The 141,896-nt window shown below is 53.0% G+C and overlaps 3 protein-coding genes and 1 non-coding gene across 5 annotated transcripts; all 4 read right to left on the reverse strand.

Moving 5' to 3' along the window:
- Window positions 1–5,668: 5,668 nt before the first annotated feature.
- Window positions 5,669–34,326, reverse strand: UPF3A (UPF3A regulator of nonsense mediated mRNA decay). Its single transcript, XM_029057458.2, has 10 exons — window positions 33,985–34,326; window positions 27,639–27,745; window positions 24,823–24,929; window positions 22,569–22,667; window positions 22,354–22,464; window positions 18,138–18,193; window positions 17,877–18,035; window positions 16,383–16,543; window positions 11,989–12,283; window positions 5,669–6,343 (listed from the first exon to the last, which is right to left on the reverse strand). The coding sequence occupies exons 1-10, from the start codon at window positions 34,324–34,326 to the stop codon at window positions 6,170–6,172; spliced, it is 1,611 nt and encodes a 536-aa protein (XP_028913291.2). The 3' UTR covers window positions 5,669–6,169.
- Window positions 34,327–50,420: 16,094 nt separating this feature from the next.
- CDC16 (cell division cycle 16) lies at window positions 50,421–96,152 on the reverse strand. Of its 2 annotated transcripts, XM_029056104.2 has the most exons (18): window positions 96,059–96,152; window positions 89,804–89,858; window positions 89,607–89,704; window positions 85,159–85,197; window positions 84,374–84,511; window positions 84,047–84,206; window positions 80,197–80,288; window positions 79,641–79,774; window positions 78,674–78,753; window positions 77,512–77,561; window positions 72,773–72,846; window positions 70,706–70,831; window positions 69,877–70,029; window positions 68,561–68,624; window positions 64,046–64,107; window positions 59,315–59,450; window positions 57,046–57,136; window positions 50,421–53,957 (listed from the first exon to the last, which is right to left on the reverse strand). In XM_029056104.2, the coding sequence occupies exons 1-18, from the start codon at window positions 96,104–96,106 to the stop codon at window positions 53,689–53,691; spliced, it is 1,869 nt and encodes a 622-aa protein (XP_028911937.1). In that variant the 5' UTR covers window positions 96,107–96,152; the 3' UTR covers window positions 50,421–53,688. The 2 variants fall into 2 exon arrangements, with proteins under 2 accessions (XP_028911937.1, XP_028911943.1); XM_029056110.2 differs by lacking the exon at window positions 96,059–96,152 and having other exon boundaries at window positions 89,607–89,702; window positions 89,804–89,849.
- LOC114809497 lies at window positions 75,291–75,422 on the reverse strand. Its single transcript, XR_003757276.1, has one exon. It is a non-coding gene; the product is annotated as a small nucleolar RNA SNORA13 (small nucleolar RNA).
- Window positions 96,153–109,613: 13,461 nt separating the features above from the next.
- On the reverse strand, window positions 109,614–119,096 carry EIF3F (eukaryotic translation initiation factor 3 subunit F). Its single transcript, XM_029046593.1, has 8 exons — window positions 118,793–119,096; window positions 114,695–114,765; window positions 114,364–114,443; window positions 112,649–112,786; window positions 112,233–112,324; window positions 111,353–111,489; window positions 111,139–111,252; window positions 109,614–109,906 (listed from the first exon to the last, which is right to left on the reverse strand). Exons 1-8 carry the CDS (start codon window positions 119,094–119,096, stop codon window positions 109,829–109,831), a joined length of 1,014 nt encoding a protein of 337 aa, XP_028902426.1. The 3' UTR covers window positions 109,614–109,828.
- Between the last annotated feature and the right edge of the window lie 22,800 nt (window positions 119,097–141,896).

Consider the following 141,896-nt stretch of genomic DNA (forward strand, 5'->3'; position numbering starts at 1 on the left):
GTCCTAAGCACCAGGAGGGTTACAAGATAATCAGGTTGGACCCGATCCATCTCTCCACGTGAGGCTCGACGTCTTCATCCAGAGAAGCAGCGTGGCTCAGTGGAAAGAGCCCGGGCTTGGGAGTCAGCGGTCATGGGTTCGAATCCCGGCTCCGCCGCTGGTCAGCTGTGTGACTGCGGGCAAGTCACTTCACTTCTCGGTGCCTCAGTGACCTCATCTGGAAAATGGGGATGAAGACTGATCACCTTGTTTAGAGCCGCGCTTGGCACATAGTAAGCGCTTAACAAATACCATCATTATTATTATTATGATGATTAATCGCCATTTTTCAGATGAGGGAGCTGAGGCGCACGAGGAAAGTGACTTCCCCAAGGTCACACGGCAGACCCGCCATCAGAACCCAGGTCCTCTCAGCCCCAGGCCGGTTCTCTTTCGGCGAGGTCACGCTGCTCCCGAGGTATAGCAGAATTAGTAGGGCCGCTGGCGTTCAGTACAGTGCTTTGCACGCGGTAAACGCTCAATAAATACAATCGAGGGAATTCTCACCCTAAAGGGAGCTTACGGTCTGGAAGAGGAATGTCCGGCACATGTGGAAAAGGGGCCTCGCGTCCTTTGGGAAAAGAGGCTCTGGCTCCCAGGGGCCTTCGAAGGCTCGAAATAATAATGTCGGTATTTGTTAAGCGCTTACTATGTGGCAGAGCACTGTCCTAAACGCTGGGGGAGATCCAGGGTCATCAGGTTGTCCCACGTGAGGCTCACGATCTGAAGGTCCATTTTCCAGATGAGGTAACCGAGGCACAGAGGAGTGAAGTGACTCCTTGCCCACAGTCGCACAGTTGACAAGTGGCGGAGCTGGGATCCGGACGGGGGGCCTAGAGACCCCGATCCCGCGGGCCATCGACCCGTCGCTCACCACGTTTGGCCCCGGGCCCCGGTGAGATCCCGTCCGCTGTAATTAAACCGTCTCCTCGCATCCGGATCTCAGAGGGAACGGAGAACAACGGCTCCCTCCCGGACTTGAGAGGCAGCGTGGTGGAGTGGCGAGAGCCCGGGCCTGGGAGGCGGGAGGTCATGGGTTCTAATCCCGGCTCTGCCTGCTGTGTGACCTTGGGCCAGTCAGTTCCGTGCTGCGCCTCGGTGACCTCCGCTGTAAAACGGGGACTGAGACCGTGAGCCCCGCGCGGGTCCAACCCCATCTGTTGGTATCCGCCCCAGCGCTCGGTACAGTGCCCGGCACACAGTAAGTGCTTAACGAATACAGCGTGGCTCAGTGGAAAGAGCCGGGGCCTGGGAGTCCGAGGTCGTGGGTTCTAATGCCGGCTCCGCCACTGATCAGCTGTGTGACTGTGGCCAGGTCACTTCACTTCTCTGGGCCTCGGTTACCTCATCTGGAAAATGGGGATGAAGACTGTGAGCCCCACGTGGGACAACCTGTTTTCCTTGTATCTACCCAGCGCTTAGAACAGCGCTTGGCACATAGGAAGCGCTTAACAGATACCAACATTATCATTATTATTATTAAATACCATAATTATCATCATCAAGACGGTTAAGTGCTGTCTCCCACGTCCCCAGAACAACCGACATCCTTTTCCTAGGAACCCAGCGTGGCACAGTGGCAAGAGCCCGGGCTTGGGAGTCCGAGGTCGTGGGTTCTAATCCCGGCTCCGCCGCCGATCAGCTGTGTGACTGTGGACAAGCCACTTGACTTCTCTGTGCCCCAGTTCCCTCCATTTTCCAGATGAGGAAACGGGAGAGTGTGAGCCCCACGTGGGACAACCTGATGACCTTGTATCTTCCCCGGCGCTTAGAACAGTGCTCGGGACATCGCCTTGATTCTGTTTATTTGCTATTGTTTCAACGAGATGTTCATCCCCTCGATTCTATTTACTGCCATCGTTCTCGTCCGTCCGTCTCCCCCGATTCGACCGTGAGCCCGTCGACGGGCAGGGACTGCCTCTGTCTGTTGCCGATTTGTCCATTCCGAGCGCTTAGTACAGTGCTCTGCACCTAGTAAGCGCTCAATAAATACTATCGAATGAATGGTGAGGGCTAAATAAATACTACTGAATGAGCGAACGAACATAGGAAGAGCTTAACAGATGCCATCAGCATCATCATTATTATTATTACCCCGTTAATCATTTTTTTTAAATGGCATTTGTTAAGTACCTACTACGTACTGTGCGAAGCGCTGGGGTAGACAGAGGCTAATCGGGTTGGACGCGCCGCATGTCCCACTTGGGGCTCACCGTCTTCATCCTCACTTTACCGATGAGGGAACTGAGGCCCTGAGAATCCTCCAACCCGGCGTACGCGCCTCCGCACCGCAGGCTTGTTGCCGGCGGGGAGCGTGTCTACCACCTCTGTTATACTGGACTTTTCCCAGAACTTAGAGAGTGCTGTGCACACAGAAGTGTTCAATAAATACGACTGACTGATTGATTTAATGATAATAATAACAATGTGGGTATTCGTTAAGCGCTCACTCTGTGCACAGCACTGTTCTAAGCGCTGGGGTAGATACGGGGTAATCAGGTTGTCCCTCATGAGGCTCACAGTCTTCACCCCCGTTTTCCAGATGAGGTCACCGAGGCCCAGAGAGGCGAAGTGACCTGCCCCCAGTCACACAGCTGCCAAGTGGCAGAGCCGGCATTCGAACCCATGACCTCTGACTCCCAAGCCCGGGCTCTTTCCACTGAACCATTTAGCACTTACTAGGCACAGAGCGGTGGTATTAAGCGCTCAGCAGAGTGCTGGGCACATAGTAAGCGCTTAAATACCGTCATCATCGTTGTCGTTGTTATTATAACCTAACAGAGTTGGTAGACGCATTCCCTGCCCACGACGCGCTTACAGTCTAGAGGGGGAAGTTAAGCAGGATTAGAACCCATCTCATCTGGCCGGGGGCTCCCCGTCCACATCCTCCCTCTGACCCGGAACTCCTTTCATTCAATAGTATTTATCGAGCGCTTACTAGGTGCAGAGCACTGTACTAAGCGCTTGGAATGAACAAGTCGGCAACAGATAGAGACGGTCCCCGCCGTCTGACGGGCTCACGGTCCGATCGGGGGAGACGGACGGACGAGAGCGATGGCGATAATAGAGTCGAGGGGAAGAACATCTACTCCCTCGTAGCCCGTCTCTCCCCATCTTCCAAGCCCTACTAAAATCCTATCTCCTCCAGGAAGCCCCCCCTTAGCCTCTCACGTTCCCCCCCTATTTCATACCGACGGTATTTCTTAAGCGCTTACTATGTGCCGAGCTCTGGGGTAGGTTCAGGGTGATCAGATTGTCCCACGTGGGGCTCACGTTTTTTAATCCCCATTTTTACAGATGAGGTAACTGAGGCACAGAGACGGGAAGTGACTGGCCCAAGGTCACACAGCTGACAAGGGGCAGAGCCGGGATTCGAACCCCCGACCTCTGACTCCCAAGCCCGGGCTCTTTCCACCGAGCCACGCTGCTTCTCTGTTTCCCTCTGTTTCTCTATTTATTACTATTGTTTTAATGAGCTGTTCATCCCCTTGATTCTATTCATTGCTACTGTTTTTTGTCCGTCCGTCTCCCCCGATCAGACCGTGAGCCCGTCAGTGGGCAGGGACTGTCTCTGTCTGTTGCCGAATTGTCCGTTCCAAGCGCTCAGTCCAGTGCTCTGCACATAGTAAGCGCTCAATAAATACCGTTGAACGAACGAATGAATACTTCCCCTCCCTTCTGCGTCGCTTATGAACCTTGGTCTGTATCCCGCTTAAGCACCCTTACGTCCATATCCTTATGCTCTGCTGCTTTCCTTACCTGTAATTTTTATTATTTTTAAGTCTGCCACTGGCTGATGGATCCTGGGCTTTTGAAATGACACCCCGTTACCTCGCGTGGGACAACCTGATGACCCTGTATCTACCCCAGCGCTTAGAACAGTGCTCTGCACAGAGTAAGCGCTTAACAGATACCCACATTATCATCATTATTACTAGTGACTCATCTACTGGTGGATCACGACTCCCACCCCACCCCATTCATACTTGTGCACCCTCTCCCCCCCGTGAATTTGATTTCTTTCCAATGCCACCCCCGACCCCACGGCTTAGACGTACGTTTCTTTCAATTAATCATAATAATGTTGGCATTTGTTAAGCGCTTCCTATGTGCCGAGCACTGTTCTAAGCGCTGGAATAGATACAGGGTCATCAGGTGGTCCCACGTGAGGCTCACGGTCTTCATCCCCATTTTCCGGATGAGGGAACTGAAGCTCAGAGAAGTGGAGTGACTCGCCCACAGTCACACAGCTGACAGGCGGCAGAGCCGGGATTCGGACCCGAGCCCGGGCTCTTTCCACTCAGCCATGAAATGACATATTATATTTGATTTATTCATATCACTGTCCGGCGCAAGCGCTTAGAACAGCGCTCCAGGGCTTAAGGCAGTGCTCCGGCACTTGGGACAGTGCTTGGCGCAAAGTAATCGCTTCATACCATGATCATTATTATCACGAGACTAAGTTGGCTTTGCGCAGGAGGGGTGACTGCTAATTCTGTTGCACTGTGCTTTCCCAAAGCGCTTAACACAGTGCTCTGCACAGAGTAAAGGCTTTATAAAGCAGAGAAGCGGCGTGGCTCAGTGGAAAGAGCCCGGGCATGGGAGTCAGAGGTCGGGGGTTCGAATCCCGGCTCTGCCCCTTGTCAGCTGTGTGACCGTGGCCAAGTCACTTCACTTCTCTGTGCCTCAGTGACCTCATCTGGAAAATGGGGATTGACTGTGAGCCTCACGTGGGACGAGCTGATGACCCTGTATCTCCCCCAGCGCTTAGAACGGTGCTCTGCACATAGTAAGCGCTTAACAGATACCAACATCATTATTATTATAAATACCACTGATGGATCAATGCTCCACTTGGCGTTCGTAGTCGCTGAAATGGTCGTGCGTGTGGGGGAGGAGAGGAGGGAGAAAGGCTGTTTGTGTGAGTTTGTGTGTTTGTGGGCGTCCATTTCCCCAGTTTTCAGATCCCTTCTATTTATTCCTTCCCCTCCCCACCTGGCCTCCCTCCTGCCGACGAGTTGCCACTTGGTATAGTTTCTTGAACTTCCCTGGATCCTCTGGCGAGGTCATTTCTTACCCTGCCGCGAGCAACGGAAGTTGCACAGGTGTTACAGAATCGGGGACATCGTAGTCCAAATCTCTATCTTTTTATTTTATAGAATGTCCGGGGGGCGGGGGGGAGGGGGGGGAATACAATAAATGGTTTTTCCAATCTGTCACGCTCAGATGTTAGAATCGATAAACGGTCAAAGCAGAGAGCCAAAAATAAAACCACATTTCAATGGACAAAATACTGCTTTTCATCGTTTTGGACATTAAAAAGAGAGGTGCAGAAGTCCGCGAGGGGGAACGTCATAGCTGCCATGGGCCTCCGGCCTCCTCCCTCCCCCCGGTAACCGCGTGTCTCCCTCTGGACGACACGTGTGACTTTTCCACGTCCCAAAGCCCGCAGCTGCCCCGCCCGCTAAGGACGAACACCCTGGCGAGTCACTTAAAATCACCTCTTCGAAAGGTGAGCGCCCAGACCGTAAAAAAGTCAGTTAAAAAAATTCCTATCTTACGCTGCTTAAGTGCTGAGGTCCGTTCGTTTGAAAGAATAAATACCCAAGCCAAAGAAACGCTCACGACGTAAAAAGGCAAACGAATCACCTGTTCACTCAACGGTTGACTTTTCACCACTTCAGACTCTCGGCGAAACGGCAAAAACACAATGAGGTATCGCTACCGACAGACCACGTCGCTCACGGATGTGCAAACGATCATGTTGTTCACGGACGGAAATAAAGTGCCTCGGATCTCAAACTGACGCAAAGCTGCTTTCGGTCCCCTTCCTCGCCCGGGGACTTTTGGAAGGAGAAGGTGGTTTTCTTGGTTGTTTTTTCTGAAAAGTGCTAGCTAAAGAAATGATCGGTTGGTTCCAGAGCAGGGGACAGACCTAACGAACGACCGGAATCCCGGCTCTTTCGGGGGAAGAATACACCGACCGAACGTCTGATGCATTTTTGCCGGCTTTCGTCCGTCCGGAGCCACCAGGGAAGCACGGGGCAGGCGCCGGTAAGGGCCATTTCTAGCCAGACGCGCCTGGGCTCCGGGGTTCGTTTCTTCTCACAGATTTGACCTGCACGGAGGATTACTCGGCCTCTTCACTCTTCTCAGGACTAGCTCCAGTTGAAGCCTCTGCCTCACACTTCCCATCACCGGCTTCTTCGCCGGACTTTCCGCCGAAGCTGGGGGATTTAGCGGCGGTGGCCGAACGTGTTCGAGTGTGGGCTCCGGGCTGGTAGAGCTGCATGGCCGGTCGGTCCTGCATCGAGAGACGAGCACGGGGTTAATCCCCGCGGGTGCGTGGCCGAGACCCCGGTGTCCGAGCTAGGGGGGGTTGGGGCCCCGGTTTCCGCTTGGGGTTTCGGCGCGCCGACGGGCGACTCGAGGGGGACCGTGGAAATCGACCTCACGGCGCCGTCACGCCCTTTCGCTCTGGCCTCGGAAGGCGAGCGTTCCGAGGAGAGGGGAAAGCGGAGGCGGGAAAATGAGGGCGGGTGACGTCGGAGTTAACGGAAGGCGGCCGCGAGAATGGCGGTGCCGGGGGGAAACGATCTGTGGAAAACAGCCCACCGTCGTGAGAGGTCGATAACCGGTGGCAAAAATTGGAAAAAGCCTTCGAGCGGGAATAAAACTCAGCTACTCACCCGTACGTGAGCTCGCTGAGGTGCCGGCCTACACTCACCTCCCAGGGGTGAATGTGCTCGGGTGAATAAGAGGTCGACAGTGAAGCGGGAGGGGCCTTCAGAGTTGAGCTTTTCAGGAAACAACCCATTCTGAACAAGAAGCATTTCAGCATTAGCCCCGCCACGTGGCCTGCTAATCCCGCCCCGCCGGCAAACGGGAAGCGGGCTCCGGGAGGCTAGAAGTAACGCTAGCCGCCAGGAGCAACCATTTTGAGCCCCTGACTCTCTACGGGAGGACAGAAGATGCAAGAAGGCCCGTCTGTGCCTTCCCTTCCTCAACGGGAGGTCGTCTTTCTTCCTGCGGCCTCCCATTTGGAAAGGGTCTGGGTCCCTGGGAGGATGGGGAAAGGGCCAAAACCCGGGAAGCAGCGACGCTTGGCGGAAAAGGCCCGGGCTGGAAGTCAGAGGACCTCGGTTCTAAGCTCGGCTCTGCCACTTGCCTGCTGGGTGACCTCGGCCAAGTCACTCGACTGCTCCGGGCCTCCATTTCCTCAACTTCCGAATGGGGATTCGAGACCCGTTCACCCACCTACTTAGACAGCGAGCCCCAAGTGGGGCAGTGACTCCGTCTGACTCGATGGCCTGGCATCTAACCCAGCGTTTAGAAGAGTGCCTGACAAATACTAAGCGTTTAAATACCATTAAAATCCCCCCCAAACCATCAAATCCGCATACGGGACCGCGTGCCTGGGTTCAGCCTTCTCCACTACCTTAATTCTGGAACTGTCACCTTTCCTCTTCCCTTTATCCGAAATCTACCTAATCCTGGAAACTCTCTAAAAGCAATCCTCCTCACGAGAAGGGGACAGCAGAGCGCAAGCAACCCCTAGGCGAGAAACCGGCCCCTCTCCTTTCTTTCGTACTCCCCCAAGCGCTCAGCAGTGTCGATTCCCAGGGGCTCCTCGGGAATCGGATGACGGCTCCTCGTTCCGGATGGATGTCAGCGTTGCGCTCCGCCCCGAGCCTACGTCTCCAGCCGCCGGTTGTGTAAGTTTCCCTCGGATGCGTCCCTCCTCATCTCCAGGAAGATGACTTTGCCGGGCGACCTTTTCAGGCCTTCGGGACTCTGGCCTTCTTTGAGGGACCCCGACTTAACGGAAATCGGGATCCCCGAATTTCCCCCAGCTGCTACAATTCTCATTTAAAATCGCTGCACGGAGGAGAAACGGCTTCTCCTAGCTTCCACCGGGAAATACACCACCGCTTGCTTTCTCAATAAAAACTTCGCGAATTTCAGAGACAGAAAACCAGCAATAGTTCGGCGCTTAGAGCAGGGTTTGACCCACGGTGAGCGCTTAACAAATCCCACTATTAACCACCTCCAAGCAAACGCTGGAGGAAGCTGCACCCTGACTCTGGGGTGGACTATATAATGGTTAAGAGAAGAAACGCAGGTTGTCCGGGTCTTCTAATTCCAGAACAGCACAAGACGCAGCTCAGGCAAGGGAAGCGACTGGACGCGGAGGAGGCGGGCAGCCATTTCGACCCAGGAGAAAGGAAAGGCGATAAAGAGACACCGCAGACCAAGAGTTTTCCCACTCCCTTTGGGGTGACGGCCGATAAACGAAGCAGAGGTTTCCATTAACTCTCTCCGTCGGCTTTTTACCCTTAACCAAGCCCCGACAACCCCCAGGGAGCAGCGAATCAGGCCCTCCGGCCTCCGGCCCGGGGACGCCGCTCGGCCCCGGATCCCGGATGCGTTCTTCCAGCTTCCCTCGCAGTCTCCCTTCGCTCCGCCTTGGCGACTACAGGGGTCTCACCGGCCTGCACGAGAAGCCGTCTCCAAAACGAGCCCCCACCTGGCTCCAGATATTTCCAACTGACAGGCCCCAGCTATCTATCTATCCGCACTCCACGGCCTCTGCGCTTAGTACAGCGGTCTGCACCCAGTAAGCGCTCAGTAAATACCACCGACTGCTTGAAGAACAGTAGGTGATAGGCGACTTCCAAGTGAGGGCCGAGGGTCCCAGCCGAACGTCTTACAGGCCAGCACGAGCAAGGTTTTTTGCTTGCTTTTAGTCATCCTGTCCTCCTCCTCCCCCTGGGCCTACTTTCTCCACCTGCCTGGAGGCCAAGGGGAAGGGGAGGCCGGCGGGATGCAAGAATCCCGCAGGAAAATCACCGTGGCCTACTGGAACGCAACCGGGCCTGGGCGTTAGCGGGACCTGGGTTCTATTCCCGCTCTGCCACTCGTCTCCCGCGTGACTTCACTTTCAAGTCCCTTCACTTTCTCTGTGCCTCAGTTCCCTCAACTGTAAAGTGGCGATTAGGATCGTGAGCCCCGTTTGGGACCCTATCCGACCTGATCAGCTTGTTCTACCCCGGCATTTAGTACAGTGTTTGGCACACAGTAAGCGCTTAACGAATACCACAAAAAAGAAAAAATCCCCGCTCTGGGTGTTTGGGGAAAACTGAAGTCCCAGCTCTGAGAGAGAGGGGCAGGAGGGGACATTCACATCCTCCTTCCTCCTGGATTCTTTGGATTCTTTTCCGGTCGCTTCTGAGATCCAACTCCCCTCCCTTCCCCACCCTGGGTGGGGAAGGTAGAGATTGGGCCAGGAAGGGAGCCTGATGTAGCAGGGTTATGACAAATGGTGGGGGACCGGGACCTGCGTCGCGAGGAGTCTTCCCGTGGGGGAGCCTTTGACTTAGAAAGGTCGGGGCAGAGACGGGGTGAGGTAGTTAGGGTGAGCGAAGGCAGAAAGCATCTTCCCCGTGCCGGCCAAAGGTAGGCTGGCCATCTGGCTGCGACAGGGGAATGGAAGGCACCCCTAGTATTCTCCGCCGGGTGCGTGTCTCCCGTTCGGCCTTCGCGACGGTAAGTAAAGCTGCCTCGGAGACCTCTTCTGACAAAGTAAAACTGCTTTCGGCGCCTTCGGCCGCCGACGAGAGACGGAAATACACATCCTCTACCTCCGAGTCCACAGTTCCCACCAAACGACGGGGTGGCCGGCTCATCCTCTGCCGACTGCCGTCTCCGTCAATCTCGACCGGCTCCAACTTGTTCTCGGATCTCCCCGAGGCTCCTTTCCCCGCTGAGTCGGCAGCCCCATTCTCCTTTAGCCCCGCACAATCTCCCTCCTCCAGCTCCGACGGTTCTCTTCCCTCCATGCCAGCAGCCCCCCGGGATAAAAAGGCACCCCTCCCACAGTCGTGCGGTCAACGGAGCCCGAGAGAGCTGATCTGAATAGGATAGAGAGAGATCCGGTCCCTGGTGCCAAAGGGGAGAACCGTTGTCTTACAGACTCCTTTCCTCACTTTCTCCCCCGTCCGGACGCTCGGTGCCGGCACCGGCGTTCCCCACTCCTTGCTCCCGTCGGAGCCTCGGGTCCCGCTGACGGGGCAGGGCCGTGGCACGCTCCACTTGCCGGCTCCGTCCACGAACCGGTCAGCCACTCTCCAGCTCCATCCATCCACACCCGGTCGTCCGGGTTTGGGAACGGCTGACAGCCGGAAGAGTCTCACGCGCGCCCCTGGGCCGGACTCTCCGGGGCCCAGGGGCCTCTGACTTAAAAAGGTCGGGGCAGAGACGGGGTGAAGAAGTTAGGGTGAGCGAAGACAGAAAGCATCTTCCCCGTGCCGGCCAAAGGTAGGCTGGCCATCTGGCTGCGACAGGGGAACGGAAGGCACCCCTAGTATTCTCCGCCGGGTGCGTCTCCCACGCGGCCTGCGCGACGGTAAGTGAAGCTGCCCCGGAGACCTCTTCTGACGAAGTACAAACTGTTTTCAGCGCGGGCGGACACCGACGAGAGACGAAAACACACATCCTCTACCTCCGAGTCCTCGGTTCCCACCAAACGACGGGGTGGCCGGCTCATCCTCCCGACAGGCATCAAGGCGTAAAGGAAGTATGGAGCGGACTCGCTGAGGGATGCAACTTTCTGGTCTGAGGGTTTCTACCTGGCAGGTCTCCTATGATTTCAATCTGGGGAATTCTGTGAAGGGGAAAGTGTTCTGCCCTACCTTTGACCTGCTCGCAATACGCTCTCCGGAGCCAGTTAACCCAACCTTGGGACATTCAAATTTTCCCAACTACTTCGGTTACATTTCCTTTGATGGCAGAAGTACACCTGCAGGCATTTCCTTCTCTGCTACTCTTCCTTCTCCCTCTGGCTTCCTGCCTTCCAGCTTCGGCCCCGGCTCATTAATTAGCGCAAATACCATAATCATTATTATTATTGTTATAAGCACCGCCGCTGGCGGGCAGGAGAGATAAGTGATGAAAAAAATTCCCTCATTTGGTTCCCTCAGACGAAAACTACCGAACTAGCTAAAACGGGGGACTGATTTCAGTGACCCCTGCCTTCTTCTCCTGCCATTAGATAGTCAAGGAATGATTCAACCATTTCAGAAAAACAACCCTCTGCAAGCTCCTTGAGGATAAGGACTAGATTCTATTCCATGGATCTCCACAGCTGACCGGGAAGTCCAGAACCGAGATGACCCCTAAATCCAGAACTGCTGAAAAAAATACCCTTCGGCTCTTTCACACTGGCTGAGGACCGCTGATCTTTGGGGGCTTAGCAGATGTCGAGTGCGAATGCCACAGTAATATTAACAATAGTAATCCCAATCCGGCTAATGACGACGGGCGGTCACATGCCCATAACGCTCATCTCACGATGCCGGAGGAACCCTTATCTTTTCCCGTCTTCCCGCTTCCTCGGAATTTGACAGATGGGCTGTTTCCTTACTGAATGAAACCCGTTTTAAATCTTTTGCCGAAACGCAATCATGAGGCCCAAGCAGTGGGTTCATTCAAAGAGGAGCGTCCTTGAGTTTCCAATGATCATTAGCCCCGGGCCCGAACCAGCCACGGAACCCTCCGAACGCGAGGTTCCCTCCGGTGGACTGTCAGACCCAAAAGCCACCAGAAAAAAATAATAATTATATATATATATATATATATATATATATATATATATATATATATTCCATCCCAGCTCGAAAGGTCTAGATTGGGGGGGGGGGGCTTTAAAGGGAGTCTATCAACTGTTATAGTGCATTCTCCCAAGCGCTTAATACAGTGTTCTGCACACAATAAGCGCTCAATAAATAACAGCGACTGATTGATTGATTGAAATGAGCCTGAAGTTTGCTGCAAATGAAAGAACGGTTTGGGGGCGGGAGGCGGCGGGGAGGGGGGTGGGGGGAAAGCAGCGAGAGGAAAACAGGTGCCCTGAGCTACGAGTGAAAGATTATCCTAAATGAATAAGAGAACCTTATTTCTTATGCGCTCCGTTTGGGATGCCATGTCATCACACTTGTCCTCTTTACCCAGAGTGTCTACAGCCTCCACCGTGAAGCGGTAATTGTAGAACCCTCTCTTCCCTCTGTCTTGGTGGAATCCTTTCCCCCATTTCAGCTCGTCTTCGTTCCTTCTCAAAAACTTGTCAGGCTCATAGTGAGCTCTATGCTTTCTGCCATCGTCCGAGCGATACCTTTGCCGTTCGGGTTCTCTTTCGCAAAATCTTCTCTCCGCCTCCCTTTGCTCCTTATCGCTGTCGTTTTGGGACCTGGGGTTTCACAAACAGAGGGAGGGTCTCAGCGCCGCTGCGGTCTCCCGCTCCCGTTGACACGACGCGGACGCCGTTAGCTCGGAGACCCAGGCGCTGGCGTGCTGCCACGGGAAGGCGAGGGACAGGCGTGGGGCCCTGAGACTTACCTGCTGTGTGACCTCGGTCAAGTCACTTCCCTTCTCCGGGCCTTGGTCTCCTCACCTGGAAAAAGGGGGTTCAACACCCGCTCTCCCGCCCCCTTACGGTACGAGCCCCAGGAGGCACAGAGGTTATCCTGGATCCACCTCAGCACTTAGTACAGTAAGCATTTACTGCCATAATCGTTATTATCCCGATTACTATAGGAATAATAGTACGCAAGGCATAACGAAATCTCCCCTTCTGCTTCAAACCTTTCACCCCTAAAGGACGAGAGCCCATTTGAAAGGGTCAGAACCTCCCTGGCCATAAGCAAAAGCAAACTGACTCCCTTGCCAGACGCAGGATGAGGGATGTTGACTCTCAAACATTCTTGAATCGTCCAAAGTCTTTATGGTCGTCGTCGGGAAAGCAGCGCCTGGGGCGACAGAATGGGCTAAGAGAAAAAGTGTGAGACGAGGAGTCCAGAGATTCGGGGTCTAGTCCCAGCTCCGCCTGCTGTGTGATGTCGGGCAGATCACTTAATTTCTCCGGGCCACACTTTCCTTACCTGTAAAATGAGGGCAAGATACCTGTTCTCTTAGACTCTGAGCCCCACGTGGGATAAGGACCGTGTCCAATCTGATTAGCTCATATCCACGCCTGCCCTGAGCACCGTGTTTGGTTCACAGTAAGTGCTTAAATAATACCAACGTTATGAGTCTCAATAATGGGTATTTCCACCCGGTCCTAAATGATACTCCTACCATGTCATCTCTCACATAGGGAAGCCCCGCAGCATCATCTCCCTAGGACCCTGAATGAACACCCCTGCAGAGCGGTTGGTTTGGAAGCGGCACGGCCTAATGGACAGAGCACGGGCCTGGTAGTCAGAAGGAGCTGGGTTCTAATCCCAGTTCCATCACTTGTCTGCCGTGGGAGTGTGAATGCCACAGTAATATTAACAACGATAATCCCAATACGGCTAATAATGATGGGCGGTCATATGCCCATTACGCCCATCTCACGATGCCAGAGGAACCCTGATCTTTTTCCATCTTCCCACTTCCTCGGAATCTGAACCTTGAGCAAGTCACTTAACTCCTCTGTGCCTCAGTTACCTAGTCTGGAAAATGGGGATGAGGACCGTGAGCCCCATACGGGATTCATGGACCGTGTCCAACCCGATTAGCTTCTATCTGCCCCAGTGCCGAGCACAGTGCCTGGCACTTAGTAAGCGCTTAACAAATACCATGAAATGAAAAAAAAAAAAAAAAATCATTCGTTCCAACCCGGTATTCAAGCCCTTAACTGACCGTTTCGTTCATTTTATCCCCGAAACAAGGTAAGGCCTACTCTCCCTTTCAATACCCCGCCAGGCTAAGCAGTCGGAGCAATTTCCTCAGCGGCTCTGGATTCCCCTCGGATTGTTTGGCAGAGGGGAAAAAAACCAACTCGGATTTTAAAAACGAGCCTCCCGAGAACAGAAATTCTGATGATTTGCTGGGAGACGGCGACAGCTGTCGAATTGCGACTCGGCCCTCTATCGGTTCGAATTTAGGCGGTTCTTACGGGGGTGGGGGGAGAAGGCTGATCCCAGGGGAGGCTCCGTCTCCCCGGGGAGCAGAAGAGGTAGCCATGGCTCAGAGGGAGGTAGCCAAGGCTCAGGGGGAAGTAGCTAGAGGAACCCAAGCCTCAGAGGCAGGGCGGAGCGAGGAGTCTTAAATGGTGACGCCCGGGCTTTTTCCAGTCTCCGTGCTTGCTACTCCCAGGAACCCAAGTCTGCTCCTTCCCCTGAGCCCCATCACGATTCCAAGCTTCGATGCCCCAGGAAAGCTCGAGATCAAATTCAGAGCGGATTCCCTCACATAGGAGGACAATCATTTGCAGCCGCATCCACGCCGGCGAAATGAAACCTGCATGGCCTATTGGAAAGGGCAGAGACCTGTGTTCTAATCCCGCTCCACCACTTGTCTGCGATGTGACCCTGAGCAGGTCATTTAACTTGTCCGTGGCTCGGTTTCCTCAGGGGCTTCAATACCGGTTCTCCCTCCTACTTAGACTGTGAACCCCACGCGGGACAGGGACTGTGTCCACCTTGATTAACTTGTATCTAAATTGGGACAGTGCTTGACACATAGTAAGCAAGTAACAAATACCGTGATGATAATAATAATGGATAATGATGATAATAGTAATAAAAAATAATCATAACAGAGAAGCAGCGTGGCCTAGCAGAAAGAGCACGGACCCGGGAGTCAGAGGACTGGGTTCTAATCCCGGCTCCACCACTTGTCTGCTGTGTGATCTTGGGCAAGTCGCTTAACTTCTCTATGACTCGGTTTCCTCATCTGTAAAAAATGGAGATTAAATCCCACTCCCTCCCCCAGCGCTCAGAACGATGCATGACGTGTCGTAAGCAATTAACACATACCAAGATTATTATTAACATTAATAATAACCTTCATTTCAGTGGTTTGCACAACAACCCAGAGTCCTTTTGAAATTGAGTGAAAGGGATTTGAATCTCTAAGAGGAGAGAGATGAATTATAGTATTTACAAGCATCATCGATTCACTCTTCTCTTCTAGAAGTGCATCTAAGCATACAATAATCATAATAATAGTACTTGTTAGGCACTTATTTTGTGCCGCTGGGGCGGATACAAGCAAATGGAGTTGGGCACAGTCCCTTTCCCAAGATGGGTTCACAGTCTCAATCCCCATTTTACAGATGAGGTCACCGAGGCACAGGGAAGTGAAGGGACTCGTCCAAGGGCACACGGCCGAAAAGTGGAGGCGTCAGCATTAGAACCCATGACCTTCCGGCTCCCGGGACCGTTTTCCCTTTCCTCCAAAAAAAATCTAGCGTTTCCCTTCATCTTGCATTATGCACTTCCAACCGGGGAGGGATGCAAAGGTAATGTGCACAAGCCCCGCGTCTTAAAAACGAAAACTCAACCCTGACGACTGAATTATATTTGCCTTACAAACGTCGGACTTTCCCCAGGAAATAAACCTACCCCCATGTCAGCAGTCTTCCCGAGCTGGCAGTTGGGAAGGAATGCTACAGATTGCTCCGACGTTGGCAGAGAGAAGTGGGTCATTGGTAAAAAATAAAATTCCCACACGTGCAAGAGCCTCTGGCCAGCAGCTTGGGAAGCCGCGAGGCCTAGAGGATAGAGCACGAACCTGGGAGCCAGAGGATCTAGGCTCTAATCCCAACTCCGCCTCCAGTCTGCTCCTGTGACCTTCTCTGTGCCTCAGTTTCCTCATCTGGGGATTAAATAATTCCTCCTCCCTCTCATTTGGACTGTGAGCCCCAAGTGGGAAAGGGATTTTGTCCAACCTGGTTATCTTATTTTTACCCCATCACTTCGTGTAGAGCCTGACATAAAGTAAGCCCTTAACAAGTACCATAAAAAAAAAGCAGTCTGGTTGTCAGAAAGAGCATGTGAAAAGGCCACTTCTCTCCAGTGACGTTTAGCACAGCGAAGTGGGTGGGGGGAAGTTATTTCTAACACCCCGGGTGAGATTCACACTCCTGGGCCACGAATGTAAGGTAAAGGGAGACTATCTCAGTAGAGATGAGGCTCTGCAGGGATTCATTCATTCATTCAGTCGTATTTATTGGGCGCTTACTGTGGGCAGAGCACTTTACTGAGCGCCTGGGGGAGTACGACAGAACAACAGACACGTTCCCTGCCCACAACAAGCTTACGGTCTGGAGGGGGACGCGGAGTCGAGGCGGCCGCCGGTATCTGGGAATGGCTAGCAGAGTGGAGGGGTCGAATTTTAGCGCCACTGAGTGGGAGCCATTTTGTTCTGGGTGGGATTGAATGGCATAAAGTGCCTCTCCGAGCCCCACCCAGGCATAAATCTCCGCGGGAAAACCTGGGCACACGACCTGATGGAAGGAGGGGAACCGCCTGAAGTCTCTTTAGGATCTAACATGGTCTAAGAACAAAAATATCACCCACTTGTCCTTGAGTTCCTTCACAGAGCTCTCCAAGGATTTGGTTTTCACGCCGCCAGGGCCAGGGGATTTCTCCCACCTTCCTTCTTCAACATCGGCTTCCTCGCCTTTCTCTGTTGGTTTCTCTGAGACTGAATCCTCGCCCTTTTCGGGCTTCTTAAGAAGCTGAAAAAATGATTTCCCGGTCAGAACGTTACCTGAGTGTCATCCTGTAACTGTGAGACTGTTGAAAAATCTAGGACTTCAGTCAGCGGACCGCTCGGAAATCAGTCGACCAACCCATCGCATTTATCGGAGGTTTACTACCGTGCAGAGCGCTGTACTAAGCGCTTGGGGGAATGCAACGCAATTAGCAGACTCGTTCCCTACCCCTACCGAGCTTACATTCTAGAGTTACAGTCTTAGAGTTTAGAAAAGACTAAAATCCACAAAAATTATGGATTTTTCGGGCAGGGGTCCGTGCTGAGACCTGGATGTGTTGCAATATAGGAAGCTATCATGGGAAGCAGCGTGGCTTAGTAGAAAGAGCCCGGGCTTGGGAGTTGGAGGACCTGGGTTCTAATCCCGCCTCCGCCACTCGTCTGCTGCGTGATCTTGGGCAAGCCACTTCACTTCTCTGGGCCTCAGTTGCCTCGTCTGTAAAACGGGGGTGAAGTCTGTGTGCCCCACGTGGGACAACCTGATGACCCTGTATCTCCCCCAGTGCTTAGAACGGTGCTTGGCACAGAGTAAGCGCTTAACAAATACCAGCATCTTCATCAAGATGGCCCACACTCACAGGAGATCAAACAAGGGGAAATATATTGCTTAGCTCAGCTTGGGGCATCATGGTCTTCAGTGGGCTCCAACCCCGAATTGCCTCAGCTGGATAATTTCTGAAACTGTCAGAGCCACAGAGAACTCCAGAAAAAGAAACATCACAACCTCTCCGGTTCACGTGATCCAGAGCCTTTTTCGTTCACGGGCAGGAGATGTGTCTTTAAATATCACCTAACGTCCTAGGGAAACTTAAAACTCGCAGGGCGAGTCTAAGTTGGGATTGAATCCCGTGGGTATTGTTTTGTGTGGATCGAATGAATTTGTGAAGGAAATCTTTTGGTAGACTCTTATTTTTTGTTAAAGTCTGGATTTGCCTGGGAAAAATACAGCCTCGTGGCAAAAATCCTTTCTCGCAGATTCATCCTATCATCCTTGTAACCTATAACGACGAATATCGCTACATTCCTAACACTAGCCGACCATCTAGTAGATATTTGGGGATGGAATCTGGGAAATTTTGTCCATCTGCGATAGTTCTGTCCTGGGGTTGACACGGCTGCTAGCATCAGGAAGGAGGGGAAAACTGCGCGGACGAGAAAAATGCTTTCCCAAGGAGCCACATTCTCCTAAAACTTCCCATTTCACAAGTCTGCTGCTCGTCTTATTGGGTCCAGAGGAAGGCAAACTGAACAAGGGGAGGGACTTCCAAAGGGCATTTAACCTTTCTCCTCAAAATTACCTTGATCCTTATTTCTTTCTCAGCAATTTTCTTCTGCTTCTCTGCCTCTTTCCTTTTCCGTCTCTCTTCTTCCCGGCGTTTCCTCTTCTCTTCTTCTCTCAGGCGTTTCTTTTCTAGCTCTCGCCGTCTTCGCTCTTCCCGTTTCTCTTCCCGGATTCTCTGGAGAGGAGGAGGGAAGGTTTAGGGAGACTGTCCAGATGGAAACGCGGGGCGACAAGAGAAAGGATGGTCACGGGATGAAACAGAAGAGGAGACACCTACCTGCTTTTCTAATTTCCTGCTTCTAATATATTCCAAAAGAGGTGTTGTTCTTCTCGCTAAAACACACAGAAAGACGGAGGGGGGACATTTAGCTCGCATACTAAAAAGTCTCCCGTTGTGTGAAAGAATCGAGCGATCGTATTTATTGAGAGCTGTGTACAGAGCACTGTACTAAGCATTCGGGAGAGTACAACAGAACAGATCTGTTAGACACAAGGAGCTTACAGTGCAGAGGGATAATAAATCATGGGAAAAACACAGAGAGGATACACTTGAGTACTGGAAGAAACTCCCAGAGTCAGGCGAACTGGTTCCTCTTTAATTAAACCAGAGACAACTTTAGTTTCTCCCTTGGCACTTGATCCGTAACCAGAGGTAGATTAAATCCAGAATGTGTCCATAAACAGAAACTAAGGACTTTCACAAATGTATAGATGTCATTTTGAGGGTGGCTCTGGCAAGCAGTGTCATTTTTTTTAAGAGTTCTGCCACGGCTTATTTTCTGGGAATAATTTTCTTTCCAGACTCAGGGCACTAAAAACTACAGTTTTCGGGAAAAGGTCTTTAGTAAAAGAATCAAATATATATGTTTCCAATACCTTAGTTGGGGAAAAAACGACGGTCAACGAAAAAGCTACACTGGACATGCTTTCCCTATTAAAAAGCCTTCCTTGGTAGTCACAAAATTTAACACAAATGCTCTCCTTAATGCTTACGACAGTGCTTCTCACTGAGTAGTGACACATTAATACTACTGATTGATACCTCTCACTAGTTGAAAAGCATTAGGTTGAGGTCACGCACAGAGAGTGGGTTTTTTGGTTGATTTGTTTGTTTGTTTGGTAGGTTAGTGTCTTCAGGCAAAGCTCCTCACTGGCCCGTCTATCTGCCCACCTGACACCTGACAACTTTTGCCTAGGAGTGTTCATTCTTCTTATTTCACCGGCTTCCGATTTGCAATCTGGTCGGCAAAGATTTAGTCCCCTAAGTAACGACAGCCCCATAGGAAGCTAAGTGGCCTAGTGGAACGAGCCCGGGCCTGGGACTCAGAGGTCCTGGGTTCTAGTCCCGGCTCTGCCACTTTGCTGTGTGACCCTGAGCAGGTCACTTTGCTTCTCTGTGCCTCTGTTACCTCATCTGTTAAAGAGGATTAAGCCTGCGAGCTCCATGTGGGACAGACTCGGCCCAACGTGATTATCTTGTATCTACCCAGTGCCTGGCACATACTAAGCGCTTAACAAATACCATGAGGATTAAGACCGAATCCCATGTGGGACAGGGACCGTGTCCAACCTGATTTTCTTGTATCTACCAGCTCTTGGGACATAGTAAGCGCTTCACAGATATCACTGGGGGAAAAAAAAGGGAAAGGAGAAGGAAATTGTTTAATTAATTATGGAATGGCTGTTCTTTTCCTTCTCTGGGGAGAAAGAGCAACGATTCCACCTTCAACCGCCTAGTTTGCCTAATCTTTTCCTAATCTGACCTTCACCTACCCCGCCATCCCCCCACGTCCCCGAAACATTCTGTCTTTCCTCCGGTTTCTCTTGAAGTCCCACCGGACAGCAGGGAGCAGGGCAGCTTTTAGGCAGAAAAAAGATCAGCATCTCGGGGCAGGTCAGGCCGGGACACGTTATCGGTTTCCACACACGTGGTTTCTGGTCACGCTAGCTTGGGGCTGAAGGTAACGTCTTCCCCGGGCTCTAAACTCGTAGGCAAGGAGCGTGTCTACCAACTCCGTTGTACTGTACCCGCCTAAGTGCTTCGTACAGTGTTCTGCACACAGGAAGTGCTCAATAAGTACCACCGGTGACGATGCGGACTGAGGTCTGAAATGGCAAGAGTGTCTCAACGGGCCTCTGCAAACTTCAGAAAACCGCTGAATCGCTGCAATATTTCCGTCAGACATCTGGAGATGCCAAGACCCCGTCACCTCCTCGGCCTTCTGCTAATAATGATGATATTCAAGGTTTTTGTGAAGTGCTTGCTCCGTGCCAAGCGCTGTACTAAACGAGGGGGTAGATACAAGTACAGTTCTTATCCAACATGGGGGTCAGTCTAAGTATGGGAGAAACCAGGTACTGAATCCCCCATAAGGAAACGGCAGCACCGAGAAGTGGAGTGACTCACCCAAGGTCACACAGCAGGCAAGTGGCAGGGCTGGGATTAGCACCCAGGTCCTCTGACTCCCAGGCCTGTGCTCTAGCCACTATTTAGTTCCAAACCCCAGAGATCCCTCGGCCAGTCTGGATTGACCTTTTGTAAATTAACAGATGAGAATCCTACACTGTGAGTAGGCCAGAAGGCGTGCACCCGGAAAGGTGAAGAATAATAAGAAAACCACCTGAAATTTCAGTTTCTCGGTTGAGGAGGGAGACAGTGGAGAGGCAGCGTGGCTCGGTGGAAAGAGCATGGGCTTTGGAGTCAGGGCTCATGAGTTCGAATCCCAGCTCTGCCACTTGTCGGCTGTGTGACTGTGGGCAAGTCACTTCACTTCTCTGTGCCTCAGTTCCCTCATCTGTAAAATGGGGATGAAGACTGTGAGCCCCACGTGGGACAACCTGATTCCCCTATGTCTACCCCAGCGCTTAGAACAGTGCTCGGCACATAGTAAGCGCTTAACAAATAGCAACATTATTACAGTGGAGTCTGAATTCTGGTTTTGGACCCACTCAATTTTGGCGGACAGACTGTGAGATTTCATTACTCTAACGGTCAATCCACCTCTTGGGAGACGACAGGGTGTTCAATAAGCAACATCACTCCATCGAATGAAAATATTATTTGGCAACTTTAGACTCTAGAGCTTCATTTCTAGAACCCAAACCACCGGAGGCATTTCCTTTTCTAGGTGATCAACCTCGTCCTCTTTCCTGGCCAAATTCTGGCCAAACCTACCTCAAGGCTTGGGTAACGCCGAAGCTGCCAAAGGGACACCGAGAAGCAGCGTGGCCTAACGGAAGGAGTTCGGGCCTGGGAGTCAGAGGACCTGGGTTCCGATCCCACCTCCGCCAGGTGTCTGCTGCGTGACCTTGGGCGAGTCACTTAACGTCTCGGGGGCCTCCGTTCCCTCATCTGCCAAATGGGGATTCGATACCTGTTCTCCCTCCTGCTTCGACCGTGAGCCCCACGTGGGACTTGATTATCTTGTTCTTGCCTGCTGTGCGACCTTGGGCAAGTCACTTCACTTCTCTGTGCCTCAGTTCCCTCATCTGGAAAATGGGGATTGAGACTGTCAGCCCCACATGGGACAAACCTGATTACCCTGAATCTACTCCAGGGCTTAGAACAGAGCTTGGCACATAGTAAGCGCTTAACAAATATCATAATGATAATTATTATTATTGTGCTTGACACAGAGTAAATGCTTAAGAAATATCACCATTTTACTTATTTATTTTTCAAAGGAGCCTAGGATGAAATACCCTATTTATTTTGTTAATGAGATGTACATCGCCCTGATTCTATTTATTTGCTATTGTTTTAATGAGATGTTTTCCCCCTTGATTCTATTTATCGCCATTGTTCTTGTCCGTCCGTCTCCCCCGCTTAGACTGTAAGCCCGTCAGAGGGCAGGGACTGTCTCTATCTGTTACCGATTTGTCCATTCTAAGCGTTTAGTACAGTGCTCTGCACCTAGTAAGCGCTCAATAAATACTATAAATACTATTGAATGAAATAAATTCCATTGCCAAAATGGGTCTCCTCTACATAATGAAGCCGGAGGTTAGAAAACCAACAGCACAGAAGCAGAGCTAGGTGAGATTATCCTTGTCCATCCGTTGGGTTTTGATGGAAAGTACGACTCGACCAGCAGTTACCTTTCAGCTCAAACCTTTTTTTTTCATTTTCAGTCGGCCCTATTACATCCCACTGCAATGATTCTTCTTTCTCTGGTGGCCACGTTCCAGCTAATCTACACTTCCAGCCTCCTCAAAGGACCCTAGGGTCACCCTTTCATCCAGAAGCGGACCCTCTTTCTTTTGGAGCTACCGATTAACGTCCAGTTCTCCTTCTCCTCTTCCACTTTACAGCTCCCGAAAATTCACCAACTCTCCACACCAGAACGTGGAGCGGTTCAGTCAGGATAACTCCCCAGTCAAGATTCTTTAATATCTTGCAGTCTCCAAACCGGGAGAGAACTGTCGCAAAGAGAGAAATGACCACGCATGCACATATTGTATCTCGACAAGGGAAGGAAAATGAAAATCCAGACCAATGAGTTCCCGCGTCTTCGCCTCTATTTCTCCTAAGAGAGTTTCTGGGTTGGCACTTATTTTCTCCTCATCAACACAATACGTTTCTAAAAACTTCCTATATTCTGGATCTGTGAATTAAAGGTGATAACAATTATTCTCCACGAAAGCCAGATCCCCGCCTGCTCTCAACGGGGCAGGTTTCAAACCCCCCACATTTCAAAACCGGCTTTACCTTCTTCAATCGTTCCTGCTTTGGCATCTTTTTTCTTCAACTTCTTTTTGGAAATCTTTTGGAACGGAGCAAATTCTACCACGGCTGGATATTCCAGACCTAACAGGGATCGAGAACGACCGAAAGAATGACATTTTACCACAGTCCTTCTTAAAACTACGATCCGGTATTTGTGACAAAAACTAGTTGTGTACTCAACTCAGGCAAGTAAAGATAAAAAGTGAAATTTCGATTTTTTAAAATGTGCTAAAATGGTGGGTGACCGGTTTTACTGAGCCCAATTCTCCCAGTGTCCAAAGCGCCTTCTTGGTCGAAAGGTAGGTATTCGGGGAAAATGTGCACAACGTTCGCCGGCCTCCTTATGCTACTAAACTAATGTGCTACGTAAAAGAAAATTAGGGATGTTAGAGAGAAAATTTAAGAACTGTCGATGAGACGACCCCAACAGTGAGGATGAAAATCCGGGAGGGCAACCGCCAGACGGATTAATATTGATATTATTATTACTACGTGCCAAACACTGCACTAAGCACTAGGGTAGATAGAGGTGAATCAGGTTGGACACAGTCCCTGCCCCACACGGGGCTCACATTCTAATAATTGCAATAATAATAATAAATAATTACAGTATCTGTTAAGTGTTTATTATGTGCCAAGCACTGTTTTACGTGCTGGAGTAAATACCAGGTCAACATTTTAAGTTAGAAGGAGGAAGATTTAAGCTCCATTTTACGGATGAAGTAACTGAGGCCCAGGGAAGTTAAGTGACCTGCCTAAGGTCACCCGGCGGAGTCAGGGCTCATGAGTTCGAATCCCAGCTCTGCCACTTGTCGGCTGTGTGACTGTGGGCAAGTCACTTAACTTCTCTGTGCCTCAGTTCCCTCACTGTGGCGGAGTGAGGATTAGAACCCAGGTCCTCTGACTGCCGGGCTCGTGCTCTTTCCATTAGGCCAGGCCGCTCCTCCCAATTTTCGAGTCCTGCCGCGGCGAAGTCCTGAGCCGGACGGACTTCGGAGCTGACCCGGAATGGCAATTGCTTAGGTGCTGAAGGTTTTCAGCAGCCGGGCACTTCCCGTAGGGGTCTGGAAGATTTAATGCTCTAACACGGTGCCTAACTTACTACCAGATTCCGTCCGTCAATCAATCAATCGGCGGTATTTCTCGAGCACTTGCTATGTAAAGAGAACTGTACTAAGCGCTCGGGAGAGAAACCTACGTACAACAAGGCATCAATGTTAGCCCCGAGAGAAGGGGCTCACTCTGACCGAAACACAACGTTCGGCTTGTCTAATTCGCGGCCGCCGAAGTTCAAGGGGATCTTTCCCAGAAGCACTTCGTTCCGGGAGAAAAGGTTCGGGAGAACAGAGTTTTTCTTATGCCGCAAAGATAATAATAATGTTGGTATTTGTTAAGCGCTTACTATGTGCAGAGCACTGTTCTAAGCGCTGGGGGAGATACAGGGTAATCAGGTTGTCCCACATGAGGCTCCCAGTCTTCATCCCCATTTTACAGATGAGGGAACTGAGGCACAGAGAAGTGAAGTGACTTCCCCACAGTCACACAGCCGACAAGTGGCGGAGCCGGGACTCGAACCCGTGATCTCGGACTTCCAAGCCCGGGCTCTATCCACTGAGCCAAAAATGAGAAGCCTCTGCTCATCATCATTTCTCTGTGGGGGCCTGAAAGAAATTGGACGTACGAATCAAACGTGACCCCGACTAATTCTGCGGTGCTGATCCTAGACGGACACATCTGAGGAAAAGCCATCCGCTTTTGTGGTTCTTTAGATAAGGGAAGAGCCACAAAAATGTCTGCTGGAATTCCACCGGTTTATACCCAACTAACCTGGGCCTTTCATGGGATAAAACGTTTAGAAATCCAACTCAACTGAATTGAGTCTCTACCTTAGACTCTGACATATCCTGGTTCTAAGTGAAATCCAAAATTTATAAAACCCTTTGGGAGTACTGTTCTTAAATAATAAGCGTTTAGTAATAATAATAATAATAATAATGTTGGTATTTGTTAAGCGCTTACTATGTGCAGAGCACTGTTCTAAGCGCTGGGGTAGATAGCGGGTGAAGCCCTCTGCACACAGTAAGCGCTCAATAAACACGATTGGCTGAATAATAATAACACGCTCCTAAAATGTTCTGACACCACTTGAGACGCGCGAAAGGCAAAACGTCTCCGGAAAACTTCAGCGTCTAGATTTCAAAGGTGATATCGGGATCCGAAAATACCAGCGTCTAACCTTTACTGTCAATGAAGACGTATCCGTCGAAACGATCTCTGAAGAGAAGGATGTCGTCGGGGTTTCTAAAATTAATGTATGCTCTCGTGTAGAGATGAGGATAAAGACTGAAATCAGAGACAATTGTATACCGTATTAGGGAGGCAGTCCTAAAAAGGAGGAAAAAGGGGAAAATGGCTAGACTCTCTCGGTTTTCGATCATTCAGCTCTCGGGGGTGAAACGAATGTGTCGGATTCAAATGAAAAAGAGCCTTTCTCCCAAGAACCGTAACGTTGGATCATGTAAACGTTATTCAGAATTGATATTTAATTGATTTTCATGTCTGTGTGGACTGTAAAGTCCCTGCGGGCAGGGATTGCAATTACTAAATACGAATGAATGAATGAATGAATGAATGAATGAATGAATGAATGACCAACTTTTTTTTTTTAATGGAATTTAAGTGCTTACTATGTATCCCAGGCACTGTACTAAGCGCGGGAGTAGATACCAGCTAATCAGGTTGGGCACAGTCCCTGTCCCACATGGGGCTCACAGTCTTAATCCCCATTTTACAGATGAGATAACCGAGACCCGGAGAAATGAAGTGACTTTTCCAAGGTCACCCAGCGGCCGAGAGGCAGAGCCAGAATCAGAACCCAGGTCCTTCTGACTCCCAGATTCCCGTTCTGTCCATTAGGCCACACTGCTTCTCGCCTTATGGACCGACCTTTTGCCCAGGAGTACCCGACCCTCCTCAGGAAGGGGGCACCTTTCCCGTTTCGACGCCACCTTTTTGGAAAAAAAAATGCGATTTATTAAGTGCCAATCACCGTCCTAAGTGCCGGGGGAGATCAAGAGAATTAAGTCGGACACAGTCCCCGCCCCATGTAGGGCTCGCGGTCTAAGTAGGAGGGAGAACGGGAGGGAGATCAATTCTCTAAAATGTCATTCTGTCCCCGTGCAGGGCACAGAACGTACGGAAAAAAGTGAAAACAAGGAAGCTGGAACTCAGCCTGACCCTCTTTGAGGTCCAAAGTGCGAGGCGGAGGATGCCCCACTTCCTTTCGCGGCAATATTCAGGGAGGCCGGTCCCATTCATTCCGACAGTGGCCAGTACAGCTTAATACATTCCGACAGTGCTTAATGAGGCAGCATGGCGTAGTGGACAGAGCAGCGGCCTGGGCATCCAAAAGGTCACGGGTTCTAATCCCACCACCACTCGTCTGCTGCGTGGCCTCGGGCAAACGCTTTACTTCTCTGTGCCTCAGTTCCCTCATCTGTAAAATGGGGACGAAGACTGTGAGCCCCACGTGGCACAACCCGATAACCTTGTATAGCGCGGCGCTTAGAAGGGTGCTGGGCACGTAGTAAGCGCTTAACAAATATCGTCACTATCATTTCGGTATCATCCTCCTGACTCCCAGGCCCAGACTCTTCCTGCTAAGCCGCGCTGCTTCCCAAGCATTTAGCCCCGCGCTCTGCCCCCAGGAAGCGCTCAGCAAATCCGAATGAGTGACCGACTGACTGACGTCCCCCTTCGAATGTCGCTTCAACACTTCCGAGTCAGTCACCCAGGCCACCTCCCCACAACACTAGGAAAAAATATCCTTAAACTTCATTACTCCCTCTTGTCGGGAATTCATTTTAGCGCCTCCCCTGCTCTATCGGAAGCTCCTGGAGGGCAGAGTCACCCCGTCTATCTCTGCCGTAACGCTCCCGAGCACTCGGAACAGCGCTCTGCACGAGATACGTGCTCAACGGATGCTACCGATCGACAGATCAAAAAGAGTCTAGTTAGAGGGGCACAAGAGTCCATTCGTTTCCCAAATTAAAGCCCGGCCGGTTTTCCCAAGATGGAAAACTTCACACCGCTGAGGCTGTGGCCACGTTGGACGTAACTGGGTCTTGTGTGCAAAACCCTGGGTTGCATCTGACGAAGCACCCCCCTCCCCGTCTACTTCCACGTTGCGCTCATCGTCCCAAGAGGAGCGTGGCTTGGCGGGAAGAGCCCGGGATTGGGAGCCCGAGGTCGTGGGTTCTAAATCCGCCTCCGCCACTGATCAGCTGGGTGACTCTGGGCCCGTCACCTAGCTTCTGCGGGCCTCAGTTACCTCACCTGGAAAATGGGGATTAAGACCGCGAGCTCCACGTGGGGCAACCTGATTAGCCTGTCTCTAGCCCAGCGCTTACAATGGTGCTTGGCACATAGTAGGCGCTTATTTCTTATTATTACGGCGGGCAGAAAGGAGAGCATGCGAATGGCCCTGCCCCAGGTTTTAGCATTATTAGAATCCAATCCTTCTTGCAGGTTCTCGGCTCTGAGGGCCACAGTCCGACGGTCACGGGATCGTAAAGTCCTTGTGGGTAGACACTGTGCCCGATCTTGTTTCCCAAGCGCCGAGCGCAGAGCTGGGCACACGGGAGGTGCTCAGTAAATACCACCGATGGATTGACTGATCGGTGGGAGACACCATCGTCGTGATCACCCGGTGGATGAACTGCTGATTCACTTCCTGCACCTACCCTGTTCCTGAAATATTCTTATTTCTTCTGTCTTTACCGCCGAGGGCACTGAGATAGAGGGGACGGCCGTCTCGGAGAGCCGTCTTTCTCTCCGAAAGGACCTTTCTTCATGGGTCACTGAGAGACGGAAGGGGTCCGACCGTGCTCTTCCTCGTCCTTCAAGGGAGAAGAGGGTGGCCGGAGGGGACTCCGTCCCCTTCGTGACCCGGGAAGGGCAAGGGAACCTGCAAAGTGGAATCGGCGCCCCCAGAATGCCGTGACACAGGCGACATCTCTTTGTTCCCGAGTGTGCCGAAATAGGTCTCCTTACCTGGGATCCGCTGCACAGAATTCAAAATAATCATGAGCGGGAAGAGGATGCAACTGCTCCTCTAGCTGCTCCTTCGTCAGGGTGGGAGGAAGTCGGCGAATAACGACCTGCAAAGTACCAAAGACAAGGATGACCTTCGACGTCGGCATTTTTCACGCTCGCATCGCCGGTAACTCAGGTCACCGTCCGAGATTCTTCCTCCTGAGAGGGAAAAAGCGCCACCGAGCCCGCCGCCGGGTAGGGACCGTCCCTAACCGTTACCGAACTGTACTTTCCCGGCGCTTGGTACGGCGCTCTGCGCGCGGTAAGCGCCCAATAAGTCCGACTGACTGACCGAATGAAAAATGGGGGGGGGGGAGCTTTTTGAGCGCTTACAACGCGCAGAGCACTGTGCTAAGGGCTTGGGGCAGTCTAAAGACCGGGGAACGCACTCGGGCCGGGATGAGCGCCAATCCCTTCTCGGCGCCTCAGACGTAACACAGGGATGGAGACCGTGAACCCCACGTGGCAGGCGAACCGGGTCCGACCCGATCGGCCTGGACCTACCCCGGTGCTTAGGACGGAGCCTGGCGTCTCGTAAGCACTTAGCAAATACCGTGAAAAAACTATGCGGTTGTCAGTTCAGAACTTAGGGTGGCCTTTCCTGGGGTCCGTTATTCCTCTCCTACGCCGTGAACGTAAAAGAAGAATACGACAACCTAGGACCCGCAAGTAATGTCAGACGGGGCCGTGATGGTGGAACCGGATGCTCGTGCCAAGAGTTGGATGCCTTCCGTCTTTGTCGTCCACGCTGTCAAGACCGAAGGCGAGATGCGACCTTGATGACCACGGAATATTTCTTGAAATGGAGAATAAATCCCTCCCTCTTAGACTGTGAGCTCAATGTGGGTCAGGAACCGTGCCCGATCCGCGTTCTATCTACCCCGGTGCTTAGTACAGTGTTTGGCAGATAATAATAATACTAATACCTGTGGTATTTGTTAAGCACTCACTACGTGCAAGGCACTGAACTAAGCGCTGCGGTAGTTGCAAGCAAATTGGGTTGGACACGGAGAAAGCGTTAACACGGAGAAAGCATTAACCACGGAGAAGCAGCGTGGCTCAGTGGAAAGAGCCCGGGCTTTGGAGTCGGAGGTCAGGGGTTCGAATCGCGGCTCGGCCACTTGTCAGCTGGGTGACTGTGGGCAAGTCACTTCACTTCTCTGCGCCTCAGTTACCTCATCTGTAAAATGGGGATTAAGACTGGGAACCCCACGTGGGACAACCTGATTCCCCTGTGTCTACCCCAGCGCTTAGAACAGTGCTCTGCGCTTAACAAGTATATCTCCTTATTATTATTATCATTATTCGATATACATATAGAGAGAGAAGCAGCGTGGCTCAGTGGAAAGAGCCCGGGCTTGGGAATCAGAGGACGTGGGTTCTAATTCCCCCTCTGCCACTGATCAGCTGTGTGACTTTGAGCAACTCACTTGACTTCTCTGTGCCTCAGTTCCCTCATCTGTCAAAGGGGGATGAAGACCGTGAGCCCCACGTGCGACGACCTCATTGCCTTCTCTCTCCCCCCAGCGCTTAGAACCGGGCTTGGCACATGGGAAGCGCTTAACAAATACCATCCTCAGTAGCATTACACCTACTGGCTTTTGAAATTCCAATCGCTTGTGATGTTTTCTTCATTTTTGGTTTTTTTCCACTTGCGCTCTGACTTTCTCCACACGAATTTTGGTTACGATGACACGTGTTGGATGACGGCTCATAATAACGTTTTGAACCCTGTGGTCAAACCAGTCTTTTCTGGCGATGCCGGTGGCTTCCCCCCCCCGTCACGCTGACAATATGCACTGCGGCTTCCAATCGAGGCTTCTGTATATAGTTTGGGTCACAGCTTTCTCAGCCATCTGGGCCAGCTCTACCTATTCTATTCCACACCGATCCCCTAATATTGTAAATCTGAAACTTGGCGAGGGGAGGGGAGGATTGAGGGCAACTCGGACTGACTGGAACATTCCAAGCGCTTAGTACCGTGCTCTGCACATAGTAAGCGCTCAATAAATACTATTGACTGAATGAATGAGAAGGGAGGGAGAGGAAGTACAAGATGTAGACTCTAAGCTCGTTACGGGCAGGGACCGTGTCTGTTATAGTGTTGGGTGGTACTCTCCCAAGTGCTTCGCTCAATGCTCTGCACGCAGCCAGGGTTCAGTAGTAAACTGAGTGCCACCTCTCTGCTGTGTGACCTTGGGCAAGTCCCTTTACTTCTCTGGGCCTCCGTTCCCTCATCTGTAAAATGGGGATGGAGACTGGGAGCCCCACGTGGGACAGGGACTGTGTCCAACCCCATTTGCTTGCATCCACCCCAGGGCTCAGTACAGTGCCTGGCACAGAGTGAGTGCTTAACAAATACCACGGTTATTATTATTATTATTATTATTAATCATATGACCGATTGATCAGTGGGAAAGTGCCCTTTCCGGTGATGCCTCCGGCAAAATGAAAATCCCCAATCCTCCCAAATCTCCATCAGGACGGCAAAGTCATCACCAACTGGCAGTATCGATCAAGTCCATAGGACATAAAGGGCATTCATTCATTCATTCATTCATTCATTCATTCATTCATTCATTCATTCAATCGCATTTATTGAGCGCTTTCTGGGTGCAGAGCACTGTACTACGTGCTTGGGAAAGTACAATACAGCAGTAAGGAGAGAAGTCCCCTGGCCACAACGAGCTCACAGCCTACAGCACTCTATTAAGCCTTGAGAAGAATCCAGAAGGCATTTCAGGTGCGGTCCCTGCCCCTGAGGAGAAAAGTTTTTTTAAAAAAGACAAATACACAATTATTTAAACAGGGAGAGTATATAGAGAGAGTCAGAGAAAGGATGTATATTTATATAAAGAGAGAGAGCATATTAGTGTGTACACGAGCTATATAGCCAGCAGATACGCCGCTATATATGCATGTATATAAACGCAGGCAGAACTCAGGCTGAGTGGAGGTTCAAATCAATAAAGACCTGACCGTGTGAAGGGCAGAAACGCTGTGGGCATGTCACTCCCCTCCTCAAAAACCTGCAGTGGTTGCCTCTCAAGCATCGTACGAAACAAAAACTCCTCACTCTTGGCTTCAAAGTTCTCCATCCCCTTGCCCCCTCCTACCTCACCTCCCTTCTCTCCTTCTCCTGCCCAGCCCGCACACTCCGCTCCTCTGCCCCCGCTCACCTCCTCGCCGTCCCCCGTTCGCGCCCGTCCCGCCGTCGACCCCCCGGCCCACGTCCTCCCGCGGTCCCGGAACGCCCTCCCTCCTCACCTCCGCCACACTCACTCTCTTCCCCTCTTCCAAGCCCTCCTGAGGGCTCACCTCCTCCAGGAGGCCTTCCCAGCCTGAGCCCTCCCTTTCCCTCTGCCCCTCCTCCCCTCCCCATTCCCCCTTCTGCCACCCTCTGCTCTTCCCCCTTCCCCTCCCCACAGCACTGTGCCTATTTGTATATATTATTTATTACTCTATTTACTTTATTAATGATGTGTCTATATCTATGATTCTATTTATCCATTTTGGTGGTTTTGATGCCTGTCTACTTGTTTTGTTTTGTTGTCTGTCTCCCCCTTCTAGACCGCGAGCCCGTCGACGGGCAGGGATCGTCTCTCTCTGTTGCTGAATCGTCCATTTCAAGCGCTTAGTCCAGTGCTCTGCACGCAGTAAGTGCTCGATGAAGATGACGGAATGAACGAATGAAGGGCAGGAAGGGGAAGGTTTGGCCCGGGGGGATTTTTTTTCTCCTTCTTTTCTTCCACGTGGGCCAAGTTTGGTAACCCAGCTCAGCTCGGCTCAACCCAGCCCGGCCCTTTCCCCCCGGCGGCGCATCCCAAGCGCTCAGTCCAGTGCTCTGCCCATAGTAAGCGCTCAATAAATGTGCTCGAATGAATGAATGCTTGCGGGCCCTGGGCCCAGGCACAGTCGCAGGCCCTGCCTCCTGCCCTGACACCCCGTCCCCACGCCTTCCCCCAGCAACCCTCCCCCCGGAGGCCCCCCCACCCAGGGAATAGTAATAATAATAAAGCACTCATTCACTACTATTTATTGAGCGCTTACTATGTGCAGAGCACGGTACTAAGCGCTCGGAATGGACAAATCGGTAACAGATAGAGACAGTCCCTGCCCTTTGACGGGCTTACGGTCTAATCGGGGGAGACGGACGGACAAGGACAATGGCAATGAATAGAGTCGAGGGGATGGATGAACATCTCATTAAAACAGTAGCAAATAAATAGAATCAAGGTGAGGTACAGCTCATTGACAAAATAAAATAGGGTGATGAAGATATATACAGTGGAGCGGACGAGTACGGCGCTGAGGGGAGGGGAAGGGAGAGGGGGAGGAGCAGAGGGAGAGGGGGTAAAAGAGGGCTTAGCTGAGGGGAGGTGAAGGGGGGACAGAGATGGAGCAGAGGGAAAAGGGGAAGCTCAGTGTGGGAAGGCTTCTTGGAGGAGGTGAGCTCTCAGGAGGGCTTGGAAGAGGGGAGAGAGTGAGTCCGGCGGAGGTGAGGAGGGAGGACGTTCCGGGAGCGCGGGGGGACGTGGCCCGGGGGTCGACGGCGGGACGGGCGAGGACGGGGGACGGCGAGGAGGTGGGCGGCGGAGGAGGGAAGCGTGCGGAAGCATGGAGATGAGGAAACTGAGGCCCAGGGAAGTGAAGTGGCTTGCCCGGGGTCACCCAGCAGACAGGCGGAGGTGGGATTCGAACCCATGACCTCTGACTCCCCAGCCCGGGCTCTGGCCAGTAAGCCAAGGGAGCCTGATTCCCTGGAGGCTCCCCCACCCCAGGGAAACCCCGCCCCTCCCCCCCCCCCCCACTCCCTAGGGAAGCAGTGTGGCTCAGTGGCAAGAGCCCGGGCTGGGGAGTCCGAGGTCATGGGTTCGAATCCCGGCTCTGCCCCTCGTCAGCTGGGTGACTGTGGGCGAGTCACTTCACGTCTCTGGGCCTCGGTTCCCTCCTCTGGAAAATGGGGATGAAGACTGGGAGCCTCACGTGGGACAGCCTGATGACCCTGTGTCTCCCCCAGCGCTTAGAACAGTGCTCTGCACCTAGGAAGCGCTTAACAAATACCAACATCCTTATTATTATTATCATCCCCGGAGTCTCTCCCCTCAGGGAAGCCCCAAGGCCCCGCCCCCCGCGCGCTCCCCCCAGGCGCGCGCTCCGCCCTGCCAGAGCAGCCCCGCCCCCAGGCGCGCGCTCCCCCTTCCCAGAGCAGCCCCGCCCCCAGGCGCGCGCTCCGCCCTTCCCAGAGCAGCCCCGCCCCCCGCGCGCTCTCCTCAGAGCAGCCCCGCCCCCAGGCGCGCGCTCCCCCTTCCCAGAGCAGCCCCGCCCCCCGCTCTCCCTTTCCACCTCAGAGCAGCCCCGCCCCCAGGCGCGCGCTCCCCCCTCCCCGAGCAGCCCCGCCCCCGCGTGCCCCTCCCCTCAGAGCAGCCCCGCCCCCAGGCGCGCGCTCCGCCCTCCCAGAGCAGCCCCGCCCCCAGGCGCGCGCTCCCCCCAGAGCAGCCCCGCCCCCGCGTGCTCCTCCCCTCAGAGCAGCCCCGCCCCCCGCTCTCCCTTTCCACCTCAGAGCAGCCCCGCCCCCAGGCGCGCGCTCCCCCCTCCCCGAGCAGCCCCGCCCCCGCGTGCCCCTCCCCTCAGAGCAGCCCCGCCCCAGGCGCGCGCTCCGCCCTCCCAGAGCAGCCCCGCCCCCAGGCGCGCGCTCCCCCCAGAGCAGCCCCGCCCCCCGCGCGCTCTCCTCAGAGCAGCCCCGCCCCCAGGCGCGCGCTCCCCCTTCCCAGAGCAGCCCCGCCCCCCGCTCTCCCTTTCCACCTCAGAGCAGCCCCGCCCCCAGGCGCGCGCTCCCCCCTCCCCGAGCAGCCCCGCCCCCGCGTGCCCCTCCCCTCAGAGCAGCCCCGCCCCCAGGCGCGCGCTCCGCCCTCCCAGAGCAGCCCCGCCCCCAGGCGCGCGCTCCCCCCCAGAGCAGCCCCGCCCCCCGCGTGCTCCTCCCCTCAGAGCAGCCCCGCCCCCCGCTCTCCCTTTCCACCTCAGAGCAGCCCCGCCCCCAGGCGCGCGCTCCCCCCTCCCCGAGCAGCCCCGCCCCCAGGCGCGCGCTCCCGTCCCCGAGCAGCCCCGCCCCCCGCGTGCTCCTCCCCTCAGAGCAGCCCCGCCCCCCGCTCTCTTCCCACCTCAGAGCAGCCCCGGCCCCTGCGCGCTCCCGTCCCCGAGCAGCCCCGCCCCCAGGCGCGCGCTCCCCTCAGAGCAGCCCCGCCCCCCAGGCGCGCGCTCCTCCCCCGCAGCAGCCCCGCCCCCGAGCCGGCCCCGCCCCCACCTTGCTGAGGACGGTTTTCTTGTCGTCCCTGGGTTTGGCGGCGCCGGGCGCGGCCGGTCCGGGCGGGAGCGGAGGAGGAGGAGGAGGAGGAGGAGGAGGAGGAGGAGGAGGAGGAGGAGGCGGCGGCGGAGGAGGGGGCGGCGGGGTCCCCGGCTCCCTCCGCGGCGGCTCCCGGCAGAAGGGTCCGTCCATCCTCCCCGCGCGGGCGGCGGCCGAGGCGGGCGGCGGAGGCGGCGGCGGCGGCGGGAGAGGAGGGAGAGGCGGCCTCTCCCTCCCGGCCGCCCCCCGCCCGGGCCCGGACACCTCGGAGGCCCCGCCGGCCGCCTCTCGCTCCGCCCGCATCCCGCACCTGCCCCCCCCCCTCGCGCCCGCGCGCGCGCGCGCGCCTCCTCCCGCCCCCCCCCCCCCCCCCCGGCCCGCGCCACCAAACCTCGCGAGAGCCCACTCTGCCTCGCGCCCACCCCACCCTTCGAGGGACGCGGTGGGGGGGTGGGGGGATGAGGGGAGGCGGGGAGGGAGGAGGGAAAGCAGGAGGGGAGGAGGGAATGGAGGAGGGAGGGGATGAGGGAAAGCAGGAGGGGAGGAGGGAATGGAGGAGGGACTGGAAGAGGGAGGGGATGAGGGAAAGCAGGAGGGGATGAGGGAATGGAGGAGGGAGGGCATGAGGGAAAGACGGAGGGGATGGGGAAAGGTGGGAGGGCATGAAGGAAAGCAGGAGGTGAGGAGGGACTGGAAGAGGGAGGGGATGAGGGAATGGAGGAGGGAGGGGATGAGGGAAGGCAGCTGGGGAGGAGGGAAAGCAGGAGGGGAGGAAGGAAGGACTGAGGGAAGGGAGGAGGGAAAGCAGGCAGTGATGAGGGAATGGAGGAGGGAGGGGATGAGGGAATGGAGGAGAGAAGGGATGAGGGATTGGAAGAGGGAGGGGATGAGGGCTGAGGGAAAGCAGGAGGGGATGAGGGAAGGTGGGAAGGAATGAGGGAGAGGATAAGGGCTGAGGGAAAGCAGGAGGTGATGAGGGAATGGAGGAGGGAAGGGATGAGGGAAGGGAGGAAGTGATGCGGGAGGGGATGAGGGAAAACAGGAGGGAGCAGAGGAGAGAGGGGAGGAGGGAAGACGGGAGAGGAGGAGGGAAGGTGGCAAGGGATGAGGGAGGCGATGAGGGGAGGCGAGAAGGGATGAGGGAAGGAGGGAAGCTTTTAGGTTTAAGGGCACTGAGGGCGTGATCCGCTCGAAGGCAGGATTACTATTATTAATAATGATGTTATCTGTTAAGCGCTTACTATGTGCCAAGCACCATACTAAGCGCTGTGATCGATTCAAGCAAATCAGGTAGGACACAGTTGATCGATTCAAGCAAATCAGGTAGGACACAGTCCTTGTCCCACCCGGGGCTCACAGTCTTAATCCCCATATGACAGATGAATTAGCTGAGGCACAGATTCATTCATTCAGTAGCATTTATTGAGCGCTTACTGTGTGCAGAACACTGAACTAAGCACTTGAAATGGACAGTTCAGCAATGGAGAGAGACAATCCCCGCCCAATGGCGGGCTCACAGTCTAAGCGGGGAAGACAGACAGCGAAGCAAGACAGAACAAAACAAGATATCATAGAGATAAATAGAATCATGGAGAGATACACCTCATTAACAAAATCAATAGAGAAATAATACAAATATGCACAGTGCTGAGGGAAATGGGGGAGAGCAGAGGGCTGGGGGGAATGGAGAGGGGAGGAGGAGCAGAGGGAAAGGGGGGCTCAGTCTGGGAAGGCCTCTTGGAGGAGGTGAGCTCTCAGGAGGACTTGGAAAAGGGGAAAAGAGTGAGATTGGCGGACGTGAGGAGGGAGGGCGTTCCGGGACCGTGGGAGGACGTGGCCCGGGGGTCGACGGCGGGATAGGCGAGGACGGGGGACGGTGAGGAGGTGGGCGGCGGAGGAGGGGAGCCTAAAGGGTGGGTGGTGGAAAGAGAGAAGGGAGGAGAGGTAGGAGGGGGCAAGGTGAGGGAGAGCCTTGAAGCCAAGAATGAGGAGTTTTTGTTTCGTGCGACGGTTGATAGGCAACCGCTGCAGGTTTTTGAGGAGGGGACTGACATGCCCTGAGCCTTTCTGCAGGAAGACGATCCGGGCAGCGGAATGAAGAATAGGAAGGGAGATCCAAAAGGAGGCTGACACAATAATCCAGTCGCGATATTATGAGAGTTTGTACCAGCAAGGTAGCCGTTTGGATGGAGGGAAAAGGGCGGATCTTGGCGATGTTGTAAAGGTGAGACCGGTAGGCGTTGGTGACGGATCGGATGTGTGGGGTGAATGAGAGAGCCGAGTCAAAGATGACACCGAGGTTGCGGGTTGGTGAGACGGGAAGCACGTTAGTGCCGTCCACAGTGACGGGGAAGTCAGGGAGAGGACAGGGTTTGGGAGGGAAGATGAGGAGCTCAGTTTGGGACATGATGAGTTTTAGGTGGCGGGCAGACATCCAGGTGGAGACGTCCTGGAGGCAGGAGGAGATGCGAGCCTGGAGGGAGGGGGAGAGGACAGGGGAGGAGATATAATAATAATGTTGGTATTTGTTAAGCGCTTACTATGGGCCGAGCACTGTTCTAAGCGCTGGGGTAGACACAGGGGAATCAGGTTGTCCCACGTGGGGCTCACAGTCTTAATCCCCATTTTACAGATGAGGTCACTGAGGCACCGAGAAGTGAAGTGACTTGCCCACAGTCACACAGCTGACAAGTGGCAGAGCCGGGATTGGAACCCATGACCTCTGACTCCAAAGCCCGTGCTCTTTCCACTGATCTGCATAGAGATGATAGTTGAAGCCGTGGGAGCAAATGAGTTCACCGAAGGAGTGAGTGTAGATGGAGAACAGAAGAGGGCCGAGAACTGACCCTCGAGCAACTCCGACAGTTAAAGGACGGGAGGGGGAGAAGGAGCCCGCGAAGGAGACTGAGAATGAATGGCCAGAAAGATGAGAGGAGAACCGGGAGAGGACGGAGTCCGTGAAGCCAAGGAATGAATAGACTTGCCCAAGGTCACATACGCCAGATAAATGGCTGAGCCGGGATTAGAACCCAGGTCCTTCTGAGTCCCAGGTCTGTGCTCAATCCGCTAAGCCGTGCTGCTTCTCTACGGCCTGCCGTTCTCCCTACACAGCATTTACAGTGCTCTGCACACAGTGAGCGCTCAATAAATACGATTGAATGAATTTCAGACACCCACGCCTTTCTCCCCACCCGGATCGTCCCCATCAGCGTGGCGCAGTGGAAAGAGCATGGGCTTTGGAGTCAGGGCTCATGAGTTCGAATCCCAGCTCTGCCACTTGTCGGCTGTGTGACTGTGGGCAAGTCACTTAACTTCTCTGTGCCTCAGTTCCCTCATCTGTAAAATGGGGATTAAGACTATGAGCCCCAGGTGGGACAACCTGATTCCCCTGTGTCTACCCCAGCGCTTAGAACAGTGCTCTGCACATAGTAAGCGCTTAACAAATACCAACATTATTATTGTCACGTCACTGCTGAACGATCCTATCCGCCTCCTCACTGATCTCCCTTTCCCCAGCCTCTTCCCGCTCCGGTCTGTGCTACACGCTGCTGCATGGATCATCTCAAAGCCTCTCTCATCTCCAGTGACTCCCCTGAATCCCACTTTGTTAAGTAAAAAATGGCACCATGAATGGCTTCAAAGTTCTTCGCAAACACTCCTCTTCCTCAGTATGTTTTTATGGTATTTCTTAAGTGTGTACTAAACGCTGGGGTAGATACAAGCTAATCAGGTAGGACACAGTCTGCGTCCCACATGGGGCTCACAGTCTTAATCCTCACATACCTCTTAATCCTCACATACCCGGTGTCATATACTTGTTTGGTTTTGCTGTCTGTCTCCCCTTTTAATAATAATAATGTTGGTATTAAGTGCTCACTATGTGCAGGGCACTGTTCTAAGCGCTGGGGTAGATACAGGGTCATCAGGTTGTCTCATGTGAGGCTCAAAGGCTTCATCCCCATTTTACAGATGAGGGAACTGAGGCACAGAGAAGCCCAAAGTCACACAGCTGAGAAGTGGTGGAGGCGGGATTAGAACCCATGACCTCTGACTCCCAAGCCCGGGCTCTTTCCACTGAGCCACGCTGCTTCTCTAAGCCCGTGGTTGGGCAGGGATTGTCTCTATCTGTTGCCCAATTGTTCATTCCAAGCCCTTAGTACAGTGCTCTGCACACATTAAGTGCTCAATAAATATGATTGAATGAATGAATTAGAACCCAGGTCCATCTGACTTCACTTGCTACTTTCTAGCTCGCTCGCTTTCTTCTTCCTAGGGTAACCTTCTAACGACAGCTGGTTTTCAACCTCTCCCTCGGCCTGGAATTCCCAACCCACAGTCTGACGGATCGGCGGTGTCCCCACGTGCAGAATCCTCATTAAATCCCACCTAGTCCAATAAGCCTCTCAGGACGGCACCTGGAGAGTTTCCAGTCCTCTACCGGTCTCGACTACAGGAGGGAGAGTCAAGCGGAGGCCCGTCCATTCCATTCCTAGCTTGGCCAGCGCCTAGCGAGCGCAAGACAATCTCCTACGAGTCAAAAATCGCCCGGGCAGCGGCGGCACGGGAGAGAGTCGAGGGCGGAGACTCGAGTTTGCCACGGGGAAGGAAGGTGGCAATCGTACACTGCTTCTAATAGTAATAATGTTGGTATCTGTTAAGCGCTTACTATGTGCAGAGCACCGTTCTAAGCGCTGGGGGGATACAAGGTGATCAGGTTGTCCCACGTGAGGCTCCCAGTCTTCATCCCCATTTGACGGATGAGGGAGCGGAGGCCCGGAGAAGTGAAGCGACTTGCCCAAAGTCACCCGGCTGACGAACGGCGGAGCCGGGATCGGAACCCATGACCTCTGACTCCCAGGCCCGGGCTCTTCCACTGAGCCACGCCGCTTCTCCGTTTTGACCAAGACGACTCCCTGGATCCACTTCCAGAACGATCGCAGGTGGAGGTGGGGCATCCCGGGAGAGACGTGTCCGTGGCGTCACGACCAAATCATCAACCCATCAACTACCTCTAGCGGAACTTACACACACACACGTATATATATATATATGTGTGTGTATGTTTATATACATATATGTGTATTTATATTTGTATATATATTCATATTATATATAAATACATACACGTATATATTTTATACATACATATATAAATATATACACATATATAGATATATATGTATATATTTATATGTGTGTACATATTTATATACATATATTTGTATTTATATTTGTATATATACATATGTATTATATATAAATATAATGTGTATTTATATTTGTATATATACATATTATATATATAAATATATGCACATATATTTTGTGTGTATATATTTATATACATGTATGTGTATTTATATTTGTATATATACATATGTATTATATATAAATATAGCGTGTATTTATATGTGTATATATGTGTATATATATTTATATTTGTATATATTTATATATACATATATAGAAGCAGCGTGGGTCAGTGGAAAGAGCCCGGACTTGGGAGTCAGAGGTCATGGGTTCCAATCCCGGCTCTGCCACTAGTCAGCTGTGTGACTGTGGGCAAATCACTTCCCTTCTCTGGGCCTCAGTGACCTCATCTGGAAAATGGGGATTAACTGTGAGCCCCACGTGGGACGACCTGATTCCCCTGTGTCTACCCCAGCGCTTAGAACCGTGCTCGGCACCTAGTAAGCGCTTAACAAATGCCAACATTATAAATAATGGCCATACAGTTTATTATGATTTTCATATTTGGATTTTTACATCTGTCTCCCCCAAGGTCATGGGTTCATTCAATAGTATTTATTGAGCGCTTACTAGGTGCAGAACACTGTACTAAGCGCTTGGAATGAACAAGTCGGCAACAGATGGAGACGGTCCCTAACGTTTGACGGGCTCACGATCTAATCGGGGGAGACGGAAAGACAAGAATGATGGCAATAAATAGAGTCGAGGGGAAGAACATCTCGTAAAAACAATGGCGACTAAATGGAATCGAGGCGATGTACAATTCATTAACAAAATAAATACGGTGATGAAAATATATACAGTCGAGCGGACGAGTACGGTGCGGAGGGGAGGGGAAGGGAGAGGGGGAGGAGCAGAGGGAAAAGGGGGGAAAAGAGGGTTAAGCCGTGGAGAGGTGAAGGGGGGGCGGTAGAGGGAGTAGAGGGAGAAAAGGAGCTCAGTCTGGGAAGGCCTCTTGGAGGAGGTGAGTTTTAAGTAGGGTTTTGAAGAGGGAAAGAGAATCGGTTTGGCGGAAGTGAGGAGGGAGGGCGTTCCGGGACCGCGGGAGGACGTGGCCCGGGGGTCGACGGCGGGATAGGGAGGGGACGGTGAGGAGGTGGGCGGCAGAGGAGCGGAGCGTGCGGGGTGGGCGGTGGAAAGAGAGAAGGGAGGAGAGGTAGGAAGGGGCGAGGTGATGGAGAGCCTTGAAGCCTAGAGTGAGTTTTTTTATGGAGTGGAGGTCGATAGGCAACCACTGGAGGTGTTTAAGAAGGGGAGTGACATGCCCAGAGCGTTTCTGCGGGAAGATGAGCCGGGCGGCGGAGTGAAGAATAGACCGGAGCGGGGCGAGAGAGGAGGAAGGGAGGTCAGAGAGAAGGCCGACACAGTAGTCTAGCCGGGATATAACGAGAGCCCGTAGCGGTAAGGTAGCCGTTCGGGTGGAGAGGAGAGGGCGGATCTCGGCGATATTGTTCGAATTCCGGCTCTGCCACTTGCCAGCTGTGTGACTTTGGGCCAGTCGCTTAACTTCTCTGTGCCTCAGTGACCTCATCTGTAAAATGGGGATTGATTGTGAGCCCCACGTGGGACAACCTGATCGCCTTGTATCCCCCCAGCGCTTAGAACGGCGCCCTGCACATAGTAAGCGCTTAACAAATACCAAGATTATTATAGGATTGTACATCCTTTGTGGGCAGGAAATGTGTCTCGTATTTCTCTCGGACTTTCCCAAACGCTCAGTGTGCAATGGATTCCACCCCGGGAAGCTCGATGAATACTTGGCTGCTGCTTTACTGCTATTCCTGCTGCTAGCTAGTACTCTGTGATCTTGGGGCATTTGTTATTCTCCCCACCCTTAACCCCACAGCACGTATGTGCTTCTAGACCGGGAGCCCGGTGTGGGGCAGGGATTTTCTCCATCTGTTGCCGAATTGTACTTTCCAGGCGTTTAGTACAGAGCTCTGCACAGAGCAAGCTCTCAATAGACACGATGGAATAGGTACGTAACTTTATATAGTAAAAATGATTTGTTTGTATTAGTCTCCCCGTCTAGACTGTAGGCTCACTGTGAGAAGCAGCGTGGCTCAGTGGAAAGAGCATGGGCTTGGGAGTCAGAGGTCATGGGTTCGAATCCCGGCTCTACCGCTTGTCAGCTGTGTGACTGGGCAAGTCACCTAACTTCTCTGTGTCTCAGTTCCCTCATCTGGAAAATGGGGATGAAGACTGTGAGCCCCACGGGGGACAACCTGATTACCCTCTATCTACCCCAGCGCTTAGAACAGTGCTCGGCACATAGTAAGCGCTTAGCAAATACCAACATTATTATTGTGGGCGGGGAACATGACTGAATCTGCTGTACGGTATTCTCCTGAACACCAAGTAGAGTTCCCTGCCCGTAAACGCTCAATAAATACTGTTGACGGACACTACTATAGAAGCAGCCTGGCGTAGTGGATGGAGCCCGGGCCTGGGAGTCAGAAGGATGCGGGTTCTAATCCTGACTGAGTCATTTGTCTGCTGTGTGACCTTGGGCAAGTCGCTTCACTTCCTCTGTGCCTCAGTGACCTCATCTGTAAAATGGGGACGACGACTGTGAGCCCCGCGTGGGACGACCCGATCGGCTCTCATCTACCCCAGCGCTCAGAATGATGCCGGACACACAATCAGTGCTTAACCAGTACAATTTTCATTATTACTATTTATTACTATATTATATGTTACTGTATTATTTGGGAAGCAGCGTGGCTCAGTGGAAGGAGACCGGGCTTCGGAGTCAGAGAGCATGGGTTCGACTCCCGGCTCTGCCACGTGTCAGCTGTGTGACTGTGGGCGAGTCACTTCACTTCTCTGGGCCTCAGTTCCCTCATCTGGAAAATGGTTATTAACTGTGAGCCTCATATGGGACAACCCGATCGCCCTGTATCCCCCAACGCTTAGAACAGTGCTCTGCACATAGTAAGCGCTTAACAAATACCAACATTATTATTATTATCATTACTAAAATATTGTGCTAAGAGTGCACTACAGTTAGAAGAGATAATCCTTACCCTTAATGATTTATCTAGTGTTTTGTCTCTTGATCGTCATGATTATTTCCCCCCAAAAAGTGAAACTCCCTCTCTCTTCCCATTCCACAGATGTTCATCCTTGGCTAGTCTAGTCTAGAAAGAGACGGTGCCCAAGCTATTTTTCTTCAAAAAGTGCTTCTAGAGGATGTAGTTTGTGCTTTAGAGGTGATGAGCCTTCTCAAGGGGAACGCTGTTCTGAATTCAAAGATTTAGGGCGGGATTTCCAAAATAATTCATCAATCCTATTTATTGAGCGCTCACTGTGCGCAGAACGCCGGACTAAGCCCTTGGGATAATCCCACATGACAGATACGTTCGCTGCCCGCAGTGAGCTTACGGTCTAGACAGGGAGACGGACATCAGTGTAAATAAATCACCTATATGTACTTAAGCGCCGTGGGGCTAAGGGGAATGGAGGTGAATGAAGGGAGCAAATCAAGGGGTTGCAGAAGGGAGTGGGAGAAACAGAAATGAGGGCTTAGTCATCATGCAAAATAAGCCTATTTTGCTCGGTGAGATGTCAGTCACTGCATTTTCCCAGTGAGATTTTAAATATGATCTAACATTATATGAGGCGATTATAATGCACCGGCGTTATAATTATTCGCTACTCACCACTAAGGAAGTCGAGCTCCTTACACTCTAAACTAGGCCCGTCGGATGGGCTTCGGGATGTGGACGCTGAACTTCCCGTGGCTGAAAGAAAGGTGGAAGTTGAATCGCAACCTCCTCGAATGCCACGGGGATTTTAGGCAACTCTGACTTTTAGTTGAAGTGTCACTTGCCCTTCCATTTCAGCCCGAGAAAATGGACCGAAAAGAAGCCTTGACTAGACCAGGTTTTCCTAAGCCCACACAAAACATCCATCTGGCATGTGAAAATAGCCTCGGCGAGCCCGTCGGTCCTCCCCGATTGGCATTTTGAAAGGGAGATGAGGCCGGGGCGTGGATCGGCCACCTTTTCGGGGGGAAGAGCCAAAGGAAACGAAGGTTTTCAGCGGTTGGCGGGCAAACAGCCGATCACACAATGTAAACGGGCATATTACCGTAGCTTCGTTAGGAATCTAATAATTTTTAATGTCTCGTTCTCCGCCCCACCCCCGAGCAGTGCCCACTGGGAGGCCACTGGGCCTGATTAATATCGCCAAGATCCACCCTTTCTTCTCCATCCAAACCGCTACCTTGCTGGTACGAGCTGTACATCACCTTGATTCTATCTATTTGCTATTGTTTTAATGAGGTGTTCTTCCTTATTGCCATTCTTCTTGTCTGTCCGTCTCCCCCGATTAGACCGTAAGCCCATCAAAGGGCAGGGACTGTCACTGTTACCGATTTGTCCATTCCAAGCGCTTAGTACAGTGCTCTGCACATAGTAAGCACTCAATAAATACTATTGAATGATTGAATAAATGGTACAATCTCTCATCCTATCCATACTGGATGACTGCGTCAGCCTCCTCTCTGCTCTCCCGTCCTCCTGTCTCCCCGCTTCAATCTATACTTCACTCCGCTGCCCGGATTAGAGGGGCTCAGTGGAAAGAGCCCGGGCTTGGGAGTCAGAGATCGTGGGTTCTAATCCCGGCTCCGCCATTTACTGCTGTGTGACGTTGGGCAAGTCACTTCATTTCTCTGTGCCTCAGTCACCTCATCTGGAAAATGGGGATTGTGAGACAACCTGTTTACCTTCTATCTACCCCAGTGTTTAGAACAGTGCTCTGCACATAGTAAGCACTTAACAACTCCCAAAATTAGACAGGTCTAAAACTGAGCTCCTTATCTTCCCGCCCAAGCCCTGTCCTCTCCCTGACTTCCCCATCACTGTGGACGGAACCACCATCCTTCCCATCTCACAAGCCCGCAACCTTGGTGTCATCCTTGACTCGTCTCTCTCGTTCACCCCACACATCCGATCCGTCACCAAAACCTTCCGGTCTCACCTTTATAATATCGCCAAGATCCGCCCTTTCCTCTCCACCCAAACGGCTATCTCACTGCTACGGGCTCTCGTAATATCCCGGCTGGATTATTGTGTCAGCCTGCTCTCTGATCTCCCTTCCTCCCGTCTCTCCATTCCAGTCTATTTTTCATTCCGCTGACCGGATCATCTTCCTACAGAAATGTTCTGGGCACGTCACTGCCCTCCTCAAAAACCTCCAGTGGTTGCCTGTCGGCCTTCGCAAACAAATGCTTAACAAATACCATGGTTATTATTATTAATCATATGATTGATGAGTGGGAAAGTGCCCTTTCCGGTGATGCCTCCGGCAAAATGAAAATCCCCAATCCTCCCAAATCTCCATCAGGATGGCAAAGTCATCACCAACTGACAGTATCGATCAAGTCCATAGGACATAAAGGGCATTCATTCATTCATTCATTCAATCGCATTTATTGAGCGCTTTCTGGGTGCAGAGTACTGTACTACGTGCTTGGGAAAGTACAATACAGCAGTAAGGAGAGAAGTCCCCTGGCCACAACGAGCTCACAGCCTAGAGCACTCTATTAAGCCTTGAGAAGAATCCAGAAGGAATTTCAGGTGCGGTCCCTGCCCTTGAGGAGAAAAGTTTTTTTAAAAAAGACAAATACACAATTATTTAAACAGGGAGAGTATACAGAGAGAGTCAGAGAAAGGATGTATATTTATATAAAGAGAGAGAGCATATTAGTGTGTACACGAGCTATATAGCCAGCAGATACGCCGCTATATATGCATGTATATAAACACAGGCAGAACTCAGGCTGGATGGAGGTTCAAATCAATAAAGACCTGATGGTGTGAAGGGCAGAAACGCTGTGGGCATGTCAGTCCCCTCCTCAAAAACCTGCAGTGGTTGCCTATCAACCGTCGCATAATAATAATGTTGGTATTTGTTAAGCACTTACTATGTTCAGAGCACTGTTCTGGGGGAGATACAGGGTAAGCAGGTTGTCCCACGTGAGGCTCACAGTTAATCCCCATTTTCCAGATGAGGGAACTGAGGCACAGAGAAGTGAAGTGACTTGCCCACAGTCACACAGCTGACAAGTGGCAGAGCCGGGATTCGAACCCAGGTCCTCTGACTCCCAAGCACGGGCTCTTTCCACTGAGCCATGCTGCTTCTTCAAAGTTCTCCATCCCCTTGCCCCCTCCTACCTCTGCTCCCTTCTCTCTTTCCACCGCCCACCCCGCACGCTCCGCTCCTCCGCCGCCCACCTCCTCACCGTCCCCCGTTCTCGCCCGTCCCGCCGTCGACCCCCGGGCCGCGTCCTCCCGCGGTCCTGGAACGTCCTCCCTCCTCACCTCCGCCAAACTCACTCTCTTCCCCTCTTCCAAGGCCTCCTGAGGGCTCACCTCCTCCAAGAGGCCTTCCCAGCCTGAGCCCTCCCTTTCCCTCTGCCCCTCCTCCCTTCTCCATTCCCCCTTCTCCCTCCCTCTGCTCTTCCCCCTTCCCCTCCCCTCAGCACTTGTACACATTATGTATTACTCTATTTTATTAATGATATGTAGATATCTATGATTCCATCTATCTTGATGGTATCGATGCCTGACTACTCGTTTTGTTATGTTGCGTCCCCCATTTAGACCGCGAGCCCGTCGTTGGGCGGGGATTGTCTCTATCTGTTGCCGAATCGTCCGTTCCAAGCGCTTAGTACAGTGCTCTGCACTCAGTAAACGCTCAATAAATACGATTGAATGAATGACCAGCTAGTCGGTTTGATGGGGCCCCCACTTGACATATGACACCTTCCTTCGTGCTGTGCCGTGAGGGGAGAGAGAAAGGAAGGAGAGGAGAGGTCAAAGCCGGAGAAGGGAATAACAACAACAATGTTGGTATTTGTTAAGTGCTTACTATGTGCCGAGCGCTGGGGCAGATACACGTAATCAAGTTGCCCCATGTGAGGCTCATTCATTCAATCGTATTTATTGAGCGCTTACTATGTGCAGAGCACTGTACTAAGCGCTTGGAATGGACAGATCGGCAACAGATAGAGACAGTCCCTGCCCTTCGACGGGGTCACGGTCTGATCGGGGGAGACGGATAGACGAGAACGATGGCAATAAATAGAGTCGAGGGGAAGAACATCTCATTAAAACAATAGCAAATAAATAGAATCAAGGTGATGTACATCTCATTAACAAAATAAATAGGGTGATGAAGATATATACAGTTGAGCAGACGAGTACAGTGCTGAGGGGATGGGACGGGAGAGGGAAAGGGGGGAGAAGAGGGTTTAGCTGCGGAGAGGTGAAGGGGGGGGTAGAGGGAGCAGAGGGACAAGGGGAGCTCAGTCTGGGAAGGTCACTTGGAGGAGGTGAGCCGTAAGTAGGGTTTTGAAGAGGGGAAGAGCATGAGTTTGGCGGAGGTGAGGAGGGAGGGCGTTCCGGGACCGCGGGAGGACGCGGCCCGGGGGTCGACGGCGGGACGGGCGAGACCGGGGGACGGCGAGGAGGTGGGCGGCGGAGGAGCGGAGCGTGCGGGGTGGGCGGTGGAAAGAGAGAAGGGAGGAGAGGTAGGAGGGGGCGAGGTGGCGGACAGCGTCGAAGTCCAGAGTGAGAAGTTTTTGTTTCGTGGGGAGGTCGATAGGCAACAACTGGAGGTTTTTAAGAAGGGGAGTGACAGGCCCAGAGCGTTTCTGCGGGAAGATGAGCCGGGCGGCGGAGTGAAGGATAGACAGGAGCGGGGCGAGAGAGGAGGAAGGGAGGTCAGAGAGCAGGCTGACACGGTAGTCTAGCCGGGATATTACGAGAGCCTGTAGCGGTAAGATAGCCCTTTGGGTGGAGGGGAAAGGGCGGATCTTGGGCCAAGCACTCTTCTAAGCGCTGAGGCAGGTACAGGGAAATCAGGTTGTTACTCGTGGGGCTCACACTTTGAATCCCCATTTTACAGGTGAGGGAACCGAGGCACCGAGAAGTTAATAATAATAATAATGATGATGATGGTATTTGTTAAGCGCTTACCATGTGTGCCAAGCACTATTCTAAGCGCTGAGGTAGATACAGGGAAATCAGGTCGTTCCACGTGGGGCTCACATTTCGAATCTCCATTTGACAGATGAGGCCGCTGAGGCACCGAGAAGTGAAGCGACTTGCCCCAAGTCACCCAGCTGACAGGTGGCGGAGCCGGGATCAGAACCCACGACCTCTGACTCCTAAGCCCGGGTTCTTTCCACTGAGCCACGCTGCTTCTCAAAAGAAAGGGGAAGAGGAGGGCAAGGGAGAAGAAGGAGCGGGAAGGAGGGGAGCTCGCGTGGTCTCCCCGTCGCCCCTCGATAACAATTACGGTTCGATCGAGCAAACGGCCAAGCAGCTTCTAGAGGGAAAGAAAGGTCAGAGTTGCTTATCTTCAGGAGGAAAACGGCTCTTGTATTTTTAGTGATCCCATCGCCTCAAATCTCCTGGAAAATATCTCTAAAGCAGGTCCTATTGCTCTATTGTACTTTCCCGAGCATTTAGTACAGTGTTCTGCACCTATCGGTTGCCGAACGGTACGTTCCAGGCGCTTAGTACAGTGCTCTACACCTATCTGTTGGCTAACGGTACATTCCAGGCGCTTAGTACAGTGTTCTGCACCTATCGGTTGCCCAACGGTACGTTCCAGGCGCTTAGTGCAGTGTTCTGCACCTATCTGTTGCCGAACGGTACGTTCCAAGCGCTTAGAGCAGTGTTCTGCACCTATCTGTTGCCCAACGGTACGTTCCAAGCGCTTAGTGCAGTGTCCTGCACCTATCTGTTGCCCAACGGTACGTTCCAGGCGCTTAGTACAGTGTTCTGCACATAGTAAGCGCTCAATAAATACGATTGGATGAACGAATACCAAGTGGTCGATAAATACCACTGCTCGATGGCGGGAAGAGCAAGAGATTGGAAGTCGGGAGGCTTAGACTGTAATCCCGTTATGGGCGCAGGCCTGTCGTGTGACCTTGGGCGAGTCGTGTGTGAAGCGGCACGGCCTAGCGGAGAGACGCCGGGCCTGGGACTCAGAAGGTCATGGGTTCTGATCCCGGCTCTGCCACTTGTCTGCTGGGTGACCTTGGACAAGTCACTTCACTTCTGTGTCTCTGTTCCCTCATCTGTAAAATGAGACCGTGAGCCCCATGTGAGACGGGGACTGTGTCCAACCCGATTTGCTTCTATCCACCCCAGAGCTTATTACAGTGCCTGCCACATAGTAAGCGCTTAATAAATAGCCCAATTATTATTATTACTTCGCTTCTCTGAGCCTCGATCCCCTCACCCTAAGCCCCATGCGTGCTAAGCACTGGACTTTGGAATATTATTTTTCTATCAGAGGTTGTGCTCTGATGGTCTTATATCCACCTCAGTGCTTGGCACAAAGAACGAACTCCATAACGTTATTATTAGAAAAACTCCAGTTTTATAACTCCAGGACTTAATAAACACCCTAACTAACCACTTTTCACTGGTATATTCTCCGGCTGGGGAGTCAGAGGTCATGGGTTCTAATCCCATCTCCACCCTTGTCAGCTGTGTGACTTTGGGCAAGTCACTTCACTTGTCTGGGCCTCAGTGACCTCATCTGTCAAGTGGGGATGAAGAGTGTGAGCCCCACGTGGGACAATCTGATGACCCGGTGTCTCCCCCAGCGCTTAGAACAGTGCTTGACACATAGTGAGCGCTTAACAAACACCATCGTTATCATCTCTGCTATACCAGAGATGTGCAAAAAATCAGGTGGTTTTGCCTGTCGAGTGCAAAATTGCTGTCAATGTTTAGTGCCCACGTCAATTCTCTTTCCACCAGGGCCACATCGATGGTATATAATAACAGTGATAATGGCGTTTGTTAAGCGCTCACTATGTGCCAAGCACTGTTCTAAGCGCTGGGGAGGATATAAGGTGATCAGGTTGTCCCACGTGGGGCTCAGTCTTTATCCCCATTTTACAGATGGGGTATCTGAGGCACAGAGAAGTGACTTGCCCCAAGTCCCACAGCTGACAAGTGGCTGAGCTGGGATTTGAACCCATGACCTCTGACTCCCAAGCTCTTCCACTGAGCCATGCTGCTTCTCTGACATATGTATATCTCTATATATCTCTATACGTCTGTATTTGCAGATGGTTGTCATCAATCTTTATCTCTGCAAACAAAAAACAAGGCTGGGAATTGTTCACGCCTGTCCCGCCGTCCGCCCCGGCCCACACCCTCCCGCTGTCCCACCTCCGCCAAACTCACTCTCTTCCCCTCTCCAAAGCCCTACTGAGAGCTCACCTCCTCCGGGAGGCCTTCCCGGACTGAGCTTCCCCCTTTCCCCCTGCTCGTCCCCCTTCCCCGCCCCCCCCGGCTAAGCCCCTTTTCCCCCTTCCCCTCCCCTCAGCACTGTGCTCATTTGTATATATTTTTATTACCCTATTTATTTTGTTAATGAGGTGTCCGTCCCCTCGATTCTATTTATCATGATTAAGTTGTTCTTTTGTCCGCCTCCCCCGATTAGACTGCAAGCCCGTCAATGGGCAGGGATTGTCTCTGTTGCCCAATTGTCCATTCCAAGCGCTCAGTACAGTGCTCTGCACATAGTACGCGCTCAATAAATACCATTGAATGATTAAGGTGAAAAATCTGACCCGAAGCCACTCAGATCGGTAGCCCACAGCGACGCCACGGACACATCTCTCCCGGACCGCCCCGCTTCCATCCGCGATCCTTTTTAGTGGATCCGACGGAGTTTTCTCGGTCAAAACACAGAAGTGGTTGACCACAGTCAACTTAGAGAAGCAGCGTGACTCAGTGGAAAGAGCACGGGCTTTGGAGTCAGAGGTCATGGGTTCGAATCCCGGCTCGGCCATTTGTCAGCTGTGTGACTTTGGGCAAGTCACTTCACTTCTCGGTGCCTCGGTTCCCTCATCTGTAAAATGAGGATGAAGACTGTGAGCCCCACGTGGGACAACCTAATTCCCTTGTATCTACCCCAGCGCTTAGAACAGTGCTCGGTACATAGTAAGCGCTTAACAAATCCCAACATTATTGAGTCTCCGCCCTCGACTCTCTCCCACGCGCGGGTGAGTCCTGACTTGCAGCGGACCGCGGCAACCTTAAAACCCAGGGCCTTTATCTATATAAACTCACAGTGCCAGTGAGGAAAAAATGCTCCAACAGAGAGAGTCTCGGGGGAAAAAAAAACACTTTTATTCAACATTTTGGAGTTCTCGGAGGCAGTCGAGAGAGACCTGGGTAACGGAGACGAGAGAAAACAACATCATTGTATCGGCGGGCCCCGGGGGGAGGGGGGGGGCATCTCGCACCGAGTAAACGCTCAGCTAACATTGCTAACGGCAAAAACGACGTCGGGCGGTTCTACGCGGAGCCCGCCAAATCCCGATGCCGCCTGCGTAGGTGGGGGACGACGGAGAAGAGAAAGAGCCTCCCGGCGGGCCGGGCCGATCTAGGACAGCGACGCATTCGCTTACGCACAGCTAAGTCGACACACTGGTCTTCCAAAGGAAAAAAAGAGAGAAAAATCAAGACCCACACATTGGGAATTTTGGCAGGGCGAGTTACCAGAAGAGAGAGCAGCTTTTCTGAGCCATCTGTTTCTAGAAACCACTTGAAGACGGGACTTTCCCGGGGGAAGGTTTATAATGAGGTGGAGGGAAGTCTCTCGTGAATTTTTAGTTCAGTAAGTCCTTAATACCATTGACTGAAACTCCTTGAGAGCAGAGATCGTGTGCTTTGCCGCCGAGGTGCCTGCTCGCGGACTGGACACGTCTACCCAACGTTACACCGTCCTCTCCCGAGCGCTCCGCACACGAGATGTGCTCAATAAACACCACCGGTTGATGGACCTATCCTTCCGAGCGGACGGAATACACCCGGTCGGTATATGTTCCATCGACAGACTTCATTTTTTTCCCCAGGTGTGTGTCTTCCCAGGGCCTTCCGACTAGGACGCCGTTAAGAAACTGGGCGGGGTGGAGCCAACAGCGTCAGCCTGTCGGAATACAGCACGGTGTCGGAGCAAACAGCTCGGACACACACCCCGTTCGACACAGTAAGGGCAACAATCCAAGTTTTCCTTCACGGAAGAACGCGATCCTCCACGTTCTGGGAGACCTGGATATGCGGGGGGTTTTTTCCCTCTGCTCAGGAGCGGAGGGAATTTGTCATCCGCTCACCACGTGGACTACGAGGGCGGAAGGAGGGGGATTTCATCCCCGCTTGACAGATGAGGAAACACGAGTCCGGAGAGGTGACCGGCCCGAGGTCACACGGCGGGCAAGCGGCAGAGCTGGGACGAGAACCCGGGTGTCTCGACTTGCGGCCCTGCGCTCTTTCCACCGGGCCCTCGCTGTTTCTCAGCCGCTTGAAGTCACTGCCCAGATAGAAATCGGAGCCACCCGGAAAAATTCCTGCCAAGACCGAATCGTATTAATCGAGCGCCTACCACGTGCAGAGCACTACGCCGAGCGCTTGGGAGAGTACGATGATGATAACAGAGTTGGTAGGCACGTTCCCCGCCCACGAGCTTACAGCCTAGAGGGGCGTCCCTGTATTCTTGACCTTCGTATTTTAGCTCCCAGGGACGGAAATATGCTCCGGAAATTCCACTCCTTCCAAACACGAGGCATTTGATAATACGTTGCAACTCCCGAATCTACCCGCCCATTACATTAGTAAATAAACATCTTGGATTACTCGCTGCGGACAGCGAACGTTTCTACCACTCCTGTCACAGCATCCTCTCCCAAGTGCTTCGTCCAGTGCTCCGCACACAGTGAGGGCTCAGAAAATACCGGCGTTGGATTGGATCGAGCCGGGAGAGTCGCGGATCCTACCCACCTCTGTTCTTCTCGGGAAGAGAAGTGGGGTCCGGTGGGGTTAATCCATAAGCCCCCTGAGCGGCCCCAACTTTGGCGTGAGGAAGATTTGGGGTTTCCCTTGGGGATGGGAGGGTGGGGGGGGGGGGAGTCAGAAATTCTTTTCAAAGTGGTAGACGTCTCCTTCCCGAAAATTGACCACGGAGACAACTCGGATTCCCAGAACCAGTTTCTCGAACAACCGGCTCTGTAAACGACACGGGAGGCGGCGGGAGGGCGCTCCGGATTTCTACGAAGCGTCTCGTGTTCCTCTCTCGTTTCCAGCAAGGGCAGGGACCCTCCTGTCTGGTTCCCTAACCCCATCCGTTACTTTGGACCGGGAAACCGTGTGTGGAACGGACCGGGTCCCCCGCACAACCCGACGGGCTCAGTGCGATTGGTTCCGTACAAACCGGACTATCGAACCTTCAGGTGATTTTTTTTTTTTTACCTTATCAAAACAAACCACATGCAGTGCTCTACGTTGATATTTTTTTAAAAAAACCAAACCTCTCCTGACTCACACCAGACGTGTGAAAAGAGTTCATCGTTGTCTCCATCTCAAATCCTTTCTGTCTGCCCGCGGCCCAGGATATCCACGTCGTACGCATTAACCGCCTCGTCACCTCTCGCGTATCTGGCCATTTTTCTTACCGTACTGTAAAATTAAGCAAGACCCGAAGGGCTCGTGTGGTCACTCTAAAATACGATGAGTACGCCCATAAAACTTCCTAAGGCAGTCAGGAGGCTTTCTCATCCCTTTAATGTACGTAAAAATGAGGAGCCGTTGATAAAATTAATTTCGCTTCTTACACAGAGTGACGGATCACTTCCCTCTGAAATCGTTTAAAGGATAAAATATTGGTTCAGCATTCAAAATTCTTGGTTCTTGGGCCTTTTTTTTTTTTTTTTAAATGACGCAAGATGAGCTTCACTGATAAGCCGTTAAGTTCGATCATTCACAACGCTCTAAAAGCCTTCCGCCGCTGTAAACTGAATTCCAGAAGCACCTTCGGTCCTCCTGCGACGTGGTGGTGGGGTGGGGGGTGGGGGGTGTGTCCCGTTCCCGACGGAATCCGCGGGCCGGAAACTGGCGCCGGGTCAGCTCGCGTCGTTGCCCGCCCCAGCCCACGCTCCCCTCGACCGCGGCTCCCGACCCCGCGGCGTGTTCGGGAGGACGTCCCCCGAGAGCGGCCCGTCCGCAACGTGCCCCGCGGGGGGACGCGGAGCGTCTCGTCGACGGCTTCCCGTGGATTCCCGGAAGCCTTCGCCGCGGTCCTCCCGGCAATCGACGGGTCTAGCTCCGCAGTTTAAAAGACCTAGTAGGCGGTTTACCTTCTCTCTTCCGCTACGCAGACCTACTCCTTAGGCCCGGCCACAGCGGAGAACAGTCCGTGGCGAGGGTACGCTCTCCGGTCCTAAGGTGGGCGATGATTCTCTGCCGCTCGACGTGGAGATGTCGCTCGGGTTCGTATAAAAAAATAGGAGATTCTTCAAAACACGACAAGGATGGGGGGGCAGACGGCGAAATCAAATGACGCTTCACATCAACCGGGGGGGCGGGCCAGCGTCTATCCTCACGTACTGTGGTCCGACATGGACGTCTCTAACATCATATCGCTTTCGTTCATTTCTATCTCAAAGGTTTCTTCCAAAGGGGGCCTGGGATCTGCGGCTTTCCTCGTAGGATGAGACGTCTCCAGCGCCATGATCCCACTTTCTTCTACAGTCTGTCTTTCTACGTCAAACTCCCGGAAATCCCACGGAGGGGAAATGATGTTTTTTAAGGTCTTCATCGTGTGCACGTCAAAATCGTAACACCTCAACTTGTCTTTGATCTCGGTTCCTGAAAAAGAAAAACGCGTCAGCGACGTCAGTATTCGCCGGACGTTCCTATTCGCCTTCAAAGTAGGACGGGAGATCCGTCGCTTCTGTCGCGACCGAGAGTCGACCTGAGGGAGAGATCACGTGACGGCAGCTATCCACAACTGAATCTCTGTGTCCTGAACTTTTTTCTTCCCCCCCAAGTGGAACTTGTTAAGCGCTTACTACGAGCCGGGCCGGGGGTAGCACAAGATGATCGGGTCAGACGCGGTCTCTGTCCCACGTGGGGCTCAGAGTCAAGGTTGGAGGGAGCAGGATTTAATCCCCATTTTACAGAGGAGGCAACGGACGCACCGAACCGTCAGGTGACTTGCCCAAGGTCACCCAGCGGGCAGAGCCGGGATTAGAACCCAGGTCCTCTGGCTCCCAGTGGAGGTTTCGCCGTGACCAACGCTTCGAAACGTCATAATAATAATAATAATGTTGGTATTTGTTAAGCGCTTACTATGTGCCGAGCACTGTTCTAAGCGCTGGGGTAGACATAGGGGAATCAGGTTGTCCCACGTGGGGCTCACAGTCTTGATCCCCATTTTACAGATGAGGGAACTGAGGCACAGAGAAGTTAAGTGACTTGCCCACAGTCACACAGCCAAGTGGCAGAGCTGGGATTCGAACTCATGAGCCCTGACTCCAAAGCCCATGCTCTTTCCACTGAGCCACGCTGCTTCTCCAATAATAATAATGTTGGTATTTGTTAAGCGCTTACTATGCGCAGAGCACTGTTCTAAGCGCTGGGGTAGACACAGGGGAATCAGGTTGTCCCACGTGGGGCTCACAATCTTAATCCCCATGCTGCGCTTTGGTATGCGAACCCTCAGAGGTCGTGTTGTCGTGTTTTCAACTTTGAAGGCATAGGCCCGAGAAGCAGCGTGGCTCAGTGGAAGGAGCCCAGGCTTGGGAGTCAGAGGTCGTGGGTTCGAATCCCAGCTCCGCCGCTTGCCAGCTGTGTGACTTTGGGCAAGTGCCTCTCTGGGCCTCAGTTATCTTACCTGGAAAATGGGGATTAAAAACTGTGAGCCCCACTTGGGACAAGCTGATCACCTTGCAGCCCTCCAGTGCTTAGAACAGTGGTCGGCACATAGTAAACGCTTAACAAATACCACTATTATTATTATTATCGAAAATCGGGTTTTCTGAAATTTTCGCTTTCAAAATCGAGGGACCCATCTCAGCCTGTGGGAGATCTGAAGGTGGGGCAAGCGGTGGTCTGTCAGGTGTGAGTGGGGAGTGAGTTCCAGGCCAGAAGGAAGGAGCCCGATCCCACAGACGGTTCCTCTATGAAAGAGAATCTGAGGTGGAGACGTCGATAAAAAAAGGAAACGATTACGGACGAGTGGCCGGGGGACAGCTGACCACAGCGACGGAGCGTCCGTCTTGCCCGGCTCCTCCACTTACCGGGCAAGGATCTCTAAGAGCCTAACACTTACCGGCAGCTTCAAACTATTGTTCTTGTCCGTCCGTCCGTCTCCCCCGATGAGACCGTAAGCCCGTCTCTATCTGTTACCGATCTGTACGTTCCAAGCGCTTAGTACACTGCTCTGAACATAGTAAGCGCTCAATAAATACTATTGAATGAATGAATGAGTCATTTTGAATGGAAAATACCTACGGGGCAGATTTCTTAGTCCTAGTGTAAAAACGGTGCCTCAGATTACAAATGAAAGGCAAGGGGCAAAAGGAACAGAATCTTGTTTAACTCGGCAAAGGAAATATTTTAGCTCTCAAAACCAGACTTGGCTCTGCTGCCCGGATCATTTTCCCGAGCAAAAAATTTAGTCCCCGACTCCCCGCTCCTCAAAAACTTCCAGGGGTTTCCCAACCCGCCTCTGTACGGAACGGAAACTCCTTACCGTGGGCCCTCGGGCACCGGATCAGCTCTCCCGATTTTCTACTCGACCCAGCCCTCCCCCTTGCGCTCCTCTAACGCCGACCTACTCACCGTACCTCCATCTCGCCGCCGACCCCGCGCCTCACGCAGCCGTTATCTACCGAGCGCCTGGCGTGCGCGGAGCGCTGTACTGAGCGCTTGGGAGAGTACGACACGACCATAAACGGCGACGGTCCCCGCCCGCAACGGGCCGGCAGGCGGGGAGACGGACCGCAGTGCAAATAGATACGATTCCGGGTACGTAGGGAAGCGCTGGGCGGCTGGGGGGTCGGGAAGAGCCAAGTCTGGGTGACGGAGAAGGGAGTGGGAGAAGAGGAAAAGCGGGGTTCAGTCCGGGAAGGCCTCTTGGAGGAGATGGGCTTCGAAGCGGGGGGGGGGGGGGGGGAGGAATCGTCTGCGGGATCGTGCTCCTTCCCTCTGGCCTGGAACTCACTCCTGCCACACGCCCGCTTGCCCCACCTTCAAATCTCCATTAAGATCACACCTCCTCCGAGAGGCCTGCCCTGAACCAAGCCCTCATCTCTCCCATTCATGCCATCGTATCCGCCGCGCGCGGACCCCCGTACTAAGCGCTTGGAGAGTGCAACTGGGCAACAGGTAGAGACGACCCCTAGCCCACAGCGGGCTCACGGTCCACTAATAATAATTGTTAGGCGCTTACTATGTGCAGAGCACTGTTCTAGGCGCTGGGGGAGATACAGGGTCATCAGGTTGTCCCACGTGAGGCTCACGGTCTTCAACCCCGTTTTCCAGATGAGGGAACTGAGGCCCAGGGAAGTGAAGCGACTTGCCCCCAGTCAGCTGACAAATGGCAGAGACGGGATTCGAACCCGTGACCTCCGACTCCCAAGCCCGGGCTCTTTCCACTGAGCCACGCTGCTCTTCCCACTATCAGTAATCTATTTCACTCTATCCTCCCCCCCGGGGCCGTGAGCTCCCCGTGACGGGGAAACGTGTCCGCCAGCTCTCCTCTCCCGGGCACCTACTACGGTGCTCGGCACCCACTGAGCGCCCACTAAATACCACCGACCGACAAGGCTGGGGTTTGAGAAGAGAGGAGCTTGAAAAACCTCCAGATTCTGAGGGGGAGACGTCCCAAACTTCGAAAAGGGTGGGGGGGAGAGGGGGCCCGACCCAGGCAGGAGAAAAACGGAAATCTTACCGATATACGCTTCTGAATCGCCGATGTACATTTCTATGCAGTGCCCGAGCATGGTGACCGAAAACGTATCATCTCTCCTCAGTCCCAGGGCCTGTGGAGGAGAAGCTCAATCGGTTCCCGGGACCAAGCGGAGTGCAAATGCCCTTCGCCGGACGAGGATTCCTCGCCCTCCCCGGCCCAAGGCGCCCTCCTCCCGAACTCCCTCCGGCTGAGGTGCGGAGAAGCCTCCCGTGGAGACGACTGACCCGCGTTCGACGTCGGCCCGAGGGAGCACCCTGCGTTTCCAAACCCCGGGCGGGCGCGGCGGTTAGAGCCCGGGGCCGGGGGTCGGGCCGGGCGCCCCGGCGCCGCCGTCCGTCTGCTGCGTGACCCCGGCCACGTCGCTTCGCTTCTCCGAGCCTCGGTTCCCTCTTCTGCAAAATGGGGACTGAGACTGGCAGCCCCACCCGGGACGAGGGCCGCGTCCAACCCGATTTCCTTGTATCCGCTCCGGCGCTCAGTAGAGCAATAATGATAATTGTGGTATTCGTTAAGGGCTTACTATGTAACAGTAATGTTGGTATTTGTCAAGCGCTTACTGTGTGCCGAGCGCTGTTCTAAGCGCTGGGTAGATACAGGGTCATCAGGTTGTCCCACCTGAGGCTCACAGTCTTCATCCTCGTTTTACAGATGAGGGAACTGAGGCACAGAGAAGCGAAGTGACTCGCCCACGGTCACACAGCTAGGTGGCGGAGCCGGGATCCGAACCCATGACCTCTGGCTCCCAAGCCCACGCTCTTTCCACTGAGCCACGCTGCTTCTCTGTGTGCCAGGCACTGTTCTGGGCGCTGGGGTAGGTACAGGGAAATCAGGTTGTCCCACATGGGGGGGGCTCACACTTTTACGCCCCATTTTACAGGTGAGGGAACTGAGGCGCTGAGAAGTTAATAATAATGATGATGGTATTTGTTAAGCGCTTACCATGTGCCAAGCACTGTTCTAAGCGCTGAGGTAGATACAGGGAAATCAGGGCGTTCCACGTGGGGCTCACACTTTGAATCCCCGTTTTCCAGTTGAGGGAACTGAGGCCCAGAGAAGTGAACTGGCTCGCCCACAGTCACACAGCTGACGAGTGGCAGAGCCAAGATTAGAACCCATGACCTCTGACTCCCAAGCCCGGGCTCTTTCCACTGAGCCACGCTGCTTCTCCGTTAAGTGAACTTGCCAAGGCCACACAGCAGACAGGAGGTGAAGCCGGGATTAGCAGCCAGGTCCTCTGACTCCCGAGCCCGGGCTCTTTCCGCTGAGCCGCGCCGCTCTCCTACGCCTGGCACCCAGTCGGCGCTTAACGGGTACCAAAATGATTATTCCAAATCTGTCAGCGCGCTACGCTTACTAGCAAAGGGCGTCCTCGCCGTAACAGAATTAGACCCACACAGTGGTGGAGCGGCAAAGCTCCTCCCGCGGGCAAGAGGAGCCGTGGTGCCTCGCTCATACTGTTAATGAGCTGTACATCGCCTTGGTTCTATTTATTTGCTATCGTTTCAATGAGATGTTCATCCCCTCGATTCTATTTACTGCCATTGTCCTTGTCTGCCCGTCTCCCCCGATTAGACTGTGAGCCCGTCGGAGGGCAGGGACTGTATCTGTTACCGATTTGTCCATTCCAAGCGCTTAGTACAGTGCTCTGCACATAGTAAGTGCTCAATAAATACTACTGAATGAATGAATGATTGTCAGAGGCGCCATCTTGCTGCTCCCTGGCCTCCGCCCCCCGTTTTCATTCATTCGATAGTATTTATTGAGCCCTTACTATGCGCAGAGCACTGTACTAAGCGCTTGGAATGAACAAGTCGGCAATTTTTGCCAGCCTCCACCTGGCTTTTGACCCCGAGACCCCGGTTCCCCTCCCCAGACACCTCCTTACAAGGAGGGGAGGAGAGGGGGACGGAGGAGCCCCGGCCCCACCCTCCGCGCCCGGGGGGAGGCCCCCGATCCCGCCCTCCGCGCGGCCGGGACGCGAGCGTCCTTCGGCGGACTAAGGCTAGAGCAGACAGGCTCTCCTCCGACGCCCGCTCGACGTCAACCGGGTTCAACTCGCTCATCCGGTCGTATCTGTCGAGCGCCAACCGGGCGCGGGGCGCGGTTCCGGGCGCGCGGACCGTAACGATTCGGCGACGGAGACCGTCCCCGCCCGACGACGGGCTCGGGGTCCAGGAGGGGGGAGACAGACGGCGAGCCGGGAGAACTGCCCGGTGCGGCCGACCGGACTCCGCGGCCGGAGACGTACCGTGTGGAAATAGTCGATGGCGCTTTCGAAGTTGCCCATCAGGCTGTGTATGTATCCTATGGTGGAGTAGGTCGACGCGTTCTGGGGAATCAGCACTAAGGCTTGGCGATGGTACTCCAGGGCCTCTTCGTACTTTCTGGTGAAATACAAACAAGGGGGCCGTCGAACCATACGTAGATCCACGTCCAGATAGCTATTTAGGTATCTAGGTCATACACCGACGTCTCCCTCGAGGGTATTTTCGATTCGCCCGGCGTCGGGCCGAGGTCGCGGGAGAGCACGACGCACCGGGGTTGGAAGACCCGTTCCCTGGCCACAATATATAGAGTGTCTATTAAGTTCACATCGACGACCTACAGGTGTATCGCCTCTATTATACCATCCTCTCCCCAGGGCTTAGTAGTGTCTGGCACACAGTAAGCGCTTAATAATAATAATAATAATGCTGGTGTTTGTTAAGTGCCTACTATGTGCCGAGCACCGTTCTAAGCGCTGGAGTAGTTACAGGGTGATCAGATCGGCCCACGTCAGGCTCACAGGCTTAATCCCCATTTTCCAGATGAGGTCACTGAGGCCCAGAGAAGTCGAGTGACTTGCGCACAGTCACACAGCCGACGAGTGGCAGAGCCGGCATTCGAACCCACGACCTCGGACTCCCAAGGCCGGGCTCTTTCCGCCGAGCCACGCCGCTTCCCGCTTAATGCCGTTATTATTATAATGACCGCGATCTGAAAAGCCAATCAATCATTTGATCGACCGGTAGAATAACCTACTGAGGGAGGAGCCCCGAGAGAGCGGAGCAGAAGCGGGATGACCGATCCCCGCCCTGGGAGAACGCAAAATCTAGGCGGGGGGGAACCTACAAAAATGATTTACTAACAGCGTAAGGCCGGGTTAAACGAGCGGTATTTTCGGTGAGGATTCCGATGAAAATCCAAATCGCCAGATAACCCGCGTACCGCAGGTGGGAATGAAAGCAAGAAACGCAAGGCTGGCGTGATCACTAAGGTGGTGTACGTAGAGAAGTGCCTCAGTCACCTCATCTGTCAAATGGGGATGAAGACCGTGAGCCTCACGTGGGCCAACCTGATGACCCTGTATCTCCCCCAGCGCTTAGAACAGTGCTCCGCACATAGTGAGCGCTTAACGAATACCAACATTATGATGACTATTAGTATTTGGAGAGGGTTTCCTGAAGGAGGTGGGAGTTTAGAGGGGCTATGGACCCGAGGACGGCCGCGGGCTGGAGGATTCCGGAGGGTGAGGAACGGCTGCTCCGGGCCGGGACAATAGCGCGGCCGAGGCACCGAGGTCAAGACCGAGAAGGAACGAGAATCAGGGGGCTGACGACGGGTGAAACGTCAGTCGTCGCAGCGGGAGCCGGAAAGCCATCAGAACTGCCGAGGGCATACAGAGGCGGGTGCCGAAGAGCGCTTCGAGACGGTTCCGTCATCACTTATACCGTGAGTCGCCGTCTCCTTAGAGTCACGGGGAATTATTTCAGGCCCCTCGGGGGCCGCCGAGTGAAACGGTTTCCTTGCGGAGGGCCGGAAACCGAACCCGCGACTCGGACGGCCGCCGCGGGCCAGCGTTCGGACCGAGGCCCAGGCCCAGCAGGGTGAGCTGCTGCTCTGGAGGACGCCCCGCGCACCTCAGAGCAGAGCCCGGACCGAGCCTGCGTGGCTCAGCGGAAAGGGCCCGGGCTTGGGAGTCAGAGGTCGTGGGTTCGAATCCCGCCTCTGCCACTTGGCAGCTGTGTGACTGTAGGTGAGTCACTTCGCTTCTCTGGGCCTCAGTTCCCTCATCTGGAAAATGGGGATTGACTGTGAGCCTCACGTGGGACAACCTGACGACCCTGTATCTGCCCCGGCGCTTAGCACAGTGCGCTGCACACAGTGAGAGCTTAACAAATACCAACATTATTATTATTATCCCAGGAACTCTCGGCTTCAGCTCAGCTCCGTACAAGACAGCGGGTGGGAGGCCCAGGGTTCTCCGGGGCCACGCGTTCCCCCAGACCACGCCGGGAGCCTCGTGGCTCCGACGGGCTCTCGGTGACGGGGCCCGCGTCCTGCGGCGAGCCAGAATCAGGGAATCGGGAAGGGAGGCCCTTTCCCGGCGACACGTTCCACAAGGAGAAGCCGAGGGAACGGGTGCTCTACAGAGTGCTAGACCTTTCCGCTCTGTTAGCCCGGAAAGCTGAGTTCAGAGTTCACAGGGTGCCACGGATAGATCTGGGAGGGTGGGCGGTAGTTTGCCGAGGCATCCGCAAGGAAAAATCTTCCCTCCCTCGGGGACCTGGTGTCGCCCCGACGCACAGAAATAGCCTGGCTCAGCGGCAGGAGTCCGGGCTCGGGGCTTCTAATCCCGGCTCCGCCACTTAGCGGCTGTGAGACTTTGGACAAATCGCTTAACTTCCCTGAGCCTCGGTTCCCTCATCTGTAAATTGAGAATAAAAAAAAAAATTTGGTATTTGTTAAGCGCTTACTTGTGCCGAGCACTGTTCTAAGCGCGGGGGGGGGGGGATACAAGGTAATCGGGTTGTCCCACGTAGGGCTCACGGTCTTCATTCCCATTTTCCAGATGAGGTCCAGAGAAGTGACTTGCCCGAGGTCACACAGCTGACAAGCGGCGGAGCTGGGATTCGAACCCGCGTCCTCTGACTCCCACGCCCGGGCTCTTCCCACTGAGCCACGCTGCCTCTGCCACAGTCAAGACTGTGAGCCCCTCGTGGGACAACCCCGATTACCTTGTATCTCCCCCCAGAGCTTCGAAGAGCGCTTGGCGCACAGTAAGCGCCTAACGGAGCCCCTCAGCATTATCAACATTACAGCCATCCGGGAGCTTTTTTGAAATTGGCGGGTAAAAGGATTAGTAGGTGATTTTGAACAGGTTCCCGCCGCTGAGCATCTCCTGACGATTATCTTCACAGGCTTTTATTTTATTTACCTTTGACAAATCTGACTCTGCACTGCAACTCTATGAGGCATGGTCAAGTGCCCAGCTACCACAGATCAGCTTAACAGATATTAAATTCTCTTAATAGAACGGAATAAATAGAATTCTTGATTCTATTTATTGCCATTGTTCTTGTCCGTCCGTCTCCCCCATTAGACCGTGGGCCCGTCAAAGGGCGGGGACTGTATCTGTTACCGATTTATCCCCTCCATGGGCTTAGTCCAGTGCTCTGCGCATAGTAAGCGCTCAATAAATGCTATTGAACGAATGAATATTAAATACCGGTAGCGGTTTAACTCCTTACTACGTAAGACTAAGCAGTAGCCTTATGTTTCAGAGTGTCCTGGTAAAAAAGTTGTCAGGACTTACGTATAGTAAATAGGTTACTAGGTAGAAATATATAGAACATATTATAAGAATATTCACTCATTCAGTAGTACTTATTGAGCGCGTACTATGTGCAGAGCACTGTACTAAGCGCTTGGAATGGACAATTTGGCAACAGATAGAGACAGTCCCTGCCCAATAAAGAATATATAGATTATACGGAATATGGATTATATACATATGTGCTATATATATATATATATATATATATATAGCAGAGAAGCAGCTTGGCTCAGTGGAAAGAGCCCGGGCTTGGGAGTCAGAGGTCATGCGTTCGAATCCCGGCTCTGCCACTTGTCAGCTGTGTGACTGTGGGCAAGTCACTTAGCTTCTCTGTGCCTCAGTGACCTCATCTGTAAAATGGGGATTAACTGTGCGCCTCATGTGGGACAGCCTGATTACCCTGTGGCTACCCCAGCGCTTAGAACAGTGCTCTGCACATAGTAAGCGCTTAACAAACACCAACATTATTATTATTATTATTATATATGTGCATATATACTTATATACGCTCTAGTGTTGGAGAAGACTTGTACGAATCCCACGGACGGCCCGAAAAACAAACAAATGGATTTTAGAGCGAATTAAACCAAAGTGGTCTTTGGAAGGCCAAATGACTCGACTTAGATCTGCATATTTTGGACACCCGATCGGGAAGGTTAATTCTCCGGAGAAGACACCGACGCTGGGAAAAGTCCAGGGAAAAGGTGGAAGAGTCAGACCGGCGGCTGGATGGACGCAGACCGTAACAACGATAACGGAAGAATCCTTAGAAAGGTTGCGGATTATGGCAGAGGACGGGGGACCTTCTGGAGAAAGTATATCCACAGAGTCGCTATGAGTCGGAAAGGACTCGACGGCACATAATAATAATAACAATGGTAATGATTTATACTCTCTCCTACGAATCAATACCTTTTCAGAGCAGGAGAGTCCGCATATGCCAACGAAGCTCAGTGCTACGCTACCGATATTCTCTCCCCAGGGTTACCCGTAACGGAAAGGTCTAAGCCGAAACGTCATCGCGCAAAGTCGACTGACGTGTGCTGGGCGGCAGCAGCGGCTTGGGGAAGAGTCAAAGGCGGATGGTCGAGTGATCAAGAATGTGGATCAGACGCAACGGCAGAGACTTAAGATCTTACCGCGCGGAAGAAGGCGACGGTAAACCATTTCCGGATTCTCTACCAAGAAAAGTCCTTTAAAGTTGCTATGGTTGAGAAATGACTCGACGGCATTTGACGCCGACAAGTATACACATAAATAATATCTACAGAACGCTTATATCGTCTGCATTTTAAAGTAGCAGATACACGTATTTTCCTTAAAAATGCACAGCGTCTTCCGAGCGTCCTCGGTCGCCCTTCTGAAAACGCTCCGCTTACTTACTTCAGCTTGCGGCACACGTGGCCCAAGTTGTTCAACAAAGGTTCCCACTTGTCAACCGTCACCTGGAAAACAAAATGACTTCGGTCTCGCCCAGCCCGTGAGCTCTGCTTAGGTCGGTCGCGTTTCCGGCCGCCTTTCGGCACGCCAGCAGAGAAGCACGTCGTTTCGGAGTCGAAGGGAAGCCGAAGCCGGGTGCGATCGGCCGGGTCATTTCCCCGCGAAGACGTTCAGGCCACGCTTCCCCACTCGAGAAACTGCGGCGGTCGCCCGTCCACCTCCACGTCGAATGAAAGCGCCTCGGGCCCACCACCCCCGAGAAGCCCTCCCTGCCCGTGCCCCCCCCTCCTCCCACTCCCTTCTGCGCCGCTCTCACCCGCTCCTTCCTTCATCCTCCCTCCCATCCCCACCGCCCACACGTATAGATCTGTAATTTCTCAATTTATTCATTTACATTAATGTCTGTCTCCCCCCCCGGACCACGAGCTCGTTGTGGGCACAAACGTGTCTTCTCTTACACTGTACTCTCCCCCAAGTGCTCAGTACAGTGCTTGGCACACAGTCAGCGCTCAAATAAATACAACTGAACGAATGAACATACGTGAGGCCTCCTCCCTTGGGCCGACTGGTTAGAATAATGAGATTTTCATGGGAAGCAGCGTGGCTCAGTGGAAAGAGCACGGGCTTTGGAGTCAGAGGTCACGGGTTCGAATCCCGGCTCTGCCACTTGTCAGCCGTGTGACTGTGGGCGAGTCACTTCACTTCTCTGGGCCTCGGTTCCCTCATCTGGAAAATGGGGATGAAGACTGTGAGCCTCATGTGGGACAACCTGATTATCCTGTATCTCCCCCGGCGCTCAGAACGGTGCTCTGCACGTAGTAAGCGCTTAACAAATACCAACATTATTATTTTCTTGAAACAAACGGCCAGAAAAATAAGTCGATCCATCCAGAATGCTAAATGTCATCCCCACTCACAAAGCCGATACAAACTGAACTAGATTACACTGTCTTTTGCCCTTTTTTATGGTATTCGTTAAGCGACCACCGTGTGCCCGGGCACCGTACTGGGTGCTGAGGTAGATTCGAGCCGAGCCGGTTGGACGCAGTCCGGTCCCTGAAGGGGCTCGGTCTTAATCCCCATTTTACAGACGAGGTAACCGAGGCACACAAGTTAAATGCCTTGCTGACCCGACTGGACACAGTCCAGTCCCAAATGGGGCTCGGTCTTAACCCCCATCTTACGGACGAGGTGACCGAGGCACAGGGGTTAAGTGCCTTGCCCCGGGTCACGCAGCGGACAGATGGCAGAGCCGGGATTAGGATCGGAACCCAGGTCCTTCCGACGCCCAGATCAGCGCTCCATCCACTAGGCCACGCTGCTTCTCCTGTTACGGAGCGAGAGACGGCTTTTTTCCGTGGAGTCCCCACCCCCCCTTCGGGAAAGGGGCACCCACGACCCGGCTGGCGCCGTTTGCTCCTCTAACGCCAAAACTACCTCCATCTCCCGGAACTCCCTCCCTCCTCGCACCCGGCGGACCACCCCTCTTCCCACCTTCAAAGCCCTCCGAAAATCATATCTCCAAGAGCCTTCCCTAACCGAGCCCCTAAATTTCCCCCAATCGCCCTCCACCCTGCATCGCCTATGCCCTTAAGGGAAGCAGCGTGGCTCAGTGGAAAGAGCCGGTGCTCGGGAGAGGTCATGGGTTCGAAGCCCGGCTCCGCCGCCTGCCGGCCGTGTGACTTCGGGCACGTCACTTCGCTTCGCGGTGCCTCGGTTCCCTCACCTGTAAAATGGGGATTAAAACTGTGAGCCCCACGTGGAACCACCTGATCACCTTGTATCCCCCTCAGCGCTGAGAACGGTGCTTTGCACGTAGTAAGCGCTTCGCAAACGCCACCATTATCATTATTATTATTACGCTCTGGCCCTGTGTCCCGGGTGACCCCGGGGTACCGACCATCTCAAGGTCAAACGCTACCCCGTGACCTCCCGAGCCGGCAGGCGGAACTCGGAAGTGAGGGTGGGACACGGCCCCCGCGACCCAAACTGCCAGACTGACCGCCCAGGCTGGGAATACAGAAGGTGCCCCTCGCCCCCGTGCCGATCAAATTAGGAATGGAGGAGGGGGGAGGGCAGGGATCGGATAAACTGAGGCCGGAGGCTGGAGCGGCCTAAGGGCACGGGTGATGAATACCCGCCGCCTCTAACCTTCTGTGCAGAGGAACCGGACTCGCGGCAGCCGGCTGCGGGTCGCCTCTGTCCAGAGCGTGAGAAGGCCGCTCTGCCTGCGCCGAGCGAGGAGCCGTGGGATGGGGGAGTGTCCCGTCCCGTCCCGCCGGGAGCTCGTGGGGTTGGAAGCCAGTCGCTTCACCATGGGTATGTAATGTTTAAAATGGATTTGCTGTCTAAGGGGGTGCCTCCCCAGGGGGACGTGAACAGGGTGGGAGCTAGCTGCCTCACCGAGTGCGAGTAGCACATAAGTGGATAATGCTTAACTGGGTTTAACGCATAAGTGTACGTAACTCATTAGTGTTTAACGCATAAGCGTATTTAACGCCAAGGTGGAGTCCTCCCGGGTGGGGCGAGCGCATGGCGGGAGCCAGCCGCCTCGCCGCGTTGGGAGTCAATCCTAAGTGGGCTCGGGTGTCCGCCCGCACGCGAGGAACATGCCAGTGTATTCCTCCCGTTAGGGAAGCTCTAACACCACATTCCTCCCAAAGGCGAAGCTTTAACACCATGTTTCCCCCCAGAGGGAAGGCCGACTGTCGCGTCTAAATAATGAATTCGATCCGCCCCGCGGAATAAATTCTATACACAACTCAGGTTTTTCCATCCCCGGCCCCTCTCTCTCTCGCTGCGCCGATTCCGAAAGAACCCGTCCCCGGCGACGGGTGACACCCTGTAAAATGGGGATTGAGACGGTGAGCCCCAGGTGGGACGGGGACTGTGTTCAACAAGATGTGCTTGTATCCACCCTAGCGCTCAGTTCAGTGAGCGGCACACGGTAAGCGTTTAACAAACACCGTAATTATCATTATTGATATTCAACCCACCCTCAGCCCCACGGCACTTTTGAAAAATAGGTACTTGTTAAGTACTTACCACGTGCCGGGCACCCGTAATAAACACTTGGGGAGCTGCAGGGTAATTACGCTGGACCCGGTCCCCGGCCCGCATGGGGCTCACAGTCTTAATCCCCATTTCACAGATGAAGTAACTGAGGCACGGAGAGTGAAGAGACCCGCCCAGGGTCACCGAGCGGGAGAAGCGGCCGAGCCGGGATTAGAACTCAGGTCCTTCTGCCTCCCAGGCCCGGGATCTAGCCACTGGGCCACGCTGCTTCTCATCTACACAGCGTGGCTCGGTGGAAAAGAGCCCGGGCTCGGGAGTCAGAGGTCAAGGGTTCGAGTCCCGGCTCTGCCACTTGGCAGCTGTGTGATTGTGGGCGAGTCACTTGACTGCTCTGTGCCTCAGTTATCTCATCTGTAAAATGGGGATTACCTGTGAGCCTCACGTGGGACAACCTGATGACCCTGTATCTGCCCCAGCACTTAGAACCGTGCTCTGCACATAGTAAGCGCTTAACAAATACCAACATAATTATTATTATTATTACACTTATATACCGGTCCTTACACTCTCCCATCTCCATAATTTATTTGAGTGTCTGTCTCGCTCTCTAAAGTCTGTGGACACAGATCGTCTCTCCCAGCTCTACCGAACCGTACTCTCCCAAGTACGCTCTGGACCCAGTGAGCGCTCCAATAACCCCATCCGTCGACTGATTGATCGGGTTCCTAATCCCGGCCCCGACACCTGCTCGCCGGGAGTCCCGATGGGACAGGGACGCTGTCCCACCTCGTTATCTTCTATCTACCCCGGTATTCAGCTTAGCACGGTGCCTGACACATAGTAAGCGCTTAACGAATATCATCCTCGTCGCCACCCCCACGGGCCCGGGGATTCTGAAGCTTTCCCCCACCTCCACTTCCTCAACAGCGCTGCGGGTTTTCGTTCCTGCGGGGCAGAGCCGTCTGAGACATCGTTCGGGATGTACCTTGTATCTACCCCGGCGCTTAGAACGGTGCTCGGCACATAGTAAGCGCTTAGTACCATTCTATTCTTGATTCTGTTTATTGCCATTGTTCTTGTCCGCCCGTCTCCCCCGATTAGACTGTAAGCCCGTCAAGGGGCAGGGACTGTCTCTGTTACCGATTTGTCCATTCCAAGCGCTTAGTACAGTGCTCTGCACATAGTAAGCGCTCAACAAATACTAAATAAATACTATTGAGTGAATACCAACATCATTATTATTGTTACGATGGGAGTTTTGCCGGTATATCCCAGTCTCCCCACCCAGCACGCTACTAAGCGCTTGGATCCGGCCTGGCAGGTCCTTTGTGGCCACCCGATCGGTTAATTATCTCCCAGAGTCCACTGGCCAAGCAGGAAGCCCACGATCGGTAAAAAAACACCCCCCCACCCCCACGGACGGTTCGTTTCGCTTCAACATACCTCATTTCCGATGGCTTTGATTTTCTCTAAAGCATCGAGAAACCACTTTTCTGATGTTTTCCAGCTTAAGAAAAAAAACAAACCCACAAAACAAGAAATGATTAAAACGGGGAGGCGACGGCGGAAGGGAGGAAAGGAGGAAGAAGCGGGAGAAGGGGAGCGGGAGAAGGGGAACCGGGCTCCGGTGTTGATTCGAAATGTAAAGTTCATTCATCCGTTCACTCGACTGCATGCGTGGAGCGCTTACTGTGTGCGGTGCACTGTACTAAGCGCTTGGGAGAGTACGATACAATAAGAAACAGACACCTTCCCTGCCCACGACGAGCTCACAGGCTAGAGGGGAGGGATTCGGAGTCAATTCCTCCCCCGGGCGGCAGTTCGGAGAAGGGTAGCCCCACTCCGAGGAGAAGCGGCGTGACCTAATGGATAGAGCACGGGTCCGCGAGTCAGAAGGTCATGGGTTCTAATCCCTGCTCCGCCACTTGTCTGCTGTGCGACAGTGGGCAAGCCGCTTCATGGCTGTGTGACTCTGGGCAAGTCACTTCACTTCTCTGTGCCTCAGTGACCTCATCTGTAAACTGGGGATGAAGGCCGTGAGCCCTACGTGGGACAACCTGATGACCTTGTATCTACCCCGGCGCTTAGAGCGGTGCTCGGCACATAGTAAGCGCTTAACGAATACCAACATTCTTCTTCTTCTTCTCTGCACGTCAGTTCCCTCAGCTGTCAAAGGGGGATTAAGACTGTGAGCCCCACGTGGGACCGGGACTACGTCCACCCGGATTATCTCGTATCTGCTCCAGCGTTTAGCCCAGTGAGGCGCGGCTCGGTGGAAAGAGCCCGGGCTTGGGAGTCAGAGGTCGTGGGTTCTAATCCCGGCTCCTCCTCCTCAGCTGTCTTTGGGCAAGTCACTTCACTTCCGGTGCCTCAGTCCCCTCAGCCGGAAAATGGAGATGAAGACTGTGAGCCCCACGTGGGACAACCTCATCACCTCGTATCCCCCAACGGTGCTTTCCACATAGTGGGCGCTTAAAAAATACCATCATCATTATTATCATACAGTAAGGGCTTAACAAATACCATTAAACAAACAAAAACACACACACGGAAACAACAAAAAAGGGTTCATTTTAAATTTAGAAACCAACAGTGGAGAGCTGCAGTTTCTGCTTTGCTGACCACAACCCCGGGTCACGGGGGGGCGGGGGCCGCGGCTTCTACAGCGATTAGAAAGGCTTCCGAAAGAGGCACGTTGAAAGAAGCGAGGGGGAAAGAGAAAGAAGAATCGAGATCCCTTCTCCGCCTTATATACTCACTCTCCGTTCTGAAACGCAACCACTCCAACCTCATGCATAACAAAAGGATCCTCGGGCGCTATGCTCAGGGCCTGGCTGAAAAATCTCTCGGCCAACTTCGAGTTGTTGGTCAGGCCGTATTCCAATCCGATATACAGCATCGGCAAGTGGCACCTAGTGACGAAAGGAGGAGGGAGGAGGTCGGGTCAACTTGACCGCGTGACCGGTTCTTCGGTCAAGCTGAAAGGCCGTCGGCGCCCTGTAACCCTTCCAGGAGGCTAGGTGAATGCCGGGGGAACCCCCAAAACGCACGGTTGTCTTCTCTGATCGTCAGAAATCACAAGGACGGATGCCATCTGAAGGCTCACAACCAATCCGCCGCTTTTATAGGAACAGTCTTTTGGGGCTTTCTAAGTACAGACAAGCAGCAGCGGATCACGGGGCTCTGAAAAGGGGAGATTACGTGATCTCCAACCATCCCTTAGGCCCCCGAGACATTAATTTACCTATTTTTATACACGTGCGCCAACTAAAATCCCGGACAAGGTTACGACGACACGCATATCCCGGGTAGGAATCTTCCACCGGTCAACATTACCACAGTGCCACAGCCGTCAATAACGCCGAGAAACGGCGCTCGGCTTCAGAGCGGAATTTAACAGCGCGTTCGACGGGAGGGATCGTATTCCGTCGGCATCGGGGCCGGACGTCGGCTACACCGCCAACCGACCGCCGGTCAAAAAGAAGGTCTTTGCTCGTCACGGGCCGGGCCCCACCCACGGCAAGTTACCCAGAGGAGACGGTCTTTATCACTCCCGCGTGAGGCGGCCCCGGCGTGCCGGCGACGTACCCTTTCATCAGCTGAGCGGCCGTGAAGTAAGCCGCCATGGCCTGGTCGTGCTCGCTCTCGACGGCAAAGGAATGTCCGTAGGCGATCCAGGCCGGTCCGTACGTCCTCTCCAGGGTGGTGGCTTTGCTGGAACGAAGGCTTCCATTTAGTCCGCCGCCCGACCTCTGGAATCCGTCGCACACGGAGCCGCAAATCCAGGCCGGCCGGCCTTTCTACCCCCCCCCCCCATCCACCGTACCGAGATTCGGTCCGTTCATTCTTTCGGTGGTGCTTATTGAGCGCTTGCCGTGTGCAAAGCGCTGTACTTCGGGAGAGTACAGTACAACAACAGACACAGTCCCTGCCCGTAACGAGCTCGCGGACTGGAGGGGGAGACAGACATTAATACGCAGAAATAAATTACAGATCTGTACGTATGTGCTGCGGGGCTGGGAGGATGAAGGGGGCAAGTCAGGGTGATGCAGCAGGGAGTGGGAGGAGAGGAGGGCTCAGTCAGGGAAGGCTTCTTGGAGGAGATGTCCCTTCGATAAGGTTTTGAAGTGGGGGAGAGCCATTATCGATCTGACAGGAGGAGGGAGGGCGTTCCGGGCCAGAGGGAGGAGGTGGGTGAGAGGCTGGCGGCGAGACCGACGAGATAATAATAATACTAATGTTGGTATTTGTTAAGCGCTTACTATGTGCAGAGCACTGTCCTAAGCGCTGGGGTAGACATAAGGGAATCAGGTTGTCCCACGTGGGGCTCACAGTCTTAATCCCCATTTTACAGATGAGGTCACTGAGGCCCCGAGAGGTGAAGTGACTTGCCCAGTCACACGGCTGACAAGTGGCAGAGCCGGGATTCGAACCCATGACCTCTGACTCCAAAGCCCGTGCTCTTCCCACTGAGCCACGCTGCTTCTCGGATGAAGGTTCAGTGAGAAGGTGAGCGTCAGAGGAGGGAGGTTGCGCGGACTGGGCCCGAGGAGGAGAGTAGCGAGGTGAGGTAGGAGGGGGAAAGGGGACGGACTGCCGTTCACCCGACGGCACACGGGTAGAATCACGAATTGGAGGACTCACGAATTAGAGCCCCGCAAGGACGGAAAACCCAAGGTCTTCGTGAACCTCAGGAGCCCCGGGCCAAACCCAGTAGGGTCCAACCTCACTTGAGGAACCTGCTTTCCTGAAGGTCTTCGAATTATCGGTTATAAATTACGGATTTTACCGTCTCCCCCTCTAGACGGCAAGCTCGTTACGGGCAGGGAACGGGTCGGCTAATTCGGTTGCACTGTACTGTCCCGAGCGTTGAGCACAGTGCTCCGCGCAGAGTGATCTAGTTCACCCCACGGCGCACAGGCAGACCGATGAATCCGAGCCCCGTGTAGATGGAAAAGTCACGTTCTTCATGAAACTCAGGGACCCGGGACAAAACCCAGTTGGGTCTAGGCTCGCTCTGAAGAATCTGCTTTCCTGGAGATCTTTAAATTACACATTATAAATTACTTATTTTACTGTCGGTCTCCAGGGTGTTCACTCGTTACAGGGGCTGCTAATTCTGTTGTACTCTCCCGAGCTCTTAGTACAGCGATCGGCACATAGCGAGCCCTCAATAAATACCATGAATCGATCCATCTCCCAGCAGATTCTCCTTAACTCGAATCTACACCCTTCCCAATGTAGCTGAAACCCATTTCTTCTTTTCTGCGGAGGAAAGAAAGGGTTTTTTCGGTTTTTCCGGTCCTTGATAAGCACATACGATGTGCCCGGGACTGTAAGTGCTGGGACAGATACAAGCTAAACAGGTTGGACACGGTAGTCCCGTACGGGGCTCAGTCTTAATCGTTATTTTATAGATGAGGTAACTGAGGCCCAGAGACGCCAAGTGACTTGTCCGAGGTCTCAGAGCCGACATCAGAACTCGGGTCTTCTGACTTCCAGTTCGGGAAGGGTGGCTTCCACAGCGACCCTCGACGTAACCGAATAACGGAATTAGAGCGACGGCTCCGGGACGGCAGATTCGACAAGAAACGCCATTCCTGCCAGGCCTAATCGAAGAGTTCAGCACGAGCGGGGAGGGAAATGTGCTCGTACCTGAGATACCTTCTGGCGTGTTCATTTTTGTGGCCGACCATGAGGTAATAACACCCAACTGCAAACCACGATACCTAAATACAAAAGAAAAATCCGAGCAATTATCCGAAATACATCAGATCACTGAACGCCACGCTGAGATTCCCCAGGCCGGACCCACTTCCGAGAGAGATTCTCCCGGAGCGTAGTTAGCTCCTTTGGAAATTGGGTTTATGTTTAGGACCGCTCTGCCCCTTGTCTGCCGGGTGACCTTGGGCGAGTTACACCACCTCCTGGGCCTCGGTTTCTTCCTCTACAGAAAGGGGGATTAAATCCTAATCCCTCCCAGTTAAGACCGTGAGCCCGCCACTGGGCAGGGATTGTCTCTATCTGTTGCCGAATTGTAATGATGATAATAATTATATTTCTTAAGCGCTTACTATGTGCAGGGAACTGTTCTAAGTGCTGGGGGAGATACAGGGGAATCAGATAGTCCCACGTGGGGCTCACATTTTTTAATCCCCATTTTTACAGATGAGGTAACTGAGGCCCAGAGAAGTTAAGTGACTTGCCCGAGGTCACACCGCAGACAAGTGGCGGAGCCGCGATTAGAACCCACGAGCTCTGACTCCCAAGCCCGGGCTCTTTCCACCGAGCCACGCTGCGCTTGGTACAGTGCTCTGCACATAGTAAGCGCTCGATAATTAGGGTTGAATGAATGAGGACTGTGAGCCCTATGTGGGACAAAGCCTGGGTCCAACCCGATTAGCCTGGATTTACCCCAGCCCTCGGTAGCGTGACCGCCACGTAGTAAACACTTAAGAAGTTCCATTAAGAATAAAAAGTTCACGGAGAACCTGTCTTTTCCATGTCCGCGGGGCTCTAATTCACACGCTACAAAGAGCACAGGTCCGGGAGATGGAGGACCCGGGTTCTGATCCCCGCTCTGCCACTTTCCTGCTGTACGATGATGATGCCGGTATTTGTTAAGCGCTTACAAGGTGCCGATCTACGCGCTGGGGTAGATACGAGGGAAACAGGCTGTCCCACGTGGGGCTCACCGTCTTAATCCCCATTTTACAGATGAGGGAACTGAGGCCCAGAGAGGTGAGCGGCTCAAAGTCACCCAGCTGGTAAGCAGCGGGGCCGGGATTAGAACCCACGATCTCGGACTCCCAAGCCCGGGCTTTTGCCACTGAGTCACGCCGCTTCTCTGTGACCCTAGGCAGGACGCTGAACTTCTCTGTGCCTTTCCTCATCTGTAAAATGGGGATTCTACACCTGTTCTCCCTCCCGCTTAGACTGTAAGCCTCATGGGGAACAGGGACTGTGCCCCATCTGATTATCTTGACTTTCCCAGTGCTTAGCGCAATGCCAGGCACATAGTAAGTGCTCAATAAGTGCCATAAAAAAAAAAAATTTCCGCTCTACCTTCGGGGTTCTACCTGCCGCCCGGAGAGAGGCAAAAGCAGAGCGGTTGGATACTAGGAGACGCCCGGAACAAGACCAAACCGGGACTCCAGTCTGAGGAGCAGCGTGACCCGGTGGAAGAGCCGGGCCTGAGAGTCAGAGGGATCTGGGTTCCGATCCCGGCTCTGCCACCGGGCTGCTGTGTGACCTTAGGAGGGTCGCTTCACTGCTCTGTGCCCCGGTTCCGTCATCAGTATAAATGAGGATCAAGACCGTGAGCCACAAGTGGGACATGGACTGTGTCCAACCTGATGAACGTGTGCCTACTCCGGCGCTTAGTACAGTGGCTGGCACGTAGTAAGCGCTTAACAAATGATGATCAAATGGCACTGAGTCATTTCTGACTCAAAGCGATCCCGTGGACGCCTCTTCTCCAGAACGACCTACCCTCATTTTGGCCCTTATATCCATAGAGTTTTCTGGGTAAAGAAATTTGGAAATATGAAAAATTTTACTTTGGCGCAGTAATAATAATAACAATGTTGGTATTTATTAAACGCTTACTATGTGCACAGCACTGTTCTAAGCGCTGGGGGAGATACGGGGTCATCAGGTTGTCCCACATGAGGCTCAGTCTTAATCCCCATTTTACAGATGAGGGAACTGAGGCACGGAGAAGTGAAGTGACTTGCCCACCGTCACCCAGCTGACAAGTGGCAGAGCCGGGATTCGAACCCATGACCTCTGACTCCCAAGCCCGAGCTCCTTCCCCTGAGCCACGCTGAGTCCCTGGCGTTCCCTCTGATCGACATTTTGATCACTTGATCATCCGCCTCTGATTCTTCCGACGCCACCGCTGCCCAGCACAGGTGAATCAACTCTGTCTAGACCGTAAGCCCGTCGACGGGCGGGGCTCGTCGCCATCTATTGCCGAACTGTTCATTCCAAGCGCTTAGGACAGTGCTCCGCACACAGTAGGCGCCCCATAAATACGACTGAATGATTGAACTTTGACGCTTCGGCTTAGACCTTTCCGTTATGGGGAGCCTTAGGGAGAGAATCTCTCTCCGTGGCAAACCTCTAAGCCTCACGGAGGTAAGCAAACTCTCCCGAGACGATAAAATGATTGCAATGTCCCTCAGAGCAGCGAAAGAAGAAAGGAAGTAACTCCTAAAATCAAACACGCTGCAGAGCACCTAATTTATGCCTCTCTTGACACCCAAATCATCACCGTCACAAATGAATGGGCAACACCAAGGCAAACTTAACAAATGCCATAAAAAGCAGGAGTGCTTAGGGATTACTAAACCAGGAGGAATTCAGAAGGGAGAAGAGGAGGAGGGAGGAGGTGAAGGGGAACGGGGCGCCCGTGTTGATTCTAAATATAAAACTGAGTCTCTCGATTTCCTCCCTCGAGCAGTGGTTCGGAGGGGAGGACTCGAGAGAACTCGGCAGGCCTGAAAAAGTCCCCGTACGTTTCAAACTGACACAGCTACCAGGCTGTCCCGCTGACATCTCAAACCTAACGTGTCCCGAAAGAGAACTCCTCGCCTCCCCCACCCAAACCCGGTCTTCCACCAGATTTCCCCACCGCTTTGCCTACCACCACCGTCTTCCCTGACTCACCAGCCCGGAACCTTAGCCTAACCGCCAACTCACCTCTCTCGTTCGATCTGCATATTTAAGGTCACCGCGTCCCATCGTTCCTACCTTCGCAAAGCCTCTAGAATCCTCCTTCTCCTCTCCCACCCAACCGCTCCCACGCCGATCCGAGCATCGATCGCTTCCCGCAGTGACTAGTGGGTCAGCCTCCTCGCCTCCCGTCCCTCTCCTCTCCAGTCTACACTTAGCTCCACTGCCCGGATCAATCTTCTATAAAATCACTCGGGACAGATCTCCCCACTCCTCCAAAACCTCCGTCGGTCACCCATCCCCCTCCGCGTCAAACGGAAGCTCCCGACCATAATAATAATAATAATGTTGGTATTTGTTAAGCGCTTACTCTGTGCCGAGCACTGTTCTAAGCGCTGGGGTAGACATAGGGGAATCAGGTTGTCCCACGTGGGGCTCACAGTCTTAATCCCCATTTTACAGATGAGGGAACTGAGGCACAGAGAAGTGAAGTGACTTGCCCACAGTCACACAGCCGACAAGTGGCAGAGCTGGGATTTGAACTCATGAGCCCTGACTGCAAAGCCCGTGCTCTTTCCACTGAGCCACGCTGCTTCTCCGCTTTAAGACGCTCCATCGGCTCTCCCCCTCCTACCTTACCTGACTTTCTACCGCAAGCCAACCGCTCCGCTCCGCCGACGCCAACCTACTCGCTCCGTCTCGATTCGCCCGTCTCGCCACTGACCCCTGGCCCACCTCTTTCCCCTGATCTGATAATCCCTCTCCTTTCCTATCCGACAGACCGCCACTCTCCCTAGCTTCAAACCCCCGCTGAAATCATCTCTCCTCCAAGAGGCCTTCCCTGACTTAACCTCATCTCCCCACCCTACTGACCCTCCCTTCCGCGTCGCCTAAGCACTTGCATCTGTATCCCTTATAAACTTTGATTCTCACCCCACCCCGGCCCCGTAGCCTTTAAGTTCACATCCCTGCTGTTTCCCCTCCCTGTAATTTATTCCAATTACTACCTCTCCCCCTAGACCGTTCGCTCCTTGAGGCCGGGGATCACGCCTACCGACTATCGTACTATCTTCTCCAAAGCACTCGATACCGTACTCCGCACACTGTAAACACTTAAATAATCATTAATGATAACGACGGCATTTGTTAAGCACCTACTCTGTACTAAGCGCCGAAGAAACAAGATAATCACGTCGGCTAAGGTCCCCGTCTCACATTTATTGATCGAAAAGGCCTCACGGGGGATCTGGACCAATACCGGGTGGTATTTTCAAAACGAATGGGACTGCAGTGACCTGGCTGACTTTATCCCGTGGGGTCCGCTCCCCCGACAAAACGCAATCGTTCACTCCCCCGAGATGACGTTTGGCTCGGCTTCCGCTTGCTCTCAGTGCAGCTGGGAGCCCGGGATCCAGACGCTCTAACTCAAGACCGAATCTGATAACTGGGGACCTGCAACCACCCAATAGCCCTGTCTGGCAGAACTTTGGGAACTCGGAGAGCTAACCTCTATTTTCTCCGGACTCGATAAATCAGAAGGCCCCATCTCTTAGGACGTGAACTTTGCGAGATGCATCGCTCTGTGGGATTTTACTGCACTGGCGCTTTCCGAGTCTTGAATTCTCACTCTCCCGTTAGCAATTAGGCAGCGCTGGGAGAATAAATGAATTTCACGTTTGAAAAGGCAAGGGGAAAGGAAAAGCGTAAAAATCACTTACGGGATTACTAGGGTACAAGTCCACTAGTTTATGAGAGAGATAGAAAAGCTCTGTGGAGAGAAAACAGAAAGGAGTTACACATCAACATTTCAGGTGACGCTACCCAAATTACTAGAGATACCTCTCAATTAATTATGCTTTTAAAGAGAGGCAATATAATACGATTTTACTAATAATGAAGCCATCCCAACTTCTGCCTGTAGATATGAGGAGTTTGCTGTATTTTTCCATTTATCACTCCAACCGAAAAATTCTAGGGGTGAGAGAGGCGCTTGTTTCAGAAAACGACGATGGGCAAAATGCCGGTCCTTTTATTGCCAACTGCTTCTGTTAAAATACATTCAGGAATAAATGGGCGATCAGTACAGTGCTTTGCACACAGTAAGCGCTCAATAAATACAACCGATGACCTTTAGCTTCCTGGGGTCACATTCTCCTTCAGAAGTACAGGTTTCTGAATCACAAAGACAGCTTTCTACAGAGGAAGGATTTCAGTAGTAATTGTGGTATTTGTGAAGCGCTTACTGTGTGCCAAGCCCTGGGCTAAGCTCTGGGGTAGATATGAGATAATCAGGTCCCACCTGGGGTTCACAGCCTAAGCAGGAGGGAGAACGGTACGAGGGAACTGAGGCAGAGAGAAGTGACTTGCCCAAAGTCCCACAGCAGACAAGTGGAAAAGCTGGGATGAAGGAGCCCGTGCTCTTTCCACTAGGCCACGCTCCTTCAAGAGCCCACTCTGGTTCTTAGCACCATCAATCAACGGTATTTACTGAGCGCTTACGGTCCGCAGAGCACTGCGTACTAAGCGCTCGACGAGGAGAATTAGTCAACCGGACCTCATGGGAAACATTTCAGAAAGAGCTACTTAATATACAGCATTCTCGATGAGCTCTGCCTCACACACTCGGCAACGTTTTGGGCAACTGAGTCACTAAACAGACCCGACTGGACGTTCCCTAGCTTCACCCGGCCTCGTCACACCGATTCACGCAACTACGCGCAATTATTCAGGATCTGTAATGACCAGAGAGCCACGGGCCGGTTTGTCACGGCGCACGAGATTTCAAGTTCCTAGGACATCATTTTCAAAGACGGTCCGCGGAAGATTACGCGGCCTGTCCGGATCGCGAGTCGTAACTTGACTTAAAAATAGCAATCTCACCATTTGCTTTGTTCAATTCCACGAGTGTCCCTATGTGCACAGGTAAGCAATTGGCATGGAAAGGATCTTTTTCCATCACTCTGAAAACTCAAAATAACACGTATTACAATCCCAGATTTGGAATGCGATAAACATCACATTAACAGGTCAACGGCCTATAGGCCCTACATTTCCAGGCATAATTCGGTGGCGATTATCTCTCTTTGCAATTACTCCTAAAAGATGAACTTCTTTAGCTATTCATTAGATTAGAGGGAGGAAAGACGGATGAGAAAACTCACGCATAAATACGTACAAGTTAAAAACGGAAAATGATCACGCATTTACAGCATAATCGGTAGGACTGCCGAATGAACCAGCCTGAAAATGAGGGTCATGTGTTTTATAATAATAATTGCGTTAGTTTTCAAACACTCTGTGCCTGGGACCGTACTAAGTGCTGGGGAAAATCAGGTCAGAGTCCCTGATCCACACGAGGCTCACAGGCTAAGCGGGAGGAATGGAAGGCACGGAGGAGAAGTTACGTGACTTGCCCAAGGTCATACGGCAGGCAAGAAGCAGAACGGGGATGAGAACCCAGGTCCTGCTTCTTAGACCCGTGCTTTTTCCTCTAAGCCGGAAGACGTGGGGGTCTCGCAGATAATAATGATAATTACGGTATCTGTTAAGCGCTTACTAGGTGCCGAGCACAGTTCTAAGCGCTGGGGCAGATACAGGGTAATCAGATTGTCCCACGTGGGGCTCACAATTTTTAATCCCCAATTTTCCAGATGAGGTCACTGAGGCACAGAGAAGTGAAGTAATCTGCCCAAGGTCACCCAGCAGGCAGAATGGTAGAGCCGGGATTGGACCCACATCCTCTGACTCCCAAGCCCGGGCTCTTTCCCCTAAGCCAAGCTGCAGATCACCCCCATCTTTCTACAAACAGGCTCCGCGGCCAAACATTTAAACGGTTAAGTGTACTTACACGGAGGTCAGCCTGTAGCACATTTTAAAATCACAGTTATAATAATGTCTTTCTGCTAAAGACACCACCACATCCAGATTGTCCTGAAGGCCATCCACGGACTCAGGAATGAGCGTTTCACTGGGCTTATTATACTGAAACACAAGAAAATGTTTAAATTCGCCTTAAGAAGCTAGAAAAATAAGAGAGAGAGACATTTTTGTAAATGAAGAGACAATCCCCCAAGTATCCACTCTGAATTTTACGAACGTTAACGTGGAGACACGTCTCTTGAAACTCTGTATTATATTTTTAGTTAGGTTAGTCTTCCCCAACTGCATTCTTATGCACGGTCCAATCCCACCTCTGCCACTTGTCTGCTGTGTGACCTTGGGCAAGCCACTTCGCCTCTCTGGGCCTCAGTTCCCTCACCTGTCAAACGGGTTTAAGACCATGAGCCCCGCGTGGGATATGGACTGCGTTCAACTGTCAGCAGAAAGGTATCGGTGTCCCACATAGTCCCAAATGTCGAAATTGACCTATACATTTGCTCAGTGGTTTGGGGTTTTTTTTTTACCTTTTTTAATTTATTCTCAAAAAGAAACCGCAGCAATTCTTGCTCTTCTGTACATTGCTTGCCAAGAGGTAGAGATTCAAGAAGTTCTTTTTCTGTGAAGTAAGAAAAACACGGGACACTTCCTTTTAATATTTTAGAAGTTCCACGAACTGAAAGAATGAGCACGGCAAGGGGGTTAGCTGAATGCACACTGACTGCAATATACCCTGCTAAGTGCCGGGGAGAGAACAAGAGATTATGCTCCCTGCTGATAATGAATTCACAATCTCCCGGGGGAGGTGGAGGAAAATATTTACAAATAGTGGAGTCGGAACAAATAACGGAATAAATAAGTGTCGAGGAGGGGCCTAAACCAATACGTTTAGGGTAACTATTAGGTTGATGAGAGATTAAAGCAGCAGCATGGCCTACTGGGTAGAGAACGGGCCTGGGAGCCAGAAGGACCTGGATTCTAATCCCGGCTCTGTCGCTCGTCCGCTGTGTGACCTCGGGCAGGTCACAACTTCTCTGGGCCTCGATATCCTCACCTGTAAAACGGGGTCTGATTCTAGGAGCCCTAAGTGAGCCCTGCATTGGGCTAGGAGGCTCGTGAAGGTGGAAAGGGCAGGGTGGGTTCGGTGCGTTGGGGCAGGTGGGAAGTGGACGGGGGAAAGGAGGTAGGGAGGTCCAGGCTGGGGAAACAGAAGAAACTGAGTCAGAAGAGACCACGGTAGGACAGCGTCGGGAGGAGCACGCGTGGCTCTGCGGAAAGGGCACGGACCTGGGAGTCAGAGGACCTGGGTTCTAATGTCGGCCACGTGCCTGCTGTGTGACCGGGGCGAGTCACTCACTTCTCTGGGCCTCAGTTACTTCATCTGCAAAACGGGGATCAAAGCCGTGAGTCCCACGCGGGCCGGGGACCGGGTCCGACCCGATGAGCGTCTATCTATCCCAGCCCCGAGTACGGCGGCCGGCACGTAGAGCTTACCGAATACTATAAAAAAAGAAACGCAGGTTGGGGAGAAGGGGGTGAAGAGGAAAGGTACGTCAGATGGACGGATCTGGCGGAACCCAAGGGGAAGGGGTCTGAAGCCAACGAGAGGGCCTTTCGGTTGACGCGAAGGGAGGAGGGCGGACGCTTGAGGTTTCCGAGGAGCGGAGACGCAGGTGCCGAGCCTCGTTCTAGGAAGATGACCTGGGCACGCATTCGCTCATTCAATTCTATTTATCGAGCATCTCCTGCGGGAGGAGCGCTGTACTGAGCGCTTGGAAAATAGCGAGGAATACGGACGGAAAGGAAGGGCAGTCCCGCGCCGCCGGGGAGACCCAGGAAAAGACCGTCACGCTCATGTCCGCGGAATGCGAATCCCCGTGGAACACGACCAGCGCTTAAACCACGGTGGTGGTTTTGGGGAGGGAGAGGGAAGGGTGGATCTGGGAGATGTTCCGGAGGAAGCAGCTTCCTGGACGCGAGAGGTGAACGCCGGCGGGGGGGCAGGGCGATGTCCGGCTTTAATCACAGCGAGGACGGTGGCGTTAGCGACCCAGATGGGACGGGGAGGAGGTGTAGAGAGGAAGCTGGGATGTCGCAGTTTGGGATATGCTGAGCTGCGGGTGGGCAGCTTGCCGGTTTATTGTTATTTTGTACTCTCCCAAGCGCTGAGTACAGGTTCTGCACACAGTACGCGCTTCATAAATACGACTGAAACAAAGAAAAGTAGGGCCCCCTGAGCGGCTGTGACCCGAAGGTGAAAAGGATGTGTGAGATTGGAACGCCCTCCCCTCCCTCCTCATATTCAGCGTGGCTCAGTGGAAAGAGCCCGGGCTCGGGAGTCAGAGGCCGTGGGTTCTAATCCCGGCTCCGCCACCTGCCTGCTGTGTGACCTTGGGCAAGCCACTTCACTTCTCTGTGCCTCAGCTCATCTGGAAAACGGGGACGGAAACCGCAAGCCCCACGTGGGACAAGCTGATCACCTTGTTTCGCCCCCCAGGGCTTAGAACAGTGCTTTGCACACAGTAAGCGCTTCACAAATACCATCGTTATTATTATTATTATATCCACGCAGTGACTCTCCCCCACTTCAAAGGCTTACGGAAAGCACATCCCAAACTAAGCCTTCCTTTCCTCTTCTCCCACTCCCTTCTGTGCCGCTCTGACTTGCTCCCTTTCTTCATCCCCCTTCCCGGCCCCACGGCATCGATGCACATATCTACAATTTATCCGTTTGACGCCCGTCTCCCCCCTAGACTCTAAGCTCACTATGGGCATGGAACGCGTCCATTTATTGTCACATTGTACTCTGCACACACTAAGCGCTCAATACGACCGAACGAAGAGCAGGGGAGAGGTCAGGGCTGGAGGAGAGTCAGATCGAGGGGTCGCCCGCACCGAGCACGAATGTAGAACCAGAAGGGTGGGAGACTCTCACGAGAGCCCCGAGGGGCCCCCACAATTTGGAGACGAGCCGTGGAAGAGGAGCCACGGCCGTGGACCGTGTCCAACCTGATTAGCTCGTACCTACCCCGGCGCTCAGTACAGTGCCTGGCAAATAGGAAGGGGTTAAGTGATATTAAACCACCCTGCTTCCCGCAAAAAAACAGCAAAAGAAACCAAGACTGAGCAGTCAGAGTGTTTAGAGAAGAGCCAGGAGGGAACTCGGTCTGCCAAGGCAAGAGCTGATAGTTTCAAGGAGAAAGGTGTTAGTCATTTGCGTCAAAGTTCCCTCAGAGGTTCAGGGTCTGCCGGACTTGCTACGAAGAGGTCCCCGGTGACTTGGGAGAATGAGGTCTCAGCGGAGTGAAGAGGGAGTGGAAAGAGCCCGGGCTTGGGGGTCCGAGGTCGTGGGTTCCGATCCCGCCCCCGCCACCTGTCTGCTGTGTGGAAGGGGGCAAGCCACTTCCCTTCTCTGTGCCTCAGTTCCCTCATCCATAAAGAGGGGATTAAGACTGTCAGCCCCACGTGGGACAACCTGCTGACCTTGTAATAATAATAATGTTGGTACTTGTTAAGCACTTACTACGTGCAGAGCACTGTTCGAAGCTCTGGGGGAGATACAGGGTCATCAGGTCATCCCACGTGAGGCTCACACAGTTAATCCCCATTTTACAGATGAGGTAACTGAGGCCCAGTGAAGTGACTTGCCCACAGTCAAACAGCTGACAAGTGGCAGAGCCGGGAGTCGAACCCATGACCTCTGACTCCGAAGCCCAGGTTCTTTCCACTGAGCCACGCTGTATCCACCCCAGAGCATAGAACAGCGCTTGGCACATAGTAAGTGCTTAACAAATATCATTATTATTATTAATAAAAGCAATCACTGAAGTGTAATGGATCAGGAAGAGAGCTGGTCAGGAAGGAGAGGGCGGACACGACGAGAGGGTGGACACGACCTGTTCAAGGAGTGTGGACGGGAAAGGGAAGAGGGAGATGAGGTGATGGCTGGAGCCGGGTTTGGGATCCCCAAAGCTTTTAGCACAGGTGAGACCGGGACAGATTTGACAGTTCAGTCGACGGAGCCGCTTGGGAGTGAGAGGTTGGGGGGAGCAACAGAGGAGGGCAAGTGAGTGGAAACGGACACTATTTAACAGATGAGAGGTGATGGAGTCGGAGGGGTGGCTGAAGTGGAGAGGCAGGACATCGCTTCTTGGAAGACAGCAGGGAAGAAAAAGAGCGGCGGTTAAGAGAGCGGTGACGAGGCGAAGCGGGGATCCCGAAGGGCGTGGACGTCTGATGATTTCAATTTTCCCGGCAAAGCCGTGGGTGAGGTCAGCAGGAGCCCGCCTGATTCCGTGGCCTTCAGAGAACCGAACGTTAAATTGGGTGAAATTTCAAGTTACATGAGGAAAGAACACATCGGGGGAGTCTGCAAACCTTCTTGGGCTGTCAGCATATGGTGCGACGTTAGAAGGTCAAACGCTTCAAAGCAGTACACGTCGAGCTTCAAGGCTTCTTTGTAGCTATGTGTTGCGAGGGTTCGATTATCAAGGGCGTCGTAGATTTTCCCTCGTAAAAGACAAATAGAACTCTTGATCTGGGGGAAGAGGACACAGGGGTCAGGGCGGAATCCACGTCTGGAATCTGATTTTTGAGCACAAATCAAACTGACTCTGCGAAAACTGACTAGCATTTCATCTGTACCACAGAGTAACAGCTTTACTAATCCCAAAAAACATCGTTTCAGCAGATTCTTCCACTCACCGAGGACTGGGACGTTTCCCAGTCAGAGGAGTCTTTTAAGCCACTTTCATCCTTCAAGTATTTTTCAAATAATCTTTTGTTGATTGGTTCTTCCATGTCAAGGATATCAAGAGCTTGCTGGTGTTCTTTGGCTGCATACTAGAGAATGGCAAAATAATGAAATGATTTCTCTCACTGTAACCCCAGTAAAAATTGTTCATGGTACATATTGTTCTAGTTTAAAAAGAGAGAATTCACCACTATCTCACTTAAATATTACATTTCCAAACAGGTTTTTTTTTTTAATCTGATGCGTTAACTCTCCTGCAGAAATAGATAACTAAAACTGCAACATATTTAAATATATCTGGTTGCTAAAGCCGCGCTATGCATGGTTTATGGTTTGTTTTTCTTTTTTTAAAAAAAGGCCAATATTTGACCAATGGATTACTTAAACATTAAGATTTCCAAACGTTTGCTTTTATATATGAATTTTCAGGCGGAAATGAATTACTTAAACATTAAGGTTTCAGAACATTTGCTTTTATATGTTTTCAGGCAGAAATGAATTAAACATTAAGATTTCAAAATATTTGCTTTTATGTGTTCACTTTGAGGCAGAAATGGATAATGCAAATCTATAATCCATAACAAACCAATACATGCAATGTAAAGATTTACACCAGTTTGTTATACTCTTCTCCCAACCTACTGAACCATATTATTGAAATTGTCAGTGGCTGAGATTTAGAACATTCTGCCAGGTAGTTTTATCATGAAAACAAAATAAGTAACGGCATACTCACATGACACCTAGCTGCGAGATATCGACAGGCTTCATATAACTAGAAGAGAAATGAATCTGTAAAAAAAGCCACCAAAATCTACAATCTAAAAAATTACTTGGGCCTACTCAATAACTGGGCAGTGAGATCTCGGAATTTCTAGAACTTACAGCTTTTCCCTCCATCCTGCCGCAAATGCTCCCTTAATATATTTGTAATAGTTTCCGCAGGACATTTATTAATGTGCCCTGAAAATAGTTTTAGTAAAAGGAGGCCTCTTCGAAACCGGCAATAAAAAGATCAATTTTAACAGGCTTCTCTCTAACAGAAAAGCTGTTCCTATTGTAAATTCCTATTATTAGCTGTTGTGACTGTAGGATTCTGAGCCTCCAAGAGCCTGGAACTCCTCTTGCCCCGGTTCCCTGTTACTGCTGTATTCATCTATGTCCTTACCTTGGACGCCCTCCCTCCTCACCTCCGCCAAACTGATTCTCTTCCCCTCTTCAAAACCTTACTTAAAACTCACCTCCTCCAAGAGGCCTTCCCAGACCGAGCTCCCCTTCTCCCTCTACTCCCTCTACCGCCCCCCCCCTCACCTCTCCGCAGCTTAACCCTCTTTTCCCCCCATCTCCCTCTGCTCCTCCCCCTCTCCCTTTCCACCCCCTCGGCACCGTACTGGTCCGCTCGACTGTATATATTTTCATCACCCTATTTATTTTGTTAATGAGAGGTACATCGCCTCGATTCTATTTAGTCGCCATCGGTTTTTACGAGACGTTCTTCCCCTCGACTCTATTCATCGCCATCGCTCTCGTCCGTCCGTCTCCCCCGATCAGACCGTAAGCCCGTCAAACGGCGGGGACCGTCTCTATCTGTTGCCGACTTGTTCATTCCAAGCGCTTAGTACAGTGCTCTGCACATAGTAAGCGCAGGATAAATACTATTGAATGAATGATTGTTTTTGTGTTTTTCCTATCTCATCTTTATTTCCGACCCCTTCCCTTCCCCGCCGCACTTCATTCTTAGATTAGGAGCTTTCTGGATGCTAGGGACCTGGTCTAATTCTCATCTGGGCATTTTTTTCCCACTGCTTAAAGTTCGTGGCTTTGCACAGAGTAGAAGCTTAATACTTTCACTACAATTATTCCTATGGAGAGTCAGTCCTGCTACAGCGCTGGAGTCGGCCTTGCGTTATGGGAAAATTGCCTTACAGCATGCAATAACGCTATATTATTCGTAATAATAACTAATAATATAGGCACGTTCTATGCTACGACAGATCAGGCTGTGTCTGATGTGGGTCTCCTGTACTTATCCCAGGGTTTAGGAGGGCACTTGACACATACTAAGAACACTTAAAAACCAAAATTATCAGTACACCAAATCTACCTGGGTCGATCTGCGGATCAAGTTATATCCACGGAGATATGCACTAGGGGAAGAATGTTCCAAAAAGCAGCGTGGCTTGGTGGAAAGAGCCCGGGCTTGGGAGTCGGAGGTTGTGGGTTCTAATCCCATCTCCGCCACTTATCAGCTGTTGGCAAGTCACTTCATTTCTCTGTGCCTCATCTGTCAAATGGGGATGAAGACTGGGAGTCCCATGGGAGACAACCTGATTACCCTGTATCTACCCCAGTGCTTAGGACAGTGCTAGGCACATACTAAGCGCTTAACAGATACCATGGTCATCATTAGTTTTCTCCCCATGTCACATTTTGGAAACACATATTATAGCAGTGGCCTGTCCATGTAAAATCAGTACAGAAAAGCCGTCCTTGAAGGGGTCTGTATACACCCGTTACTTTCAATTTCTCTTTTCACTCCTTCCTTAATCCTCTACGATCTGGCATCGGTCCTCTTCGCTCCACTGACAGCGCTCTCTCCGAGGTCACCACTGACTTCCTTCTCGCCAAATCACCCGAATGCTCCCTTGTCCTGTCCCTGTCTTCTTGGCTGCCTCAGATGCGCAGGAGCCAACGTTTCTCCTGCAAAGTCTAACTTCACAGCTCTCTGCGGGTTCTCCTCTTTCCATTCTCTTCCTCTGGTCCCCCCCCACCCCCCCGCCCACCTCGGGACTCCCCGACTGGGGGTGTCCCTCAAGGCTCAGTTCCGTGTCCCCTTCCCCATCTACACTTGGTCCCAAGGCTTCAACGACCCCCCGTTCAGAGACGACCTCCCAATCTACCTCGCTAGCCATGACCGCTCTCCCTTTTAGAGAAGCAGCATGGCCTAGTGGATAGAGCACGGGCCTGGGGGGTCAAAAAGGTCAAGGGTTCTAATCCTGGCCTGGCCACTTATCTGCAGTGTGACCTTAGGCAAGTCACTTCACTTCTCTGTGCCTCAGTTACCTCACCTGTCAGAGGGGGGCTGAGACTGTGAGCCCCACGTGGGACAGGGACTGTGTTCAACCCGGTTAGCTTGGATCCGCCCCAAGGCGAATTATCTCTTTTTAATCTAGAACTTCTCTGCCCTTCGGTTTCCTCATCCACGAAATGGGGACTCGGGGCCGGTTCTCCCTCCTACTTAGACTGTGAGCCCCGTGTGCGAAAGGGACTGGATCCATCCCGGCATTTAGTACAGAGCCTGGCATCTAGTAAGAGCTAAAATATCACAATTACTATTTGTTTTGCAATCTCCTATCTCCTCCAGCCTCCAGGACATCCCTCATAAGAGCCGTCCCTTCCCACTCATCACCATGCTCAAAACCGGGGGCGCAACACTGGGCAAAAACAAACTCGTCATCTTCCCCTCCGCAACCTCTTCTCCACTTTCATTCATTCAAGCGTATTATGTGCTTACTGTTTGCAGAGCACTGTACTAAACGCCTGGGAAAGTACAACAATAAGGAGAGACGGTCCCAGTTCACAGCGAGCTCACAGTCTACAAGTGGGGACGACTTTCCGGTCACCACAGACGACCATTACCCTCCCCATCTCTCACGCCCATAGCTTGGGCGTTACCGTTCAATCGGATTTATTGGGCGCTTACTGTGTGCAGAGCACTGTACTACGCGCCTGACCCCGACCCCACTCTTTCAATCCCCACATTCGGCCAGCCAGCTCAGCCCGTCGGTTCGTCCTCCACCACATTTCTCTCCCTCTCTATCCAAATGGAGACCAAGTTATAACTCGACTCCCTCAGACTCCTCTTAGACCTCCCTCCTTCCATTCTCTCTCCCTTCACTAATCCACTCAGCTACCGGGAACCTAAAACACCACTTTCCACACCCCTCCGAAAAACCTCCGGGAGTTACCCGTTCCTCTCTGCCTCGACCCGAAACTCCCGGCCACCGGCTTGAAGGCATTTAATTTGCCATCGGTCTTGTCTGTCCGTCTCCCCCGATGAGACCGTAAGCCCGTCAAAGGGCAGGGACTGTCTCTCTCTGTTACCCATTTGTACATTCCAAGCGCTTAGTACAGTGCTCTGCACATAGTAAGCGCTCAATAGATACTATTGAATGAATTTAAGCAACTCTCCCTCCCGACCGAGCTTGACTTTTCTCCTACTTCTCCCACGGCCCGGCACGCCGTTCCCCTCAAGCCAACCTCTACGCCTTGCGCTTCCCTCTCGGCTCTGCCGCGATGCATTTCTTACTCCTGCCTTTCCTTCCGCCTGGAACTCCCTCCCCACTTCACATCGGACATTTCGCACAACTCTCCCCATCAGGGCTCTCCTGAAACTGTCACCTTGTTTGACCTCGTCCCCCAACCCTAAATGCCCCCGACGTCCACCGCAGCGTCTCTCAAGCACCTGGATACTCAATCCGCCCCCCAAATCCACAGCATTTACGAACACGTCTTTACGCTCTATTCTTTCGTCTGCAATTTATGTTGGGATCTCAACTACGCGGCGAGATTGGCTTCTGAGGGACAGGGGAGCAGCGTGACCTAGTGGACAGAGCCTGGGAGTCAGAGGACCTGGGTTCTCATCCCAGCGCTGCCAGTCGTCTGCTGTGTGACCCTGGGCAAGTCGCTGAACCTCTCTGTCCTTCGGTTTCCTCATCCACCAAATGGGGATTCGGGGCCGGTTCTCCCTCCTCCTACTTAGATTGTGAGCCCCGCGTGCGACAGGGACCGGATCCGAGCTGATCAGCGCAAATCTACCCCGGCGCTTAGGACGGTGACCGACGGTCATTCATTCGATCGCATTTATTGAGCGCCTATCGTCTGCCGACCACCGTACTAAGCGCTTGGGAGAGTACAATACAACAATAAACAGTCACGTTCCCTGCCCTCGACGAGCTTGCACATAGTAAGCGCTTAAGAAATACCAAAATAATCATCGTCATTCCAGCGTATTCTTCCAGGAGCTTAGTAAAGTATCTACCCCAGCGCTCCGAACAGTGCTCGGCACATAGTAAACGCTTTACAAACACCAACATTATTATGATGATTAAAGTGCTCGGCGCAGAGTAAATGCTCAATAAATACCACTTATGGCTCTAAAAGAAACAAGTGGGGATGACTTACCTTGTCTAGTTTGCGCGAACGAAGAGCGTGGGCTGCCCGGTGATACTGAGCTGTCAGGTAGAGACACTGGGCCAGCCAATAAATGTCCTGGGGCTCCTCTAAATAAAATCACAGAGACGGTTAAGTCTTCCGGGAAAGGGAAGGCTAAAATGAGTTGAAGACCTGAGGGATTAAAAGAAAAAACAATTTGCACTTACCATGAGAGAGCGAGGCTACTTTGTCGGCCCAAAACAGAGCACTCTGATACTGTTGCTATAAAAAAGGAAGCATTACAACGTTAGTCCACTAAACTCGACGAGAGATTCTGCAACACCGAGTAACACTTTTCAGGCAAGGGAAAGCCCTCCCGGGACCACATCTGCGGTATCGCCCGCTCGATTTGAAGTCGTGAGCTGACATGCTCACAACCTTCGTGTGATCCTCCGGGCTTGGAATTTCTCCAGAAAGAAACCCATTCTATTGCGGCCGTTCTGGATTAAAAAATACCAGTCTTCACCCTATGCACGCTGAGAAATTGACTGAAAGTATATTCAAAACACCTCAAAAACTTCGTACGGTTCACTACTCATGGGAGGAAGATGAGATAAAGACCCTTCCAATGCGCCACGAAGCCAGCTGGGTTTGCCCAAAGTGAGACTCTGGTCCACAGTGAAGCCACTGAACTAAAACTAACGATCGATATTTATGCTCTCCTTCTGAGGGCTATTTATGCTCTCTGTAAGCTTTGGCAAGTCATAACTCCTTACTGCATCGGGTTTCGTTTAGACTGTGAGCCCGTCATTGAGCAGGGATTGTCTCTGTTGCCGAACCGTGCATTCCAAACGCTTAGTACAGTGCCCCGCACATAGTAAGCGCTCGATAAATACAAGTGAATGAATGAATGAAGCTTCCCTTGGGGCTGAGTAGCAATTCGGCTATTCCAAGATATCCTGGGAAGTCTAGTGCTCGTAAAAGCAGTTTTGAAGCCAAAGTGATTACACACACAGACTCCTGAAATCCAAATCTTGTCGACCATGCCACGCCAGGTCCACATGAAATGCCCTGAAAAAATCACTTTTAACCTCTCCCAATTCTTCCCTTCCCCACGAAAGTGGCCCACGGCTGGTTCTAATCAAATCGGGCCATCGGGAGGAGGTCGATTTTCAGAGAAATGCTACCCTCGGGGGGTGAGTTTGGTAGAATAGATGCCATGGTATTAACGCACACAGAACGTGAGCTTGTAGGTAGGGACTGTCTTCCAAATCTGCCGTGCTGTAGTCAGTCAATCCTATTTACGGAGCGCTTACTGTGCACAGAACACTGTACTAAGCACTTGGGAGAGTGGAGTAAAACAACAAAGACACATTCCCTGCCCGCAGTGAGCTTATAGTCTAGAAGGGCAGTGCTTAGAACAGTGCTTGACAAGGAGTAAGCTCTTAGCTAATACTGAAATTATTAAAGTCTAGACCTGCACTCTCTCAAGCACTCAGTACAGTGTGCCGATCCAGTGGGTGCTCAATAAATAGCGTGTGCATTTTAAAGGGTCAGTCCAATGATCCCTTGCGGGGGGGGGGGGGGGGGGGGGAACTAAGTCCGCCAGCTCTGTTATACTGTGCTCCCCCGAGGGCTTAGCACACGGTCAGCACTCATTCGATACGGTTCTTTCATTCAATAGTATTTATTGCGCGCTTACTATGTGCAGAGCACTGTACTAAGCGCTTGGAATGTACAATTCGGCAAGAGATAGAGACAATCCCTGCCCGATGAGGAGCTCACAGGTTCTCGAAATCCCCCCCCGCATTTTCCGCAAGCCCTTTGGGCATAGAAAGACCTCAAGCAGCGATGGGAACAGCTTGGGTGCAGACCGCTGTACTGCGCGCTTGATGTCACAAAGCCACCCTGCCACCTCCGCTCGGGTCCCACACTCAATAAATACGACTGAATTCACTGAATGAACGCATGAATTCAGAGATGGATGGGAGAGGGATGAAACGGTAGCAAAAAGCCCTGCAGATCCTTTCCCTTTCTCGCCTTCCTTCCCTTCTTTTCCTCCTTCCTTCCCTCCTTCCCCCCTTCTGAAAGTCTGATGGTTATTTCCAAGAAGGCTAGAAGGTTTCCTCCGGCCTCTAGACCGGACGGGAAGCAGCGTGGCTCAGTGGCGAGAGCCCGGGCTTGGGAGTCAGAGGTCAAGGGTTCGAATCCCAGCTCTGCCACTTGTCAGCTGTGTGACTGTGGGCAAGTCACTTCTCTGCGCCTCAATTCCCTCATCTGGAAAATGGGGACCAAGACTGTGAGCCCCACGTGGGACAAACTGATGACCCTGTATCTCCCCCAGCGCTTAGAACGGTGCTCTGCACATAGTAAGCGCTTAACAAATACCAACATCATTATTATTATTATGAGCAGGGGGCGTGCCTGCTCTTTTATTCGTGCATTCATTCATCCGATCACATTTATAAAGCGCTTACCGTGCGCAGAGCACTGTACTAAGCACTTGGGACCGTCTCATACGATAAACGGTGCCATTCCCTGCCCGGAACGAGCTTACGGTCTCTGTTACACTGTACTCTCCCAAGCGCTCAGTCCAGTGCTCTGCCCATAAGAAGCGCTTAATAAATACTACAGATTCATTCATGCATCCGATCGTATTTATTGAGTGCTTACTGGGTGCAGAGCACTGGACTGAGCGCTTGGCAAGTACGATTCGGCAACAGAGAGAGACGATCCCTGCCTAACGATGGGCTCACGGTCTAGAAAGGGGAGACAGACAGGACAACAAAACAAGTAGGCATCAAGAGCATCGAAATAGATGAACAGAATCATAGAAATATGCGCATCATCAATACAGTAATAATATATACAAATATACACAAATGCTGCAGGGTGGGGAAGGGGGAAGAGCAGAGGGAGGGAGGAGGGGGAATGAGGAGGGGAGGCGGGGCAGAGGGAAAGGGAGGGCTCAGTCTGGGAAGGCCTCCTGGAGGAGGTGAGCTCTCAGTAGGGCTCGGAAGAGGGGCAGAGTTTTTCTCATCTATAAAATGGGAGCCCCTCATGAGACAGGGACCGTGTCCATCCTGATTTGCTTGTATCCACCCCCGTGCTCTCAGTACAGTGACCGGCACATAGTAGGCGCTTGGCAAATAGCATCATTACTATTATTAGAGAAGCAGCGTGGCTCAGTGGAAAGAGCATGGGCTTTGGAGTCAGAGATTATGGGTTTGAATCCCAGCTCTGCCACTTGTCAGCTGTGTGACTTTGGGCAAGTCACTTAACTTCTCTGTGCCTCAGTTACCTCAACTGTAAAATGGGGATTAAGACTGTGAGCCCCACGTGGGACAACCTGATTCCTTTGTGTCTACCCCAGCGCTTAGAACGGTGCTCTGCACACAGTAAGCGCTTAACAAATACCAACGTCATTATTATTATCGACTGAAGAAATGGCCCTGCAGCGGGCTGTCGACCTGGCCGACACCAGAGGTACCTGATGTAGAGGATACGGCCTGGGCCTGGGAGCTGGGTTCTAATCCCGACTCTGCGACTCGCTGCTGCGAGACCTCGGGCAGGCCCCTTCGCTTGCCCGATTAGACTGTGAGCCCGTCAGTGGGCAAGGGACCGTCTCTATCTGTTGCCGATCTGTACATTCCAAGCGCTTAGTACAGTGCTCTGCACAGAGTAAGCGCTCAATAAATACTACCGAATGAATGAATGGGCCTCGGCCTCTTCCTCTGTAAAATGGGCATTGGGACCGTGAGCCCCACGTGGGACAACCTGATCACCCGGTATCCCTCCCCAGGGCTTAGAACAGTGCTTGGTACATAGTAAGCGCTTAACGGACACCGTCATTACTATTATTATTAATATTAATCCCAGCTTTGCCACTTGCTGCTGTGTGACCTGGGGCAGGCCCCTTCCCTTGTCTGGGCCTCAGCCCCTTCCTCTAAAATGGGGATTAAGGCTGTGAACACCACGTGGGACAACCTCATCACCTGGTATCCCCACCAGTGCTTAGAACAGCGCTTGGCACATCGTAAGCACTTAGGAAATGCATTGTTATTATTATTATTATGATTACTGACGCCCCAGATGGGCCGTGCAGACTGGGGCAGGTCCCTTCCTCTCCAAAATGGGGATGGGGCCTGCGAGCCCCACCTAGGACAACCTGATGACCTGGCATCTCCCCCCAGCGCTTGGCACATCATAAGCACTTAAGAAATGCATTGTTGTTATTATTATGATTACTGACGCCCCAGGTGGGCCGTGCGGACTGGGGCAGGTCCTTTTGTCTCCAAAATGGGGATGGGGCCTGCGAGCCCCACCTAGGACAACCTGATGACCTGGCATCTCCCCCCAGCGCTTGGCACATCATAAGCACTTAGGAAATGCATTGTTGTTATTATTATTATGATTACTGATGCCCCAGGTGGGCCGTGCGGACCGGGGCAGGTCCTTTTGTCTCCAAAATGGAGATGGGGCCTGCGAGCTCCAACTAGGTCACTCTGATGACCTGGTATCTGAGCGCTAAGCACAGCGCTTGGCACATCGTAAGCACTTAAGAAATGCTGTCATTATTATTATTATTATTGACAATTAATGCCACATGTCTGCCGTGCGGGGTGGGGCAGACCCCTTCCTCTCCAAAATGGGGATGGAGCCTGCGAGCTCCAACTAGGACCACCTGATCACCTCGTATCTGCTTAGAACAGCGCTTGGCACTAAGTAAGCGCTTAATACCGTCATTATTATTACGATGATTACTGATGGCCCTGTTGGGCCGTGCGGGCTGGGGCAGGTCCTTTCCTCTCCAAAATGGGGATGGAGGCTGCGAGCTCCAACTAGGTCAACCTGATATCTCAGCGCTTAGAACAGCGCTTGGCACACTGTAAGCACTTCAGAGATGCCGTCATTATTATTATGATGACAATTAATGGCACGTGTCCGCCGTGCAGACTGGGGCCGGTCCTTTCCTCTCCAAAATGGGGAAGGAGCCTGCGAGCTCCAACTAGGCCAACCTGATATCTCAGCGCTTAGAACAGCGCTGGGCACATGGTAAGCACTTAAGAGACGCCGTCATTATTCTTATGACAATTAATGGCACGTGTCCGCCGTGCAGACTGGGGCCGGTCCTTTCCTCTCCAAACTGGGGAAGGAGCCTGCGAGCTCCAACTAGGCCAACCTGATATCTCAGCGCTTAGAACAGCGCTGGGCACATGGTAAGCACTTAAGAGACGCCGTCATTATTCTTATGATGACAATTAATGGCACGTGTCCGCCGTGCAGACTGGGGCCGGTCCTTTCCTCTCCAAAATGGGGAAGGAGCCTGCGAGCTCCAACTAGGCCAACCTGATATCTCAGCGCTTAGAACAGCGCTGGGCACACTGTAAGCACTTCAGAGATGCCGTCATTATTATTATGATGACAATTAATGGCACGTGTCCGCCATGCAGACTGGGGCCGGTCCTTTCCTCTCCAAAATGGGGAAGGAGCCTGCGAGCTCCAACTAGGCCAACCTGATATCTCAGCGCTTAGAACAGCGCTGGGCACACGGTAAGCACTTAAGAGACGCCGTCATTATTCTTATGATGACAATTAATGGCACGTGTCCGCCGTGCAGACTGGGGCCGGTCCTTTCCTCTCCAAAATGGGGAAGGAGCCTGCGAGCTCCAACTAGGCCAACCTGATATCTCAGCGCTTAGAACAGCGCTGGGCACATGGTAAGCACTTAAGAGACGCCGTCATTATTCTTATGATGACAATTAATGGCACGTGTCCGCCGTGCAGACTGGGGCCGGTCCTTTCCTCTCCAAAATGGGGAAGGAGCCTGCGAGCTCCAACTAGGCCAACCTGATATCTCAGCGCTTAGAACAGCGCTGGGCACACTGTAAGCACTTCAGAGATGCCGTCATTATTATTATGATGACAATTAATGGCACGTGTCCGCCATGCAGACTGGGGCCGGTCCTTTCCTCTCCAAAATGGGGAAGGAGCCTGCGAGCTCCAACTAGGCCAACCTGATATCTCAGCGCTTAGAACAGCGCTGGGCACATGGTAAGCACTTAAGAGACGCCGTCATTATTCTTATGATGACAATTAATGGCACGTGTCCGCCGTGCAGACTGGGGCCGGTCCTTTCCTCTCCAAACTGGGGAAGGAGCCTGCGAGCTCCAACTAGGCCAACCTGATATCTCAGCGCTTAGAACAGCGCTGGGCACACCGTAAGCACTTCAGAGATGCCGTCATTATCCTTATGATGACAATTAATGGCACGTGTCCGCCGTGCGGACTGGGGCAGGTCCTTTCCTCTCCAAAATGGCGGCGGGGGGAGGAGGGGGTGTTGGGAGCGCGGCGGTCCGGGGGCGCGGGAGGACGAGCGGCCCGGGGTCGGGGGCTCCTCCCGCGTCCCCCCCGGAGGGGGTGCGGGGGTGCGGGGGGTTCGGCGCGGACCCCGAGGAGGCGGCGGCGGCGGCGGCTCCCACCTGGTCGATGTAGAGGCGGACGCGCCTCCTCAGCCGCTCCACGTTCATCGTCTCGCGGCGCCCGCGGGGGGAAGGGCGGGCGGCACCGCGCAGGCGCGCGGAGGCCGAACGGGAGGAGGGCGGCACCGCGCAGGCGCACCCGGCCCCTCTAACGGCCTCCCGCTCCCCCCTCCCCCCCGCCCTTCCGCGCAGGCGCACCGCCGCCCCTTCCCCGCCCGGGGTGTCGCCGGCCAAGGCGTCCGGCCCGGAAACGGGGCCCCGTCGCCTCGGGTTCCCGCCGCGCTCTCCGGCCTCCTCCGGGCCTCCTTCGGCTCGTTGTTTGGAAGTGGTATTTCATCCAGTCAAGGCATTCGCTCATTCTGCATTCGTTCGTTCAATCATTCTTTATTCATTCGTTCTATCATTCTTTATTCATTTGTTCTTCATTCACTCGCTCTTCATTCATTCATTCATTCGCTCTTCATTCGTTCATTCGCTCTTCATTCATTCATTCGCTCTTCGTTCATTCGCTCTTCGTTCATTCACTCTTCATTCATTCACTCTTCATTCATTCAATCATTCACTCTTCATTCATTAACTCTTCATTCATTTGCTCCTCAATCATTCACTCTTCATTCATTCATTCATTCGCTCTTCAAGCCTTCTCTCTTCATTCTTTCACTGATCATTCATTCATTTGATCTTCATTCATTCACTCGTCACTCATTCATTCACTCATTCGCTCTTCATTCATTCATTCGATATACATTCGCTCTTCATTCATTCACTCATCATTCATTCATTCACTCGTCATTCATTCATTCATTTGATCTTCATTCATTCATTCATTCATTTGATCTTCATTCACTCACTCGTCATTCATTCATTTGATCTTCATTCATTCACTCGTCATTCAGTCATTTGATCTTCATTCATTCACTCGTCATTCATTCATTCATTCTTCATTCATTCTTCATTCCTTCGCTCTTCATTCACTCATCTATTCTTCATTCATTCATCCACCCACTCACTCTTCATTCAGTCACTCACTTTTCATGAAGCAGCGTGGCTCAGTGGAAAGACCCCAGGCCTGGGAGTCAGAAGTCATGGGTTCAAATTCCAGTTCTGCCGCTTCTCAGCTGTGTGACTGTGGGCAAGTTACTTCACTTCTCTGGGCCTCAGTTCCCTCATCTGTAAAGTGGGGATGAAGACCGTGAGTCTCATGTGGGACAACCTGATTGCCATGTATCTGCCCCAGAGCATAGAACAGTGCTCTGCACGTAGTAAGCGCTTAACAAATACCAACATTATTTTAGTAAGCACTTAACAAATACCATCATCATTATTATTTTTTTTAAGTGCTCACTATGTGTGGAGCACTGTTCTAAGCACTGATGCATCCATCCATCTATTCATTCATCCATTCATCCATCCATCCATCCATCCATCCATCCATCCATCCATCCATCCATCCAATTATATTTATAGAGTGCATTTATTGTGGGCAGAGCACTGTACTAGGTGCTTGGGAAAGCACACTACAGCATTAAAGAGAGACAATCCCTATTTGTTAAATGCTTACTATGTGCCAGGCACTGTTCTAAGCGCTGGGGTGGATACAAGTTACTTAGGTTGGACACAGTCCCTGCCCCACAAAAGGGGGTCACAGGTTTAATCCCCATTTTACAGAGGAGGAAACGGAGGCCCAGAGAAGTGAAGTGACTTGCCCATGGTCACCCAGCAGACAAATGGTGGAGCCAGGATTAGAACCCAGGTCCTTCTGACTCCCAGGCCCATGCTCTATAATAATAATGATATTTGTTAAATGCTTACTATGTGCCGAGCACTGTTCTAAGCTCTGGGGTAGATACAAGCTGATCGGATCGTCCCACGTGGGGCTCACCGTCTTCGTCCCCATTTGACAGACGAGGTCACTGAGGCACAGAGAAGTGAAGTGACTTGCCCACAGTCACACAGCTGACAAGGGGCAGAGTTGGGATTCGAACCCATGACCTCCGACTCCCAAACCCGAGCTCTTTCCACTGGGCCACGCTGAATTCCCTATTAAACTGCTTGTCATGAGGGAATCGGTCGATAGTGATTATTGAGTGCTTACCGTGTGCAGAACATTGTGTCAAGATCTTGGGAGAGTACTATAGAGAAGCAGCGTGGCTCAGTGGAAAGAGCCCGGTCTTGGGAGTCAGAGATCATGGGTTCGAATCCCGACTCTGCCCCTTGTCAGTGCCTCAGTTCCCTCATCTGTAAAATGGGGATGAAGACTGTGAGCCTCACGTGGGACAACCTGATTACCCTGTATCTACCCCAGCGCTTAGAACAGTGCTCGGCACATAGCGCTTAACAAATACCAACATAATTATTATTATTAGACACGATCACTCCTGTGAAGGAGCTTGGAATCAAGTCGGGGAGACAGAAATTAAGAAGATTCCAAGTAGGAAAACAACGGAGTATAGGGATATGTGAAGCATATCCCTGAAGCAGGGAAGCAGCGTGGCTCAGTGGAAAGGGCCCGGGCTTGGGAGTCAGAGGTCACGGGTTCGAACCCCGCCTCCGCCGCTGGTCAGTTGTGTGACCGTGGGCAAGTCACTTCACTTCTCTGGGCCTCAGTTCCCTCATCTGTAAAATGGGGATTAAGGCTGTGAGCCTCAAGTGGGACAACCTGATGACCCTGTATCTCCCCCAGAGCTTAGAACAGTGCCCGGCACATAGTAAGCGCTTAACAAATACCAACATTATTATATGGGCTTGAGTCTTGTGGGAGGGGGTGGAGTGAGGATTCATTCATTCCTTCGTTTGGCTGTATTTACTGAGCGCTGACCATGTGCAGAGCACTGTACTTGGGAGAGTACAAGACAACGATAAACCGTTCCATTCCCTGTCAACAACCAGGCAGGAGGGGGAGAGACAGTCATCAATACAAATCAATAAAAATTCAGATACGTACAGTGGGGCTGGAAGGGGGGGAAGAACAAAGCCAGCAAGTCAGGGCGACGCGGAAGGGAGCGGGAGAGGAGGAGAGCGGGGCTTAGTCAGGGAAGGCGTCCCGGAGGAGACGTCTCTCCCAGGAAGGCTTTGAAAGGGGGGAGATTAATAGTCTGTGGGATTTGAGGAAGGAGGGCGTTCCAGGTCAGAGGCAGGACGTGGGCGAGGGGTCGGCCGTGAGACAGATTCACTCATTCAATAGTATTTATTGAGCGCTTACTATGAGCAGAGCACTGTACTAAGCGCTTGGAATGGACAAATCGGTAACAGATAGAGACAGTCCCTGCCCTCTGACGGTCTTACAGTCTAATCGGGGGAGACGGGCAGACAAGAACAATGGCAATAAACAGAATCAAGGGGATGGATGAACGTCTCATTAAAACAATAGCAAATAAATAGAATCAGGGTGATGTACATATTAACAAATAGGGTGATGAAGATATATACAGTTGAGCGGACGAGTACGGTGCTGAGGGGAGGGGAAGGGAGAGGGGGAGGAGCAGAGGGAAAGGGGGCAGAAGAGGGTTTAACTGCGGAGAGGTGAAGCGGGGGGGTAGAGGGAGCAGAGGGAAAAGGGGAGCTCAGTCTGGGAAGGCCTCTTGGAGGAGGTGAGCTTTAAGTAGGGTTTTGAAGAGGGGAAGAGAATGAGTTTGGCGGAGGTGAGGAGGGAGGGCGTTCCGGGACAGCGGGAGGACGTGGGCCGGGGGTCGACGGCGGGATAGGGTGGGGACGGTGAGGAGGTGGGCGGCAGAGGAGCGGAGCGTGCGGGGTGGGCGGTGGAAAGAGAGAAGGGAGGAGAGGTAGGAAGGGGCGAGGCGATGGAGAGCCTCGAAACCTAGAGTGAGGAGTTTTTGTTTGGAGCGGAGGTCGATGGGCAACCACTGGAGGTGTTTAAGAAGGGGAGTGACAGGCCCAGAACGTTTCTGCAGGAAGATGAGCCGGGCAGTGGAGTGAAGAATAGACTGAGAAGCAGCGTGGTGCAGTGGAAAGAGCGCGGGCTTGGGAGTCAGAGTTCATGGGTTCGAATCCCGGCTCCGCCACTTGCCAGCTGTGTGACTTTGGGCAAGTCACTTAACTTCTCTGTGCCTCAGTTACCTCATCTGTAAAATGGGGATTAAAACTGTGAGCCCCACGTGGGACAACCTGATTACCTTGTATCCCCCAGCGCTTAGAACAGTGCTTTGCACACAGTAAGCGCTTAACAAATACCACCATTTATTTAGACTGGAGCGGGGCGAGAGAGGAGGAAGGGATCAGGGTGCTGTACATCTCATTAACGAAATAAATAGGGTGATGAAGAGATATACAGTCGAGCGGACGAGTACGGCGCTGAGCGGATGGGATGGGAGAGGGGGAGGAGCAGAGGAAGAGGGGGGGAAGAGGGTTTAGCTGCGGAGAGGTGAAGGCGGGGGTAGAGGGAGCAGAGGGAAAAGGGGAGGTCAGTCTGGGAAGGCCTCTTGGAGGAGGTGAGGGATTTGAAGAGGGGAAGAGAATGAGTCTGGCGGAGGTGAGGAGGGAGGGCGTTCCGGGACAGCGGGAGGACGTGGGCCCGGGGTCGACGGCGGGATAGGCGAGAACGGGGGACAGTGAGGAGGTGGGCGGCCGAGGAGCGGAGCGTGCGGGTTGGGCGGTGGAAAGAGAGAAGGGAGGAGAGGTAGGAAGGGGCGAGGGGATGGAGAACCTTGAAGCCTAGAGTGAGAGATGAGACGGAGGCACAGCCAGAAGGTGAGCATTTGAGGAGTATAAAGTGTGTGGGCGGGGTTGTAGTAGGAGAGTAGCCAAGTGAGGTAAAAATAATAATACTGATGGTTTTTATTAAGTGCTTACTATGTGCCAAGCACTGTTCTAAGCCCTGGGGTAGATACAAGGTCATCAGGTCGTCCCATGTGGGGCTCACAGGCTCAATCTCGAGAAGCAGCGTGGCTCAGTGGAAAGAGCCTGGGCTTGGGAGTCAGAGTTCATGGGTTTGAATCCCAACTCTGCCCCTTGTCAGCTGTGTGACTGCGGGCAAGTCACTTCACTCCTCTGGGCCTCAGTGACCTCATCTGGAAAATGGGGATTAACTGCCAGCCTCACGTGGGACGACCCGATTACCCTGTATCTCCTCCAGCGCTTAGAACGGTGCTCGGCACATAGTCAGCGCTTAACAGATACCAACATATTAACAGAGGAGGTGACCGAGGCACAGAGAAGCCAAGGTTCTTGTGGCGGAGGCGGGATCAGAACCCGTGACCTCTGACTCCCAAGCGCGGGCTCTTGCACCTCGGTCAGGCTGCTTCTCACTAGGCCAAGCTGCTTCTCAGCAGGTAGGAGGGGGGCGAGGTGATGGATGCTTTAAAGCCAACGGTGAGGGGTTTTTGTTCGATGCGGAGGTGGAGGGGCAACCCCCGGAGTTTTTGAGGAGCGGGATGACGTCTCCCGAATGTTTCTGTAGAAAAATGAGCCGGGCAGCGGAGTGAGGTGTGGACCGGAGTGGGATGGCTAAGTGAGTGCCTTAAAGCCGATGGTGAGCACTTTCTGTTACAGGCCAGATGGATGGGGAATAATAATAATGAGGGCATTTGCTAAGCGCTTACTAGGAGAAGCAGCGTGGGTCAGGGGAAAGAGCACGGGCTTTGGAGTCAGAGGTCATGGGTTCGAATCCCGGCTCTGCCCCTTGTCAGCTGTGTGATTGTGGGCAAGTCACTTCACTTCTCGGTGCCTCAGTTACCTCATCTGTAAAATAGGGATTAAGACTGTGAGCCCCACGTGGGACGACCTGATTCCCCTGTGTCTACCCCAGCGTTTAGAACGGTGCTCTGCACATAGTAAACGCTTAACAAATACCAACATTATTATTATTATTATTATGTGCAAAGTGCTGTTCTAAGCGCTGATCATTGGAGGATTTGGAGGAGTGGGAAAAATGCTGCAGGCAGCAGAGTGAAGTCTGGATTTGAGAGGACGACAGTGTGACCTAGTGGAAAGAGCCTGGGCCCGGAAAGCAGAGGACCTGGCTTCTAATCCCGGCTCTTCCACCTACCTGTGGTGTGACTTCTCTGTGCCTCAGTTCCCTCATCTGGAAAATGGACGTTCGATATCGTTTCTCCCTCCTACTTAGACTGCGAGCCCCGGGTGGGACGTTATCAGTCTGTATCCAGCCCAGGACCGAATTTAAGTGGTTGGTACCTAATAAGCGCCGACGAATACTCTGCACCCACGACGTGCTCAGTAGATAATAACGTTGGTATTTGTTAAGCGCTTACTATGTGCAGAGCACCGTTCTTAGCGCTGGGGTAGATACAGAGTAATCAGGTTGTCCCACGTGAGGCTCATAGTCTTAATCCCCATTTTATTTTACAGATGAGGGAACTGAGGCCCAGAGAAGGGAAGTGACTTGCCCACAGTCACCCAGCTGACAAGTGGCAGAGCCGGGAGTCGAACTCATGACCTCCGACTCCGAAGCCCAGGCTCTTTTCCACCGAGCCACGCTGCTTCGAATGAACGAAATACCACAGTTATTTTCACTGTCGGGGAGGAAGCCGCCGCGGGAGTCGAGGTGGGATACGATAAATGCCACCGCGGGGCTTTGCGCTCATTCATTCGTTCATCGAGCCGTATTTATTGAGCACTCACTGTGTGCGGAGCGCTGTCCTAAGCGCTCGGGAGGGTGCGACGCGCCGACAGGCGGGCACATTCCCCGCCTCCGACGAGCTCGCGGTCTAGACGGGAGAGGTTAATATAAAATAAATGACAAATAGGTACCTGAGTGGATGTGGGGTTGGGAGGCGGGGATGGATAAAGGGAGCAGGTCAGGCCGACGCAGAAGGGAGTGGGGGAAGAGGAGAGGAGGGCTTAGTCGGGGAAGGCCTCCGGGAGGAGACGGGCCTTCGATGAGGCTTTGAAACGGTGGAGGGAGACGCGGTCTCTCCGACATGAGGAGGGAGGGCGTTCCAGGCCAGGGGCAGGATGCGGGCGAGGGGTCGGCGGGGAGATGGACGGGATCGGGGCACGGCGAGAAGGTTGGCATTAGAGCAGCAGGGCGTGCGGACTGGGTCGGAGGAGGAGAGAAGCCAGGAGAGGTCGGAGGGGGCAAGGGGATCGACTGGAAGGGGATCGAATCGATCGATCGAGCGCGTTGTGGGCAGGGAACGTCTCCCAACTCGGTTCTGCTGGACTCTCCTAAACACTTAGTACGGCGCTCTGTACACAGTAAGCGCTTCTCCCCTCTCCCCCACCCCCTGCATCTCTCAGTTGTTCCGCTGTCTGTCCCCTCCACCCCGTTTAGAGCCCGTTGTCGGGCAGGGATGGTCTCTATCTGCTGCCAAATTGTACACTCCAAGCGCTTAGTACGGTGCTGTGCACAGAGGAAGCGCTCAATAGATGATCATCCCCTTGATTCTATTTATTGCTATTGTTTTTGTCTGTCCGTCTCCCCCGATTAGACCGTAAGCCCGTCAAAGGGCAGGGACTGTCTCTATGAGAAGCAGCGTGGCTCGGTGGAAAGAGCACGGGCTTCGGAGTCAGAGGTCATGGGTTCGAACCCCGGCTCTGCCACTTGTCAGCTGTGTGACCGTGGGCGAGTCACTTCACTTCTCTGGGCCTCAGTTCCCTCATCTGGAAAATGGGGATTAAGACTGTGAGCCCCACGTGGGACAACCCGATTCCCCTGTGTCTACCCCAGCGCTTAGGACGGTGCTCGGCACATAGTAAGCGCTTAACAAATACCAACGTTATTATTATTATCTGTTACCGATTTGTACATTCCAAGTGCTTAGTACAGTGCTCTGCACATAGCAAGCGCTCAATAAATACTACTGAATGAGTATTGAATGAATAAATACGATCGAATCAAGGAATCTCTCCCTCCACCCAGTTCCCACGGAGACAAGCCCCGGGGGGAGATACAAGCTAATCAGTGATTCCGCAGGGGCTGAGAGATGGGATTCCCCCAAAAATAACAACCCAAATCCCTGATCAGGAAAGGCCCTTAGGGAGTAGGAATTTGTAAGGGCAGGATCCTGGCACACCCCCCCCCCCCCTTTAATTTGGCCTGATCAGTTTTATGTTAATTGGCTTTAATGTCTCCCTTTGATTCATTCGTTATTTAGTGAGCACTTACTGTGTGCAGAGCACTGCACTAACCGCTTGGGAAGTACACTTCAGCAACAGAGAGAGACCATCCCTGCGGGTTCACAGTCGAGAAGGGGGCAGACAGATAGCAAAATAATAATAATGTTGGTATTTGTTAAGCGCTTACTATGTGCAGAGCACTGTTCTAAGCGCTGGGGGAGATCCAGGGTCAGCGGGTTGTACTGCATGAGGCTCACGGTCTTCATTCCCATTTTACAGGTGAGATAACTGAGGCACAGAGAAGGTAAGTGACTCGCCCACAGTCACACAGCTGCCAAGTGGCAGAGCCGGGATTCGAACCCACGATCTCTGACTCCAAAGCCCGGGCTCTTTCCACTGAGCCACGCTGCTTCTCTACTTGAGACTGTGGACCCCCCCCCCCCCCCACGTGGGACAGGGACTGTGTCCAACCTGAATGGCTCTTAGTACAGCGCCTGGAGCTTAGTAAGTGCTTAACAAATACCATTTAAATCAATTTAAACCCATTGAAATTACAATGGAGAGGAAATGGTGATGATGAAGCCCCAGCCCGGGAAACAGAAGACCGCCCCCCCCCCACCTCTTGCCTGCTGTGTGACGTTGGGCAGGCTACTGAACATTTCTTGTCCTCGCTTCCTCGACTGCAAAATGGGGATTCGATACCTGTTCATTCAATGGTATTTATTGAGCGCTTACTACGTGCAGAGCACAGAACGGACAATTCGGCAACAGATTGAGACCATCCCGGCCCAGTGACGGGCTTACCCGTTCTCCCTCTTACTTAGACTGTAAGCCCCAGGTGGGAGGGGGACTTTCATTCAATAGTATTTATCGAGCGCTTACTAGGTGCAGAGCACTGTACTAAGCGCTTGGAATGAACAAGTCGGCCACAGATAGAGACGGTCCCTGCCGTTTGACGGGCTTACGGTCTAATCGACGGGCTTACAGTCTAATCGACTTCACCCCATCTGATTAACTTGTAATAATAATAAGAAGAATTGTGGCATCTGTTAGGCGCTTACTGCGTGCCAGGCACTGTACGCTAAGCGCTGGGGTGGATAGAAGCCAACGGGGATAGACGCAGTCCCTGTCCCTCCTGGAGCTCTCGGCCTTAATTCCCATTTTAATAATAATAATAATGTTGGTATTTGTTAAGCGCTTACTATGTGCCGAGCACTGTTCTAAGCGCTGGGGTAGACATAGGGGAATCAGGTTGTCCCACGTGGGGCTCACATTTTACAGCTGAGGGAACTGAGAACTGAAGTGACTTTTCCCAGGGCACACAGCGGACAAGTGGAGGACCCAGGATAATAATAATAATAATAATGTTGGTTTTTGTTAAGCGCTTACTATGTGCAGAGCACTGTTCTAAGCGCCGGGGTAGATACAGGGTCATCAGGTCGGCCCACGTGAGGCTCACGGTTAATCCCCAAGTAGAGAAGCAGCGTGGCTCAGTGGAAAGAGGCCGGGCTTTGGAGTCAGAGATCGTGGGTTCGAATCCCGGCTCTGCCACTTGGCAGCTGTGTGACTGTGCTCCGTCGCTCCGAAAGACGCCACTCTGAGTGGAGACATTTGGCCCTCCAAGGACCACTCCGGTTTCATTTGCTTAGGATCGACTGAGCCCCTTCTCCCCCTCTGGCCTCAAACCCCCTTGCCCGGCTCCAGAGCACACTCGCCGCCCCCGACCGATTACAGAGGGCAACCCTCAGGCTTTTTCAAACCAGGCGTTACTTGCCATCCCCCTTGATCGCTAGCCCTCTTCCCGGTCCGCCTGCGGTCGGCCTCTCTCCCCCGCGTATTCATCCCACGCCACCCCACCCCTCGCCCTGCTAGCAAGGCTCCGCGCAACAGCGGACACACACGCACACAAAACCCTCTTTCCCCTCCCGATAAGACAAAAAAGCAAAACCCCCAAACCGGCTGACAGCGATGGGGACAGACCTCCGACTCCCCGGAGAAGTATTTCCCATTTGGGGGAATCCGGAACATTGGCGTGAATGGAAATCTACTGGGGCTTAGTAACGATTCCGATACTACGGGCGATGGGTCCGTGCAGTCGATACGGTCTAAGCGGATCAGAGACAGTCCCCGTCCCGGCGCGAGGGAGCTTTCCCTCCTGAAAGCTCGCCTCCTCCGGGAGGCCTTCCCGGCCTGAGCCCCCCTTTCCCTCTGCTCCCCCTCCCCTTGACCCCGACTCCCTCCCTCTGCTCCGTCCCCCTCCCCGCCCCGCAGCACTCGTGTGTATATATGTACACGTTTATGATCTTATTTATTAATGATATGCATATTGCTATAATTCTACTTATTTATATTGAAGCTGTCGATGCCTGTTTGCTTGTTTTGCTGTCTCCCCGCTTTTAGACTGCGAGCCCGCTGTGGGCAGGGTCTGCCTCTCTTTGTTGCCGAACTGTATTTTCCAAGCGCTCGGTACAGCGCCCTGCACACAGGAAGCGCTCAATAGATACGACCGAACGAATGAAGGACGGGTATCTTAGCTCTTTTTTGCAGATAAGGAAACAGAGGCCCGGAGAAGTTAAGTAACTTGTCCAAAAACCCGCAGGTGAGTGGCGGAGCCGGGATCAGAACTCAGGTCCTCTACTCCCAGGCCTGGGCTCTTGACACGAGGCAGGAAAACCCAGAGGCCATTAATAATGATGTTGGTAATTGTTAAGCGCTTACTATGTGCAGAGCACTGTTCGAAGCGCTGAGATAGATTCAGGGTCATCAGGTTGTCCCACGTGAGGCTCACGGTCTTAATCCCCATTTTACGGATGAAGTAACTGAGGCACAGAGAAGTAAAGTGACTCGCCCACGGTCACACAGCTGACAAGCGGCAGAGCCGGGACTCGAACCCGTGACCTCTGACTTCCAAGCCCGGGCTCTTTCCACTGAGCCACGCTGCTTCTTATTTATTAACATAAATAAGGAGTTGTACTGAATTCCTACTTTGTGCAAAAAACTGAGATGCCGCGAAGCTTTAAGAAGACAAGGTCCTTGGCCTTGAGTTTACGGTCTGATGGGGAAATGGTACCTCGGTGCAGCTCAGCCTAGTGGGAAGGGCGCGGGCCTGGAAGTCAGAGGATCTGGGTTCTAATCCCGACCCCGCCACTCGTCTGCTCAAGAACCTCAGGGCGAGTCACTTGGCTTCTCTGTGCCTCGGTTCCCTCATCTGCAAAATGGGGATTCGGTACCCGTTCTCCCTCCTTCCTATTTCTCCGGAGAAGACACGAACGCTAGGAAAAGCCCAGGGAAAAGGTGGAAGAGGCGGATCGGCGGCTAGACGGACGGAGACCGTAACGAAGGATAACGGAAGAACCTTCAGCAAGATCGCGGATCACGCCGGAGGACGGGACGTTCTGGACAAAGCATATCCGTGGAGTCGCCGTGAATCGGAAACGACTCGACGGCACTTAATAAATAATAATCTCCCTTCTCCAAACACGAGCTCTGTGTGGGACCTGATTATCTTGGGTTTAGTACAGCGGTTGGCACGTAGGAAGTGCTTAATAAATACCACTTTGATTATTTAACTGCTCCAATCGCGAGCACGTACACCGGACCGCGCCTGCCACGGCCTCTTCCCATCCGTGGAAAAACGTGGCGTCCAACGGCTTACGGTCGATTCGGACGGGGACGGTGCCACGTTGCTCCTTTATCGCCGAGCAGCAGGTTCCTCACTCCCACGCCTAACAGGAGCCCTCCCCAAATTCCCCCGATCCCGGGCAGAGCCGGAATTTGCAGGTTTTGACAGGACGCGCCCTAAACCAGGCTGACCAACGGTCCGTCGAGCGCGGACGTGGTCTCTGACATCTCCCCGGTCCCCCCAAATGATGGTTGAAGCGCTGTTTTCCTCCGACCCCTGCTCTTACGACGCAACCGGATAGCTCCATGAACGCGATATTATTCACAGTAACAGCCCGTGGATACAGAACCAACGCTAAACCTCGGCTTGTTGCCCTACGACTCTCTGAAAATGACTTTTTGAAAACGGGTGGAAAAAACCACGCCCGCCATCACCCCTCCCCAACTTCGATCCAATTGGCCCTGCCCTTCTTCAGTGGTCTTCATTCATTCGATCCTATTTATTGAGCGCTTACGATGTGCAGAGCACTGTACTAAGCGCTGGGAATGTCCAATCTGGCAACAGATAGAGACCATCCCTGCCCCAAGACGGGCTCACGGTCTAAACGGGGGAGACAGGCAGCAAAACAGAACAAGTAGCCTTCCAGCGGGCAACCTGGGGATTGAAATCTCCAGATGACCTGTGGGTCTTCACCCGCCTGCTTCTGCTTAGGGCAGAGACGCCAAGCAATCCCTGATTTCCTGGATCGGGGTCCTGATCGCTTAGAATAATATATTTGTCAAGCGCCTACCACGTGCCAAGCACCGTTCTAAGCGCCGGAGGAGATACGAGGTCATCAGATGGTCCCACGTGGGGCACCCCGTCTTCATCCCCATTTTACAGGTGAGGGGACTGAGGCACAGAGAAGCGAAGTGGGTTGCCCAAGATCACACGGCAGACACGTGGCGGAGCCGGGATTAGAACCCACGGCCTCCGACTCCCAAGCCCGGGCTCTTCCAACTGAGTCACGCCGCCTCTCTATTGACCCCGGATTTTCCAAGCCCCAGCTCGGACGTTTGGCCACTCTCCCGGTCGTCCGGGGCCAATCCGTGGCGGGCGGGGATGGTAATAATAATAATGTTGGTATCTGATAAGCGCCTACCATGTGCCGAGCACCGTTCTAAGCGCTGGGGGAGATACAGGGTCATCGGGTTGTCCCACTTGAGGCTCACAGGCTTCATCCCCATTTTCCAGATGAGGTCACCGAGGCCCAGAGAAGTGAAGTGACTGGCCCGCAGTCACACAGCTGACAAGGGGCGGAGCGGAGATTCAAACCCATGACCTCTGACTCCCAAGCCCGGGCTCTTTCCGCAGAGCCGCGCCGCTTGTACGTTCTGGCACGTTCCCAGGTGCGGCAGCGGGACCGGGGCAGGCAATATGCTCCCCCCCCGCCGGGGCTCCCCGCCTCTCGGCAAGCTACGGGGCGCAAGGCCGGGGCCTGCTGGGGATGGGGCACGTGGGAGCCTCTTGCTCGTGGCCGGAAGGGGCGGTTCTGATGACCGGCCCCAGTCCCCCGTGTACCTTCGGCCCTTAAAATAATAAGAGCGATGGCATTTGCTCAGCGCTTCCTCTGTGCCGAGCACTCTTCTAAGCACTGGGGAGGAGACAAGGTGAGCAGACCGTCCCCCGTGGGGCTCGCGGTCTCGGTCCCCATTCCGCAGATGAGGTAACCGAGGCCCAGGGAGGTGAAGCGACTTGCCCCAAGTCACTCGGCCGACGAGACGCGGAACCGGGAGGTGAACCCACGACCTGCGACGCCCGAGCCCGGGCTTCTTCCACCGGGCCACGCTGCTTCCTCCGAGGCTCCCTTCCATTTTCAAGAATGACCCCAGGGTCCGACGAGAACCAGGACAGAGTCACTTACCAAATAGAAATAGAGCTTTATTGGGGGGCCGCCGCTCCTTCAGGGTAAGGGAGCTGACTGCGCCCCAGAGAGGCCACTGTCGTGGTCGGGGGCGGGGGGGGACGACCAACGGATGACCTCGCTCCAAGCCCCCCCGGGGCCGGGCCAGGGGGACCGGACCGAGGATGAGACGGACGGGGCGGGCCGCCGGTCACCGGGGCGGGGGCGTCCGTCACAGGCTCAGGAGCTTCTCGTTGAGAGCGATCTGGGACTGGGTCAGGTTCGCCAGGTAGGTCACCATCAGGAGGTCCTGGGGGAGGAGGCCGACGGTTAGAGACGGGAAGGAAAGAGGCGAGGAAAGGGCGGCAGGGAGCCGCCGAGGCCGCGGAAGCCAAGGCGATCGGCGTTCTCATCGTCATCACTGAGCGCTTCCCGCGTACGGGGCACTGCTCGGTTGTCGGCTTTTCATTTTGTTTTAATGGTACTTATTTGGCAGCCTGTGCCAGGAACTGTACTGAGTTCCGGAGCCGACGTTGCCATTGTTCTTGTCTGTCCGTCTCCCCCGATTAGACCGTGAGCCCGTCAGACGGCACGGACCGTCTCTATCTGTTGCCGACTTGTTCATTCCAAGCGCTCAGTACGGTGCTCTGCACATAGTAAGCGCTCAATAAATACTATTGAATGAATGAATGAAGTGAATCCATTGGGTCACGGTCCCTGTCCCACACGCGGCGCGGAGTCCTAATTTCCGTTTTTCAGACGAGGTAACGGAGACCGGCCCCCCCCAAGCCCGTCATAATAATGACGTTGGTATCTGTTAAGCGCTTACTGTGTGCCGAGCAGCGTTCTAACCACTGGGGTAGATGATAATGTTGGTATTTGTTAAGCGCTTACTAGGTGCAGGGCACCGTTCTAAGCGCTGGGGTAGATACAGGGTCATCGGGTTGCCCCACGTGAGGCTCACAGTTAATCCCCATTTTAAAGATGAGGTCACTGAGGCCCAGAGAAGTGAAGTGACTTGCCCACAGTCACACAGCTGAGAAATGGCAGAGTCGGGATACAGGGTCATCGGGTTGTCCCACGTGGGGCTCACGGTCATCTCCCCCCCCATTTTCCAGATGAGGTCACTGAGGCCCAGTGAAGTGACTTGCCCAAGGTCACCCAGCTGACAAGTGGCAGAGCGGGGATTAGAACCCGCGACCTCTGACTCCCGACTTTCCCTTAAGCCGCGCTGCTTCTCCGTCATCCCCGCGGGTGGGACCTGGCCACCGGCTCAACCTCCCCGACCCCTCCGCGACGAAGCCCGCTTTCCCTTCTGGAAAACCGAGCCGCTGCGGGGCGGTGGGGGGAGGTGGGTTTATACAGGAGGGCAGATCTGTCTTTCCACCAGAGGCAGTCATCCCCCCCGCCCAGACGCGGCGCCCCAGCCCTCCGCACAGGGCGAGCGCCCAACCGACAACGCTCCTCCCCCTCCCCACGGCCCGGAGCTTCTCCGCTCCGCGTCTCCGCGGCGGGAAGGAGGCGGCGGCGGAGCCCACTCACGTTGATGTTGCTGTTCAGCATGGTCTCGAAGTCCTCGGGAGTGATCTTGGGCACCTGGTTAACCAGGTCCATCAAGAAACGGCCCACGGTGTTGTCGGCGGAGACCTTCCCGGACTGAACCGGAGAGACGGGATTGAAGATCCCCGCGCGGCGGAGGCCGAGGCCACGGAGCCTCGCCTTCCCCCTCCCGCCCCGCGGCCCGGGCCCGCCTCACCAGCACGTCCTCGGCGTACTGCAGCACGGTGCTCAGGGCGTCCTGGATCCTGGCCGAGGCCGTCCCCACCTGCTGCAGGTCGCTCGACAGCCCGATCACCCGGTTGGGACTGAAACACGTCTTCATGATCAGGTCGACTGAGGACGGGGAAGAGAGCGGCTGGGGGACCGGGACGGCGGGTCCGGGGCCCCGGCGGAGGAGCTCGCCGGAGACACGGGTGCTCGTCGGCGCTGAGACCTCGATCCCGCTCGCCGCCTCGGCCGGTATTTCCCGAGCGCCCCCGGCTCCGGGGGGCCGGCCTGGCACCGCCCGGTCGACTCAGACCCGCCCGGGGCCCGGCTCTTCGGACAAACGGCTGTCGGGGATGAGGCAGGCAGCCAAGTGAGGTGGGACGGGGGTGGGGGGAATGAATCGTCTAAGGGGGGGCGGCGGCGGCCTTTAAAGGGGCGGACGGGGAGTGAAGAGATCAAAGGAAAACAATAGGCTCCGCTCCTCCTCGCGGGAGGAAGCAAGCAAGGGGAATTTAACGCCCCCTTGCCACAAACCGGAGCCGCGACCCCAAGGGAAGAGAGGCTTGATTTTCTCCCTTAGGCCGAGCAGGAAGGAGACGAGCCAGGGGAAATTACTGCACCCAAGGCCTATGAGATGATCTCCTATAGGCCTGGGGCATTCGCTCTTTAAATCAGAAAACGGTCCTCAGCAGTCAGGGGCCAACTCCGGGAGGAGGTTAGGTCTCCTCAATGCGACTCCGGACGACGGGGACGGGCGGCTCCGCCGGGCCCAAGGGGGTCCCGCCGGTCACCGGCTCAGAGGCCGGGCCCGTCCCGTCGCCACCACGAACGAGAGCCCCGGCTGAGAGCGGAGAGGGAGGTTCGCTTACTGCCTATCCGCTCGGTGTCGTAGTAGACGTACTTCACCGTCAGGGGCGTGAACATCACCCCCATCGTCTTCCCGGGGACGCCCATCGAAGCACTACCAAGACAAAAAAAGCCCTTTATATTAACGATAATCATCATCCTAACTATGGCATCTGTTAAGCGCTTACTACGTGCCAGGCCCTGGCCCAAGAGCTGGGGCAGATACAGGGTCATCAGACTGTCCCACGCGGGGCGCACACTTGCCGGAGGAGCCTACGCGAAACCCGGTGGAGGGCGGGGGGCCAGAGAACATTCGATGACTTTTTCTTTGGCCCACGCTTTTCTCTCAAGACTCCATCTTCGAGTCAGCGGAGTCGCGCCGGGGAAGGGCCGAAGAGGCGACCGAAGGTCCCCTGCGGCCGCCCGCTTCCTCCCTTACCTGATGTAGGCTTTGATGCTCATGCGGCTGTTCTGGAGGCTGGTGTCCACGGTGAGGTGGATGGGGTTGGGAGCCTCCCGGCTGTAATACTCGTGGATGAGCACCGAGTGCTCCGTGATGTCGTGGCCCGTGGCGTACCTTCGAAACGGAACCCGGAGGCGCTTGGGGTCAGCGCGGTCGCCCCCGCCGACCCCGGGAAGCGCACCGGATCCATCGGCGGCGTTTACCGGGCGCTTCCCGCCGGCGGGGCACCGGGCGGGGGGCCGGGGAGGGCGCGACCGAGTTGGGAGACACGTTCTCCGCCCGCGACGGGCTCGCGATCCACCGGTGATATTTCTCGGGTGCTTACCGCGAGCCGAACGGCAAAGATAACGACGACGGTGCGTGTTGAGCGCTTACCGTGTGCCGAGCACTGTTCTAAGCGCTGGGGGAGATGCAGGGTCATCGGGTGGTCCCAGGTGGGGCTCACAGTCTCCCCCCCCCCCATTTTACAGATGAGGGGACTGAGGCCCGGAGAAGTGAAGCGACCTGCCCCAGGTCACGCAGCAGACAAGTGGCGGAGCCGGGATCGGAACCCACGTCCTCTGACTCCCAAGCCCTTTCCATTAAGCCAGGCTGCTTCTGGCGATGGCACTTGTTAAGTGCTCACCATGTGCCAAGCACTGTCCTGAGTGCTGCGGTAGATAGAAGGTAATCAGGTTGGACACAGTCCCCGTCCCGCGGGGTGGGGGCTCAGACCCTCACCCCCATTTTACGGACGAGGGAACTGCTGCACGCAAGTGACTTGCTCAAGTTCGCACGACAGACAGGTGGCGGGGTCAGGATCAGAACCCGGATCCTCCTGACCGCCAGGCCCGAGCTCCAGCCACTAAGCCACGCTGTGCTCTTGGGAGGTTATCACTCAACAGAGGTGGCGGAGCGTCCCTATCGACGCTTCGGGGAACAAGTTCGAGAAACACGGCTCGGCGGCGTCCGCATCTCCAGACTCCGACCGGAGGGGCTCAGCGCATCGAACATTTCGTTCGCTCACACCCTCGACTATTTATCGAGAGCTCACTGCGTCCCGAGCACTGTACCGAGCGCTGGGGAGAGAACTGTGAAACATCCCCTGCCCACGAGGTGCTTTTAGCCCAGAGGGAGACAGACATTAATATGGATAAAGTACAGATACGTACGTCCGTAAGCTGGAGTCGGCTACTGAATGAGGGTGGGAGGCAGAGGGAAATAATAATAATAATGATAATAATAATGTTGGTACTTGTTAAGCGCTTACTATGGGCAGAGCACTGTTCGAAGTGCTGGGGGAGATACGGGGTCATCAGGTTGTCCCATGTGAGGCTCACAGTCTTCATCCCCATTTTCCAGATGAGGTAACTGAAGCCCAAAGAAATGAAGTGACTTGCCCACAGTCACACGGCTGGGATTCGAACCCATGACCTCTGACTCCCAAGCCCGGGCTCTTTCCAAACCCGCCCCGGGCTTATCTGAGGGCAGGCGTTTTCAGAATACTAATAATCACGGTATTCCTTAAGCACTGTCCTAAGCGCTGGGGTTGATACAAGGTCATCGGGTCGTCCCACGTGGGGCCTTGAGGCCCAAAGAAGTGAAGCGACTTGTCCAAAGCCACACGGCTGCTTTAGTAGCCGAGTCGGGATTAGAACCCGCGGCCTGCGACTCCCAAGCCCGGGGCTCTTTCCTCCGAGCTCCCGACTTACCAGCCCAGGATGAGCTCGCTCGGAGAGACTTTCTTGTGCAGTTCGTACATGTTCTTGGCGAACTCCATGTCCACGGCCACCTGGGGAGCCAAGGAGGGGCGCGTGGGGACGGGCGCCTCGGCCCCCCGTCGGGACCCCCGAGGGGAGGAAGACGCGGGGGGTGGAGAGGACGGCGGGGGTCGCGCACCCCGTCGGCGGGCCCGCCGACCCCGAGACGCCACGCGGCAGACCATGAGCACGTCGGGGTGGGGGGAGAAGGTGACATTTCGCCGAGCCGATTCGACCCTCGGCGTGGGAGGAAACGGCCACGCGGCCCCTCCGGCAGGCTCACCTCGTCCTCGGACTCGTTGTGCGGCACCGAAAAGCAGTTGGTAACTTCCACCGAGTGCTTGTCGATCGTCCCTGGGGGGGAGAACCGACCGTCGGTTAGCCGCCGCTCGCCGCGATTTACCGGGGGCTCGGCGTGGGCAGAAAATCGGACACGGAGTGGGTAGACACGGTCCCCGCCCACCGTCGACGGCGTTCGTTTACGAAGCCCCGACTACGTGCAGAGCACCGTACCAAGCGCTTGGGAAAGTAAAATACAAGAGAGTTGGCCGACCTGCCCGAAATGACGAGTTTACGGTCTAGAGGGGGAGATTTTAGTATAAAAAAATCACAGTGTGTGAGTGGGGTGGATATCACACTCCCGCAGATCACAGATTCGAGCGCGCAGACGATGCCGAAGGGAGGGGGAGCCGGGGAAGACCTCCCGGAGATGTGACCTCATCAATATTAATGTTGGTATTTGGTGAGCGCTTACTATATGCCGAGCACTGTCCTAAGCGCTGGGGTAGACACAAGGCAATGAGGTTGTCCCACGTGAGGCTCGCGGCCTTCCTCCCCATTTGACAGATGAGGTCGCTGAGGCACCGAGAAGCGACCTGCCCAAAGCTGACAGGCGGCGGAGTTGGGATTTGAACCCACGACCTCGGACTCCCAAGCCCGGGCTCCCTCCCCTGAGCCACGCTGCTTCGCATCGGGCTTCGGAGGCGGGAAGAGTGGCGGTCCGGCGACTACGGAGGGGCCGGGCCAGAGGGAGGACGACGGAAAGGGGTCGGCGGCAAGGGAGATCGGACGGGGGCACGGCGAGCGACGCGGCGGGAGAGGAGCGGAGAGGGAGCACCGCCCGGCCGAGCGGAAAGAGCCCGGGCCTCCGAGTCAGAGGACCGAAATTCTAATCCTCCCTCTGCCTGCCGTGTGACCCTGTGCAAGTCACTTCCCTGGGCCTCGCTCACCTCGCCGGCAAAACGGGGATTAAGACCCCGAGCCCCGTGCAGGACAGTGTGCCTAACGATAATGGTGGTATTTGTTAAGCGCTTACTATGTGCAAAGCACTGTTCTAAGCGCTGGGGGGATACAGGGGGATCAGACTGTCCCACGTGGGGCTCACAGTTTTAATCCCCATTTGACGGACAAGGTATCTGAGGCACAGAGAAGTGAAGTGACTCGCCCACAGTCACACAGCTGGCACGCGGCAGAGCCGGGATGCGAACCCTTGACCTCCGACTCCCAAGCCCGGGCTCTTTCCACTGAGCCACGCTGCAGCGGACGGAGCCTTGCCGGGGGAGGGGGGCCGAGAGGGACGTGGGTTCTAATCCCGGCTCTGCCGTGGGACCTTGGGCAAGCCGCTTCACTTCTCTGGGCCACGGTTACCTCCCCGGTCAAACGGGGATGAGGACCGCGAGCCGCACCCGGGACAGGGGACCGCGTCCGACCCCATCGATCCGCACGTGCCCCGGCACTCAGAGGGGCAGGGGACGCCCAGCACGCACTTAACAAAGACCGGCGGCGACGGCCGGCCCCGTCATCCGGCGTCGGCCGCAGCATTTAGTGCAGTGCTTGGCGCGGAGTAAGCGCTCGAAAACAAAGTATCGTCTACAGGAGGGGCAAAACAGTAAAAGAGATTAGGGACGGGGAAACTGTCGGTTCTAAGGCTACGTACGAGACTGTGAGCGCGTTTCTGGCACGCTCCGCTCCTCCGCCGCCCACCTCCTCACCGTCCCCCGTTCGCGCCCGTCCCGCCGTCGACCCCCGGCCCGCGTCCTCCCGCGGTCCCGGAACGCCCTCCCTCCTCACCTCCGCCGAACTCACTCGCTTCCCCTCTTCCAAGCCCTACTTACGGCTCACCTCCTCCAAGAGGCCTTCCCAGACTGAGCCTCCCTTTCCCTCTGCTCCTTCTCCCCTCCCCATTCCCCCTTCTCCCACCCCCTGCTCTTCCCCCTTCCCCTCCCCACAGCACTGTGCATATTTGTATATGTTTATCACTCTATTTTATTAACGATTCTATTCTTTAAATTGATGCTATGGATGCCCGTTTGCTTGTTTTGCTGTCTCCCCCCTCTTCTGGACCGTGAGCCCGGTGTGGGCAGGGATTGTCTCCCTTTATTCCCGAATCGCGCTTTCCAAGCGCTTAGCACAGTGCTCTGTACCCGGTAGGCGCTCAATAAACACGACTGAACGAATAAATCCCTTCCAAGCATTTGGTACAGCGCTGGGCACCCGGTAGGCACTCAATAAATACGAATGAATCCTTTCCAAGCGCTTACTACAGCGCTGGGCATCCAGTAGGGACTCAAATACGAATGAATGAATCCTTTCTAAATGCTTAGTACAGTTGCTCTGTACAGTGCTCAATAGATACAACTGAATGAATGAATCCTTTCCAAGCGCTGAGTGAGCACTCAATAAATACGAATGAATGAATGAATCTTTTCCAAGCGCTGAGTACAGTGCTTGGGCACCCAATAAGCACTCAATAAATACGAATGGATGAATGAATCCTTTCCAAGCGCCGAGTAGAGGGCTCTGCCCACAGAAGGCGCTGAATAAATACGACTGAATGGATGGCCGATGCGTGGGGTGTGTATGTACGTGTGGAGTGTGTATGTGTGTGGGGTGTGTGGAGTGTATATGTGCGTGGTGTGTGGGATATGTATGCGTGTACATGTGGGGTCTGTATGGTGTGGGGGGGGGGTCTATCTGTGAGGTGTGTATGGTGTGCGTGTCCATGGTGTGTGTGGGGTGTGTATGTGTGGAGTGTGTATGGTGTGCATATGTGCGTGATGTGTGTGGGGTATGTGTGCGTGTACATGTGGGGTGTGCGGGGTGTGTATGGTGTGTGTGGGGGTCTATCTGTATGGGGGTGGGAGGTGTGTATGGTATGTGTGTCCATGGTGTGTGTGGGGTGTATATGTGTGGGGTGTGTATGGTGTGCATATGTGCGTGATGTGTGTGGGGTATGTATGCGTGGACATGTGGGGTGTGTATGTACGTGGGGTGTGTGTGGGGGGTGGGGGTGGGGTCTGAGTGGGGGTGTGTATGGTATGTGTGTCCATAGTGTGCATGGTGTGCGTGTCCATGGTGTGTGTGGGGTGTGTACGTGTGGGGTATGTGTGTGGGGTATGTATGTGTGGACATGTGGGGTGTGTATGGTGTGTGGGGGGGTATATCTGTGTGGGGGTGTGTATGTGGGGGGGGTGTGTGTCCATGGTGTGTGTGTATGGTGTGTATCTGTGGGGTGTGTATGGTGTGCATATGTGCGTGGTGTGTGTGAGGTATGTATGCGTGTACATGTGGGGTGTGCGGGGTGTGTATGGTGTGTGTGGGGGTCTATCTGTGTGGGGGTGGGAGGTGTGTATGGTATGTGTGTCCATAGTGTGTGTGGTGTGCGTGTCCATGGTGTGTGTGGGGTGTGTATGTGTGGGGTGTGTATGGTGTGCATATGTGCGTGATGTGTGGGGGGTATGTATGCGTGGACATGTGGGGTGTGCGGGGTGTGTATGGTGTGTGTGGGGGTCTATCTGTGTGGGGGTGGGGGGTGTGTATGGTATGTGTGTCCATAGTGTGTGTGGTGTGCGTGTCCATGGTGTGTGTGGGGTGTGTATGTGTGGGGTGTGTATGGTGTGCATATGTGCGTGATGTGTGGGGGGTATGTATGCGTGGACATGTGGGGTGTGTATGGTGTGTGTGTGGGGGGTCTGTGTGGGGGTGTGTATGTGAGGTGTGTATGGTGTGTGTGTCCATAGTGTGCGTGTCCATGGTGTGTGTGGGGTGTGTACGTGTGGGGTATGTGTGTGGGGTATGTATGCGTGGACATGTGGGGTGTGTACGGTGTGTATGGTGTGTGGGGTGTGTATGGTGTGTGGGGGGGTATATCTGTGTGGGGGTGTGTATGTGTGTGGTGTGTGTGTATGGTGTGTATCTGTGGGGTGTGTATGGTGTGCATATGTGCGTGGTGTGTGGGGGGTATGTATGCGTGGACATATGGAGTGTGTACGGTGTGTACGTATGTGGGGTGTATCTGTGTGGGGGTGTGGATGTGAGGAGTGTGTGTGGGGTGTGTGTGCGGGGTGTGTGCGGCGTGCGCGTCCAGAGGCGGGGTTCTGACCGAGCAGGGTCCCGATGACGCGTGCGGCCCCCTCGTTGCGGCGCTCGTAGCTGTCCACGATGGAGGCGAGGATGACCGGGTGCAGCCGCACCACGCGCCCGCCGGGGAACGGGCCGCCCAGCGCCGGGCCCGACGGCACCCCAGGGGCCGGGCCCGGGCCCGCCGACCCCGCCGACCCCGCCGCCGCCGCCCCCGGAACCGCCACCGCCGCCGCCTCAGGAGCCGGAGCCGCCGGAGCCGGGGGGGCGGCCGGAGCCGCGGGGGCAGCCGGAGCCGCCGGACCCGCCGCCGCCGCCGCCGCCATCTTGCCGAGGGAGAGAGGGAGAGAGAGCGACGGCCGGCGCCGCCCTCCCATTGGCCGCGAGGACCCCACGTGACCCCCTCGGCGCACGGCGACGACGTCACGAGCCCGATCACCGCCCCCGCCGCGCGGATTGGGCGAGAGGCCCGGCGGGGGGGGGGGGGCGGGCCCTGACGCGTCACTTCCGGCTGACGCCTGGGCGGGGGAGGGGCGCGGCCCTGCAGGGCCCTGCCCCACAGGCCTCTGGGAGAACCGTTTTTGATGATGGAGTTGGCAGCCTTCATCACCATTTGACATATGAGATCCCTGAGGCACTCATAATAATAATAATAATAATGTTTTTAAAGCACCATTCTAAGCATTGGGATAGATACAAGTTAATCAGATTGTCCCATGTGGGGCTCACAGACTTCATCTCCCTTTGACAGATGAGGTCCCTGAGGCACTATTAATAATAATAATAACAATAATAAAAATAATAATAATAATGACGATGGTGTTTTTTTAAGCACTCAACTGTGCCAAGCACCGTTCTAAGCACTGGGATAGATACAAGTTAATCGGGTTGTCCCATGTGGGGCTCACAGACTTCATCTCCCTTTGACAGAGGAGGTCCCTGAGGCACTATTAATAATAATAATAATAATAATGGTGACTTTTTTAAGCACTTAACTATGGGCTAAGCACTGTTCTAAGCACTGGGGTAGATACAAGCTAATCAGGTTGTCCCACATTGAGCTCAGAGACTTCATCTCCCTTTGACAGATGAGGGAACTGAGGCACTATTAATAATAATAATAATAATAATAGCAATGGTGATTTTTTTAAGCACTTAAATATGTGCCAAGCACTGTTCTAAGCGTTGGCAGAGATGCACGGTCAGCAGGTGGCCCCACATGGGGCTCACAGCCTTAGGTACTATTAATAATAATAATAATAATAATGATGGTGCTATTTTTTAAGCACTTAACTGTGCCAAGCACTGTTCTAAGCGCTGGGGGAGATACAAGTTAATCAGATTGTCCCACATGGGGCTCACAGACTTCATCTCCCTTTGACAGATGAGGGAACTGAGGCACTATTAATAATAATAGTAATAATAACGATGGTGATATTTTTTAAGCACTTAACTATGTGCCAAGCACTGTTCTAAGCCCTGGGATAGATACAAGCTAATCAGATTGTCCCACATGGGGCTCACAGACTTCATCTCCCTTTGACAGATGAGGGAACTGATGCATAGTTAATAATAATAATGATAATAATGGTATCAAGCGCTTCCTATGTGCCAAGCCCGATTCCGAGCGCTGGGGGAGATAGAAGGTAATGAGGTTGTCCCGTGTGAGGCTCACAGTCTTCATCCCCATTTGCCAGATGAGGGAACTGAGGCCCAGAGAAGTGAAGGGACTGGCCCAAGATCACACAGCAGACAAGTGGCAGAGTCGGAATTAGAACCCACGACCTCTGACTCTCAGGCCCGGCCTCTTTCCACTGAGCCACGCTGCTTCTCTGTGCAGAGCACTGTACTGAGTGCTTGGAACGTACAATTGGGCAACGGAGACAATCCCTGCCCAATGTCGGGCTCACAGTCTAATCGGGGGAGACAGATGGACAGAAACAAAATAAATAGAATGAAGGGGATGTACATCTCATTAACAAAATAAATCGGGTAATAAAAATCTATCCAAATGAGCACAGGGCTGAGGGGAGGGGAAGGGAGAGGGGGAGGAGCAGAGGGAAAGGGGGGAAAGGGGGCTAAGCTGAGGGGAGGTGAAGGGGGGGCAGAGAGGGAACAGGGGGAAAAGGGGAAGCTCAGTCTGGGAAGGCCTCTTGGAGGAGGTGAGCTCTCAGGAGGGCTTGGAAGAGGGGAGGAGAATCAGTTTGGCGGTGGTGAGGAGGGAGGGCGTTCCGGGACCGCTGGAGGACGTGGGCCGGGGGTCGACGACGGGATAGGCGAGGACGGGGGACGGTGAGGAGGTGGGCGGCGGAGGAGCGGAGTGTACCAGGTGTACATAAGTGCCAAAGGGTTGGAGGTGAGGTTGTGGGCTCGCATTCATTCATTCTTTCAATCGTATTTATTGAGCGCTTACTGTGTGCAGAGCCCTGTACTAAGCGCTTGGGAAAGTACAATACAGGAATAAAGAGAGACAATCCCTGCCTACAACAAGCTTACAGCCTGGGGGGCGGAGGGGAACCTGTCTACCAAGTCTGCTATATTGTACTCTCCCTGGTGCTCAGTACAGTGTTCTGCGTATAATTAGCGCTCAATCAATACCATTAATTGATCGACTGATAATAATAATCATGGCATTTGTGAAGCACTTATTATGTGCCAAGCACTGTTCTAAGCACTGGGGGGGGGAATCCAAGGTGATCAGGTTATCCCACATGGGCCTCACAGTCTTCATCCCCATTTTACAGATGAGGGAATGAGGCTCAGAGAAGTGAAGTGACTTGCCCAAAGTCACCCAGATGACAAGTGGCGGAGTCGGGATTGGAACCCATGACCTCTGACTCCCAAGCCCGGGCTCTTTCCACTGAGCCACGCTGCTTCTATTATAGCCACTCCACAGACTTGCTTCTGGGGACGCCCAGAAGAGGAATAGAAAGAGTAGTGATATTATGGCAAGGCACAGCGTGGCCTAGTGGAAAGAGCCCAAGCCTGGGAGTCAGAGGACCTGGGTTCCAATCCCACCTCTGCCATATCTAGACTGTGAGCCCGTTGGGTGACTTGCTCGAGGTCACACAGCAGATGAATGGTGGAGCTGGGATTAGAACCCATGACCTTCTGACTCCCAGGCCCGCGCTCTGCCCACTGGGCCAGACTCCTTCCTCATAATAATAAGTACTATTATTATTATTATTATTATCGTTGTTAAAGCCACGGGGAAGGGAGCTGGCTGGGCTGGAACAGAGGCCGGAAAGGGGAGACCCCGGATGAAGTGGGGAGACCAATGTCAAGCTTGATTTGGGATATCAAAATTAAATTCAAGAGATAGTAATCTGGTAATCACCCTGATCTCTCTCCCTCGCTGCAGTCTCTCATTTCCTCTTCATGACATCTCTCCTTGGATGTCCTCCCGTCACCTCAGGCTTAAAAGGTCCAAAACAGAGCTCCTTATCTTCCCACCCAAACCCTGACTTTCGACTCCCCCGTGACTTTTCCATCTCTGTAGACGGCACCACCATCCTTCCCGCCTCACAAGCCCCTAACCTTGGCGTTCTCCTTGACCGCTCTCTCTCATTCAACCCGCCTAGTCGATCGGTCACTGAATCCTGTCCGTCCCACCTTGAAAACCGCTAAAATCCGTCCTTTCCTCTCCATCTAAACTGCTATCGTGTTAATCCGATCACTCATCTTGTCCCGCCTGGATAACTTCGTCGGCTTCCTTGCTGACCTCCCGGCCTCCTGCCTCTCCCCACTCCAGTCCACACTTCACTCCGCTGCCCGGATTATCTTTCTACGGAAACGTTGAGGACGTGTCACCCCGCTCCTCAAGAACCTCCAGGGGTTGCCCATCCCTCACCGTTGGCTTTAAAGCATCCATCCCCTCGCCCCCTCTACCTCACCTCGCTCCTCTCCTACTACGACCCAGCCTGCCCACCTTCTCGCTGTGCCTCCGTCTCGCCGCCGACGCCTCGTCCACGTCCTGCCTCTGGCCCGGAACCCCCTCCCTCCTCAAATCCGACAGAGGGTGACTCTCCCCCAGTTCAAAGCCTTCCTGAAGGCCCATCTCCCCCTTGAATAAGCGCCCGCCCCCCTTGAGGCGTGGCTCAGTGGAAAGAGCCCGGGCTTGGGAGTCAGAGGTCATGGGTTCGAATCCCGGCCCTGCCACTCGTCAGCTGGGTGACTGTGGGCGAGTCACTTCACTTCTCTGGGCCTCAGTTCCCTCATCTGTCAAATGGGGATGAAGACCGTGAGCCTCCCGTGGGACAACCTGATGACCCTGTATCTACCCCAGCGCTTGGAACGGTGCTCTGCACATAGTAAGCGCTTAACAGATACCAACATTATTATTATTTCTCTCACTCCCTCTGGCGCCGTCCTGACTTGCTCCCTCTGTTCTCCCCTCCCGAGCCCCACAGCACTTCCGTACATATCTGCCATTTCTTTTTTTCGTATTAATGCCTCTCTCCCCCTCCTCTAGACTGGAAACCCATTGCGGGAAGGGAATTTATCTCTTCACTGTAGCATTATACTCTCCCAAGTGTTTAGTACAGCGTTCTGCGTGCGGTAAGCTCTCAGTCAATAAGATCGAATGAACGCTCTCAATAAACATGAATGAAGGAATGAAATGTCCATGTCAGTTGCCCCCTGATTTTACCCACTTCCAAAGAAAAGAACGCCTACTGGGAAGGCCTGCTGTGGAATGAAATGCCACTATGTAATGTAATTAATGTAATCTAGTGAATGTAATGAAACCACCATAGGGGAGCCAAGGTGCCACAGAGAGCTTCGGGGATAGAAACGTAGCCCTTGGCTGAAATAACTCCTTTTGGAAGAAGAATTCTTAATATAAGATCCCTCGGGTTTAGTCCAACTGTTAAAATCCCGCTGGTTTAGTTGAATTGTTAATGGGAAGTCCCTCTGGAATTGTTAATAGGGAATCACTCTGTTTTAGTGAGTCCTCTGTAAGTGGCTGAATTTTGCTGCTGACTATCGAGTGTGTCGATAAACCCTGGCCTAAGGGAACCCCGTCTGAGAATCAAGATGATTGAAAAATGCATGTAGGGGAAAGGGGGCTATTGTTTGGGTATAAATGTGACCCAAAAAGTGTCCCGGGGTCTTCTACTGATCACCTCTCGAGGTGTGGTGTCTGACCATTCTGCAGAAAAAAATGTGGAGACCCTCCTAATCGTGCATGCGTCTCACTGTCCATGCAGAGCGACCAACAGGCGTAATTTTACATGCGACACTATTCAATAATGATATTTAAGCACTTACTATGTGTCCAGCACTGCTTCAAAAGCTGGGGTAGATACAAGCTAATCGGGTTGGACACGGTCCCTGGCCCACGTGGGGCTCACAGTCTTAATCTTGTACTTTCCAAGCGCTTAGTACTGTGCTCTGCACACAGTAAGTGCTCGATAAATATGATTGAATGAATGAATGAATGAATGAATCCCCATTTTACAGATGAGGTGACTGAGGCCTAGAGAAGTGAAGCTTCAAAGCCCTACTGAGAGCTCACCTCCTCCAAGAGGCCTTCCCAGACTGAGCTTCCCCTTTTCCCTCTGCTCCCTTCCCCCTTTCACCTCCCCTCAGCTAAGCCCCCTTTCCCTCTTTTCCTCCCCCTCTCCCTTCCCCTCCCCTCAGCACCGTGCTCATTTGTATAGATTTTTATTCCCCTATTTATTTTGTTAATGAGGTGTCCGTCCCCTTCGTTCTATTTATCGTGATTATGTGGTCTTGTTTTTGTCCGTCCGTCTCCCCCGATTAGACAGTGAGCCCGTCGTTGGGCAGGGATCGTCTCTCTCTGTTGCCATATTGTCCATTCCAAGCGCTTAGTCCAGTGCTGTGCACATAGCAAGCGCTCAATAAATACTATTGAATGAATGAATGAAGTGACTTCCTCAAGGTCACACAGCAGACAGGTGGTGAAGCCGGAATTAGAACCCAGCTCCTTCTGACTCCCAGGTCCACGCTCTATCCATCAGACCTCGCTGCTGTTTACACTAAAGGAAAAATATTATTTTAACCCAATAAATCTTTGCTCTCTATTGGGCTGTGGAGCCGATCTTCTCCTTAACCGACCCCCGCCCCGGGCCTCTCAATGACCTGGCGACAGTTCGCTGGGGAAGAAGGTCTTCCCGCGTTGCCTGGCAAGAGGCGATGGAGATGGGGAAGGGGGGATGCCGGTGTGACGAGAAAAATGGTTCCACTCTAGGAGCCGCGGGAGGACCCCCGCTCCACCTGGTGATTATGTCTGGTTTCTGGATCGATGGTTTGAGCAGCACTGTGGGATGGGGAATTTCGCCCTCTCAGTGGGCGGCTCGGGGCCGTCGTCGGGGTGGGCCAAGGACCCCGGTGGGTTGGAGAAAGGGGGCGGCCGGAACGGTCCTTTGGGTCCAGCCGGTATCTCGGGGGAACTGGAGCTGGGGAGGAGGCAGGAAGCTGGGTAGGTGAGGGAGAGGAAAACACACATCGTAGACACCCATTCTCACACGTGTAAAGACTAGTGGGCATGTAGGGACAGTTACTGTCCCCTCTTCATTCATTAGTTATTCATCGAGCACTTACTATGTGCAGAGCACTGGACTAAGCGCTTGGAATGTACAATTCGGCAACAGATAGAGACGATCCCTGCCCAGTGACAGGTTCACAGTCTAATCGGGGAAAACAGGCGGTTAAGCACTTACTCTGTGTCAAGCACTGAGGTATATTCAGGCTAATCAGGTTGGATACAGTCCCTGTTGCACATGGGGCTCACAGTCTTAATCCCCATTTATAGGTGAGGTAATAGCCCAGTCCTCTCCTAGACTTCCCTATCGCCGTAGATGGCACGACCATCCTTCCCGTCTCTCGGGCCCGCGACCTCGGTGTCATCTTTGACTCGGCTCTCTCGTTCGCCCCACGCCTCCGATCCGTTACCGAGACCTGCCGGTCTCACCTTTACGATATCGCCGAGATCCGCCCTTTCCTCTCCACCCAAATGGCTATCTTACTGCCGTGGGCTCTTGTAATATCCCAGCTGGATTACTGTGTCAGCCTTCTCTCTGATCTCCCTTCCTCCTCTCTCTCTCCGCTCCGGTCTATCCTTCACTCCGCCGCCCGGCTCATCAACCTGCAGAAACGCTCTGGGCCTGTCACTCCCCTTCTTAAAAACCTCCAGTGGTTGCCTATCGACCTCCACACGAAACAAAAACTTCTCACTCTAGGCTTCGAGGCTGTCCATCACCTTGCCCCTTCCTACCTCTCCTCCCTTCTCTCTTTCCACCGCCCACCCCGCACGCTCCGCTCCTCCGCCGCCCACCTCCTCGCCGTCCCTCGGTCTCGCCCGTCCCGCCGCCGACCCCCGGGCCACATCCTCCCACGGACCTGGAAAGCCCTCCCTCCTCACCTCCGCCAGGCTAATTCTCTTCCCCTCTTCTAATCCGTACTTAAAGCTCACCTCCTCCAAGAGGCCTTTCCATACTGAGCTCCCCACTTTTCCTTCTGCTCCCTCTAGCCCCCCCACCTCTCCGCAGCTAAACCCTCTTCTCCCCCCTTTCCCTCTGCTCCTCCCCCTCTCCCGTCCCATCCCCTCAGCGCCGTACTCGTCCGCTCAACTGTATATATCTTCATCACCCTATTTATCTTGTTTAATGAGATGTACATCACCCTGATTCTATTTGCCATTGTTTTAACGAGATGTTCTTCCCCTCGACTCTATTTATTGCCATCGTTCTCGTCTGCCCGTCTCCCCCGATTAGACCGTAAGCCCGTCGAAGGGCAGGGACTGTCTCTATCTGTTGCCGATTAGTCCATTCCAAGCGCTTAGTACCGTGCTCTGCACATAGTAAGTGCTCAATAAATACTATTGAATGAATGAATAATAGGCACGGAAAAGTGAAGCGACGTCCCCAAGGTCACCTAGCAGACAAGGGGCAGAGCCGGAATTAGTACCCAGGTCCTTCACACTCTTCAAAGCCCTATTGAAGGCCTATCTCCTCCAAGAGGCCTTCCCTGACTACTAAGCCCTCCTTTCCTCTTCTCCCGCTCCCATCTGCGTCGCCCTGACTCGCTCTCTTCACTCCTCCCCCCTCCCAGCCCCACAGCATTTAAGTACATATGTGAAATTAGACTGTGAGCCTGTCAATGGGCAGGGATCGTCTCTATCTGTTGTCGAATTGTCCATTCCAAGTGCTCAGTACAGTGCTCTGCACATAGGAAGCCCTCAGTAAATACTATTGAATGAAATCTATTTATTTATATTAATGTCTATCTCCCCCTCTAGACTGTAAGCTCGTTGTGGGCAGAGAATGTGTCTGTCTACTGTTCTATTGTCCTCTCCCAAGTGCTTAGTACAGGGCTCTGCACATAGGAAGCCCTCAGTAAATACTATTGAATGAAATCTATTTATTTATAATAATGTCTGTCTCCCCCTCTAGACTGTAAGCTCGTTGTGGGCAGAGAATGTGTCTGTCTACTGTTCTATTGTCCTCTCCCAAGTGCTTAGTACAGGGCTCTGCACATAGGAAGCGCTCAATAAATACTATTGAATGAAATCTATTTATTTATATTAATGTCTGTCTCCCCCTCTAGACTGTAAGCTCGTTGTGGGCAGAGAATGTGTCTGTCTACTGTTCTACTGTCCTCTCCCAAGTGCTTAGTACAGGGCTCTGCACGCAGTAAGCACTCAACAAATATGACTGAATGAATGATTGAAGTGGCAGAGCTGAGATTAGAACCCAGGTCCTTCTGACTCCCGGGCCTCTGCTCTACCCACTAGGCCACACTGATTCTCAGCCCTGACTCCTTCTGACTCCTGAATCAGAATCCTCTCACCATACTTATAATAATTTTGGTATTTGTTAAGCGCTTACTATGGCCCAAGCACTGTTCTAAGCGCTGGGGGAGATGCAAAATAATCAGGTTGTCCCACGTAGGGCTCACGGTCTCCATCCCCATTTTTCAGATGAGGTAACTGAGGCACAGAGAAGTTAAGTGACTTGCCCAAAGTCACACAGCTGATTAGTGGCAGAGCCGGGATTAGAACCCACGACCTCTGACTCCCAAGCCCAGGCTCCTTCCACTGAGCCACGCTGCTTCTCTGCTTCTACTTCTTTCCTAGGATGTCGGTGATGGCAAGCAGAGGAGGCTTCCCTAGAGACATCCTTTACTCCCGCTCCCACTTTTCCCACTTTTCCTCATCTAATAATAATAATGATAATGTTGGTATTTGTTAAGCGCTTACTACGTGCAGAGCACCGTTCTAAGCGCTGGGGGAAATACAGGGCAATGAGGTTGTCCCACGTGAGGCTCACAGTCTTCATCCCCATTTTCCAGATGAGGTCACTGAGGCCCAGAGAAGTGAAGTGACTCGCCCACAGTCACACAGCTGACAAGGGGCGGAGCCGGGATTCGAACCCATGATCTCTGGCTCCGAAGCCCGGGCTCTTTCCACTGAGCCACGCTGCTTCTCCAGGGCCACTCTCACGGTCCCTCATCAAGGCATAATATTTCTTCTTTTTCTTCTCGTACCCTTGCCCCTCCCCGGTTCCTGGAGTTCACACCCCGGGGAGGTGAGCCGCTGAACGTTGCGCTCAGCCACGTGCACCCCTAGCCCGACTCTATCCATCCTCACTTTACCCGCTTTTACGATTGCAAGTCGGTCCCGTCCCAGGTCTCCGCTCTTGGCCATTCAGCGTCTATGGGCCAACTATTTCTTAAAGGATCGTTCTACATTCCGGCCCATGAAGGTACAGCTCCAGAAAATGGCTTAGGGGAAAGAGAAGGGGCCGACGTTTCCTCCCCATCCAAAATACTACCATATTCATGCAAGCCCTTATCCTAGCCCGCCTCGATTATTATATCGGCCTCCTTGCTGACCTTTCATTCAGTTATTCATTGATTCATTCGTATTTATTGAGCGCTTACTTTGCGCAGAGCACTGTGCTAAGCGTTTTTGGAATGTACAAGTCGGCAACAGATAGGGACGGTCCCTGCCCTTTGACGGGCTTACGGTCTAATCGGACCTCCCTGCCTCCTGTCTCTCCCCACTCCAGTCCCTACTCCACTCTGCTGCCCGGATCATTTTCCTTCAAAAACACTCAGCCCGTGTTTCTCCACTCCTCAAGGAACTCCAGGGGTTGTTCAGTCGACTCCACGTCAGATCCATATTGACTTTAAAGCAGTCCATCACCTTGCCCCCTCCTACCTCACCTCGCTACTCTCCTTCTACACCCCATCCCGCACGCTTCGTTCCTCTAACGTTCCCCTTCTCGCTGTACCTCCGTCTCGTCTATCACACCGCCGACCTCTCGCCCACCTCCTCCCTCTGGCCTGGAACGCCCTCCCGCCTCCTATCAGACAGATAATTGCTCTCCCCGTCTTCAAAGCCTTATTGAAGGCCCATCTCCTCCAAGAAGCCTTCCCTGATTAAACCCTCCTCTTCTCCCACTCCCTTCTGCGTTGCCCCGATTCGCTCCCTTCGTTCATCCTCCCTCTCGTCCCCACCGCACTTGTGTGTAGATCTGCGATTTATTTATTTACTTATTGATGCATATTAATGTCTGCCTCCCTCTCTAGACTACGAGGTCATCGGGGGCAGGGAGTGGGTCTGCTTGTTGTCGTACTGTTCTCTCCCACCCGTTTAGTTCGATGCTTTGCGTAGAGAAAGCGCTCAATAGATGGGATCGAGTGAATGAAGGAAGGAAAGGACCTAGGTTCCAGTTCATTCGATAGTATTTATTGAGCGCTTACTATGGGCAGAGCACTGTACTAGGCGCTTGGAATGGACAAATCGGTAACAGATAGCGACAGTCCCTCTGCCCTTTGACGGGCCTACGGTCTAATCACGGGCTTACAGTCCGATTCTGCTCCCGCCACTTTCATTCATTCATTCAGTCATTCAGTCGTATTTATTGAGCGCTTACTAAGGGCTTGGGAAAGCACAATACAACAATAGAGAGTGACATTCCCTGCCCACATTGAGCTTAGAGTCTAGAGGCGGTGAGAGAGACAGCAGTACCAATCAATAAAAAGACGGATATGTACATAAGTGCTGTGGGGCCGGGAGGGGGGAAGAGGAAAGGGAGTGTGATGCAGAAGGGAGGGGGAGATGAGGAAAAGTAGGGCTTAATCTGGGAAGGCCTCTTGGAGGAGATGGGCCTTCAGTGAGGCTTTGAAGAAGGGGGAGTCGCTGTCCGACAGATATGAGGAGGGAGGGGGTTTTCCAGGCCGGAGGCGGGACGCGGGCCAGGCGTCGGTGGCGAGACAGGGGAGAACCCAGCAGATCCCTTCTCTGGGCCTCAGTTCCCTCAGCTGTAAATTGGGGATTCAATACCTATTCATTCATTCATCCATTCAATCGTATTTATTGAGCGCTTACTGTGTGCAGAGCACTGGACTAAGCGCTTGGAAATTCCAATCCAGCAACAGATAGAGACGATCCCGAGGTGTCCGTCCCCTTGGTTCTATTTATCGTCATTATGTTATCTTGTTTTTGTCCATCTGTCTCCCCCGATTAGACTGTGAGCCCGTCACTGGGCAGGGATTGTCTCTATCTGTCGCCGAATTGTACATTCCAAGCGCTTAGTACAGTGCTCTGCACCTAGTAAGCGTTCATTAATTACGATTGAATGAATGAAGGAATCCCTGCCCACAGCGGGCTCACAGTTTAGAAGGGGGGAGACAGTCAGCAAAACAAGTTAACGGGCATCAATAGCATTAATATACATAAATTGAATTACAGATATATATATATACATATCAAAACAAGTAAACAGGCATTAATATAAATAACTAGAATTACAGACATGTGCTATTCATCCTCCTACTTACACAGGTCCCATGTTGGACCCGATGATCTGGTATCTACCCCACTGTTTAGTACAGTGCTTGACATCCATTAAGAGCCCGTTGCTGGGCAGGGATCGTCTCTATCCGTTGCCGAATTGTACATTCCAAGCGCTTAGTACAGTGCTCTGCACACCGTAAGTGCTCAATAAATACGATTGAATGAATGAGCAAATGCCATTATTGTTATGTTTATCATTAAGATAATGATAATAATAAATGGGTGTATTCCCCCTTCTAGACTGGGAACCCATCGTGGGCAGGGATTGTCTCTCTTTGTTGCTGAATTGTACTTTCCAAGCTTTTAGTACAGTGCTCCGCACACCGTAAGCGCTCAGTAAATACCATTGAAAGAATGAATGAATGTTCTGCCCAGAGTAAGTGCTCAATAAATATGATTGAGTGAATGAATGAATGATTTCAGAAATCACATCACAACATGTTGAGCAGCTATGACCTAGATAGAAAGCGACACCAGTGTAGGAAAGGGACTGCATCTGATCTTCTTGTGTTGTGTCTAGCCCAAGAGCTTAGCACAGTGCTTAGCACTCAGCACTTAACAAACACCATACTTATCACCGTTTTTATTTCAGTTATTATAGTGCTGCGCACACAGTAAGCACTCAATAAATACAGTTGGTTGGTTGATTATATTTTCATTACCCTATTTATTTTGTTAATGAGCTGTACATCACCTTGATTCTATTTATTTGCTATTGTTTTAATAAGATGTTCATCCCCTCGATTCTATTTATTGCCGTTGTTCTCGTCTGTCCGTCTCCCCCGATTAGACCGTAAGCCCGTCGAAGGGCAGGGACCGTCTCTATCTGTTACCGATCTGTCCATTCCAAGCACTTAGTACGGTGCTCTGCACATAGTAAGCGCTCAATAAATATTACTGAATGAATGAATGATTGTTACATTCGATTTGCATGAGGTGACAATTAATCAATCCGTGGTATTTATTGCGTGCAGAATTCTGTACTGGAGGCAGAATATGGAGTGGGCGAGGGCAGGCGAGTGGTGAGAAGGAGCGTGGCTCAGTGGCAAGAGCCCGGGCTTGGGAGTCAGAGGTTGTGGGTTCTAATCCCGGCTCCGTTTACTTGCCAGCTGTGTGACTTTGGGCAAATCACTTCACTTCTCTGTGCCTCGGTTACCTCATCTGCAAAGTGGGGATGAAGACTGTGAGCCCCATGTGGGACCACCTAATTAGCTTGTATCTCCCCCAGCGCTTAGACTAGTGCTTGGCACACAGTAAGCGCTTAACAAAGAATATTCATTTGGTATTTGGTATCTAGCATCTGGTATTGGGTATCTAAATTCCATCATCATTATTATTCCTATTAACGACCCTGATCATTCCAACCCGAATCCTAGAAGTCTACAAGCACCCACTGGTGGGGGCAGGGAACGTACCTACTGACGGTTACAGTGTCCTCTCCCAAGTGCTTAGTGCAGTGCTCTGCACACATTAAGTGTTCAGTAAATATGACTGACTGATTGATAGGTCCCCGTTCCATATCTTGAGGTCACCCACAAAATCTCAATGTCAAACCTCTAGTGGAATTGCAATTGCTTCATTCCTTCAACTGTATTTATTAAGCGCTGACCGGGTGCAGAGCACTGTCCTAAGTGCTTGGGAAAGTTCGATACAGCAAGAACAGCGCTTGGCACGTAGTAAGCACTCAAATACCGTCATTATTATTAGTAATAAAGAGTGACAGAACCCGCCCACGACGAGCTCACAGTCTGGGGGCGGGGGGAGGTAGACGTCAATACAAATAAACCGACGTCGATATAAATTAATAAAATGAGAGCTAGATGCGTAAGTGCTGTGGGGCGGGGAGGCGGGGGGAAAGCGAAGAGAGCAAGTCAGGGCGACGCAGAAGAGAGTGGGAGATGAGGAAAAGTGGGGCTTAGTCTGGGAAGGCCTCTTGGAGGAGACGGGCCTTCATTAAGAGAAGCAGCGTGGCTCAGTGGAAAGAGCCCGGGCTTGGGAGTCAGAGGTCATGGGTTCGATTCCCAGCTCTGCCGCCTGTCAGCTGTGTGACTGTGGGCGAGTCACTTCACTTCTCTATGCCTCAGTTGCCTCATCTGTCAAATGGGAATTAACTGCGAGCCTCACGTGGGACAACCCGATGACCCTGTATCTACCCCAGCGCTTAGAACAGTGCCCGGCACATAGTAAGCGCTTAACAAACACCAACATTATTACTATTATTAAGGACTTGAAGAGGGGGAGAGCGATCGTTTAGTGCGTTTAAGGAGGGAGGGCGTTCCGGGCCAGAGTAGGATGTGGGCCAGGGGTCGATGGCGAGATGGGTAAAGATGGAGGCACAGTGAGAAAGTTAGCACCATTAATTAATTAATTAATTCATTCATTCCTTCGTATTTACCCCTGGGCCACGTCCTCCCGCTGTCCCGGAACGCCCTCCCTCCTCCCGTCAGCCAAACTAACTCTCTTCCCCTCTTCCAAGCCCTCCTGAAGAGCGCTTCATAGGTGCAAAGCCCCCGTGCTAAACTCTTAGGAGAGTACAACGGAATCAGTGGGCACGTCAGTCAATCGTATTTACGGAGAAGCAGCGTGGCTCAGTGGATACGGCACCGGCCTGGGAGTCAGAAGGTCATGGATTTTAATCCCGGCTCGGCCACCCGTCTGCTGTGTGACCTCGGGCAAGTCACTTCGCTTCTCTGGGCCTCAGTTAACTCATCTGGAAAATGGGGATTAAGACTGTGAGTCCTGTGGGGGACAGGGATTGGGTCCAACCTGACTAAGAATAGTGCTTAAAACAGTGCTTGGCACATAGTAAGCACTTAACAAGCACCACGATTATTATTATTGATGCTACTGATGCCTGTCTATTTGTTTTGTTTTGCTGCTGTCTCCCCCCTTCTGGACTATGAGCCCGTCGTTGGGTAGGGATCGTCTCTATCTGTTGCCCAATTGTACTTTCCAAGCGCTTAGTACAGTGCTCTGCGCCCAGTCAGCGCTCAATAAATACGGTGGAATGAATGAATGTTAATTACCTTAGCCGTAAAATGGGGATTAAGACCGTGAGCCCCACGTGGGACAACCTGATTTCCTTATATCCTAGAACAGAGCTTGGCACATAGTAAGCACTTAACAAATTCCATAATTATAATAATAATAATAATTATTCTTATTTCTGGCTTACATAGTAAGCGCTTAACAAACGCCATCATTATTATATGGAAGGGGCCGGAATTCCAGACTAGAGGGAGGATGTGGGAAAGGGGTCGGCGGCGAGAGAGATGAGATCGGGGCACAGCGTGTGAGCCGGGGCCAGGGCAGTGGAGTGTACAGAGTCAGCAATTCATTCAATCGTATTTACTGAGCGCTTACTGTGTGCAGAGCACTGCACTAAGCGCTTGGAAAGGACAATTGGGCAACAGTTAAATTAATGATTTGTTAATGAGATGTACATCCCCTCGATTCTATTTATTGCTATTGTTTTAATGAGATGTACATCCCCTCGATGCTATTTACTGCGATTGTTTTAATGAGATGTACATCCCCTCGATTCTATTTATTGCTATTTTTTTGGTCCGTCTGTCTCCCCCGATTAGACTGCAAGCCCGTCGATGGGCACGGACTGTCTCTATGTGTTGCCGATTTGTCCATTCCAAGCGCTCAGTACAGTGCTCTGCACGTAGTAAGCGCTCAATAAACACTATTGAAGGAATGAATGAACGGATAGAGACGATCCCTACCCAACGACGGGCCCACAGTCTAGAAGGGGGAGACAGACAACAGAACAAGTAGCCGGGCAATCACTTTCCCTTCCCACAGCGAGCTTGCAGTCTAGAGGATGCAAGCCAAGGAGGGAAAATCCAACAGATGACAATCCCGGGGGCAGAAGGAACCGCCGAACGACCAACTAAATGGGAAATGAATCACCCTTTCGGAGACATCAACATCTCTGCCCTTGTTTATTTTTCCTTCTTTGTGTTCAGAGCCTCCCGCCGCCTTGTTAATTTTCTCTGCCCTAAGTGCTGCTGAGGCTTATCAGGGAGTTATTCTACAGAAGTTTATTGTTTTTTCAAAGCCCGGTCTCACCCTTATGTAATAGGGGCTGGGGAGAAAAGACGGCTTTCACAAGTTTCAGCCTGGATGTCACAAGAGATGAGAGCAGGGAGGAAACCGGAAGAGTTGTTGATGAGCTGGGAATTTTAATTCAACGTGGGGGCAACAGAGAGGCGTTCCTACTCTTCCTGTTGTAGCCGAATCAGACCGTCAGGCTCCGTGACTGGGCCCCAGGGAGTCACGGGACCTGGGTTCTAATCCCGTCTCCGCCCCTTGTCTGGGCTATGTGACCTAACTTCTCTGGGCCTCAATTCCCTCACTGGTAAAATAAGGGTTCAATACGTGCTCCCCATGGGACCCGATCAGCTTGTGTCTCCCCCAGTGCTTAGTACAGTGACTGGCTTATAGTAAGCGCGTAACAAAATGTCATTTTAAAAAAGGGTCCCCCCCAACCTAGAATTCTGTCTCAAACAATGGTAGATGAACAGTAGGATGTGGTCCTCCTTGACATCGATCGCTTCCTCATGCTCATTTGACGTCCCTACCTTTCTCCCTTGACCCCCATTAAAATGATAACTGTGGTACTTTTTTTTGGATGGTATTTGTTAAGCGCTTACTATGTGCCAAGAACCGTTCTAAGCGCTGGGATAGACATGAGCTCACAGTCTTCATCCCCATTTTCCAGATGAGGTAACTGAAGCACGGAGAAGTTAAGCGACTTGCCCAAAGTCACCCAGCTGACAGGTGGCGGAGCTGGGATTGTTAAGCGCTGACTGTGTGTTGAGCACTGTAATGATAAGGATAATGATAGAGGTATTTGTTAAGCACTTACTACGGGGCCAAGAAGCGTACTAAGCGTCGTGGTAGATACGAGATAATCGGGTCCCACGTAGGGCTCACAGAATACGTAGGAGGAGGAACAGGGCTTGAGTCCCCATTTTGCAGGTGAGGCAAATGAGGCCCAGAGAAGATGATAATAATAATAATAATAATAATAGTATTTATTAAGCCCTTACTTTGTGCAAAGCACTGTTCTAAGCGCTGGGGGGATGCAAGGTGATCAGGTGGTCCCACGTGGGGCTCACGGTCTTAATCCCCATTTTCCAGATGAGGTCACTGAGGCCCAGAGAAGTGAAGTGACTTGCCCACAGTCACACGGCTGACAAGTGGCGGAGCCGGGATTCGAACCCATGACCTCTGACTCCTAAGCCCCGGCTCTTTCCACTGAGCCACGTTGATAAGTGCCTTGCCCGAGGTCCTCTGCCTCCCAGGCCCTTACTCTCTCCGCTCTAAAGCTCTTGTTGTCAATTAATCCGCATCCCCCTGGAACCCTCCGATATTTTCCAGCCGTCTAACTCCCCCGGGGCCACCGGATCCATTCGCCTACCCGCCACCCGGGGTAAAACAGCGTTTGCTTTCGTTTGCGGGGAATTTGGCGAGTAGCAGTTCCCTGCAACTGCCCGCCACAGCTTACGTGATTTTTTTAGCCTCTTTTCACGCCCCTTCTGAGCCTGCATCTTTCCAGGAAGAAGTCGTAGTCTTCTCGGCCCAAGGCTTTCTCCGTCCACTGGCTGGGAAATAAGCTCTCAGCGGCCCGGCCGTGGATCGGCTCTCCGGTAGCAGCCATTTCTCCTTTCCGACCGCTATCGCGGGCGACCGTATCACGGAGTCCGGCTTCTCGGTGAGGCTCCCCTCACTTTTTCCTCTGCGAGGTGCCAAAATGGGTCCCGCCTCTGACCCCTTTCCCACGTCCTTCCCCTGACCTGGAAATCCCTCCTTATATGCCGGGCCACCACTTTCCCCAGCTTGAAAGCCTTATTAAGGTCACATCTTAAGGCGAGAGAAGCAAGTTGGCCTAGTGGGTAGAGCACGGGCCTGGGCGTCAGAAGGTCATGGGTGCTGATCCCGACTCCGCCACCCGTCCGCCGGGTGACCTTGAGCAAGTCGCTTCACTTCTCTGGGCCTCGGTTCCCTCATCTGGAAAATGGGGATGAATAATAATGTTGGTATTTGTTAAGCGCTTACTATGTGCAGAGCACCGTTCTAAGCGCTGGGGTAGACACAGGGGAATCACGTGGGGCTCACAGTCTTCATCCCCATTTTACAGATGAGGTAACTGAGGCACAGAGAAGTGAAGTGACTCGCCCACAGTCACACAGTTGACAAGCGGCAGGGCTGGGATTCGAACTCATGACCTCTGACTCCAAAGCCCGGGCTCTTCCCACCGAGCCAGGAGCCCCAGGTGGGACAGGGACCGTGTCCGACCTGATTATCTTGTTTCTTCCCCAGCGCTTAGAACAGTGCCCGGCACATACCGAGCGCTTAACAAATACCGTAGCTCTTCCTGAGAGGGCTTCCCCGATTCAATCCTTTTTCCTCCTATGTCACCTACGCACTCGGATTTGTGCTTTCTGGGCACTTGATATTCACCCCACCCTCCGCCCCGCAAGAGTTTCGTACGTATCTTTATTTATATTACATACTATAAATTATTCATTTATATTAGTCTGTTTTCCCCTCTAGACCGGCGTCCTTGTGGGCAGGGAACGGGTCTACCAACTCTATTATACTGTACTCTCCCAAGCGCTTAGTACAGTGGTTTGCACACTAATAATAATAATGATAATGTTGGTATTAAGCGCTTGCTATGCGCAAAGCACTGTTCTAAGCGCTGGGGGGGATACAACGCGATCAGGTTGTCCCACGTGGGGCTGGCAGTCTTCATCCCCATTTTCCAGAAGAGGTAACTGAGGCACAGAGAAGTGAAGTGACCTGCCCAAAGTCACACAGCTGACAAGCGGCGGAGCCGGGATTAGAACCCCTGACCGTTTGTTAAGCGCTTACTATGTGCTGAGCACCGCTCTAAGCGCTGGGGTAGATACAGGGTCATCAGGTTGTCCCACGTGGGGCTCACAGTCTTATTTCCCATTTTACAGATGAGGGCACCGAGGCACCGAGAAGTGAAGTGACTCGCCCAAAGTCACCCAACTGACAGGCGGCGGAGCCGGGATTCGAACCCACGACCCCGGACTCCTAAGCCCGGCCTCTTTCCACTGAGCCACGCTGCTTCTCTGTAAGCGCTCGATTAATATCACCGATTGACCGATGTTAGTCGACCTATTTGCCTTCATCCGAGCGTTGATGTTATAAGACTAAGACCGTGAGCCCCACGTGGGACAACCCGATTCCCCTATGTCTCCCCCAGCGCTTAGAACAGTGCTCGGCACATAGTAAGCGCTTAACAAATACCAACATTATTATATTATTTATCGGACCCTGGACTGGATTCACTCCGGGAATTTGAGTGAATTCCCGCCCACGGAGCTTCCGTTCCTTCTGATTGGAAGCCGATCGTCCTGCTCTGGTTCTTTCCCCTCAGTCGCTGGTATTTATTGAGCGCTTACTGTGTGCAGAGCACACAGCTTGGGGGAGAACAACGCAACAGTGTCGATAACATACGTTCCCTGTGATTCGTTCGTTCATTCAGTCGTATTTATTGAGCGCTTACCGTGTGCAAAGCGCTGTCCTAAGCATTTGGATGAGTATGATAGAGAAGCAGCGTGACTCAGTGGAAAGAGCCTGGGCTTCGGAGTCAGAGGTCATGGGTTCGACTCCCGGCTCTGCCCCTTGTCCGCTGTGGGACTGTGGGCGAGTCGCTTCACTTCTCTGGGCCTCAGTTACCTCATCTGTCAAATGGAGATTAACTGTGAGCCTCACGTGGGACAACCTGACGACCCTGCATCTCCCCCAGCGCTCAGAACGGTGCTCTGCACATAGTAGACGCTTAACCAATACCAACATTATTATTATGTCTGACTGGAGCATCCACAGTTGCCCCTCAGCATCCTTGCCCAGTTCAGACTGGTGGCCCGGGTGGTGAGCACCTGGAGCTGGAAATCACTCCTTTCGAGCCCAGGAATAATAATAATCATGACGGTATTTGTTAAGCGCTTATTATGTGCCAAGCACTGGTCTAAGCGCTGAGGAAGCATCTGCGCCCTGACTTCATCCCTCGCCGCTGGCCGGAGATCGGCTTCTCTCCACCTCGTCCTGTTCCAGTTCTACGTGGCCGTCGAGAACGCCCTGCATCGGGCTCACGCGTTCCGCCGTTGTGCCCGCGATCTTGGCTGCCCCTTTCCCGTCCCTGAGAGAAATCTGAGCACTTCCGGCCTGGAGATGGCTTCATCCGCGTCGACGACTTTCCCGGTTTCTCGGACCTTGGCTCCATACCTCCTCCACGTGCTCGCTGACGAGCCTCTCTACCCAAAATACCTCCGGCGGTGGAGCCAGTAAAAGCTAGTTGGGGCTACACTAGCCTCGTATAATCTTGGTATTACACTGCCATTCATTCAATCGTATTTATTGAGCGCTTACTGTGTGCAGGGCACCGTACTAAGCCCTTGGAAAGTACAATGAAGCAATAAAGAGAGACGATCCCTGACCACAACGGGCTTACGGTCCAGGGGAGGGGGGAGACGGACATCAAAACAAGTAAAGGAGCAACATAGTGTGGCTCAGTGGAAAGAGCACGGGCTTGGGAGTCATAGGTCATGGATTCGAATTCCGACTCTGTCACTTGTCAGCTGTGTGACTGTGGGCAAGTCACTTCACTTCTCTGGGCCTCAGTTACCCTCACCTGGAAAATGGGGATGAAGACTGTGAGCCCCACGAGGGACAACCTGATGACCCCGTATCTACCCCGGCGTTAAAAACAGTGCTCTGCAAATAGTAAGTGCTTAACAAATACCAACATTATTATTATGATTATTATTATGAATACAAAAATACCACAGGGCTGGCCAGGTCAGTCACTTCTCTTCTTCCTACTGTACCGGCCTGACTGGTCAGACTGGTTCCTGGAGGGTTATTCCAAGCCAGATTTGGGCATTTTTGCAGTCTAAAGAAGATGTAACTGCATACACCACCCAGGCCCTTGCATTTAGGAATACTGAAGGACTATGCGGGTGGTGGGGCTTGGGGAAAGGGACACTCAGGGAAACCGACAAGGTCCGATGCCATTCCTTCCGGGCACATTCAAGCTGAGAAGTCTCCGTCCTCTCTCTTGAATCATCAACAAGAATCATCAACAAGAGGCCTCACAGGAATGGGCAGAGCAATCCGGGGGACGGCAGCATGGCCTGGTGGAAAGATGGCGGGGCTGGGAGTCAGAGGACCTGGGTTCTAACCCCAGCTCTGCCACTTGTCTGCTGGGTGACCCTGGGCAAGCCACTTCACTTCTCTGTCCCTCAGTTACCTCATCATTAAAACGGGAGTAAGACCGGAAGCCCCATGTGGGACAGGGACTGAGTCCAAACCGATGAGCTTGACTCTAACCCAGCACTTAGAATGGTACTTGACACAAGCGCTTAACAGATACTATTATTATTAAAGATACGCTCCCAAAAGCTTACTAAGAAGCAGGGTGGCTCAGTGGAAAGAGCCCGGGCTTGGCAGTCAGAGGTCATGGGTTCGAATCCCTGCTCTGCCACCCGTCAGCTGTGTGACTGTGGGCAAGTCACTTCTCTGGGCCTCAGTTACCTCATCTGGAAAATGGGGATTAACCGTGAGCCTCACGTGGGACAACCCGATGACCCTGTATCTACCCCAGCGCTTAGAACAGTGCTCTGCACATAGTAAGCGCTTAACAAATACCAACATTATTATTATTATTATTATTATTCCTACAGGGCTCTGCAAACAGGAAGCGCGCAGTAAATACCAATAACTGATTGATAGACTCTTAGTTTACCGATCGAGCCTTCCCTCTCTTCATGCTACCGTTTTTCCAGTTCCTGCCTCTACTCATGATGCTACAAGAAAGAATAGGTGAAGGGTTTTTACCCTCCTCTAAGCTCCCTGCTCCCCTCTCAGGCTCACACCTGGAGAGTTTCCAGTCCTCTACCGATCTCGGCTGTGGGAGGGAAAGTCAAGCAGAGGCCCGTCCATTCCATTCCTAGCTTGGCCGGTGGCTAGCGAGCGCAAGACCATCTGCTACCAGTCAAAACTCACCCGCGCTGGGCAGCAGCGGCACGGGAGAGAGTCGGGGGCAAACTCAAACTCAAGTTTACCGCGCGGAGGGCGGCACTGGTAAACCCCTCCTGTATTTTTACCAAGAAAACACTACGGAGACGCTACCAGAGCGATCGCCGATGGAGTCGGGGCGTTCCGGGAGAGACGCGTCCCCGGCGTCGCCATGGGTCGGAGACGACTCGACGGCCTAAGACGAGAAGCGTATTCAGATCCTACCAAAGAAAAGACATTGCTTTGAAATCTGCCCCCTTCATCTAGTTCCTTTAGAAAAATAAGCTTGGTGCGGGCAGGGAAATAAACCGACTCGGTTACACTGCACCCTCTCAAGCACTCGGTACGGTACGATTGATATTGCTCCGCATCTAATAAGTGCTTAATAAATAAACAAATAAACGCTCAGTAGAGAAGCAGCGTGGTCTGGTGGATAGAGCACAGGCCCGGGGAGTCAGAAGTGATCGCTGTGTGATGTTGGGCAAGTCACTTACTTCTCTGTGCCTCAGTTACCTCAGTGGTTAAAGGGGGACTAAGGCCGCGAGTCCCGTGTGGGACGCGGGCTGTGTCCAACCTGATTAGCTTATATCTACCCCAGCGTTTAGTACAATGCCTGGCGCACAGCTTAACAAATACCATAAAAAAAAATAAGATTAATTGATGCATCTCCCCTCGCATGTGTTGTTTCACTCTTGGCAGTCATTCCTCTGTAAAATGGGGATTAAGACTGTGAGCTCCACATGGGACACTGACTGTGTCCAACCTGATTAGCTTGTAAAATAATGTTGGTATTTGTTAAGCGCTTACTATGTTTAGAGCACTGTTCTAAGCGCTGGGGTAGATACAGGATCATCAGGTTGTCCCCCATGAGGCTCACAGTTAATCCCCATTTTCCAGATGAGGGAACTGAGGCCCAGAGAAGTGAAGCGACTTGCCCACGGTCACACAGCTGACAAGGGGCAGAGCCGGGAGTCGAACCCAAGACCTCTGACTCCGAAGCCCAGGCTCTTTCCACTGAGCCACGCTGCTACCCAAGTGCTCAGTCCAGTGCCTGGCACATAGTAAGTAATAATAATAAAAATGTTGGTATTTGTTAAGCACTTACTAGATGCTGAGCACTGTGCTAAGCACTGGGGGAGATACAGGGGAATCAGGTTGTCCCACATGGGGCCCACACACTTTTAATCCCCATTTTACAGATGAGGGAACTGAGGCACAGAGAAGTGAAGTGACTTGC

Source organism: Ornithorhynchus anatinus, chromosome 2, assembly GCF_004115215.2.
Source record: "Ornithorhynchus anatinus isolate Pmale09 chromosome 2, mOrnAna1.pri.v4, whole genome shotgun sequence".
NCBI classification, from domain to species: domain Eukaryota; kingdom Metazoa; phylum Chordata; class Mammalia; order Monotremata; family Ornithorhynchidae; genus Ornithorhynchus; species Ornithorhynchus anatinus.

Excerpts from the sequence above, each read along its gene's own strand:
- EIF3F (XM_029046593.1), bottom strand. The coding sequence starts at position 119,096 with ATGGCGGCGGCGGCGGCGGCGGGTCCGGCGGCTCCGGCTGCCCCCGCG. Across the intron at positions 112,325-112,648 it reads AGCATCAAAGCCTACATCAG|TGCTTCGATGGGCGTCCCCG; the intron begins GTAAGGGAGGAA and ends TTGTCTTGGTAG. Across the intron at positions 111,253-111,352 it reads AGTACGCCGAGGACGTGCTG|TCCGGGAAGGTCTCCGCCGA; the intron begins GTGAGGCGGGCC and ends TCTCCGGTTCAG.
- UPF3A (XM_029057458.2), bottom strand. The coding sequence starts at position 34,326 with ATGCGGGCGGAGCGAGAGGCGGCCGGCGGGGCCTCCGAGGTGTCCGGG. Across the intron at positions 27,746-33,984 it reads AGAAAACCGTCCTCAGCAAG|GTCGTTATTCGCCGACTTCC; the intron begins GTGGGGGCGGGG and ends GGTACTTTGCAG. Across the intron at positions 6,344-11,988 it reads CGGAGCGCATAAGAAATAAG|GACCGACCGGCCATGCAGCT; the intron begins GTTCTCTTATTC and ends CTCTCGATGCAG.
- CDC16 (XM_029056104.2), bottom strand. The coding sequence starts at position 96,106 with ATGAACGTGGAGCGGCTGAGGAGGCGCGTCCGCCTCTACATCGACCAG. Across the intron at positions 85,198-89,606 it reads GTTCGCGCAAACTAGACAAG|TTATATGAAGCCTGTCGATA; the intron begins GTAAGTCATCCC and ends TTTCTCTTCTAG. Across the intron at positions 72,847-77,511 it reads ACTTGTACCCTAGTAATCCC|GTATCGTGGTTTGCAGTTGG; the intron begins GTAAGTGATTTT and ends TTTTGTATTTAG.